The sequence below is a fragment of the Natator depressus genome, chromosome 9 (genome assembly GCF_965152275.1).
Source record: "Natator depressus isolate rNatDep1 chromosome 9, rNatDep2.hap1, whole genome shotgun sequence".
Taxonomy (NCBI): Eukaryota; Metazoa; Chordata; order Testudines; family Cheloniidae; genus Natator; species Natator depressus.
In genome coordinates, this window is record NC_134242.1 from 10,838,249 (window position 1) to 10,982,427 (window position 144,179).

Consider the following 144,179-nt stretch of genomic DNA (forward strand, 5'->3'; position numbering starts at 1 on the left):
GCTGGTAAAAGGCAGAAAAAGCTTGAAACTATTGTGCAATTGCTCCAGGAATTTGCTGACTATCCCACAAGACAAGTCACCAGTGTACCATGTCCAGCTGATCACTGGGGAGCGCAACACCTTTCATTCCAAGCTAAGATTCAGGAGGATTGAAAGCAGAAACAGCCTTTAAAACTGACTCTCCCAGCTACTCAGTGTATAAAGAGAGGAGATATGATACTGAATGGGAAAAGGTATCATTTTGTAATTAAAACCTACTTTGACATTTATCCTGAGAGATAGGATAAGAATGATCTTCTTTATATTGTGTTTTGCATCTCATTTTTATTCTTCTCTAAATATCATGGATTACAACTCTTCTGCCAATGAAGACTGAATTAAAAGAGGAGAGAGAGGGAAACACTTCCCTAGAGAGAATGGTGAACAGAGACATTGGTCATACTATCAGGGACAGTTTAGGGGCAGGTGACCACCCGGTGTGCTGGCCTTGAGCAGCACCAGGCTTATGGTGCTGTTTTTGTTGTTAGTGACAAAAGGGAAAATAGAATGTTTTAAGTAAAATGTTTCAAGTATTCCGTATGTAGTTTCATTTCTCACAACTTCCTAGAATGTTCTGGAGCTTTGTAGAATCTCATGGAACCTTCCAGACTTTCTGAGAACTACATTTTCCTTGAACCTCCTAGAATGTAGTCAGCCATGCCCTCGCAGGTATATAAGGGGCGGGGCATTGCCAGTCAAATCAATGAGAACTGTTTATGAACAATTTGAATGAGAATAAAATAAAGCTTCAGGACTGCTGCGGCCAAGTCTATGACAATGGTGAGGACATGGAGGAAAGAAACAGTGGTGTCCAGGCAAGGATCCTTGCGCTGAATCCAAGAGCTTTCTTCTGGACTTGTGGCTGCCATTCCCACAACCTGGTTGTGTCTGATGCAGTCATCTTCTTTAGATTCATTATCTCTCTTCAGAGCACTGCAAAGGATATACGTCCTGTTTTCAGTCTCAACTATCAGGTGGAAGATCCTCATGGATTATATTACAAATCTGACTGTGAAGCAGCTAAGTCACACTTGCTGGGAGAGCCTCATTGATAGCATAAGACCAGTGAGGTACCAAGTGACTGAAGTTTGCGGCACCCTGATGGAACTGGTCTGAGCAGGGGGTTGGACTAGATGACCTCCTGAGGTCCTTTCCAACCCTGATATTCTATGATTCTATGAACTTGCACAGTCGAGTAAGGCCAAGGCCAGAAACTGACACAATGTGCAAAGCCTGGCAAACCAGATCACTGACTTCAAATTTCTGGTCTCAATTGTGGTTTTGCATGATAGCTTGTTCCAAGTAAACATTTTAAGCAAGGCATTACAAACTCCGTCAATGAACATCGTGACCACTGCTACTTTGATGAGAAGCTGACTTGATTTCATTGTAGCCTATAGAGACAATGGGTTTGAAGATGCCATCAAACTGCCAAAGAAATAGTGGAAAACTTAGGAGATGAGCCTGTCTTCAGGGACACTCGTATTCACCAGAAGAAGACACAGTTTGGTTATGAGGGCAGAAATGAGGTGATGGGAAGCTCGCAAGAAAAATTCAAGAGGGAGTTTTTTTGCTCGCTCACTAACACTGCTCAAGTGCCCATCGAAAAAAGGTTTGGACAAATGAAGCACCACAAAAAGACCTGTGGGTGGGGTGGGGGGGTTGTATGACCTTAATAAGCTGCCGGCGGAAAACATTTTTGAACAATTGTATGAACCTTCACCGGAGGGTGACACATGGGGAATGTTTGGACATCAATGATAAAAACTTCTGTGTTGAATTGGACAACATCCGTCACATTTTGCAACATGAAAAGCGCTCTCCGCTCCAAGTTCTCCAATTCATTCATAATGCAAAGCTGAAAGATACTTTTCCTAAGGTGTGGATAGCTTTGAGGTTTCTGCTCACACTGCTGGTCACAGTCATGAGTGGTGAACACAGCTTTTCAAAGCTCAGGCTCACTAAAACATATCTTCGATCGACAATGGCCAACAAGAGACTGACATCGCTTGCTATTTTATCGCTTGAAAATCTCTCTGACGCTGTGCTTCAGTTCGCAAGGGCAAAGGCGAGAAAAACGATTTTTTTGACCTACAGGACTAGGGTTAACATTCTAAGGCTGTCACCTACTGTAACACTATTTACTACTGTCCAATGCTGGTGCACAGTTCAATTTCTTGATGTTAGTACATTTCAGTTATCCTTAAAATTAAAAAGTTTCTATAAACTTAGAGGAAATGAATTTTTTTTATTTGCTTATATATGGTATGAATAAATACAGATTTACATATCCTAGCATGAAAATATATCATCTTATATGACAGGGATAAATCATGCATGCAAATCATGCATCAAAGTTGTGAAATAGGCTACAAATACAATAAAAATAAGATATTCAAAAGTTTAGCAAATGGGATGGGGGGGGAATGCTGAAGATGCTCCTTGTTTGGGGCACCATCTGATCTAGGGCCAGCCCTGCATAGTATACAGAGGAAACCATGAACACATTATAAATTTACTGCCTTATAGCTGCAGCGTTTTTGCTGCATCCTATGCTTGGTTTGGGAGGTTCTTGGCCATGGAGTGGTCAGCTGTGTGGCCCTTCTAGCCCACAAATCTCACCAGATACAGGAAAAACCCATATTTGTTGAAAGCCAGTGTTTCTCTATGGAGATCCCAGAAACTCTGTAGTAATCTTCAGACTCTTCATTCCTCATGGCACCATGACTCTTTCAGCCTCCCTGTCCTGGGCTGGCCCATCCTGCACCTCCTTCAAGGGTGATTTAAAAGAAGGAGTTTTTGTAAATTAATTAATATTGGTTAGAGGCCTGATTTTCAGAGTCAGTGGGAGCTGCGGGTGCTTAGTACCTCTGAAACACTAGCCCTATTTGCAAGGTGCCAACAGTGAACTTGATACCTTGCAGAGGTAAGAATGAATGGCACATGCCCTGAAGTGTTTACAATCTAAATGGACAACAGACAGGCATAGAATGAGTATTTTGTGCAAATAAAGGAGTAGAAGTCAGATCAATGATCATACATCTCATTTGTTTGATTCGGGGTTTAATTTCATTTTATTTAGGGAGGATAGGCATAATCTAACATAAATGTAACACACTGGCTTAGAACATATGATCAGGGCTCCTTCTGTGGGATGCTACCATGGGACAATCTGATATTTGCTAACAATCAAATGCTCCTTTAGCGCAAGTGATATGGGTGTGCGCTTTAGGTGATGGAAGTCCCTACTGACAACCATAGTGTCTGTGTGCAGCCACTGTTTGTTACAGAAACATTAATTAACTAGAGAAAATCCCCATGGCTTTTACTGCAAAAAAATGTCTTGGTGGTTCTCCCTCAGCTCTGCCACACCCCGTCCCTCAGCATCCAGCCACACATCCAACTTCAGTTCACAGCGATATGGAGAAAGATAGTTGAGGGTAAGGGACTTGATAATACACTGCCTCCTTTTGTCAGATTTTAGCCTAAAGGAATCAATTTTGCACCCCTTTCATCACTATTCCCTGGAAATATGGGAGGCGATATGACCCTTATTTGGACTAAGGTTGTAGAGTATGATACAGGGTTATCATGATTATAGAAAGCTGTAGCCTCCCAGCTCAATCACATCCAAATGAGTAAAACCATTTGAATTGGGGTTGATGGTACTACAAGATTTGCCACGCTAGATCAGATTATTTGTCCATTCAGTCTGGCATCCTGCCTCTGACAGGAGACAACCCTTGATGATGCACAGGAAGGCAACCCCCACTTGCTTGGTTGTGCAATGCCATATATGGGGGTAAAATGCATTCATGACTTAAATACATGTATGATTGTCATTGTCTCCTAGAGTGGTCTCTCAACGGGTCTCAACTTCTCCTGACTGACCCTCCTTAGTTTGCTCTCAGTCAGGTCGGTTCCTGGACCTTCACCTCCAACTAAATCCGTCAAGCCTTCACTCTGTCCCTTCAGCACTTCACTCAGCCCTGTCAGCACTTCACTCACCTGGCTGTTTTCTTGGAGGTAGCATGGGGCAGGGCTGTCACCCCTTTTCAGCCCCAGGTCTTTCTGCCTCCCTTTCCTTCTCTTTACTCTCCCTTGGCCTTGTTTCCTCTATTGGTTGAAGCTCTGGGTGCCTGCCTCCATGATTGGCAGCTCTGGCAACTGCGTGGGGTTGTGATCAAGCTGCTTGCTTGTAAACAGAAGAGACTCTCCTCCCTCTTCAGTCTCTGCTCAGTATGGGGTTTGTAGAACCCATTACAGTGATCAGTATTCTATATGGGATGGACATACTATGTTATCGAATAACTGAGTACCAGCTACATCGTAAACACAACAGCAATTACTTTTACATATAAGGCACAATTTGTTTCCCAAAGTAAATAGCAAGTAATAATTCTTGTCTCCTAGTCTGCACATAAGGGGAGGAAGGCAAACTTGTGCTGGGAAGCAGGTGATTGGCAGTGGCTAAATAATACTCTCTGGAAATTTACCCTGGTATTAGGTGGAATGTTGCAGCTCAGAGGACAAAACCCACCCACCTCTCTGCAGCGTTGCCTTCAATTCCTTTAATGTTAACAGCAAGAGAGCCAAGAAGGGCAAACCAAATCTTCGTGGGCCACATGCAAGGGATGCACATTTGCTACGTTAGCCTGGCAGAGTTCAGAATCCAGCTTCGTAATAGCACAGGCTTTATTCTCCACACAAAATTACAGTATGCACTGTTCAACTGTGACATACAGAATGCTTCCTTACTGCCTTACTCTATATTTCCCCTTCATTAACTTTCAGTATATCCATTTGCAATAATTCAGTATTAAAGTTGTATATCTTGTAGGTGTAGGTTTGTTGTTCAAAGTGACTAAAGTATCTAGCTCTTCCCCCTCTGGTAGCTGGTTATTTTACCCCGGATTTGTGCATTTTATAAAAGAAGCCTTCTCCCTCTTAACCTATTCATTTTCTTTTGTAGGATGTTTTTGTGGTTAAGGAACTGCACCAGGACTCAGGAGACAGGGTGAATTCCCTGATCTGCCACAGACTTCCAGCGTGATCTTGGGCAAGTCACTTAAGTTCTCTTTCCCCAATCTATAATATGAGGGTAATAATACTCCCTTTTCCCTTACCCGTTGTCTGTCTTGTCTATTTACACAGTAAGCTCATTGGAGTAGGGACTGTCCAGGTATTTGTATGTACCCACAATGGGGCTAAGGATGTCTAGATATTACTGTAATACAAATAAATAGGAATTGTATGCTGTTTCTTTGGCTATTTTGAAATGCAGGATACTGTTAGGCCAAGCAGAAAGGCTGCTGTAGCTGCACTCATTTAGGTAAAGAGCAGAATGTATATAGCTAAATCCCAAAAGATCTTTGTAACACAGGTCCCAGAAGAACTCACCAGAGCTGCCTGGGTACAGAAATGAATTTCTGTCAGACACATCCCCAGTCTGGAGAAGGAGTCTCTCTTTCTGTTGGACAAACAGAAAAAGTAATGGTTACGTTTCTAATCACAAGCTGTAATACTGGAACTAAAAAAGAGCACGAGAAGCAGCAGAATCGAGCGGTTAAAGCATATGACTTAAAAGCAGGAAACCTGGTTCTACTCCTGCATCCGACAGCTGCTGTGTAGCCTATGGTGAGTCATTAGATTCACTTTTAGGGTAGCCTTATCAGGTATCATACCTACAAAAATATTGTACAGCTTAACCAATTAATGATTACGAAGTGCTTTGAGATTCTTTATTGGAAGATGCCACATTAGTGCTAATGAACCTCAAAAAACTCTACAAATCTGTCTAGACTATGAATAAAGGTGTTTGAATGGATGGAATTACTGAACATGAACACCAGTGCTACTCTGGATAAACATGATGTATCAGTCTTTATCTCAACCAGGGCCTATTTCTTCACTGACTGTACCTTGCATTGTCATTTATACCAGTGCAAAGTAGGTGTCAAATGCAACCCAATCAGAGATCACCATTGTATTACTCCAGTTTTATACCTGTTTATAGAGGAGTAACTAAATTAATGCTGTGGTGATTCAGGCCCACTTTGTACAGGTGTACACAACAACACATTGGGCAAAGCAGTGGAGAATCAAGTGCTCTGTCTCTTCCCCAAAATTGCTAAAAGTAATTCTGGGGTAAGATAGCCTCCTCTGCATAAATAACTAGCTATTTTTCTATGGTTTACAGTTCTTTAATACAGAAATCCCTCCCTGTTAAAAGTGATCTATCAGAAATATTGTTATGGCTAACCACTTCCATGATGCCGTCACCAGCAAGGGTTAGGTGCTTGAGTGGGTAAATTCTAAAACTTGGCTTTTTTAGTGCAAGGAGTAAGTTTCCCCTCACTGCTCCAGGAATGTGCTTTAACCTTGACCTTGAGGAATAATTTGGAGAGGTGCGAGAGCAGTTCAGTCTCCTACAGTCAGTCTTTGGCTTCCCTCCTAAAACTCCTGACAAGGCTGCTAATCATTATCAAGTGTGAGGATGGTTTTTAATAAGTTTAGTGCTTGAGAGTCTATGGTATTTGTTAACCTAAACCAGATCAGTCCTAACTCTTCTGCATTTGCCTGCTGCCACTCAACTTAACCAGGTCTATAGTTACCTTTCAGTTGACTAGTGTCAATGATAATAATGATGATACATTTTTATTTTTAGAGCACTCAAACATGGCCTCTAAGCTCTGTGCACGCACACACACATATAACTAATAACTGAACATTTCCAAAGGGCAACAAGTCCTTTTAGAATAGTAATGAATACAAAAATCATTTTGTGCACTGCATGGGAGAGGTGCATTTCAAGATTTTCCTATATAGCTTCTATGAAAATTGGCCCCTAAGCAAGGGTGTGAGTCATTGATGAATACAGCTCTAAGGCTTCAAACTGTGCAGCAAGAGCTGTAAAAGACATTAGAGGAACACAGGGGCGGGGGAGGAGAGAGCGGGGGGTTAGAAGGTTATTAAATAAAACCTAGCAATGGGTTGACGTGAACACTTTCTGAATGTTTTGAAAATGTACCACCTGATCACTGGGCATAGATCTGACTGCAGTCTTGGTGCCCTCAACTGGCTGATGCTAACAGATGCTATAAAGACAGCTCTCCACCTTCCTAGCCATAACTAAGGTCCTGTGTGAACTACGAGCCCCTCACTGCTGAAAGTAAATCAATATACTATACTGGGAAAGTGCTGCTACTATAGACACTCGTATACTGGCAAAGCTGGAGCCTACACCAGTATTAGGGGGTAGCCATGTTAGTCTGTATCCACAAAAACACAAGGAGTCCAGACTAACAGATTTATTTGAGCATAAGCTTTTGTGGGTAAAAAACAACTTCTGGCACCTTAAAAATTAACAGATTTATTTGGGCATAAGCGTTCGTGGGGAAAAAAACCCCACTTCTTCAGATGCATCTGAAGAAGTGGTTTTTTAACCCACGAAAGCTTATGCCCAAATAAATCTGTTAATCTTTAAGGTGCCACTGGACTCCTTGTTGTTTTTACACCAGTATTGTTATTCCATCATCCCTAAATGAAACAAGCTAGACTGGTAAAAGTGCAGTTATGCTGATTCAACTGTGTCTACATCAGGGCTTTTGGCCACATAGCCATGTTAGTAAAATATACATCACACTCCTAACCACCACAGATATGCCAGAAAAACTTTTAAGGGTAGACCAGCCCTCAGAGATTCTACTGGAGACCATCATAGTGTTGGGGACACTGGGGCATGGCCACTAGGTAACTCGAGGGGATGGAAGACCACGAGTGTCGATGAAGCCCCCTCGCACTAGGCCCAAGTGTCCTTGGCCCCCCCGCCTGGAGGCACACACAGCAGTTATGCTGAGAATCTGCAACAATATGCTGCAGATGCAGACTGCCTGAAACTAAGCAAGGCCAAACAGGGCAGATATGGAAGAACAATGCTGAATAAAGCAGCTTTATGTATGGTTTAAGAAATGATACAGAGAACAAGGGAACTAGCTGGGAATTGGATTGGCTGGCTATATGGATACTTAGGGCAGCTTGCTATTGGATAAATATGCTGGGAAAAAGGATGTATAAAAGCCTGTGTAACTTCCTGCTCTGTGTGCAGGATTTGAGATTTTATTCTCCCTGTACCTTTTTGCAGCTGCAAATAAACTTTTCTGCTTCTCCACCCCGTTGTGATTATTGGGTGTAGCACACTGGGTAGCGAACCAAAGTCAGCTGTTGTTTAGCCTCTCGGCACTGGGTGCCGGCAACAATAGAGTAGAGATGGATTGGATCACAAAGTTCAGATACACACGCAGACTTCCACAATGTTCAAGAGTGTTCGATTTTGGTCCAGATTCTCTTTATTATGAAGAAATAAAAGCTGGTACCAATCTGATTTCATTCATTGACTAGCAATTAATGGACATTCTATAATTGATACCACAACGATTCTGGATATTGGGTACATCACTTTATGGTGCAATCTGTTTCTACCTACCCAAGGTGGTAGTTACAGGGTGCAGTAAAGAAATAATGTTTTTAGTTAATACGAGCAGAAATTACCATGACTTCTTCCTGATTCCTTGTATTTACTTATATTCATCTCAAATCAGATAACAATGCAAGAACCTTTGCAGTGTCAGCCCTGCATCTCTACTCTCATATCTTCCAATTCTTCTTTTCCTCATTCCTGCTATCCCCATAATCTTTTTTTCCCCTTCTTGGCTTCTTTCATTTTGCTACCTACTCAGTTTACCAATCTGTAAAGCAGGTCTAAAAATATTTCCCTCCCTGAGTGCTGTGAAGCATTTTGAGGTCACCAGATGAAAGGAGCCATATGTAAACTATATAATCTTTTGGTTTATTTTTATTAACTTGCAATCCTGTAGCTTCGGTTTTAAAATGGCCTTAAAATGCCCTAGGCAACAGCCTTTTAAATAAGATATTGTTTTTCCTGCTGACCTATACAGACTGCAGACATTTTTCAAGAAATGTCTACACATTTGTTTTTTCTCTCTGTTTACAGGTAACAAATTTACCTCCATAGTCATTATCAGAAGCCAAACCATCATGAAAAGCTTTATTTTCATGCATATGTGCTGTTTAATGCACTGAGCATAATCAAAATTAGTAAGTCTAAAACTGGATTTTTATTAGATACAATAGAAACTTGGAATCTTTACAAAGCCGAATAACTGTGGTTTTGCAGTTATATATTTTGAAAAATGAACATAGTGGTCTGTGTAACCAAAGAGTCCATAATTTCAGTGGGAGAATAAGCTGGGGAAATTGTTTGTCAAGTTATAGTCTTATTTTGTTCAAAATTACTTCTCTTTCCTTCCATAAAGCTCTAATACAGCACCCATAGATTCTACCAGCAAGGAAGCATTTTCTGTTTGTTTTTTCACTAGAAATCACACTCTCCATTTTAAACAGGGGAGCTTGACAACTGAGTTCTTGTTAAAAAAAACAAACACTGAAATATATAGACATGCAGCACCATCTACTGGATTAATATATTGTGTATAAATGCATGACAGACATGTACAGAATATATTTCAACAAGGTAAAGGTAGAAAACAGTCATACACTCCAAAACTTATTATAGTGATGTATTTAGTCAGCATCAGGGCTCAGATAAATCCATAGATATGGAATTTCCAACGATATCATGAAATAATACTTAGCACTGATTTAGCTTTTTATATTTTCAAGGCACTATATAAATAGTACACACAAAAAACTATGTCAAAAGAACATTACTAAGGTTGCAATGTCAAGCAAATTAGGACGTTCAAGAATTAAAATTTCCTGTGCAACCTTAATTCAGCTTCCTTGTGTTATTGTACTTTAATTACATGACCAGATACTATTTTTTTCCCTGGGGGCCCTGTCTAATTCAATGCAGAGGACGAATGGTACTCAGTCCATGAGCAGCTACTTAATAGTTTGTTTTCTTTTCATTGTTCAGTGAATGCCTCCCCTATTTACTGCACACTATTCAAACGCTGCTCTGAAGACAGAATTATAAACTTCCTCATAATATCTGAGCGTTTCACAAAAATTAATTAATTTTCACAACACCTTTGTGAAATGAGGGGGTGGTATTATCCCTATTTTATAGACAGTGAATTGAGGGCCAGAGAGATAAAGGTTAAAAATGTCCATTAATTTTAGATGAACAATTTCAGATGCCTTAGCATTACAGAACAATTTAAGGTTTCAAAGTAGCAGCCAGGTTAGTCTGTTTCCACAAAAAGAAAAGGAGTACTTGTGGCACGTTAGAGACTAACAAATTTATTTGAGCATAAGCTTTTCGATGAAGTGAGCTGTAGCTCACAAAAGCTTACCCTCAAATAGAACAATTTAAGTGTTCAAAGCATAGCTCACGTTGACTTCAGTTGCAGCTATGAGCACTCAGCACTTCTGCAAATCAGTCCCCAATGTATTAAGTTGGGCACCCAAAAATGAGAAACATACATTTAGTGACTATCTGTGAAAAGTTAGGTTTATGTGATTTGCCTAGCATCACATAGGAACTCTGTGGCAGAGGCAGGGACAGAATGCAGTTTTCCAGGGGAGCATTCAATTGCCTTCATCTTGAGACTATCCTTTCTCTTCCTGCAGTCCCCTGCCTCCTTCACTTCACAGCTTTCAACTTCTGCAACAAATAGAGCAAACATCCTACAAACAACAGCCTCCTTCAATAAACATTCCTGACTGATTCCCAGAGCAGGTCTAACCTGTGCACTGAATGAGGCAGGCTCCCCTGGAAAAAATAGAATATGATCATGTACTTAAAGACCGTATCACAATTAAAGCTGTATGAAAACTGGCACATCCGTCCTTTAAAAAATGTCACATTTCTGGAAAAAAAAAAAAAGTTTCAAATTGGAACAAAAAGTCAGATATGTGAAATTTCCTGTGGAAGAATCAAAACAGAGTTTTGTTTTGTTTTTAAAATCTCCAGTCCCATCTCCCTGGGGTTCCAGACTCCCCAGTTCTACATCTGCCTGTCAGGTGGGCAAAATCTGCAGAGCCCCAACTCTGTGACAGCTTCCTCCTCCATGCTGCCTAGGCCCCGCAGGGGGATCACTGAGAACACAGGAGAGAGAGAGTCTCCCTGCTCCCAGTTTGGGCACATGCAGCCAGACCTGGCACAGCCCACAGCAGCCTAGACCTCCAATGAATTTTTGGGGATTTAGCTGCCAAAATCTAAGGAACATCTCCTAAACATGTGCAAACTGCAATTTTTCAGAGGCTTATAACTTGACCAAATTTGGCTAGATTTTCATGGAATGGCAAAAGGCAAATCCCTGACAGTTTTCAAGTCCCTGCTCCCACAGGTGCTGACTTTCCAAAGTGCAGTGGGGTGCTCGACCCCCGGCTCTGACCCAGACCCTGCCCCCACTCCACCCCTTCCCCCAAAGCCCCATCCCCTGCTTCTTCCCACCCAGTTCCGCCCCTCCCCCAAGTGCGCCGCATCTTCACTCCTCCCCCTACCTCCCAGCTTCCTGGCCGCTGCGAAACAGCTATTCGAGGCAGGCAGGAGGTGCGGGGGGGGGAGGCACTGATCTGTGGGGCCGGCCAGTGGGTGGGAAGCACTGGGGGGGAGAGGGGGACTGATAGAGGGACTGCCGGTGGGTGCTCAGCACCCACCATTTTTTCCCCGCAGGTACTCCAGCCCTGGAGCACCCAGGGAGTCAGCGCCTATGCCTGCTCCAAAGCATGAGGGTTCTAAAGCTTTTCAAAGAAATGGCCACTAAAATTTTTTTTAATGGGTATATCATATTTTACCCCCAGCCTTGTTCTTGGAAACAAATGAACCATTCGGGCTGAAATTTTCCAAAAAGTAATCAGTCTGAGGCAGACACACAGCATGGAAGGTTCAAGCCCAAACAGTTAAAGTTCGGCAAAGTTATAAGCAACTGAAAACAGGGTCTTATTATGAGAAGTGTCAAGAAACCTTGACAGTAAATGGCTACCAGCTCCCCCAATAATTATCTAACTAATTCTCATAACAACTCATGGGAAGGGTGTGTTATTATTTAATTAAAAGATCTCTATAGCAATCAGCTATCTCTTCCATGTTTTCTGCCATGTTGCCAATTCTCAATTTCATGAGTCAAGGGATTTTGGCTAAGGCTGGAGCCAGTCTGGGGTTGAGGCCAGAAGCTCCAGTCCCATAGTGAATTTCAGCTCTGTCTAAGAAAATCCCCTCTGTTTGGCTGCCCTACCCACTTGCTTGCCTCCTCAAAAAGAGCAGCCAATTAGGGCTGCTGAAGGAAACAGGTTGAGCTCTCCTTACCTCCTCTCAGGAGCGGACACTATTCTCACAGGAAGGGAGGCGGGAAGGAGGGAGCAGAAAGAGTCTAGCGGCATAACAGCTCCGCTTTCCCAGGATAATGCGATGGCTCCTCTGCTCCTCCACCTCCCTGCAACACCAGGCCTGCGAAGCTGGAGAAGATGACTCTGCTGCAGCCCCTGCCCTAGTGTGGGAGAGGGGTGAAGAACACCAGGAGCTGCAGGGGGAGGAGAAGTGAGGCTGGTGGGGTAGAACTGATGTAGGATCCTGGAACAAAATTAACTGCTAGGTAGTTGTAGTATGAATTGACACCAAATTAATTATTTAGAATGTTAGGGTTTAGCTGGAAGCTCCTCATCATCAGGCAGCCAATAAGGTACCATCAGTTTGGGGGAGGGGGCGGCAATGTCACTTTACTTGATAAATTTGGGAGATTTGGGAACACTAATGCCAGGCCTACACTCAGAGTGCTTTACTGATAAATGCCTGAGGGAACACACCTCTGACAGACATCACTGTATTGGCAAAAGCCCCGAGTGTCGATCTAGGAGTGCTTAGCCTATATAGTATACTAGTATACCTATGTCAGCAAAGGGTTCTAGTGTAGACATGGCCTAATTGTCCCATACACACTACAGGTGAGCAGGGAGAGTTCAAAAATTAAAGGACAGACTAAGAGACTCACCCGAGACACACAGCATTTCAGCACTTCCATTTCAGCTTCCCCACAAGGATCTTCAGCCTACTCCTGTCATAGAGGTGACTTGCCCTCGAAGGAAAGTTCTACACCTTCCAGGGCAAAAGAGTCCTTATAAGGACAACAAAAACACAAAACAAAGGAATCCTCAGCCTAGCCAGGCTCAGCATCCAGCCCTTCTTTATAGGCAAGCCTCACCTGTCTCCACCCTTACTAATAAGTACCTCGGCAGTTAGTCCATTCAACAATCCAGTTTAAGCCCACCCTCACAATAGGCTCTAGTTAGCCACAGCCCTCACAGAGCTCCTGGCTCTCAGCCAGGCTTCCTACCCCCAGATAGGAACAGTCAATCTGTTTTCTTCCCAGTTAGCCTTTACCTGCTAATTCTGTTGTCAAAACTAATGTATCATTTAATAGATCACTGCTGCTCAGCACTGAAATGCTGTGCATTCCTCCTTTATGTTTCATGTCCTATACATGTGTAGCACAGCAAGGCTAACTGAATAGAGCAGACTGATCCAAGGCCTACTGGCCCTTAATAGGGCAGGCTGCCTGTTACAGAGACCAAAAAACACAGTATCTTTAAAAAAAAAAAAAACCTCATGATTTTGGGACCAATCTCATGATTTGGGGGGGTCTGAGTCATGATTTTTGAACTTTTGGGGTTGGCGATAATGAAGTTGTGCTAAATGCATGGTTTTGCTCATGTCTACTGCTCTGGGTGGCATATTTTTGTTCTCTGTGTTTACTGCCACTTCAGGGACTTCATGAGTTCAATTATGACTTCCAGAGCCAGAATGGCATAAAGGGCAGGTGGTGCAGCTAGGTGTGGTGGAATTATTCATGTGGAGGCCAAAAGCATGCTCCCTGTAGCCTTGCTACACATTTGGAAAATGTAAACTTTCACGTCTGCTGGTTCACTGCTCCTGACAAAATGTGGAGCACAAGTAAGGAAAACAGGACCCTGATATGCCCCTTTACACTGAATAATGGCAGACTTGACATGTTTCTCTGCTTCTCCCACCATCTTTTCCATGCTTTTTTCCATGCCCAGATGCATGGCATACCATCCCAAGCTGGTCTGCAAAGCCTCTACCCTCTCCTTTTAAATTCCTCCTGAAGACCCACTTCTTTCATGATTCCTACAAGTTGGCCATTAGTCTTCTTATTCACTGTGTTCGTATATCTCATGAAAAGAACACTCTGTGCTTTATTATGCCGTGCACTAACCTCTCTGAGTAAGTATGTAATCTTACTGTTGCCCCATCCTCCCTCCCTCGCCTGCTCTAGGGTCACACTATTTCTCTCATTGCATCATTTTCCAAAAGTAATCTGTAAGATGCTTGGGGCCGGGCGCTTTTAATTTAATTCTGTTTTCTTCTTTCTGCCAAGGGAGGCACCTAACAAACTTTTGGGCACATTTATAATAATACAATATAAGCCTTTGCCATTTGAGAACAAGAAGAATTGCTGTTACCTGTTCCATCAGTGGGATTTATAGCATCTTTGCAGGCCAGTCAGTTGCGTGGAAGACTCTCATATATGTGTAGATTCACATATAGCTGTGATATTCCAGCTAGTAGAAGGCAGTGGTACAACCTCTGACAGTCTAATCTCCAAAACTGAAAACCACCTCTGAGCAGGATACCCAGCTCTTGCTGGTCCTGGTGGGCAAAGAGTTGTGGGGCTGAACCTGGATTGCTCATGTAGGGATTGAGCTGGGGACCTCTACAGCTTAGTGCAGGGATGGGCAAACTTTTTGGCCCGAGGGCCACATCTGGGTATGGAAATTGTATGGTGGGCCATGAACGCTCACGAAATTGGGGTTGGGGTACAGAAGGGGGTGAGCGCTCTGGCTGGGGGGTGCAGGCTCTGGGTGGCACTTACCTCAAGCAGCTCCTGGAAGCAGCAGCATGCTGCTTCCGGGAGCAGCCTTTGACCCGGCTCCCCAGCTGGAGTGTGGGAGCAGGGCCAGCCCCAGACCCTGCTTCCAGCAGAAGGTCGAGGGCCGGATTAAACTGGCTGGAGGGCCAGATGTGGCCCGTGGGCCATAGTTTGCCCACCCCTGGCTTAGTGCATGAGCCTCTACTGCCTGAGCTAACAGCCAGCTGGACCCTAGCTAAGGCTGCAGAGCAGACTCATTAATCTCTAAATGGTCCTGGTGCCGCGAGAGGAGACAGAACACAACACTCAAGAGGTGCGTGGGGGGCATGAACCCCTCAGATCCCCCAGCACCAAACCCGTCTCACTATGGGGCGGGGAGGCATGCCTCCCCCAACTTTCCAGCATGAAATCCCCACTGTGTGTGTGGGGGGAGAGGGACACAACTCCTCCCCTACCTTTCGGGGCGGGTCCACAGCAACCTTCCCGGCCCCACGCTGAGGTAACAAATCCCTAGCGCCTCAGCCCGGGGGACACGGAACTCTCTGCGACGGGGGGACAAGGCAGCGCCCGGGAGAAGAGGGTGGGGTGAATTGAGACACGTGTCGTGGGCATGGGGGCTGGGGTGATCGGGGGGGGGTTGGGCGCGTGCGAGGAGGGGCGGGGGGGGGAATGTGTGACCGGAAGTCGGGTTCCCTCCCGCGGCTGACTTCCTGTTTGGTCAGTAACCAAGGGCTTCCCGTTGCTAAGGGAGCTGGCGCCGGAGCCTGTGCCAGGGAGCCGGAGCCGAGGGGGCTGCAGGGACCCCAGCGCCCCAACATGAGCAGTGGCGACGCCGACAGCGGGTCCTCCGCCTCGGTCCTGGCCGAGCTGGACTGGGACGATGGGTTCGCCATCCCCGTGGCCAACGCGGAGAACAAGGCGCTGGAAGAGGAAGTGAGTGGGGAGGCTGCAGCCCGACAGGGGGACACCAACACCCCCCCCCCACGGCTCACCAGCAACGGGGCATGAACCCGACCCCCCGCCGGAGGACTGACGCCTCCCCGACTCGCCAGCGAGGGGGGGGACACGGATCCCCCTCCCCTCCAGCGGGAGGGAGACATGAATGGCCCCGGCCCCTGCCCCTAACGGCGGGCGGGGCGGAATACGAACCCTTCCCCCCCGCCCCCCCCAGGGAAGTGGGGGGACATGAAGCATCCCCTTGCCTGCTCACTGGGGTACGAACCCCTCCACGGGTCCTAGGCTAGGGCCCCCATTAGGACTAGATGGGAAACACCCCCCAAAACACCCCACCTGGGGTTCCCTAGGGAAGAATCTATCCCAGGCCAGGGGCCCTCCCCCACGGGGGCTCATGTAGCTAATGCTACTCTTCAGTCTATGCACGGACCCAATGGCCCAGCAGCATGGTGCTGTGCTACTGGGTCACCTGTTGACAGCTGAGTTATAAATCCCAAGGGCTACCCACACATAAAGCTCCCATGGCATTTTTCACAAGAGGAGTAGGGTTAAAGTGATTTCCTGGACAAACTCTTCATCCTTCCCTCTCCTTCTAGGCTGGTCCTGTTTTTGTCATCTTCAGCTGTTCTTTACTGAGGTCCTGATCCATGCAGGGACATTCTTATAACCTCAATGTCCTATTACAGGTTTCAGAGTAACAGCCGTGTTAGTCTGTATTCGTAAAAAGAAAAAAGAAAAGGAGTACTTGTGGCACCTTAGAGACTAACCAGTTTATTTGAGCATGAGCTTTCGTGAGCTACAGCTCACTTCATCCGATGAAGTGAGCTGTAGCTCACGAAAGCTCATGCTCAAATAAACTGGTTAGTCTCTAAGGTGCCACAAGTACTCCTTTTCTTTTTTCTTTTTAATGTCCTATTAGTCTTCCTGCACAGATCTCGTGATCTCTCAGGACATGGGCTTGATTCACCATTACCCTACACTTCATGCAGTTATTTACACCAGTGCACAGTGGAAGTAATGTGCTACAGAATTAGAAAAATAACAGTTTCACACCCACTTTGCACTGGTTAAAATGACTGTGCCAGGTGCAAGAGAAGGATGATGAGGCTCTTCTTTAATTTGTAAAATTAATATACACCTGTTATATACAATGACTGAACAACAGCATATGTAACTACATTCTGGCCCTTGGTAATTTCAGTTGGATACGGTATTCTTCGGTTCCTGCCGTAAACTGCGTAATATTGTTATGCACTTACTGTTAAACACTGGAAGATCCACTTGCAAGAACAGAGCTATACTTCATATAATCAGTTACTTAGGATGCATTTGGATAAAAGATGCTATATAAATAAATGATAAACATAATTCCATGTCACATTGGGTTATCTTTTAAGGCATAAGTAACATTACTTTTTTAACATTTTTATTATCTAGACCAACTATATTTATTTTTCTCTTCCTTCATTTTTAAAGAAATGAAGTCTATTGTCTATATTTGTGTGGTTTACATTATACAGTTTATATATTGTAAACCGGCAAGTATTGCTTGTTAAATAGTATATATTGCTTTCTGAAGATATATTCAATAAACTAGTAGATTTTGTTTGTTTACAGCTGCAAAAGTTGCAGAAAGAAAAAGCAAACCTAAAAAATCAGTTGACTGATTTTGAAGAGCGTATTGAGGCAATGACATCACATTTGAAAAACGTCAGACAGGAGTTCAACTTTACACAGGTAAATTGTTGTAACTAGTAGATCCTCCTTATCCAGTTTAGAATTCTGCCTGATATTTTTCTCTAATTTGTACTCATATCTACTTGTCTGAATACATTTTACTACTGATGAGAGACCTCAGAGCCTTCCAGTACTTGCCTAGGAAATAAATGAAGGCATGTCTCAAAAATATTATTAAATTAATTAAAAATGAATAAATAATTATTGTGCATGGAATGAAGGCACAGATTTTAGGATAGTTTGGCAATAGGTACTTACAGAAGTAATAGATAAGTCTGACCCAGGGGAAAAAAAAAACTGTTTCAATCTGGAAAAAGAAATTGTAAAAGGAGAATGTTTTTATTGATCAGAAGATGGTTAATTGCCAAATGCTAATGGGGACTTAATTCTTGAAAAGTGAAACAAGACTATAAGGGGAGAGAGAACTCTGCTTTACACTCTGAGAGACATATGATTAAGACATATGGGCCCAAATTTTCAGATAAATGCATGTCCTCATACATCTAATCTAGGGATCTCAGCTGTTGTGACTGCACATGTTAGCAAATGAGGCTGTCTCTGAGTATCTAGAACCCAAACCCTATAGGATTTTATAGATCAGTATTAACAGCTTGAATTGCACTCAGACCAAATTGGGATCCAGCATAGACCTTGGTATGAGATACCATTAATGATATAAAAAAGTTGTTTTTCTAAAAAGGTGCATAAATGAATGCTGTAACTTTCTATTGTTTATAGCATGGAACTGGGACTCAGGAGACCTGAGGCCTGCCTCTCACCTTACTTAAACCACTATAAATTAGGAACAACTCCACTCAGATCAATGGAGTTACTGGTTTCACACCAGTATGAGGGTATGTCTACTCTGCAATGTCTACCCACGGCTGGCCCTGTCAGCCGAGTTGGGCTCAGGCTGCAGAGCTGTAAAATTGCAGTGTAAATGTTCCAGCATGAGTTCTGGGACCCGCCCCACTCACAAAATCCCAAAGCTCTTAACTCCAGCCTGAGCCTAAGTGTCTGTACTGCAATTTTCCAGACGCACAGCCCAAGCTCTGCAAGCCCAGCTCAGCTGACATGGGCCAGACACAGATGTGTAATTCTAGTGTAAACATACCTTGACAGTTCAAAATCAGATTTCTGGACTTTGTTCCCTAATCTGGCACCAATTTGCTATGTGATCTGTAGAAAGACATTACCCTTCAGTGCCTCCATTTCCCCATCTGTGAAAATGAGTACTATTTAACCACTTTCTTTAAGCATTTGAAGAGCATCTGTTGAAAGTTACCAAATGCAGACTATATTTTACTGGGACCTCCTGATAGGCTTTTAGCAGCTTCATAACTTTATTTTGACTATATCAGTTCTTTAGAGGTTCATCTGATAAAAAAAAAATGACTTACCTCATGGAGTCTCCACAGAGATTTCACTTTGTCATCCACTGTGAAGGTTACTTCTCATTCAGGAGGCAAAAAATTATTTTCTATTCCCTACTGCTGGAGAATCCTCCGGAGTTGCAGAGAGCCTGATTTGTTCGGGTTAGTGTGCAGGTGTGAGGTTGTGTTGGTGGCCTGTGATATGCTAGACTAGATGAGTTTAGGCCTTCAGGCCTTAAACTCTATGATTAGTTATGTGGCTAAGAGTTAAGGCTCAAATTTTCAAATGATTAGTGGTTTAGGGTGCCTCTGTTTTTGGATACCCAACTTCACATACTTTAAAGGGGCCCAATTTACACAGGTGGGTGCTCAGAACTTTCTGAAAATGAACCCCTTTAAGGAGTCTCAGGCTGGACCCCCCCAAATCACTAAATCACAGCCTATGATTTCAAATGGATGTCTGAGAAGAAACTCGGATAATGAATCTACTGATACAACCCATGTGAAAGGGCACTGAGAGACTGATAGATGGCTTCCCTGCAGCTGAACAGCCTCTTAGTTTTAATGTGCTAGATGCAAGTTTTAATTAGCAATTGAGATGAAGAACACCATGTGCTCCTTCTTCTGTAAGAGAAGGACTTCCAGTAGGTAAAAGATTGGGTATTGTATAGGGGAAAATATATTAAAGCAATTTTGCCAGACAAAAAGAGGCACCCAGCTGGCATGTGGCAATATCTATGTCAGCTAATCCATCCCAGCTCAAAACAATAGAATACTCTTTGCTGCTTTGCCTCCTGATTCAGACAGAAAGCTACATAATGATGGAGAGACTAGTTTGAATATGATTATCTGTACTGTTGTTTGGCTCTGAACTATAGAACAGTGAAATAATGGATTCTGAATCTTGCATGAAATATTTTTGAATCACTTAGCTAGATAGGGAAGGTTAATCTGAGAACATTTGATACAGGTCATTGATTTTTTAATATTAATTCCATATCTAAAAGTCCAAACACCGGTATGTGGAGTTGCTCTGAATTTACACCAGTGCAAATCAGACTCTGAATTTCAAAAGCCTCCATACGCATTTTTATTTTAGTTCTGTAAAATCCCTAGATGTAAATTTCATAGTTTTATATCAGTGTTACCTTTATTAGAGTTCTGATTCTGGTGAAATAATAAAAATGATATTGCATGTTAAATGCCTGTTAACGATTCCATGCAAAATAATGAACTATATTATTCTATAGTCTCTTTACAGAGCCAGAGAGAATGAAATTGAAACCGAAGAGCACTTTAAAGCCCTTGCTGAGAGAGAGCTTGGACGTCTCAAAAAAGAGATTCAACGGCTGGAAAATCAGATGGTTTCCTTAAGGGAAAAGAAAAATAGTCAAGAAGTAAGATTCAAAAATATTGTAAAATGTAACCTGTTCTGTTTATCACTATTCTTCTTGCAATGAGTAGTGTTTTTTCCTTAGACAAATGAGGTCATAAGACAACAATTTTAACAATAGTACTTGTTGATGGAGCACGAATGCCTGTGACGTCCCACAAATATTTATGACCCAGTCCTTCATCCCTTGCTCAGGAACATGTTAAGAGTTTTGTGTTAGTAAGAACTGGAGAACAATCACTTACCAAGTCTTTTCTTTTTTTCAAACCATTAAGCTAACTTTTATTCCTTCAGGTTGGCTCTCTTCCTTTTTGTTGACTCTCTTTGGTGCTCAAAATGGCCAGATCCTCCTCCTGGCTGTACAAGGCCGGATTCTGCCATTCCCTCTCACATTGGGAAGTCCCCTCTCAGTCACTTGGCACCACTCTTGGAGTAGGAGTATCCGCATTTGGCTCTTTGGTTGGGGTGGGGGTGGGGGGCGTAAACTGCATTAAATGATGAGTTGGATCAATTTCTCACCAAGCGTGTATTAACTCCAGATAATAGAATAGGCATCTTGTGCCAAAGGTTCACTCACCTCAGGTTAAGACAAATTTTTTTCTTTTTTAGGTTTATGGAAACTTAATTGCCTTGGTTCTTTTTAATGCCAGGACCATATACTGGCATTATTCAAACTGAAGACATTTGCCATAGAAAAAGACTCATCCACTTAACAGTCTGGTCTTCAGACACCACTAAATTCCCAAGACTAGTCCGTATCCACTTACATTGTCTGTTTTGATTTTGTGCTTAGAAAGATAATACATAACTTAAAATTTAATTTCTCTCAAACTTTTCCAGAATAATATATTCAAAGCCACTCAGAAGCTGGAAGCCTTAAGATGCCAGATGAACTGGGATCAGCAAGCTCTGGAGGCCTGGTTAGAGGAATCAGCTCATAAAGACAATGATGCAGTCACAATCCAGAAGTATGCTCAAGAGGATGATGGGAAATTAAGAGTATGTAGATATACCATTTTAAAAAAAATTCATTATAATATGTATATTTTCAACAGGAACATAAGGCTAATTTTAGCATCTAAGGATTTCTCATGTCATCAAGTTAGGTAGACTGAGACAGAGAGAGAGGCAAGACATTTTGTTCAACAGCACTTTTAATCTGTGATGGTTTTCCATTTAGTACATCAATGAAATTTCATTTAAATTCTTTTTTAAAGGTTATGTAGGTGACTGTTTTTATAAAGGGCTAAAATGCACAATTTAATACTTATTAGAATTTGTTTGTTCTGCTAGATAAGGCTGAAGTTTACCCTGAAAGTACATAAATATTTAATTATGGCCAGTAGTCACCGTGGATAAAATTTTAAACAGAACTTCATGCTGAATTCAATAGGAAGTTCATCCTAGAAATCTAGGACATATGACCCTCTGAAAAAACAAGTGCAAGTAATTTAGATGTTCCTGTTTAAACTAGAACTGAACTGCTTAATATCAATGAGGATAAAATAAGGCTATTTGAATAAAATTGACTAGAGAAATGAAAGACTGATATTAAATATAAAGTAGACTCATCAAGCAACTAGTTCAAAATTCATAGATGGTTCTCAAGTAGCTTATCACTTAGGTAAAGAGTATTTTTGTTGATAAATGTAAGTGTTCTTTGCACACAGTTCAAATTAAAGCTAATTTTACTATCATGTGTATTGAATGAACAGACAATTCAGATACCATAGCTTACCCAAATAGTCCCATTGATGTTAAAGGGACTATTTCTATGAGTTGGGGCTGCTTGCATGAGCAAAGGTTTACAAGATCGGACACTTAGCTTTTTATGCATTTCAAACGCATGACATAGATGTCGTCTCATTAACTCCCAACTTAACTGTAGCAGAGCTTTGTATTTATTTATAATTAATTAACTATGTTAGTCCTTAAATCATTTCATTTCAGGTGCTGACCCAACAGATAGAAAAGATGACTATGGAAGCTAATCAGAAACACAAAATTCTTGACAATGAGCTTACAGAAACCATAAGTGCTCAGGTTTGTGTATGAAGCAAATGAAGATTATTTTCCGTATTTGAAGTACTTCTTAAAATTAGAAACCATTGCTAATTGGGCTTCACTTCTTTACAGATGGAGCTGGATAAGGCAGCTGAAGATTTTCGCAGAGTTCACCATGAAAGGCAAGAGCTGATCAGACAGTGGGAAAGTACAATAGAGCAGATGCAGAAAAGAGATCAAGAAATAGATCACTGTGCTTTGGTAAACCATGTATTCAGAGTTTGCTTTATATAAATAGTGGGCCTAACCTTGCACCAATAATGAAAATGGTGCTATTGTCTCAAATAGAAGAACATTAAAAACATAATGGGCCATATCCTATTCCTTTCTGCATTGGTCTTCTTTACATTTCACTCAGCTGTTTCAAATTTAAGATATATTACAGAAGATTACCTACACAGTTGCATTGCATTGCATCATTTTGATAAATATTCTTAGTCTTAAAGGGGTGTCTGTTAAGCTAAGTAAAGTCCCTCTCAACTTAAGCGATACTCTTCTGCACTACCATACAGGAGTCTCAGGTTTAATTTTCAGTTCCGGTCTGACGTTCCCTGTTCCATCAGGAGCTAGAGTGCCTTGCAACTTCTGATAATGTTCCCTCTGTCTTGTCTTATCAGCACTAAGAGCAGGTAGACTTCTACCCATTCCTCTTAGAAAAGGATAGTGGGCTGCAAAAGAGGGGGGAGGGGGAAATTACAGGTCTGGGACATGATTCAAAGGGAAAACAGGGGAATTAATTTTTAGATTTCTGACCGATATGATTTCTGCCGTCATGTGCATGTGTGGCCCCTATAAAGGTCAGTTGGAGTTAGTGCTTTCTAAGGTCAGAATTTAGCCCTAAGAACTTGCTACAAACATGAATCAACATTAGCACTTTTTAAAAAGCCTTTCAAAAAGTGTTATTTTGATTACATTTTACAAGTTAATGCTTGCTTCTATTATTTGTCACCTTTCTCATTGTCTTAGAGCCTCGAGGTTTATGTTTCTGTCCTAGAAAAAAAAGCTATAATGAAAGGGAGTTAAATAACGCACATTCTCTTTTGTTTTATATGTATTGAATTTGAAATGTGTGTAGAAATAAACATGGGTATCAAAGTGGAATTTTTATAAAGTTTCAGAAGCCTCATATGATAGCTTCAGATTTTGGAAAAGGTGTCATATGTCTGAAAGAAGATTCTGCACTAAATCTCAGCTTTGGCTAGTATGAAATTGCCCTGAAAAACAGGGGAACTTCAGCTTTGCATGTTGTTCACATTTGGATTAGGAAGCTCTGTGGGAAAAAGTGTTTTGAATTATTATTATTATACAACAGTAAACAATATAATAAAGAGAAAAAAAATCAGGAGGAATCATTTTAGAATGTGAGTTAATGTAGAAACTTAGCTGGAATAACTTGAGCTCTTTAGTACTGTAGGCCATATAATTGCTAGTGGCCAGATTCTGCTACCTTTTCTCACATACTCCGCAATTAGTCCTGTTGATTTATTTTTTGTGATTAAAATAAGCAGTTATGATTCTTAATATAGGGACCAGATCAGCTAAGAGATGGTGCCATTTTTTTGCCGTCACTTTTCAAAGAACACAAAATTGTTGTACACTATTGTTTAATCAATATCTAAGTTCTTGCTGAGCCATTTTACTTATTCTTTAAGAACAACAAAATCCACCATTTCCTAAAATCTGCAGTGCTAAAATCCTCACGCACACCTTGGTCATCATTTGTCATGGCTATGAATTATTACTATTATTGTAACCTCCTCTATGCCCTCTCCCCTGTTCTGGTCTATTAAAATGCTGTTTATGCCTATAGCCTCTTCCTTTCCTGTCACTCTGAGCGTGTCACTGTTCTATGTAAGTTTACAGTGATTTTTAATACTGAGAGAGAGAACTGGAATAGAAGTTGCCTATCCAAAATATTTTCAGTATTTTATGTTGCTATATATGAGTTCAATGAGTCACATATCAAAGGTAATTATTTCATGGTGCTGCAATACCTAGGTTACCACATACTATTGCATTAAAGTATATTTTGATTTGTTTCTTTTTATTATTAATCATTTTTAAGATAAAGCAATAGCCAAAAACAAAGAGTAACAGTCTTACGGCAATGCTTGTTGCATTATTCAAAACACTTGAAATGTTTTTTATTCTGCTAGTTATTAGCCCAGGCAAGACAGGAGATCCGAAAGAAAGAAGATGTGATTAAAGAGAAGATTCGTTTTTTGGCAAACGAGACTGGGAATAACGTGGAGTATGAAAAGAGAATTTCTGTTGCTGACCGGCAAGCTGCCAAACTCCGATTAGATTACCAAAACCAAGATGCTTATAGAGTTCAACTCCAGGATGAGGTAATAGCGACTAAATGGTTCAGGGAAAAGTAAAAAATAAAAAAAAAAACATAACTTTTAATTAATGAAACGAATGTGACAGCAAAAATGCAGAAATATATGGTGACCTCTCTCATTTTCTGATCCAATCCTTATGTTGTAACAAAATGTCTGCAATTGCCAATGCAGTGCTGGGTATTGGAGTTTGAATCCTGAGCTTGGTCTTTGGCTGGTAATGCTGCAGAGGAGGAAGCATGTAGCCATTGAGAAAGGAAGTGCCTTGTATTACTGTGTTGCCTTCCAATGGCTGGTTGAAATGTTTCCCTTAAATAGTATCCAGCCTCTGACAGTGACTACTAGATGCTTCAGAGTATAATGCCCCATCTTTACCACACATATACATCTAATTTTGTAGTACTGTAACATGGTGAAAAAAAAATTTCTTCACTTCTCCAGATGATCACCATTTTATGCTCTGAAGAATGAGGGCTGACAGCCCTTGTAATTTTGTCCTAATTAAAATAACTGTAGAGGCTTTTCATTTTCATAAAGCTACCCAATAAAGAGGCAATATGGGGTAGTGGGTTGCTACATCTGTAAAAACGGGAACAATACCTGCATCCCTCCTTCAAAGGTGTATTTTGAAGATTAAACAGCTAACGTTTGTAAAGACGTTGGAATGTATAAAATGCTAAGTATTGTTCTCTTGCTGAACTATTTACTTCAATTATATCTTGCTGAAAAAAGTTCCACAGGTTAATTTTGTGTGGCATAAAAATATTTCCCTTTATAGAATCATAAACTTTGAGGTCAGAAGGTACCATTATGATCTTAAAACTTATTGTTTAATTTTTATGAAGTGTCTGTGTGTCCTCGTACCTCAGAATCCTCCCTTAGTTTAACCAAAGTAATGTTGTGCAATCAGCAGAGTTTGGGCCAGCACTAATTGTTGGATTCACACCATCGCTAGTGCCCATATGGAGCCTCATTGAAGTCATTGGAACGCCACATAAGCACAAGGGTTTACTCACACAGATGCAGTTGCAGTATCTGGTCCCATTCTTTCTTCTTGATAATTAATTAATTAAAATATATACGGTCAGATTCTCACCTGGTGTAAATCAGTCTGATTTCATGGGTTTTGCCAATTTACACAAGTTGAGAATCTGGACCTTCTTTTTTTTTTTTTTCCCATTTAGAGAAAACACTTTAAAACTATCTAGAATAATCTTCGCTTTGTAGAAATACAGGTTTGTTAGCAACACTAGCAAATGTTTTGACATTTTTGATGGGGCACCGAAGGCGGATTGTTAATATTTATATACTTATAAAAGAAAGTATTATCCCGTTTCAGTGTTGGTAATGCTTAACAGTAAGTGAGCTTTCTGAAAATTAATTGTTTATAAATGTACTAAAATGTTCCACACTACAAAATAGAGTAAATGATCCTTTTTACTTTATTTATTAGCTGGATACTTTAAAAGCCACTGTGGACAGAACTGCTTCTGATTTAGAATCTCTGAGAACAGAAATGGCCAATCTGAAGAAAGAAATCCAGGAAAAACACGTCAGGTAAGAAAGATAAACTCTTAGAAAAAGTTTATAACATTCTGTAACAATCAGATCTTTGATCAAGTTATTCATACCAAGGAACCTTAAACAATGTTGGACACTTAAGTAGTCAACTAGCAGGATATTTTGTGACATAGCTAGACTGTCCTAGTTACTCTTTGGACTAAATAGCCTTGACATACCACACAACAGAACCACTAACCCAGGAACCTATCCTTGCAACAAAGCCCGTTGCCAACTGTGCCCACATATCTATTCAGAGAACACCATCACAGGGCCTAACAACATCAGCCACACTATCAGAGGCTCGTTCACCTGCACATCCACCAATGTGATATATGCCATCATGTGCCAGCAATGCCCCTCTGCCATGTACATTGGTCAAACTGGACAGTCTCTACGTAAAAGAATAAATGGACACAAATCAGATGTTAAGAATTATAACATTCATAAACCAGTCGGAGAACACTTCAATCTCTCTGGTCACGCAATCACAGACATGAGGGTCGCTATCTTAAAGCAAAAAAACTTCAAATCCAGACTCCAGCGAGAAACTGCTGAATTGGAATTCATTTGCAAATTGGATACTATTAATTTGGGCTTGAATAGAGACTGGGAGTGGCTAAGTCATTATGCAAGGTAGCCTATCTCCCCTTGTTTTTTTCCTACAAACCCCCCCCCCCCCCCAAGACGTTCTGGTTAAACTTGGATTATTGCTGTGCACATTGTAAGATGAGCTATTGCCAGCAGGAGAGTGAGTTTGTGTGTGTGGTTTTTGGAGGGGGTGTGTGGGGGGGGGGGTGAGAAAACCTGGATTAGTGCTGGAAATGCCCCACCTTGATTATCATGCGCATTATAAAGAGAGGTTTCAAAGAGGGATGGGCTATTACCAGCAGGAGAGTGAGTTTGTATGTGTGTCTGTGTGTGGGGGGGGGGAAGAGTGAGAAAACCTTGATTTGTGCTGGAAATGGCCTTCCTTGATGATCACTTGATGATCACTTTAGATAAGCTGTTAGCAGCAGGACAGTGGGGTGGGAGGAAGTTTTGTTTCATGGTCTCTGTGTGTATATAATGTCTTCTGCAGTTTCCACGATATGCTATGCATCCGATGAAGTGAGCTGTAGCTCACGAAAGCTCATGCTCAAATAAACTGGTTAGTCTCTAAGGTGCCACAAGTACTCCTTTTCTTTTTTCTTTTTTTGAAATACTCTGTGAGTCTCATCTCAGTTGAGGGGGGGAAAAAAAAATCTGTGTGGGCTCTGGTTGTCATCTTATTTTTTATTTAATTTATAAAATTGTGGTAATAGTGTCCATAACAGTTGTCTGAGACAGACCTAAGCACTCTACACACTTACATGCCTTTCGATGAATATAATGAATTGCTTTATTAGATTCACTTCTCAAGCAACTGTTCTGTTCTAAACATTTTTAGACATTCTTAAATGTCAAGCAACTGTTCTAAACATTTTAGTGTTTTGTGTGTACCCTTCATTTTAACTCATTGTGCCTTATAACTTTGTTCAGGCTAAGCCATGTTAAAGATCAGAATGTGAATCTTTCAAATAAACTGAAGTTTGTGACTGAGAAGACATTGAGTTTAGAAGAAAAAGCTTTCAGGATGGAAGAAATACTAAAAGAAGAGGAGAAAATTGTTAAAGTAAAACCTTTTTGACAATATCTGCCACTGAGGATTAATGTGGACTTTACAGGTTGTGTTTCGGACAAGCATTTATGTATGGATTAAAATTGAATTTATTTATTAATTAATATGGCCTCAGCCATTCCCCCTCAAACGTTAAAGTACGCAGTATTCAGTTGGGTCAGGACTTGGATAGGAGATCCCTAGGGAAAGCCTTGGTGTTGTGCAAAGTGGTATGTGGATTTGATAGGTGGCATTCTTCCCTCTGAATTGGTACTGAATCAAGGCATGGTATTGAGTGGGCACTGTGAAGTGGAACTGCCATCTTTCAGAGCAGATGAAACCCAGATCTTGATCACTTGTGGTTATTAAACATCCAGTAGAATTTCTAGACAAAGGTCATTTAATCCCAGATTTGTGGCTAAATTTTAAGGAGCTATCACTAGAAATGGGCAGAGAATATTAATTCCGTTTCATGGAGGATTTTAAGATTTTGAAATTTGATTTGGTTCAGAGTCAGAATGAAAACCAAAAAATTCACATTTCTACACAAAATGGAATTACCATTCTCTATCCACCTCTACTGGGAGCCATGGACTCAGGAAGCTCTGTGAGCTTGGGCTGCTTAGGAACTGTGAGTCTGGATGCTCTGGGAGTCTAGGATTTTCAGGTCCTTGGCTCCCCATCAGCCTGACAGATGAGCTTTCCTATACTTTATTTAAAAAATAAATTAAAAAAAACACCAAACTCCCTGTTTCCCAATTTGTTAATAATTCTTTATAAATATGTTTAGCCTCTGACATATCTGATATAAACCTTTGACATTTTGCTTGATGATAGGGTATTGAATGCTCTAAAGTTGTCAGATGACCTCATTACACAAGTGGCAGAACAGGTGTTCTCAAACAAGTGACAACAAAAACTACAGTCATGCACACCATCTCATATTTTGTTTCTGCCACTTAGTTTTCCCAAACCCTGTCTTATTTTTCAAGCAATAGCTGTGTGAAATGCTGCTCTCGTGATAGCATTTGGAACTTATTTCATGAACTTGGCTCTTGTGTTATAAAGTTACTATGTACATTAAATTGCACTTTGAATATTAATACACAGTTTAGAGAAAATGAGCCTTAGCTATATACATAGATTAAAAAAATAGGGTTTGCTATTAAAAAAGATTAAATACTGCAGAAAATCTGAAAACTAGCTGGAATTATATAACATTTCTGTAAATTGAAAACTGCATTTGCTTCCTCGTAAATCTGCTCCTAGGGTGGCTAAGCCATTAGCAGGGTTTCTTTACTTACATATGTGGCAGATAACCCAAGCTGACACTGAGCTTGGCAGCTCTACAGCCTTGGGGTAATATTTTAAATAAGATGAACTGTTCTTGAACAATGTCTGTAATTTATTAGTCAGAAGCATGCTTTCCATCAACATTAGGCATGCATGTCTATTTCCCGCATCTATTAATTTACTGTGAAAAGATATTTACTGAGAACAATACAGACAAAATCCCATTCGTCACTTGTGCTTGAGTTTCCTGATGTCTCCTGGACTCTGTAGCAAAGCAGTGTTGTAGGGACTGATTCTTATCTAATGCCCATATCTATTTTGGGGGGACCTCTTTTTAAAAGGAAGAAAAAAATTTTTAAATACATTTAAAAATACAAAAACTGCTTAAGACCTTAATGACTAAGGGCCAAATTCTGATCCTATTTGAGATGATAGTTTTGCCTTTTTTTTTCATTAGTTCAAAAAATTGGCCCTAACTGGACACGTAGGTGGTCACAGAAATTAAAAATAAATATGTATTAAAAACAAATCTTAAAAAAATCATTTCCTCAATTAGGGCCTGATCCAAAAGCCATTTCCCATTCACTTCAGTAGGCTTTGGATCAAGTCCATACTTGCCCCCAAGTTACTGAGTTCAGGGTTCGATAATTCTCCTTCAACACTTATTCCAAAAATAAAACTTTCTCTTTCAACCCTCCTGCCTTCAAGTCATCTCTCAATGTTATTAACGACGGTGAGAGAAACGCAAAACTTTGAATTCAGGTCTTGGCAAGTAGAAATCCTTTGGTGGTTTTTTTTTGTTTGTTTGTTTTTTATCAGTTAAGCATATTATTTTGTAAATGATTGAAAAATCTTAGCATTTTGGTTCATATATGTTTCTAATACATTTCAGGTCACATTAATGTTTTTTACCTCTCACAATCAGAGTTCAAGATTCTATCCCACTACAGTTGATGACATCTCTAACACCTAAAACAGAGCAAGGAATTGAATTTCCTACTTTGCTTCAGGTGTTAACGGTATCAACTGTAGCATAGAAACCTCATCTTGGGTCCTGGCAGGTATGAAAAGAATGAAGTGATTTTAAAATGTCTGAATATATTTTAAAACAAAACTATATTATATATACATATTCTGTTATACATTTTGATTGTTAAACAATCTTGAAAAAACATATTGTAAGTCATTTGTAAGAAATCAGTACAAAAAAGCAACCCTATTTTACAGGTGTATATTGGAAGGCAGTGAGGGCTAAGACTGGAAAGAGGCAAGAATTTATAATTTGCTGAAATGGAGAACAGACTAAAAGGGTCAAAAGTCTCTCAAAAGTGCACTCCAGTACTTTTGCAAGGACAAAATTTTAAGAACACATTTTATCCTCCAAAGTCAAAGACTTTTCAAACCAGCAAACAGTTTCTGAAACTTCTGATACTAAAATTTCATGCTTCCAATACCTCATATGTAGAATATTTTATATGTATCATTTTTTTTCTATGAATGATAAAGACAAATGTGTGTCCCTGCAAGGCATTACCCAAAACTGACTTTTTGTGTTTAATGAGTAATTTGTCATCAGGAAAAAGAAACACAAATGAACAAGTTGAAAGAACTCCATTTCAAGAAAACTCAGGAGTTACAGATACAGGGGGAGAAGGAGAAATCTATTATTGCAGAAATCGAGGGAACCCGAGCATCACTTAAAAACCTTAACAGTCGTTTACGTATACTTGATGCAGACACCTTAAAGCAACAGGAAATCATGTATAATCAGGTAAAAGTGTTAACAAGCCCTCAGTTTCATTTGTGATCGTTCTTTGGGGCTAACATATGAATAGCTTGTTTGGGTTTTTTCTGTCTTTAACTGCTTAGAAAATGCAGTTTCTGAAATGATCACTGCTTGTGATGAGTTCTACAGTTCCATCTCCCCAGGTGCATGAATGAAATTTTGTGTGTGTGTGTGTGTGTGTGTATTATTTTTTGTATCTTCCATTCTCCACTTTAATTTCCCAAATCAATTCTTCACTTTGATTCCTCTGAACTACTGATGCTTCAGGGTAAATTTTCGAAGCGATACAACAGAGGTACATGCCCAAATCCTGTTATTTGCTAATGGGATTTATGTGTATATCTCCTATGCACTACTTTGAAAATTTGCCCCTTTATATCAATTTCCACTGGTAGGGCAAGATTGCAACACTGCTGTAAACCTCCCTATAGCTGACTCCCTATCTGTGCAGTGTGTGCTTTGTTACACTTTTAGGAGATTACTTATGATCCATCATCACACACCAATCATTTAAGAGCATTTTGTTAATGCTTCACATTAAAATGAGAAGGCTATAGGCCGCATATTATTGTAAAATAACAATAGCTTAATTAGGCAACTGTCCTAAAGCCAAAATTTAGTTCCAAAGTTTATATGCAATGATTTAGCATTATAGAAAGAGCTACAATTATTTATCTCAGTCTCTCAATTTATTTTTTAAATATAATTTTAACAGGATTTTTATATTCAGCAAGTGGAACGACGATTGTCACGGTTAAAAGGGGATGTTAATACAGATGAAAGGCAAGTTCTGGAAGCAAAAGTTGCCGAACTTACAAAGACCTTAGAAGAAAAGAAAGATGCATATAATCTTTTACATGCCCAGCACAAGAAACTTCAGGTAACTTACTTAAAATATCATCTTTGCTGATATAAATTCTGGAAATCCTAACAAATTAGTTTAGGGAGATTTTTTCTTTATTCGTTAATCTGGTACTAGGATGTGTGAACTTCATGTAAGTTACACAGGTAACCTCACACCACACTCCTCTGATGTACCTTGTGGGAAATGTATAGCTACTGGACGACTGAAGATTCTTGGCATATACTGGGCTAGATGGACCTTTTGGTCTGACCCAGAATGGCCAGTCTTATGTTCTTATGGCATGAAGGAGGATTTTGGGTTGTGTTGAGCACAAACTTAACTTACTTTACATCTACTTGATCTTCAAGCAATCAGAGCTAAAAATGAAACTTTTCAGATTTGTCTTCACAATAAGGCATCAGTAAGAGACCATTATTCTACGATAATATTGTGCTCCATTGACACTAGCTCTTACGTATTACAGTATAATTGCATTGTTTTTGTCCAATTAGGATTTAAGTTTTTAACTGTTTAAAGGAAAAAATGTTCAAGTTCACAAGCCCAAAGTTGACCCAGTATTTGTACAAACAACTTTTTTCTGTTTTTAAAATGTTCCTCTAGGAGATCTTGTATATTACAAGTCACCCAATATGCATATGCAAGTTACTTTACTTGCAAGCACAGTTACAGTGAAATGTATAAATGCACCTAACTTGTTTCTACATCAGCCCATCATGAGTTTGACACACCAATATTTTTGTTTTGTGTGTATATACGTATAACTTCTCCTCTCACCCTCAGGTTATCCCCCAAATTTGCGCCTTTATTTTGTTTCTTTTTAAACAATTTTCAAACTATGAACACTTGCTCCTTTAAGTAAAAAAAGTCTAATTTTAAATGAAGCATTGGAGCATATCATGAGTAGTTTACCAACGAGACGCTTAAGAGAGAACTTGATCATGGTCTATAATTACCTACATAGGGAGAAGATATTTGATGCTAGAGCAGTGGTTCTCAAACTAGGGCCGCCACTTGTTCACGGAAAGCCCCTGGCGGGCTGGGCCGGTTTGTTTACCTGCCGCGTCTGCAGGTTCGGCCGATCGCGGCTCCCACTGGCCGCGGATCACTGCTCCAGGCCAATGGGGCTGCAGGAAGGGCGGCCAGCACATCCCCCGGCCTGTGCCACTTCCCGCAGCCCCCATAAACAAACCGGCCCGGCCCAGCAGGGGCTTTCCCTGAAGCAGTGGCGGCCCTAGTTTGAGAACCACTGTGCTAGAGGGCTCTTTAGTCTAATAGACAAAGACACAATAAGATCTAATGGCCTGAAGTTGAAGTCATCAAAGTTCAAACTGGAAATAAGATGCACATTCTGAACTAGCATAATTAAACATTGAAATAGACATCCAAGGGATGTGGTAAATTCTCCATCACTTGGGAGTCTTACCCAAAATTGGATGTCTTTATATGCTCTATAAAGTTCAACCATAAATTGCTGGGGTAGATGCAGTGAAATTCTATGGCCTGTGTTATGTAGGAGGAAAGACTAGATGATCATAATGGTTCCTTCTGGCCTTAAAATCTATGACTGCATGAATATGAAGGTTGTGTATTGGTGTCATAAAAGGGTTGCTTGCACCCCGCCTAAAATATTTCAGTAGCACCATGGACCAGAACCCATTGTGCTAGGCACTGTACAGACAGTACAAAAATATAACAGAGAGCCCCTGTCCTAAAGAGTTTATAATCTGTAATTTTTAATTAATTGCTAGTAATTGGTGTAATCTGTTTCCGGGGTCATAAACTAAAAGCTATTTATTTTCTAACAGAGCGATGTCCATTTTATCAAGAGAGCAATGGATAAGACAGGAGAAGAAATGACTGGTCTGATGATCAGAATAGATGAACTAAACCTTTTCAATGACAAATCAGATAAAGAGTTAAAAAAAGCCAAAGCTCTTAAGCAGGTATGATGATAATTTGTGGCTTTTTACTAATGGAAAGTATGAGGTTTTTTATTTTGTTCTTTTTTTTAAGAATAAACCATCTAAACACTATTAATTAATAGATTGAGGGTTCTTTTCTACTTTCTTTTGTGCAGGGTCATCTCCTCCCAGAGGGAAACCCTTTGGAGTTTCTTGGTCTTTCAGCCTCCCTGTAATACCCAGATCTTCAAATGAAGGACAGTTTCATGGCTATTGTCCCATTAGCTGGTAGTGTCTGGGGAGGGTGTAGAGCAGGGGCCACCACTTCCCGCAGCTCCCATTGGCTGGGAACGGCGAACCACAGCCACTGGGAGCTGCGAGTGGTAAACAAAGTGTCTTGTGGCCCGCCAGTGGCTTACCATGAACAAGCCGTGAACCAGGTTTGGGAACCCCTGGTGCAGAGGAACTGTAGCCTCTTACCACCTCAAGTTGTAGGGCTCCATTGGGAATTCAGTTATTACTGACTAAGTCCCTTGCATTTATGAAGCAATATCCATTTGGAGTGCTTTGTTGCCAGAGGCGTATTACTGATGTTTCTTTGAGAAATCATTAATTTGAAATTAATGCTACTTTCGGATTAAAGTTTTCTCAAAGAAACATCAGTAATACAATAGAATATGGCTAGACTATCCATGGAGCTGGCAAGGGATAATGTTGTGGAGAGCAGATGAACCCCAGTTGTTCCTTCTACCCAGTCTCCAAAGCCTTGTGGAGCCACAGCTCCAAGATGACCTTACAGAGGGGCTTACATGGACAGGGAAAAGAAGGATCTAATACTCTTTGGCTAGCATGCCCCAAATCCAAATGTTCACCCTCCAACTTTGAGACTGATGGGATGTTCTAGCTCACTAATTTAAATATCATATAACAACAAATAGGATGCACCAACTACATATAATAACTGGTTTCCCTTCCACTTTCATCCTTTCTGCAAAAATCTTTTGTTTTTCTTATGGTCTAAAGTCTGAAACTAAGACTTTTTTTGTGTTTGCTTTTTCTTCCTCCCAGCAAGGCTCATCAGGACAACCTTGGGAGTATGAGTTTGGTAACATAGGTTCTGTATAAATCACAGCTATCCTTTTCTTTTATTTTGACTTCTTAATTAGAACAGATTTTTGTAAAAGTCCTATTCTTCCTTTTGCTGTGAGACACAAGGAAGAGGTGCAAAAGCCCCTGAAGCACTTGAAAAGGTGCCGCAGGAGCTCTGCAACTAGTGCTTCCCTCACCTTTTCCCTGTCCCCAAGAGAACTCTGGGTGGTCGAGGCTCTGCTGAGACTACAACGTAAGACAATAACCTAAGGCTCAGTGCTGGTTTTTGTGGTATAGAAATACAGTTTAAAGAGTGCTTTACAGGAAACTGGAATTTCTAAAAATGTGTTGGTTTAAAAATAAATCAAGTTGAAAAGCATACCTACCTTTTAATTTTGTATTATTTCTCTCTCTTTTTTTTTTTTTGGCATTTGATAGGATTTGATGATTGAAGATAACCTCTTAAAATTGGAATTGAAACGTCTTCGAGATACGCTGTACAACAAAGCAGAGCAAGTTCTCTCACTGGAAAAACAAAAGCTACAGTTAAATACAGCTATGGAAGAAAGAACTGAAGAAATTAAGGTTCACAAGGCAATGATTGAATCACAGATAAGATTTGTGGAGCAGGAACGGCAAAGTGTAAGGTAGTTACCATGTATTTTCAAAACATTACCTTCAATGTTCTTAACAGTAAATGGAAAATAGAAACACAATACATTAAGATATTATTCAAAATATCTGGGTGAACTGTGTGGTCTGTTTACAATTTTCCTCTCTTAAACATTTCAAAAATCAGCTAGTAGATTCCCTGTCTTTGAGTACAGCATTAATAAATTAATTTCTCAGCCATCATTTTTTAAATCACTTTTATATAGTGTCTTTCATGTGGGATCTAAAAGTGTTTACAAGGGGAGGTAAATATTATCCTTATTTCCCAAACAAAAAGATTGAGGATTGTAAGTGACTTGCCCAAAGTCACACAGCTAGTCAGCAGAAGGGTTGGGAATAGAACCCAAGTCTCTTGATGCCAGTCTCCTGCTTTAACCACTAGGCAAATATCTCTTTACTCTCTGCTATCCCACATCCTATCCTGAACAAGAAATCATCATTTGTCCAATGTGGAAATATGTCATCTGGTATTGTAAGGAATCCGTAATTGCATACCTACTGCCATACAGAATCTCTTTAAGCTCAAGCAGTAGAGGTCTGGCTTTTGAAGGCAAAGTTCCTACGTCTGACCCTCCACTGCTGCATTTGTTCAGGATAGCTGGTGACTACATTGTCTGTATATTTAGAGCTAGTTACAACAGCTAGTTATAACAGCCAAGTTATTTTTTTATGAGAGGACCTACTCATCAGGAATAAAGTACTGGAGAAAACTGGTCTTCAGTGGTGACCCAGTAAGTGAACAGTTCTTACAAGCATTCGGAGAATCTCCATTAACAGTCCCTTGTAGTAGAGCTTTTAATCTCCTGTGGATCAGAAATGGTACACATATACCACTTAGTTGATTATATTGTGGCAAAGTGATATTAGAAAGTTACAAGAAAGCACAAACTTCTTTGTTGCCTTCCTAATAAGAGAATTAATTCAAAATATTTACTATAATCTTTAGTTCTGACCACCTAATATCTGTCTTGTAGTAAGTAGTTAAATCTAACTAGGAAGCTAGCAAACACTCAATAGCTGAGCTGGCAGGCTTTTATTCACCCCTCTGCTAACCACACCCCACGCAATAGGAAATTAGAGTGATTTAGTGTGACTAAAGCTTAACTCATCACCCAGAGTGCAGACTGTATGTTTTTTCTTTGACAAATACACAGCTAATTAGTACTTGCATGTAATTTGATTTGGGGTTGTTGCCTGCTGTTGCTTATTCTTATTTACCAGTAGCAATATTAAGAAATGATCAGCAGGAGGCATCTTGTGCAGCTGTAGGACTTAAATACCAAAGCTTTAAAGATTGGGGGAGGTGTATTACAGAGCTCCCTATGATGTGAGGGATCCGAAATTTGTCCACTTTAAGCAGTAGTGTGAGAGAAGTTGTGGGGGTGGGAAGAGGACCAGATGTCTGGGGTTGGGGAGGACTGGGAATAAATAAGCCTACCTAACAGCAGTAGCAGTAATGCTTTCATGGCTGGCTCCCTGTGCACGTTCAGACTACTGGGGTAGCAGCAAGTGCTGCTGTAATAGAAGAAATAGCCTATAAAAACGGTACAAGACAGAAACGTATATTTTCTTAAACATCTCAATCAATGTGTGTTCACTTTCTTCCATCAATCAGTGCTGAATTTCAAGACCGTCTAAGTAAAATTGAAAAACTAAGATGCAGATATGAAATTCTTACCATCGTCATGATGCCTCCTGAAGGAGAAGAGGAGAAAACTCAGACCTACTATGTCATTAAGGTAGTTGAGTTACTTTCTGTTGGAATGCTTTTAATCGACTAAAAACTCTTCCATCATAAGTGTTGATTTAAACTATAGCTTCCCCTATTCTACTCTGGTTTCAACTCCCGCACCTCCAAGACAACCACCTTGACCTCCCACCAGTTGCCTCTCTTGGAGAAAGGTCCTAGCTGCATTCTTTCCTGCTGTCTTGGGAACATGGCTCTTTACCCCTATTCCCAGAGTGCAGTACCCCTATTCTAACTAGTCTGCTCTTCTGAATGGCATGTGGCATATCGGGACCTCGGCCCAAAATGCCTTGCAGGACATCCTGCAGTTTACTCTTGTGCTCCTTCAGCTATACTCAATTTGGAATAGGATTTTTAAAAAAAATAATTGAAGTAGTATTCAGTACCACAGAGTACTGTGAAGTAGAAATCTGTACCACAGAGCTAGATTTCAGTAAAACTCTAGTTTAGGCCCCAATCCTGCAAGTTGCTCTATGTGGATGCAATCAGGTGCTCACACAGTGCACCGCTGACTTAATTTTTATTTGCTTCAAAAATTTGAAATGAACTAACTTGTCTGGTCAATCTGTTTTATAGGTCACAGAAAATGTTATAGCCACTCTATTGAAATCCATGTACAAAAGGAAAGGCTTAATCATAGAGTTCTCTTTTAGTCTTAAATTTGTATAATCCAAGAACAGCCTTATAGTTAGGGAGTGCTTTGGACAACTTATCTCACCATGTGGTTTTCAAACCTAGAAGAAGCAGAACTTTCTGGCTGCTTAGTAGCTAAGACTTCTACTGTGAGCACACATGTGAACCCCTGTGCCCACATAAAACTCCAGGGAAATCAGCTCTGCACAGATGCTCATGACAAGATCAGGCTCTAAGATTAATTTCTTGTAAGAGTATAGAAAAAGGTTTTCTTCTTAACTACTTAACATCAAGTATTCTTCTGTTATTGCCATGATATTATTAGTCTGTTTCAGTTAGACCCATGCAGCCCAGAGACAGCCATCACAATATGTCTGTTGGATTATTTCTTTCTCTCTCTCAGATCTGTTTTTATTTTTAGGCTGCCCAGGAAAAGGAGGACCTTCAACGTGAAGGTGATGATTTGGATGCAAAGATCCGCAAAGCTGAAAAAGAAGTCACAGCCCTGCAAAATACCATGCACGTACTTAATAACTGCAACAGCAATTACCGGAACTCTTTTAAAACAGTGACAGAGACAAGTATGTAAAATGAACATTGTCATTACTTGTGTGAGTTAGAGATGAAAGCATAAACCAGGGACACTGGAACAAAACAATGATACTAAAGGGCTGTACTTACTGAATAAATTAGCTACAGAACACACTGATAGTAGCAGAAGAGAGAATAATTTTGAATGTTGCTGTCAGTTCACCAGGGCAGAGTAGATACAGGAAAAAGAAGCTATTAAAGTTCAAGTTTTGCCTTATTTTTATGCAAATTCTTAAGCTTAAGTAAGGGTTGTGAAAACTCTCAAGTACAGCAGAACCACAGTAGGGAGGCATAAAGTGTTGTAGAGAGACTGCACAAAGTGTCTCCACTAAAAGCCCATTCATCAGTGATAGGATGAATGGCCAGTAGGTCTGCAAGTACTTGAATCCAGTGGCAGGACAGCAAGGCATAGTGGTTGTGAGGCACTGGTGAAGGCAGGTCCCTTATCGACGGTATTGTTTGTTTACTGTTTTCATTATAGGACAGTGCTGTTATCTGGTAAAAAGGTGAGCTGAGGATTGTGCCACTGTTCGTGTACTGCGTAGACAACTTTAAACAAGTTGAATCCCCACAGTACAGTTTGTGGAATCCTGTGGGATTTTATGTTTGCCTTTTGTTGAGAGCTCATTGCAAATTTACAGCTTTCACAAGTTGCTTTTACAATTAGTCTTCTCTGTTTAGTCTTGTTTATGCAACACTGTTATCAATGATATCAATAAGTGTGTGAAGACAGGGCTTCTTGTTTAACTTTTGCGCCTCTGCTGGCTTTATAACAATGGATCTTAAATCCTTATCCTTGATAAACCAGTCACTTTTTTCTTTGTTTTTAGGTGACTAGGTTGTGGCGTATTTATATTTAAAAAAAAAAAATTTTTTTTTTTTTTGAGGATGTTCCCTGTAATTTTATAATCAATTAAAAGCAGGTACTGTGGGCGCTTTAGGACACAGACTTCCTATAAAGATGTCCTTTTTGGTTGTTCTTTTAATATTTCATGTATACATCTTATAGTACATCAAATATAGTACAGTATTTATTTTTTAATTATATAGTTGAGTAACAAAATTGTAAGTTTCCTAAAATACCTGTGGTAATAATTCTATAGGAAAGTCCTAGAGGCTTCTCAGAAGCACTGTAGATAACATTGGAATGTTTAAGGCTCCCCCTTGCCCTGGTAGATGCTTTAATCAATTACCTAAATAATCAAACGGAGATTAAAGTGTTTCATAGGGTGCTTCAACCTTTTATCACCAACTGTACTTCCTTTTTTGATCTACAAATACATCTGTTCAGCAATTGATCATTGCAAGACCAGACACGTGAGTTGCTAAATATACTGCCCAGTTTAGTATAGCACAGTTGCAGATCCTCAAGGCCGCCTGGCAGAAGACTTCCGTTACCCTAGATATGGCCATAAATGATGTCTCAATGTATTGTACTTGAATACATTTTGGTGCACTTACTTTAAAATGCAGCAATAGTCTGTTTTTGGAATGAAAATCTAATGTCCTAAACATGTTAGTGTGCACACCTTGTACGATGTTTAAACTCTAGCTCAGAGCGTTTGATATTGTAGGTGAGGAGTACAAAGAAAAGCTGCAATTAGAAGAAGAGAAAAGAGCTGCTGATGAAAAATACAGATACAAGCGAAGACAGATCAAGGAGCTTCAAGACGACCTTCAGGTAACAAGCACATGAGATTGCCTAGGCTAAGGAAAACTATGTTTTCGCCTATACAAATGGCAATTTTTTCCCCCTCATGGATTAAGAAGCATTCTGGGAATATTTTTTCCTCTCTCTCCTTTGTGAATTTTCTGCACCCCCTTTCCTACTGCTCATGGACAATAGGTAAAATTTTCAAAAGTGTCAAACTCAGAGGAGCCCAAGTCCCATTTTCAAAATAACATAGGCACTTACAAACTTAGGTGTCATTGATTTTTTTTCAACACGACTTAAGCTCTCGAGTCACTTAGGCACATCTGAAAATTTTACCCAGGATTTGTCATTCTTACTACATATGAAATCTACATATACGTAAACTACAGATAGTGATTTATATAGTTATTCATCCATTGGCCGGCCACCCTGGAAGAAAGACAGGTAGTAATTGGTATGCTTTAATTAGGCTGCAACTTTATTCACTTAAAATATCTGGGAGTACCTGGCAGTAGATTGTATAGTGAAGATCAACCTTTCCTTAGTCATTTCCATGTAATTCCCAACCTAGTCCCAGCCATCCTGTTGCTGGGACCCCACAACCCTTCCCTTATGTGAGGTAAAAAGGAGCTGTAAAAGGAGGGGGCTGGCTCCCTGCTGTATGCGATGTAGGCACTCCAATTCCTCAGATGCTTTCTTTCAAATCCTCTTCCAATCCATTTTATCTGATAACCATATTCCTTCCATAATCAGTACCTGCACTGGACATCTCCCATGAGTTATTTGTACTAAGTTAAGATATTATAACCTATCTCCCCTGCCCTACCCCACCAGTTCCCAGACCTGCTGCGGGGAAGGCGAATGCCTTCTGCACAGGACATCTGCCACAAAGAGGTGCCAGCAATTTAGTTTGGTTGCTTCCCATTTCCCAGTGCATTCTCACATATTTACAGAGTCCTTCATTAATATTGGACAAAAATATGTCCTCACCGCCCCCCCACCTACCTTACATCTTCCCAAATTGTTTACCAGCATGAACAGTAATTGCACATGGTGCCTACTCCCAGGCCATCAGCTGGTCCCACAGCACACTCCACCTTCTATACTGGTGCAAGATTGCCTCAGAATCTAGGTACAGCTGTGAACCTCCAGATGACTGGAAAGCCTGCTTATGTTCCCAGTATACAACGCTGTAACCAGATACACAGCATTAGTCACTTGGCCCATTTGCTTGGTTCTAAAATTGGAAACACAGGAAAATTAGCTCTGATTTCCTACATGGGGTCTTATGTATATCTTGTATGCATTTGAGTGCCACTGCCTAATTGCCTGAATTGCTGTGACCTCCTAGCCCTAGTTAGGCCGCAGCTGTTGTGATTCCGATCCAGAATGAGTGGGAACACACTTCATGTTCCAGTAGCTCCCACTTTGTAAGTCCCATTCTGAAAACTGTAACAAATTGGTATATTGTGAGGGGCCTATCATCCCCATGAATGAGTCCTTATTGCCCCTGCTGGGCAAATCCCAATCTTACCACCCTCCTATAGCATTATGGACTCCCCTTTCCCCCAGTCTGTTTGAGATCCTCAGGGTCAAGAGGACAGATCACTCCTCCATGCCAAAGCTCTTCCCAAAGTATCCCTCACTGACCAGTCACTAGTTCACTGACCCTAAAAACTCCACACACAAAAAAATGACCAGGAATGCTGCCTTGAATAAGGCTGCCTCCTATTTGCTTCTGCATAGTTGGTTGAGAATGTGCCACAAATCCGTAAGTGTCTGAACAGTAATGGGGATCCTCAAAAGGACCTTTCTTAAGACTACCCAACTAAAAACTTTTGGACAAAGACCCTGCTGCAAGGATCCATGTAACCTCACAGCCTGCTGGCAAACATAAGACAAGAAAGGCAACTAGTGGACAAATATGACGCTGGCCCATGGGTTGCCACCAACACCATATACTGCAATATTTGGGCCTCTGGAATTGGCCATATCATAGACAGGGCCAGCATCCTATGAAATTGCTCAAAATTGTTAAATCTGTGCTCTTAAACCCTAAATGTTTGCAGCACTGCTGATATTTGTACCACCTCGCGAGTAGGGATGTAAAAGGTTAACCGGTAAGCATTAGGCTTACAGTTAACCAGACCTTAACTGTTTATCGCGGTGGCTGGCCAGTGATGCCAGGCCGGAGACATGTCGGGCCGGTGAGCCAGAAGGACCCCAGGCCGCGGCAGGCCAGGCAGAGCAGCCCCGGCGGGCCCTTGGGACCACAGGCCAGCAGCCTTGGCGGAACCCCAGCCCCAGCCGGGCCAGCAGGACTCCAGCCCTGGCCGTCGTGCCTGAACGAGCTTGGTTAACTGATATAATTTTAATTGTTTAACCAGTTAACCTTTTTAACTGATATTTATATCCCGACTCGAAAGCCTTTATATGCCAAGGTTCCAGACTAGCTGCCCTGCTGTACTGTCCCCCACTCCTAATCACAAGTGCTCCCACGCTGTGGGGCATGAAAGTACAACCAACACCCACTGACTACTATGCAGTATGGAGAAGCCCAAGTAACCTCCTCCTCCATCCCACCCATTCCTACAAGGGGTCAACCACTCACTATGGCATGGTGTAGGAAGCAGTCAACCCTGCCCTGTCCCTACAAGAAGCCATTTCTTTTTCCTCTTCTGGCTCAGGCTGTTGCTGCTTGTGGGGGGTTATCCCTCCCTCCATACCCATTCCCACATATGAATGGGAGGGAGAGACTTCAGCTAGGTCCCTTAGAGGGTCATTAACTCACCCTCCGACAAGGGGCAAACAGCCACATGGCTTTGGGTTGCTGCTGCTGCCCCTTCTGACTCCTCCTCACAGGGTCCCATTGGTCACGGAGGCTCCTGGAGACCAGTGCCACATGGTGGGGCCCAGCAGTCCTATGTAAGTAGGAGGCAGAGAAGTTTGCTGCAGTTACAGTAGCTGCTGCTGGGTGATTGATGAGAGCCTGGTGTCCCCTCCTTATTGCCCAAGGGTGTTTCCTCCTTTCTCCCCTGCCTCGGCACCCCCTCCACCACACTGCTGGGAGTATGCTATCCGTGCACTCTTTCCCATGTGGTTTGGGGCATCTTTGCTTCCAAGCCATGTCAACTGAAGGCCTCATCTGATGCTGCAGCCTACTTACTTTTGCTGCTGTGAGCCTCATCCATGTAAAAAAGCATCTTTGAGGCTAAATGGGCTATAAATACCCCACCCCCCACCTCTTCCAGTCAGCAGGAAGAGCAATACCTCCCATACCCACACGTGATCCAACTGCTTCCTGCTCGTCCCTGTAAGCTTTCTCCCCACTTATCCCTCTGCCCCATTATAGGGGAGCCCTTAAAAAAGAGACAGTAACCTCCTTTCTTCTAACCAGCTGGCCAAGGACTCCATCCCTTTGAGCTTGTGTTAAACATGTATGATCCATTAATCAACTGTACATAACAAGACAGACAACGGATGGTAGGGGTTGTCTGATCATAGTTCTAACATACTTTAAGGATGGAGGCTCTAGTTAGAGGTTCAGATTTTTAAAACTGACAGTGGATGGGATTTTGGCTCCTAAATCAGGTATCGCAACACAGAGGTCAAACCCTTAAACACCTTCAAAAGTTGGGGCCAAAAGCAACAAGAGTAAAAAACTAAATTGTGATCAAGAGCCTAATACAAAATGTTAAGTGCAATAAACTATTAAAAAGGTATTAATCACTGTATTTGCTGTTTAACATTCACATAATTTTTAAACTAATAACATTGTTCTTTGATGTTCAGATTTGATCTGTACTTATTCTTTCAGAGTATGGAAAACACTTTAGACATCATGATAAAAGAGGAGGCTGTCTACCGAGAAAAAACAAATGAGAAGCAAGCTCATATTTTGCAGCTGAACAAAGAAATAGATCAACAGAAGCCAAAGTTAGAAAGAGTCATGACACAGGTTGGTTTCATAAATAAGTGACAACTCTTATTTTATTGGTTTGAGTTATAGTTGGGGTATAGTAAAAATGCAGAATAAACTTAAATTTTAAGTCTGTTACTAACAATGTTTGGCCATTTAAATTGGTATTTAAATTGTTTTCATAATATAACTTTGTTAAATTGCATTTACCTGTTACTTTATGCCAAAAGTGTTCCAGACTGTCCAAAGAAGTTCGATCTTTAAAGAAAAGTAAAACTAAAACACAGGAGGAAGAAGACATTGACCTCCGTGAGCTGAAAGACTACAGCAGAACCATTGACAAATTGTTGGTTGATGTATTAGAAGCAAACCCTGATTTAACTCTACCCTTTCAAACATACTTTCAACAGGTAGCATCTCTAGTTGACTTGAACTGTTATTGAAAATGCTGACACAGTTAGATAGTAAAGAACAATTATTTCAGTGATTCAAAGGTATTGTGCCTCAATTTCATAAAATACAATATGGCCATTGTAAAACACAGGGGTCATGCTGTTAGCATTGAAAATAAGGGAATATACTGAAAGTAGCTTATCACACATGGTATCATAGAAAATCAGTAGTGTATGTGTCATATCTCCCACTTGCAAAGACCAATAGTAGATCTCTTTTCTCTTCTAGTCCTGTTTAGAACTTCCTACAGCTGCTTCCATAGGTAGTTATTACAGTTCTAGATCTTCTTCACAAAGCTCAGTGGCCTCTGTCAGGTGAGTGTTAAAGTTAATACTGTACATGATTATTCCTTGTACTCCCACGCCCTGATTTCTCATTTTGTCCCTTCTTGTTCATGTCTGTTGGCTAGTAAAAGCTTCACTATAGATTCTCCTCAAGTCTTCTGTTAGGTGGGTTTGCTAGAAGAATCTATGTCACTTTAGATGTGTGGACAAGTCCTGTTCCTCTGTCTAGCCTAATCCATTTCACTTCAAATCAGGACAATAATTTCAGACTTTCTTGGTAGCAGTGCTCTGAAATTACTTATTCATTTTTCCCATTCCTACTTTGCTCTTTCACTGGAGCACAGTTCACTTTTAGATGATTTTCAAATTGATTGAGGACCCAGCTCTTCTCCTTACAGCTGCAATTTTTGCACTTGCAGTCTTCTGGACTATTAGTCTTAAACTCAGTTCCCTTTCCCATTACATATAAAGATTTTTTTTTTATTTTAAAAAAGCTTGTTCTGGTGGCTGATTAACAAACCAAAGTACCTTCTCTTCTGTTACAAAGGACATGTACTCTACCTTCAGTGTTACAAATATTGTGGCTTGAGTGAAGTCTTCAGCTATGACCAGACACATTTCTTGTAGGTGTCTTCAGACAGTAGTACAAGAGCCAAGATGAGGATTTCTAGAGTATCAGGGGCAAACATTAAACATCTTGCCCACATAATTTGAAGCTAGTTCCTTCCTTGCTCAGTTTCTCCCTCCCCCCGATCACTGTTACTGGAGAGCAGAATCCAAACTTTTAAGATCATCAATGCATATGCTACTAACACACTAAGATGAGGTGCATTGGTCTTACAAAGTGCTCAGGTGATCACTTGTACTATCAACTACACTTTTTTCCCTTATTAATCAAGACGGTTTTGTCTACATTCTAACTTTACGATAACTTTGTTTTGCCTTTTAGATCAACTAGGAGCACCCTGGGTTCAACTTCTGGCCAAGCATCCTCACTTAAAATTATAGATCTGAGTTTATCGTTCCGTTCGCCGGCAGCAACAGGAAGTGCTGGTTCACGGCCTTCCAGTGCAGGCAGCAGCTCTAGTAGTCTTCATAGCAGAAAGAGCCTGAAATAATATTTCAAACTCCACTACAGCTGACTCACATCACACTAGTACTTCTGAATTGGTAAAATTGATTTAATGCATATTTCCTTATTTAGAACTATCTTGTTTATTAGAAGTTTACTAGACTGAATGAAGTCCATATTTTAATTTAGTGGCTGGGAAAATGTATGTTGTACACAATGCATTAAATGATCAATTTGGCAGAGACTGTTTAACAAATAAAACTTTAAATTAAATTGTCTAATGTGTTCATTCCTGCTGTTATGACTAAATGACTTTTGGGAAATCCTCAAAATGTCAGTGATTCAAATTCTTAGTTGGCACAAGGTCAGTATATATTTCTAAAAAGAAAAGGAGTACTTGTGGCACCTTAGAGACTAACAAATTTATTTGAGCATAAGCTTTCATGAGCTACAGCTCACTTCATCAGAACACAGAACAACACAGCTGCTACTCTGAAACCTATATATTTCTAGGGACACATAGCTAGTCTTCCTACTTTCCCCTCTAACACATCACTGATTACATTGAGTGTGAACACCCTCTGCAATGTTGATTTATGATCATCTCATGGTCAAAGAAAAGTCTTCAAGTAGGCATTATATCTTAATGTTAGATAATGACCAGCAGACTACATTTCTTCTTCTTGCAAAATTTGGAAGGAATGGGGGAAGAATGAGTTTGTAAATAAAGCCAACTTTCAAAGCTTCCATTTCCACTATTTCATTAAATATTATCTGTCACACAAATAACTGGGTTATATTTGAAACTGTTAACTCTGGAATAAGTTTACCATTTTTCTTCCCCCAAATGACACTCTAATCATGACAAACAAGGTGGGTGAGGTAATATCTTTTACTGGATCAGTTTCTGTTGGTGAGAGAGACAAGCTTTTGAGCTTACACAGGGTGACCAGAAGTAGAGTTCTGTGGAAGCTCAAAAGCTTGTGTCTCTCACCAACAGAAGTTGGTCCAATAAAAGATATTACCTCACCCACCTTGTCTAATGGCCTGGGAACAACATGGCTACAACACTGCATATTATAATCATAAGACTATTAGCATGTTGTAGCCCACAGCTAAGAATATCAATTCTTTATAGCCAAGTGCCTAACTTTAGCTTCTCATGTTTTCCCAAAATGATTGGCACGTTCTGTTCACTACCTTTTATCTATAGAACCATTTCCAAGGTTTCAGAGCTTTTTAAATTATGTCCAGCTACAGCAAGATTTATACCTGATGTTAACATTTTAAAGCAGTGTTGGAGGTGAGCTTTTAAAAACAGAATGGCCAGGAAAAAAGCCTGAAATTAAGCATGTGCCTTCAGCCTTTTAACAATGAATTCTTTTGTGCTCGTGTCCTTGAGCTTGATTAGCTTTACAGACTCCTAGCTACCACATTTTGTGCAGGTAGATGGGTGAGACTTTTCACTGACAAAGCTGGAGCAGGCAGGTGTGGTAGGACTTCCAAAGCTGAGATAGAGTAGCTATTTATTTTAAGAGCACCATTTCTCCCTCAGTCACTCCTTTTCCACTCTGCCATGCCTATTAAATGCTGTAGCATTGGAATTAGAGTTGCTATGGGAGGAAAGGTACCGAACTTCTTTGTTATAACTGAAGTGAGTATGCCTAATGACATTTCTATAGCAGAGTATAGCCCAAGATTACATATTGTTGATCAGGTTTGTCTAGCCCAGTGATTCTCAACTCTGGTCCACTGCTTGTTCAGGGAAAGTCCCTGGAACACTTGGCCAGTTTACCTGCTGCATCTGCAGGTTTGGCCGATCACAACTCCCACTGGCCATGGTTCATCGCTTCAGGCCAACGGGGGCTGTGGGAAGGGCAGCCAGTACATCCCTTGGCCCATGCCGCTTTCTGCAGCCCCCACTGGCCTGGAGCAGTGAACCACAGCCAGTGGAGGCTGTGATTGGCCAAACCTGTGGATGTGGCAGGTAAACAAACCAGCCCAGCTCTCCAGGGGCTTTCCCTGAACAAGCAGAGGACCAGAGTTGAGAACCACTGGCCTAGCCTGTGACATTCCATTTTGGAAAAACTATCCCACTTACAGAAAAGCAACCAAAAAAATTACTAGTACTTCCCAACTAAATATTGCTTCTGTGGACCTGCCTACTCATCTCAAGAATTTCCATGGACATGAGGTGAGAGCAGAATGGCAAGGGGCAATTCCCAGCTTGACTGGATTATGGGCAGAGGCTGCTGAGCTGAAAGATGATAAACCTTCCCTATTCACCCTCTTCTACATTTCTAATATCAGCAAAACAAGTGTGACAGGATAAATCATTTACACTTTCATGCACTGAACCAGACTATCTGCAGCATATTTTTTGAATGCAAAGATTTACAAATGAGTTTCAATATTCATGGTAAGAGTAACTTATGTTCCCATCAAGATAGCACCATAACTACCACATTCTTTATAAATTCCATTAAACATCCCAGTCAAGTTATAGTCAGTAAAGTATCCATAGAGGGCAAGCCCAGCCTTCAGGGTGGAGATTCTCATTTTTAATATAAACCAGTATTACTTATGTAACAAGACATCTCCGCTTTTTCCTATATAATCTTTGCTGCCCACTTCCATAACAAGTCATGTTTTTAAGTGCCATGTACACCTCTGGCTCCATATAAATAATGCTGGGGGAGGTAACAGTAATTAAGGTGTTAGTAGCAGAGTTCTGACTGATTTACTTTAAGAAAGCAATACTGTAGATATAAATTCATCATTTTTAGGTGTAAACCATTTTTTGAAGTTTTATTAAGTAAGTTTCCTATTGTTTGTTTGTGTAAGAGCTACATCTACACTACAAGAATCCCCATCTCCTAAAGAGTATTTTTTAAATATAAGGTTTTAAGACATTTCAGGGAACAGTTTTAATAGCCAGACAACATTTGTACGCTTGGTTTCCAAGAACAGTTTGAAACAGATTCTCAAGTTTTTATATTGCAGATCACATCTGAGTAGAAAGACTGTCCTGTGTGCCACCTCTTTTTCTATTCATAATCATCCACCCTCTTTCCCACACAGGACCACACTATACCCATATGGTAACTACAGCAAATATTTTAAATATATGTAGTTGACTTGTTCCTGGACACAAGGAGAACTAGAATCATGTGATCAAATGTTCTGCCAACTACAGATTGAGAATTTGTGATGTTAGTTGGATGTTATACCTCATCCACCACAAGGCAGTAGTAGCCCAACACCACCATTTTCCTGAAACTATTCTCAAAAAACACCTTTGAAGACAATTTTAGGATACAAGCACCAGAGTAAGGCATGCACCTCTGCCTCACTTTCCTCATCTGTAAATTGGATATAATCCCTTGCGTCCCAGGGCAACTTCATTCATTCATGGCTGTAAGGCACCATGAGACCTACGGATGGAATGTACTATCGTGTACACAAAACCAAAGAGACCAGAAATTCAACAAAGTCAGACAAAAAGTGGCATTAAACAAAACGAGCAAATTTTAATAAAATTTAATGATTAAATCATTAAACAAAAGTTATATACATTGCTGGCACATCGCATCATTCAGTCAAATAATCCCTTTCAACAGCTAAAAATTAGGTTTAATGATACTATTGTGTTACCATTTTTGTACCTTAGAAAAGATACCGGTGTGTTTAAAGTGCAAACTTGATGCCAGTAAGCTATATTTTAAGGGTAGCAAAAAATAAAGTTTTCATCCAATGACACAATTATAAACAACGTTAATTATATAGGAGTATCCTAATTTTTTTTTTTTTTAAATCTCAGATCCTATGCTCTTAAAAGTTGTCTGATATATAACATGATACTCTTGCATATGCCTGTCTTTCAAAAGGATCTCCTGTAACTTGACTAATACCAACCTTTAAACAAACACTTTGCAAGACACAAAAACAGACTCTGTTCTGACCATTTTTCATACAGATTTTAAGGGCACAAGCTCAATAGCAATTAAAGATTAAAGAAAATCCTTTAACTGTATCCAGCATAATCACATTATTTTCTTAGGTACTTCATTGGTTTTTCTGCTTACTTCCTTTTTGTCTCTCAAATTCAGCAATTTGATTGAATATGTTGAGTAAATTCTGGGGCAGGCTCTTTTTAACACCACTTTCTGATTGCCCTTTACCATTGAGTGTAGTTTCCTCATCTAGCTCCTTTGCTTTAGTAGTTTCCCCAGGACTACTTTCCCTATTTTTATAGTCTCTCCTTTCATTTGTACTCTGCGTTAACTCACATCTGCTACCATCATCATTTCCACTGTACTCATATAACCAAGTGCTGCTGTACTGTTTATTCTTTTCTACTGATTTGCCTGAGAAATCTGACCCTGCTGGAGAAGTGGAATACATGCTCTGACTTGAACCACACTTTCTAAACTGTTCTTTTCTCCCCTCTACTTCCTTTTCTAACTTTCTAGAATCATGTGTCTTGGTTTTATCATCTGACTTCCAGTGATATGAACCTGAGGAACCCCTCCTATTAGAGAAGGATCTGTCTGCTTTACCCTGTTTTTCATTTTTGCTGCTGGTTGACTGAGTCTTGGAGCTACAATAAGAATCCCTTGAATCTTCAGACCTACCTCCAAAAGTGTCTTCATCATCAGCAGAAGTCCTTGATAGAGAACACTGTCTGTCTCTCTCTCTCACCTCTGTCTTTTGATACACTAATCTGTCCTGCCGCTCCAGTAGTTTTTCCATTTCATATTTTTGGTTAAGGAAGGAAGCAGAGGTATCAGCTGGGGGCGAGTACCATTCATCTTTCCTACTCTGATCTCGCTGATGTGAAGAAACCCTAGATGAATGTTTTTTGGAGCTGCGAGAGGACACTGACCGATTTCTACTCCTTTTCTTGTGCCTTTTGTGATCAGAAGAGGAGGAGGAAGAGGATGAAACTGATACATCAGATGAGGAATCACTTGAGGAGGAGGAAGAGGAAGAAGTTGATCTTCTCCTTTTCTTCTTCAGCCTAAAAACGTAATTAACCTATGAGGCATCACCAGAATCATCTATAGACTCTGCAAGTTTCTGGCAAAGCTCTGTCCTTTTCAAGGTCCCTGGAACACAGCCTTTAACTCAGAACAGCTCCAAGACCAAAATATTTAATAAAAGCCTCATTGGGACATGGAGAGAATCTTTTAGCCACACAGTACTTTAAAAAAAAAATATTTATTTTCTTATGTACATTTCAGCCACTTGAAGTGCAGCGGATCAGCTGGGAAGGACACAGGATTGTAGAGTCCTGTGTGGATCATACTCTTGAAGTAGCTTATTTAGCAAGCTTCAGATATGCTATTGCAATAAAAAAAACTCTGAACTTTAAATATTACTTTAGGTTGTTTCAAACAACCAATGTGACTCAAAAGAGGGTGATCTTTAGATGAGTTTAGGTGAGATCCTGGACTGCGGTCAGATCTGAGTAATATTCACAAACCACTAGTGACAAGAAGGTATACTGGGCCCAATCTGGCAAGCCTTGCACGTGTAGAATTGCCATGATTTCAAGTAACATTCCTGCGTAGGGAGGACTTTAACAAACAGGCTCTTGTGGTATTACAAGAAGGGTTCTTCTGGTTGGATATCCCATCGTACTTCCTAAATACCCATTTAGGCAGATAAGTATTATTTCCATATATTCCCCCTGCAAAAATCCAGGTGTAGTAGTAAAGAACACCTCATAGGAAAGTTTGGGGGAAACAACTTGTTAGTTCTACCTAACTAAAATTTTCTTTTTTAACTAATGAAATCTGTATGAAAATGGATTCTTCAAGGGCTTATCTGTTCATTCACTCTTTTAGGCATAATCCTGCTTTAATAACCTCACTATTTGTTGCTGTGGAAGCAATTACAATGTCACAAACAGATGGGATTACAACTTTATATGGGGACTTCATATTATATTCTGAGCAGCGGGAGCTAGTGCACTACTGAAATCAGAGGTTATTTTATGCCCTTAACCCAGCTAACAGGGTGGGAAAGAAAACAGCATATAGAAGATTATCCATGAGGTATCAGTGGCTGTTTAGTGGCTTTATTTAAAAAAACAAACACATTGCTTTATTCACTATTGCCTGACCTCTGTTACCTGTTAAGAAAATGGGGTCTAAGTATGAATCACTAACGTAAAAAGGAAGCTTAGCAATAACAGGAACAGAAATATCACCCATTTCAGTGACTGGATGCTAACTGCTGTTTACTTACTTATGTTTTATATTAGTGATGCTAATGCTCTGGTTCTAATCAGCAGTAGATTCTTTAATTAAGATGTAGTATATTGAATATGATAGGGTTACCTTTTTTCTTCTTTTAAGAGCTTACGCAGTTTTTGTGCACTTGTTTCTATTTTCTTTTCCTTCTGTCTCTCTTCTTTTGCAGCTTGCTTCTCCCTCATTTCCAAAGATTTCTTTTTTGAACCCAGACATCAAAAAATCATATTAAAAGTAACAGTATGGTAACCCAATATTTCCCCAAATCCCACCCCCCACGACCACCACAAGAAGATATATATACACACACACCAACGAATACAATACCAAGATTCCCAGATGAAGACGTTACGTTAATCAAATAAAAGTTGATTGTGCAGAAGTTTGGCATTAATCGTTGTGATGATCAGTATGGTATTAAGGCCCATATTGCAGTAAATATCACATTAAAAAAAGACATGACCAGCCATTGCATTGGTACCCATGACCCAGGCCAAAAGAGGCAGGAAAAATACAGCAAAGTTAGTTACGTGAATAAAGATTGAAACAGGGAGATATGTATTGGGGAAGTTGGTATTACAGTTTGTATATAAAACGTGATGACAAATCCAATTTTAAAATGTTGTTGGAAGTGGCCATGTTCGGATACAAACCATTTTGTAATTGTACCACAGCCCAGTTTGATGCATGTTTACATAAGAAATCATATTCCAGTGGGTTGTTGTTGATGAGCAGCACCAGATGTCAGACACAGCAGCAACGGTCCAGTTCAGAAGAAAATGCATTGAAAAAAAACATATCATCAGTATTACAGGAAAAGAGTATTTCACGTTTGAACTGTAAATTGTATCATTCTAGTAGGGCAGCTAAAAACAGAGAGACATGTAAACCAAGGTTTACTTAGAGGTAACGGAGCCTTCAGTTACTAAACAATCAATCATTAAAGGCATGCTAGCTAAGCCCATTAGCTGGACAGGCTCCTGTACCCCACAGCTCTCTAAGGGCTTGTCTACATTGTGCAACAATATGCACTATGGCGGGGAGGCAATTTCTAAAAACGCTAACGTGCTAACTGGTCCACGTAGACCCTGCTGGTGTGCACTAAAAGCTCCCTGATGTGCTTTAACGTGGTACTGTTTGAAATGGTTTGAAACAGCTGAATTCATATCCAGGGTGAGCAGCAAGTCTCTGGATACCAATTCTCAAGGCTTGGCAATGGTCATATAAGAGATACTGCCTTAGGATATAAGGGAAACCCTTAATTTATCATGGGCAAACTTACACAAACTGCTGAACAACAGCAAGCCTTACGTTCCTCAGCTGCATCAATGACCATCACCATCAGTATAACTTGGAATGAGGGTAAAACCATTTCTTTGACTTGTTTCACTACTTTTATTTGTGACTTAGGTTGTAAGACGTCTTGTTACAGAAACAATACTTTTTCTCAGGATAATGCCAGATATGCTGGCAGTGCTCACATACTGCAAGTGGAGATTTCTGCAGTATAATTTAGCTTTAATAAAGGTTACCATAAATCTCCTCTTCCCCATCCTTCAACAAAACCTTTTCATATTATGGCTTCCCTGACCTGCTAAAGCAGTGTCAATCAAGCCCTGCATAAAGAAACCAGCCTGCACACTTCCACCCCAGTCTATTTACTTCCTTCAGCACAGAAGCATTGAGTACAGCAACCCAGTGCCCCAGTTCTCTAACTTTAATTCACTCTTTTTGATCCTATCTGGAAAACAAAGTAAGTAAAGGAGACCAATGAAAAAGCCACAGAAAGAGAAGGCCACAGACAAAGGAGCTTGACATGGAGACCCATAGGGGCTCACTAAGGAAACATGTTGTGGGCGGCGGCGAAAAGAAAAAAAAAGGGACCCTGGAACTTGCTTCCCCCATTATTTCCTCCAAAGCTTGCACCCTCGTTAATTGTTATTTTTTTCTCCGTTTTAAATAACTGGCTTGTTAATTTGCACCTCACAAGTTTGGCAAAATTCTGGATTATCAGCTGACCATAACAGTGACACGGTGTCCCCAGCTCTCTCCAGGCCTTTAAGATTCTTTTTGTGCCACATGAAGATACACAAAGTCTTCCTTCTGAGCTAGCCCTGATCAGTCTTACCCTGCTCCTCTTTGAATATTCCCAATTACAACCCTCTGGCATATGTCTAAAACTGACCTGTCTGTTTTGGGATTTCACCCTACACAAAGTCTTAATTCCGTATCAGCAGTCCCACTTGTGTGAACAGATTGTTCTCTCCTCCCCTTCATCAGGAACAGTTACTGAGTTCTGGTCTTTCCCTGCATCCGACTGCTGTGCTGTTGCTTCCCCTGCCCATCTGAAATGATCAAGCCATCCACAGGCGCCTTGCTTTTTGTAGATACAGCCATAATACTTACTGTGACAGATGTGTTGTAAAGAGGGGAAAGAGGAGAATAAGACACAGTAACCAGTAAATAATTTCCCCCTTCCTAATGTTTTTAATAGGAGTTTTGATTGTAGCAGATAAAGTTAAGAGAAAATAAAGAATCACCTGCATATGTTTACGGAGTTTCAGTAAGGCATCCTCCGCTTCTTTAAAAGTCTCATCCAAAATTAAAGCTTTCTTATAATAATTCTGAGCATTTAATAGGTTATCTTCCTCTTCCAACCTAACATTCATATGACAAATGTTTACAACATAAACAGAATTTGTTTTTGATCATAATGCTTACTGTCTTAATTCTCAGACAGATATGTATTAAAAAGCTCACTAAAATGCAGATGTTTACATCCCTGACATGTCATTACTTTCTGAACATCAGTAGTACTGTACTTTCAAACTTTGATTCCAGTTTTTGATGAATAAAATGTTCTGTTACTTCCGAATGAGTCTCCAGTTGTTTACTCAGATTGATAAACCTTTTTTTCCTGAATATTAATTCTGGAATTCTTACTGTTTTTCTGAGTAGAGTACTTATATGCAATTAATTCAGAAGTTTAATAAAACAAAACACAAGTCATGGTATAAAAAAAATTTGTAAAAATTTTAAATGTTGTAAAACTGCCTTGCTAAATATTCATCCCAAAATTTCATTGAACGTTATGCAGGTTTAATATTCCATCAGCTAAACTGTATTAAGAAAAAAACAGTGAGGAGGAGAGATTTAAACTGATGTGTGGTAGGGTGGGGCGACATGGGAGAATATAAAACAGATTATACACCCTGAACTGCTTCCACAGCAGACTTCTTATTGTTGGCACACAGGCAGGAAAGAGATAAACCACTCCCTTTTTTATATACCTAGCTAGCCCAATATAAAAAAAGAATGAAAAAACTGAATTGCTCATAACTGCATAAAGAATAGAATTCAACACTTACTGGCCTCCTCTTTCCACAAGCGTCTGACAGAGATATTTCCTTGCATTTCTATGGGTTGGACAGTTTTTTAACGCAACTTCAAAATCATCTATGGCTTTGTTTAAGCTTCCTTTTGTTGCATAACTATAAAAATGGAAAAGTGATACAGGAATTGTAAATAAACATCACAATTGATCTTTAAATAGATTATTGGAATCCATCTTTAACAACGAAGGGGAAAAATAAAGAAAAGACTTACAGTGCCCCACGAGCTACCAAGGCTTCAACATTTTGTGCATCTATTTCCAAGGCCTTGTTGTATTCATTCATAGCCTCCACATGGCGACCAACCTTAAAATAATCAACCCCTATCTTCACACTAGAACAAATAGTAAAAAAAAAAAAAAAGCAGCATTACACAGAGTCATCAAGCTAAACAAATATACTTAAAATCAGTTTGAGAAGCCGTGCAACTTGTAGTACATCATCCTGCCATATGAGTAACAGAATTGGAGCATTTTAGCAAGATACAGTTTCAAGAATTGCTCTTTAGATTAATGCCATATTTACATCACACCGAAGTGTAAATTCTTTTATCTGAAAGTTCAGAAAGCACACATACATGCTACACTGTATTCTCCATTTACAAATGGTAGGCTTACAGTACTTTAGTGTTTTTCTAAGACTTGTCATATTACCCCCTAATGGGGGGAGAGTTTTAAGCCATGTCTATGCTTACAAGCTTAAAGCAGCACAGCTGTACTGATACAGCTGTGCTGGTGTAAGATCGTGTAGCCGCGTAATATGGATGGGAGAGAGCTCTCCCATCGACATAATAAAACCAGCTCAACAAGCAGTGGTAGCTCTCCCCCTGACATGGTGCTGCGCACACAAGCACTTATGCAAGCAAAATTTATGTCATACAGGGGGGTGTTTTTTTCACACCACTGAGCGACAAAAGTTTTGCCGACGTAAGTGCTAGTGTAGACATGGCTTTATAATGTACAGGGACAGATTCAACACTATAGTAAGGGGGCACAATGACACTGAAGTCAATTTTGCCCCCATGTAAGATGCTTTAAGACTTATATTTCATATCTTACAAACTGGAGCTTCTCTCACACATTTGTCTAAAGATAAATTATCTTCCAATGAGTTAACAGTTGGGACTCCGAATTTCATATCAGATTTATCATGAGACTTCACTACAGCAATCAAGATTAATAATTTAATATAGCAATATATGGCCACAGATTATAGAAAATGGTTGTACTTAATCTCCAATGAATAAGACCTTATTGAATTGCGGGATGATTGTCAAATAATTGCAGCTGAGTTGCAGACAACACGTGAAAAATTGCAGAAAAGTAATAATGGACCTTTATTATTTGCAGTAATTTGGAAAAGCTTCGAGCGGGGGCCCTGGGGCAGCCGGCCAAGGCTCCCACTGTTGAAATTGCAGTGGAGGCCTAATATTGCGGGATTCACAATATGGCAAATTAAGTAGGGTTTAACTAATGAAATAAATGATGTACTATATTAAAATTGAAGAGTTTCCAAGACAGGCATTATCTCTACCACCACTAATTCCATCTCATTCCCCTTCCAGCTGTATCATTTTTGTGTCTGGGACTACTTCCCAACTAAATATTGCTTCTGTGGACCTGCCTACTCATCTCAAGAATTTCCATGGACAGGAGATGAGACCAGAATGGCAAGGGGCAATTCCCAGCTTGACTGGGTTATGGGCAGAGGCTGTGAGCTGAAAGATGATAAATCTTCCCCTATCCACCCTCTTCTCCATGCTGGACTGAGGGAGATTGGTAAACCAGTTTGTCTATTCCCTTTCCAACTCTGTGCTTTTCCTGGTAGAGCTGGGAAGGAACCTTGTTTCCCACCCTGAAAGAATTTTGAGATTTCAAAAAAAGTTTTCCCATCCTGAATAGCGACAAAAAGTCAAAGTCTTGATAGTTTCTGCACACTTTCAATCCATAAAAAAATTCAGTTTGGGTCTACCAAAATGTTTTGTTTAGATTTTGACCTTTTTACATTTAAAAGCATAAATTAACTACAATTTCAAAACAAAAAGTCATTTCAAAGCAAAAAATGAAGTTGCTTCAGCAACGTTGAAACAAGAGGTTTTGACAATTTTGAACATTTCTAATTAAAAAGAAAAAGACATATCAGGATATTCGTCAAAACCAACTCTTTCCTGTGAACACTTTCTGTGAAACAGCATTTTCCAGTGAAAAAGCCATCTTGTTGGAAAATTCCTGACGAGCTCCATCTCCTGGGTGCCTGCTGGGCTATGGAAGAGCAGAGTGCACTCTGCAGCTTCATGCCAGGCACAGCCGAAAAGAAACGGCAGCTGCCCAAAGCAGCCTCTTCAAATGCTCTCAGTCAGTGCATTCAGTGTTGATACACAGTGACTGACACCAGCTCAGGCCACAAGGGAATTGCTCACAAGTCCAGGTTTGGGCTCAGGTGTCAAGACAAGGGAACTCAAGGTCATCCGATTGCTATTTATAAAAGGCTGAGCCGGGTACTAAGGCTAGGGTCCTTTGGGAAAGCTGAGGAGACAAGACAGAGCAGTGCTCAGGTCTAATTTCAGGAGCCAGCACAAGTTATAAGTGACCTTAACCTTTGGGAACTAAACTAAAGATTTTTCCTTAAAATTTGATTTTTTTTTACTTTACAAACAGAGAGCATTCCCCCACTCCCATAACCTATCAACTGACCACAGCCACTCAGTAAGTTGCTCCCTGGTGATATTCAGGAAGTTATTCATTGTGAACACTGGTACAAAGAAATATGATGAACTATGATCATTGATTCTAAAGTAGATGCCACCTAAATTGCTTGACAAGAAAATTAAATATTCTGTACCATTTCAAGGCCCATGATGCAGATTGCTTTTTCCTCAATGCAAAGGCAAAGTCTTCTTCATTGAAGTTTTTGCTGTTTAAAAACAAAAAACAATCAAGGGAATAAAATTATTAACTGCCCAAGTTTCCTTCCGAGTCTACATTATCAAAAATTTATAGCAAGGTTTAAATAAAATTTCAGCATGGCTGAAACAATATATTACTCTCCCCTCAATCAGAATAGCATTTCCGATTTCCAAAGTCATAGCCTCCCTAAATGTATTTGTCTATTGCAGTCAAGTATACTGTCCCATGCCAGTTGCATTAATATACATTAAACTTTGAGCTACACATCAAATGAGAAATAATCTACATGTTAATTTTCTGTATTTGAGAAGGAAAATTTTCTGAATCTGTACTGCTCAGAAGATCAGGTCCATTAGTAAAGCAAGCTATTACTAAGAAGTGTTGGGGATAAATATTATTAGGATGTAAAGTAACCTGTGATGTTCCCACCAATATACAATGAACAGTTTACCCAGTTAAACAGTATCAAGCAGATTACTAGTGGATGAAGTGGCTTAGAATTCTGTCACTTTTTTAAAAAAGTGACAGAATTTTAAGAGTAATTTTGTTGTTCTGGAGTGTCTTTTATATTTAATTGCTGAGCTCACGCAAGAGAGGATCGACCCAAGGTTGAAGTAACAGTTGTCACAGAAATTTTTACATAGAAACTACAAATAAAGAGACATTTCAGGCAGTGGCATTTTCTCTGGAAAGCAATGGAGACGGTGCAATGTCACTGTACCTTTGCAGGCCTCTCATTAACGATGGTGGGCTGGATTCACTTAGTCCCAGTTTTCCTAATAAAAGTTCAACTACTGCTGGATTAGCAAATCCCAAGGAATGATGTAAGACTTTTTCATATGTCTCCGAAGTACTGGCTACTTCAACACTTCTCCTTAAAGAAAATATGAACATACACAAATATGACCACTCATTTCTTTAGTAATGTTGACATATGTAAAGAGTCAACATACATTGATACTTTTACCCACACTGGTTCACAAGCAAATTACATAGCTTCCCTTCCCTCAAGTGAAAATACAACACAACTCCTTGGCCTTTGCTGCTGTTCCTCCTCATCCACTAGCTGCAGAATTCTGTGGTCAGTTTTCTTGCCCTTCCTCCTCCTGTTTTATCCCACCCTTTGCCCTCCTGACTAATGAGAAGCAGTACTTGAAAACCTCATTTTGGCTCTCTTCTCTTGCAGTACCAGTAGCTCCTTCTGGGCCTTGAGGCAAGCCCTACAAGCACTCCTGTACTTCTTGCTGAAGACAGATTTTAAGAGTTTCATATCTCAGCCCTTTAAGTCATTAGTTTATTAATGGTCCTGTATTCTCCCACGTAATGATCATTTCCTGCAATATATATTTTAAGTCTCTCTCTCTCTCGGCTAAGATTACTTCATTCTTCATCTTTCTGTGAAAAATTCTGAAACGAACTACATCCATATATGAACAGTGATGCTTTTATTTAGGAAAAGAAGTCAATAGTATAAAATTGAAGAATATATGTTGATCAGCAGAGTACAAGAGAATGCAAGGTCTTACCTATAATGTAAAGGCAAGTCTTCAGAACTAATTACCCCCAGTTTAGTACTAGACAGACTGGGTGGAAGAGCAGAGCTGTGCAGTGATATCGTGAGCTTTTCATGGTAACGATCAATGTCCTTGATTGCAGCTATAAAAAAAAACAACAACAACAAAAAACCCCACTAAACAACATCTTAAAGTTGAGAACAAAGCCAACAAAACTGGAAAGAAACAGCTTCCAGAACAGTTTTAATATGCATTCACCTTGTATAAGGTCTCCAGTTTGATAATATGATAAAGGATCACCATGGCTGCTATGAGAAGGCACATCTCTCAATGGACAAAGAGCCTGCAATGGAAGAGACCAAAAATGTGACCAAGAACTCTGATCTTAATAAAGCAAATGATAATAAAATGTGTTGTATTAGAAGACAACTTCCCTCAGCCCAGAAGTATCAGCTTGCACAATGAAGATTTGTCCCATGAGCAAATATTAAATTATGTTTCAAAAAAATCTAGATTTTAATTACAATGGCAGCTATCCTGCTGAAGAGAACTCATTTGTGATACTGTGATATTGAAGACTAATGTGAGTAATCCAGTTTCCACCCAGCTTTAACCCTTAAACAAATGTTGAAAAATGAACTTCCGATCTGTAATCAAAAAAGTCCATTTTGTGAATATTAAACTAGATGGAAACTAGTCTTAGGTTATGGCTACACTACGGACCTCACAGGGCCGCGGCTGTATCGCTGCAGCTGCACCGTTGTAAGATCGCCTACGTAGCCGCTCTATGCCGATAGGAGAGCATCTCCTGCCGACATAGCGCTGTCCACATTGTCGCTTTTGTCAGTAAAACTTATGTCGGTCCAGGGGGTGTCTTTTTCACACCCCTGACCGACAAAAGTTTTGCCAATGAAAGTGCTAGTGTAGACAAAGCCTAAATCTGTCCAAAATTGAGCATTAAAGCAGAGTGATATTAGTATGATTCAATTCAGATCGAGGTCAATGCATCATAATATACACTAACTTTTCAACCTACAGCTAAAATATTTGAGTGGTAAAGAAAGAAAATATCTTGCTAAGAAAGCAAGGCAGCTTCCACCTTAATCAAAGCCAGAATGCATTAAGGCTTTGAACTATTAACCATCCCAGAACTCAGGTTTACCCCTCGTAATTCAGGTCCCTAGCACAAGATGGAGCCAACACATTAGAAAGCCAGGACTGCCCTGCATCAGTTTACTTGTTACTGATCATACTCAAGTCTTACAGTGATTTCTAACTGTGAGATCTCTCTGATGACACCACTGCCCAGACAGATTAACACCATGAAAAAGCCAAATTCACGAATAGAACTAATTCTTCCGATCACAACATCGCCACGCTCAATGTCTCGGAAAAACAGCTCCCTCCTGTCCTCACTTGGCACCTCCATGAACTGCTCCAGGGGTGGCATAACAGCATAACAATCTGCAATTAATGGGGAGAAAAAGTTATGAAATAACTGCTCTGCCTTCTGAAATCTAATTACAGTTCACTATAGTATCAGAAAATCAATGTGATTTTTAATAAAGCACTTTATACTCCTTTATTAGGCATTATGTATAGCCAACACTTCCCAACATACACAACATTGCAATAGGAACTCTTGTTCCTTCTTGACCCAAGGAAACTAAGAGCACTCTTTCCTTTCTCACCCCTGCCCTGGCCAACAAGGTCCTCCATGTCCATGTCCATGTCCGAGTCCCCGGCGATCTCATTCCCTCCTCCCCATATCTGTACTTTAATTTTCTGCTCAAAAAGGATTGGGTAACATTTGTTTTTCAGAGTCTGTCAATATCATTTCTTTAGTCAGCCAGAAACAGTAATTTTTGATCAACACAAGGTCAACACTTGCTTCATATATCCACCACAAACTCTGCGGCACCCAGCATCTGCCAGCCACCAGTTCACATCTATTGCATTTTGAGTTACTGGCAGAGGGAAGCAAGATCCTGGATGCAACCTGACTTCTCTCTTGTCTAACAGCTTCAGCTAGCTCTGTGATTGTCTACAGATCAAAGAACTGGTTTGCTATTGCATCTATTTGCAGCTATTAACAACTTTCAGCATAGTAATACCCCTATCTAAGCTCTGCCCATTCTCCCAATAGAGTTTAATACGTTGACACCTTAACTCAAAGACAGAAAGAAATGGTGGGGTGATTGGGGGCACACAGGGACTGGCACGGGTGGATGTACAAAATCCCTGAAATTGAAGGGGATGGAAAGGTGGCACACAGAGAGCTTGTAGGAGGAAAGCAGGGGAAACACAGGAAGCCAAGAAGGCCTGCTGTAAGCAATGATCTTGTTCTACAGAAGTTATGAAGTGTGCATTTTCACATCACAATTTTGCTCCCAGCAAAAAATCTCCTAGGAGCTTTCCTCTCTCTAACCAATTTATCTTCAGCCAGCTAGGGGGGCTCACTTTCAAAGGACCTATTGTTTCTGCAGAGCCTGTTTGCTGAGACAAACTTCACCCATTCTGTTCCAATGGAGAATTCATACCATCACAACTCTTCCAGCCTCAGTTTCCACAGCTACATTCTCAGTTATTTGGGACAGCCACATAAGATTCTACCCCCAGATACCTTTTCAGATGGTCCTTAAACCTGAAAACCCATTTGCACTTAAAAAGTTGGATTGAACACAGCATTTGGCCTACTCGAACAACAAAGTGTATAACCCTCTAGTTAATACAGTGGAGTGACAGCAACTTTAGTACTAGACTTCACATAACAATGAGTACTTTTTACTGACTGTTTAATTTGAATATTTTTCCAAAATGCTAAACACAGATATCCATTAAATAACCATGGGTGGCGTGGTGGCCCCACCTGTGCTTTGCTTCTTCCCCTCTCTGCTCTTCACACAAAATGTTGTATGAACGTATTTCTTGCAATAATTTATCAATTAACACTTAATGCTTGAATTTTAGTGTTAATAAGATTAAATATTATCCTCAATTCCTGAGCTAACACTTTGGGTTTGTTCACACAAGAAAATTTATCCAGAATAGGGTTGGGTATAAATTTAAAGCAGATTAAAGCAGTTATTTCTGAATAACTCATTGTGTATTCCAGAATAAGGGCACACTATTCCGAATTAGTTTAATCTGCTTCCAGAATAAGAGCATCCACACATGAAGTTAATCAGGAATAACTTCCTGTTTAATCAAGCCCTTAAGAAGCGTGCTGTGACCTTCTGAACAGCAGTCACGTTCCTCCCAAAAGACTGTTACATTTCAGCAAAGCAAGTTTGTGTCCACCTAGGTGTGTAATTAAAATTGGGGTCTTCCAGGAATACAGGTGCAGCAGACCCTCGTTAGAGCGCATGTTGCTATAGCGCGGATTCGCATATAGCACGGTCGTGGTGATGGATCCCAAATTTAAATAGGGATCCATGGTAACGTGGCCCCTGCTATAACACGGTCCCTGCATTAACGCGGTACCGCGCATGAATCCTGAACCCCGGGTTCTAGCGAGGGTCTAGTGTATTACATAAATCAGTCTTGTAAAATTATGCTCATCCATTCACTTAATACAAATAATTTTCTCACCAGCTCAGTAAAGAGTATGGAAGTGTGAGAAATAATTTTACAAGGCTGACATGATTTAGTCTGATCTATGACTAATGACATCAGCGCTTTCGATAATGGCATAGAATACACTTAAAAAGTTTGTGGATGATACCAAACTGGGAGGGGTTGCACGTGCTTTGGAGGATAAGATTAACATTCAAAATGATCTGCACAAACTGGAGAAGTGGTCTGAAGTAAATAGGATGAAATTCAATAAGGACAAATTCAAAGTACTCCACTTAGGAAGGAACAATCAGTTGCACACATACAAAATGGGAAATGACTGCCTAGGAAGGAAAACTGTGGAAAGGGATCTGGGGTTAAGAGTGGATCACAAGCTAAATAAAAAAAAAGCACAACCATAATTCTGGGATGTATTAGCAGGAGTGTTGTAACCAAGACACATGAAGTAATTCTTCCCCTCTACTCTGTGCTGATTATGCCTCAACTGGAGTATTGTGTCCAGTTCTGGCACCACATTTTAGGAAAGATGTGGACAAATTGGAAAATGCCAGAGAAGAGCAACAAAAATGATTAAAGGATTTTTAAGAACAGGTTAGACAAACACTTCTCAGGAATGATCTAGATAATACTAGTGCTGTCATGAGTGCAGAGGACTGGACTAGATGACCTCTCGAGGTCCCTTACACTAGTCACATTTGAGGTGGTCAGAACCCCAGTCCAAGACTGATTTAGGTCTCAGTTCTGCAAATATGCACCTGGGTAACTTTATGCATGCAAATAGTTCCACTAATTTATGGGACTACTCATATGCGTAAGTGTGTGAGGAATCCATGGCCTTTTTTTTTTGTACATCTGTTTTTTAAAAAGTGGAAGCTGTTTTGAGAACTGGAAGATCAAGGATGCCTTCTGCTCCCACGACTCCATTTTCACATCAGTACTACAGTGTTCAGAGTGTCACTCGAGGTGTTTACATTTTCATATTAGATAAACTGAAAACATACTTATTTAAGCCAAAAATGCAACATGTTACTTTTCCCCACCATATTCCACGGTATAGGCCTTAATCATGGTTGACTAAAATGAGAATTATTTTTAAAATCTGACAGATGTATTCACAGTGTGAAGATTATTTAAATGATTTATCTACTCCATGCATTTCTAAACTTCAAAAAACTTGAAATAAAATAACATTCTTTTTATAAATACCATTTATTTTTAAAATGTATTGCACACACAAGACCTTTACTGAATTCCTCACAGCTAATTTGTCTCTTAGAGAATCCCTTTTCACCTGTGATTACAGGATTTACCTTCATTCTCTTCATTTGATTCTGAATCTGTTGATGCACTTGGTTTCCATGAAAGAGCAAAAAGTAAATCAGCTTTCTTTGCAATGAAGTGTTGTATCTCAATGTTATCAATTCTTTTCTCTTTCCTAAGAAAAATAAAGAAAAATCTAGTACTGCCCGCTTTGTTCACATAGCATGCTACATCTGCTACATAAAAAAATAAATAAATAAATCACTGTCCAGGGCTTTGCATAAGCATTTAATTAAATGTGCCCCAATTTATACTATTGATGACATGTGTAGTACAAAATGCTTTGCCCAAGTTTTTCTATATCTAATGTAGAGCATGGTGGTAGAGACAACATTTGTGTACAGCACCAAGAACATGAATGGTGCTGAATAGCAAAGCTTCCAGAACGATGGCGTTTGGATTTTCTCTGTCAAACTAAGCCTAGCAGATTTCACAGTATGCTGCCAGGTGCCTTTGCATCAGCTTTCGAATTGAGTGTACAGATGCTACTAGGAAGTAGGACACAAAAAGCTCCTCCTGCCATTTCCCTTTCAGCCACAAGAAAGAAATCCATCCTCAATACCCTGAAGCCTTTCAACTCCAGCGATGAAAAACACTATACAGGAAGAGGGTATTAGTGCAATGCAGCCCTGTTCCTGGAGTCAAGTGAAAAATGTCAGCTTTCATTTAAAAAGAATGAGATTCTAGCCCTCACGGTTCCAGAAGAAAGCTTGGAAACAGGACGCAGGAACCAAAAGGCAAAGACCCAAACATTCACTTTTTAACCACCTCTGATTTTTAAGCCAATCATCGGTGGGTTTTTTTGTTGTTGTTTTTATGGGGGGGGAGAGAAAACGGGGGGGGGGCTGACTCATTTGTAAATGCCTGTGGCTATCACTACCACTACCAGGGAGCTGCTCAGGGGCGAGGGAGCTGGTGTCAGCGTCCAGGCTGGGGGAGACTCTGCCCGAGGCTTAGAAGGACGAAGTCCAGGGCAGCGGATCCCCGGTTGTGGGGGGAGGGGAGGGGAGTGCGGGTCCCTCTGACCCCGGGGGTCACCGACCGAGCAAACCATCAGGGGGGCCGTGGAGCCGCATTAAAGCCGATACAGGGGCGGGGGGGGGGGCTCCTCAGAGCCGGCTGGGGCGTATCAGCAGCTCCCTCCCCCCCCCGGCCCGGCTCCTTACCTGGCGGGCGGCTGATGCTGGGCTTCCCGGGGCGGCTCCAGGCTGGGCCCGGCCGGGGGCAGGAGGCCCCGGAAGTCGGGGTTATCGTGCTGCTCGGTGCGGAGCAGGGAGAGCAACATGGGGCCATGGAAACTCAGCGCCTGGCGGAGCAGGTCCCGCTCCATCCCCACCGCGGCGACTCCCCCCTCCCACCGCGCAGCCCCCGGAAGCTTCAGAGGCGCGACCTGGAAGTAGAACCCGCCCTCGTCTTCCCCCCTCCCCGGAAGGGGAAAGGGGCGGGGTTACAGGGGGAGCCGGCAAAAAAAACCGGCCCCGCTCTCGCGCATGCGTACGGCGGGAGGGCGGGAGCTGTGAGGGGGCGGCGCGAGAGAGGCAGAGTGACGGGACGGGACGGAACAAGAAAAGCTCCCTCCCTCCCTCCCTCCCTCTGCTCAGCCCGGCGCGCGCGGGCGCTGGCAAGGCGGGGTACGGGCTCCCTCAGCCCGCCCGTCTCCCAGAGCGGGGGCGGGGGGGCGCGGTTAAGGAAGCAAGTCTCGTACGGGCCGGCCCCGGTGGGGGTGGGGGGGTATCACCAGCCCCTCGTGACACGAGCTGCAACGTCGCACCAGCGCGCGGGGCGTCGTCTGCGGGAGCTCGGGCGTGAGTGGGGGTCACGCTCCCAGCTGTTCTCCGCCGGGCCCGGGCGCTGCGGGGCTGGCGTTGCCGGGAAAGCAAAGGGGGCAAGAGCTGAGCCCGTTGTGAGGCTTCAGCCCGCCTGCCTGCGCTGCCGCTCGCCGGCCGCGCTGGAAGCGGGAGTCTGGCCGGAGATTACATTTCCCGCTCCAGCAGCCCTGCTCGCTGGGCGCCCGTAGTCGCTGGGATTAGTGCAGTGGAAGCCCCATGACTTTATTCTGTGTTTTACCCCCTGATCAGCTAGATACATGACTTATTGTTGCTTGTGGTGAGATTCGTGGGACCCGATGAGGGGCCGTGTGCATATAAGTAGGGCCCTACACTCCATTTTGGTTAATTTCACGGTTTTAGGACTTTTAGAATAGTAAATTTCACGATTTTAGTGAGGGGCGGATTAACCATGAAACACACAGTGCACTGGCCGGGGGGGCCCCCCAGCAACCCTTTTTTGTGTCAGGACCCTCAGTTTGAGAAATGCTGGTCTCCCCCCAAGAAATCTATATGGTATAGGGTAAAAGTACCTTAAAAAACCAGCTTTCACGGTCCATGACACGGTTTTTGCAGCCATGAATTTGGTAGGGCCCTACACATGAAACAAAGTTGGCTACAGTCTCAGACCCAGAGCAGGCAGAAATTCACACTCACATGCTTATCTTTAATTACATGCATATGGGCAGTTTCAGGGCCTAAATATATGAGATAACAGGTTTGTCCAAGTTCCAACAGATGAGGAGCAGAAGGCAACAGTTAACTATTGGCATAATAAATAGCTGTTATAGCACATCAGTGGTCTAACAGATCTTATCTATAACGATAGATAAGCAAAATCTTTACAAATGGACACTTTTGTTTTACTTTGTGTGGAGGTTATGCTATCTTAGCTTTAAACTGACCTAATTTATAATACTTATGTCATTTACATACTAGTTCATACTCTAGTGAACACCATGAGAATTGCTTTCAAAATATTGTCTAATCTCCAAAAATGAAAATGTCTTGCCTATAATAAAAGCAAATATACATTAAGCAATTATTACTATTTTAATATATTAAGTGTTCTTAGGAGAGCAGACTTAAAAAGCTAAAATATCCTAAAATACAGTTAATATAGGTCATCTATCTGCAATGTGTAACTGTGAGATAAACAATTATTTGAGTTATTGAAGGCAACAAATTTCCCAGCACCTTTGAGGCATGCTTTATCACACAGTAACATGTGCCTTGTCATTAGCACATCATACTCCCACATTACTTTACAAAATGATCATGCTTTTATTTGTGTTATGTATTTCAAAACCACTGCCCTAACAGTCTGGGTTCTCTCTTGTTCATCACTTGCTGTTAACACTTTTTATCAAGACAATTTGGTATCCCTCCTCCCTACCTCCCTTGCTTTCTAGCCCATCATATCATCTTTCCTCCTAACAGAATGGCATTCAATTTCCTTGAAAAGGAAGTTGCTGAGGATAGTTCACTAGAGGATGCTATAAGACCACAGTGGCTAGTCTTCCCCTTTTAAAGAAGTGTGTACAAAAAACCCTTTGTTTTTGAAATTTATCCTCCCAGAATTACATGACTCACATGTAGAATCTGTTTTTTTTTAGTGAGGTGCTGCTTCTGCATCCACTTTTCCCATAAAACTAGCTAACTCAGACCCGAGGACATCAATGACTTGCTAAGGTTACAAACAGTGAATTGGTGACTTCACGGATTAGAACTAAAATGCCAATCCTACAAACTGCTCCAGGCAAGCAGATCTCTGCCCTTGGACAGTCTTATTGACTTTAATGGGCCCTGCATGGGCAGAATATCTTGCAGGATCAGGGCACTGCGTTTCCTTTCCTCTGCTCTAACTACATGAACAGGATAAAATAGTCCAAGGTAGAGCATGGCCCCTAATAATGAAAATTGGATTCTGACAAGGAGTGTGAGTACAATCTAGTGTTTCAAAGAGGAGGCTGAGAGTCAGAAGTCCTGGGATCCCTTCCTAATTCACTTGCTGAGTTACTTTAGTAAAATTACTTATCCTCTCCATCCCTTGGTTTACCCATTCATAAACTAGATCTAATTATACTTATGGCTGAGATTTAAGTCAGTGTAGAGAATATGAATGCCCAATTCTCATTAATTTTCCTTTGGAATTGGGCATCCAAACCTCAAAAGCATCTTGTCTACTCACAAAAGTTGCATATACCTCAGCAGCAATGACCTGCAAGAACCTTTCTGCCAACCAGGGATTGCTAGAGCATATTGTGTCCCACCCATGCTCCTCCCACCCAGGCCCCTCCCCCACCAAGTTGGGGGGCTAGAACAGGCCTAGCATAGGGCCAGCTAAACCAACCTTATGTCATTTGGGGCTTCTCCTGCACCAGAAAGATCTCCGGTACTGCAAAGGGGCTGTATCAGGACTCAATTGAGCTGTACATGTTTTTTAAAAAGGGAAAGCCATTGTTTGCTTGATAACTTACTGAGTACCGAGACTGTGTAGTACCTATACTTAATGCAAAATACCATTACTTTTTTTTCCAAATGCTGATAAGTAGAGCCCTACCAAATTCACAGCCATGAAAAACATGTCATGGATCATGAAATCTGGTCTCCCCTGTGAAATCTGGTCTTTTGTGTGCTTTTACCCTATACTATACAGATTTCATGGAGGAGACCAGTGTTTCTCAACTTGGTGGTCCTGACGCAAAAGGGAGTTGCAGGGAGGGGGTCACAAGGTTATTTTAGGGGGGTTGCAGTATTGCCACCTTTACTTCTGCACTGACTTCAGAGCTGGGCAGCCAGAGCAGCAGCAGCTATTGGCTGGGTGCCCAGCTATGAAGGCAGCGCCCCGCCAGCATCAGCACAGAAGTAAGGGTAACAATACATCCCATCCCATCCCATCCTTATTTCTGCACTGGTGCTGGTGGTGGCTCTGCCTTCAGAGCTGGGCTCCCAGCCAGCAGCTGCCACTCTCGGACTGCCCAGCTCTGAAGGCAGCGCCACCGCCAGCAGCAGTGCAGAAATATGGGTAGTAGTACCGCTACCCACCCTAAAATAACCTTGTGATCCCCGCCAACTCTTTTTTGAGTCAGGACCCCTACAATTACAACACCCTGAAATTTCACATTTAAATAGCTGAAATCATGAAATTTATGATTTTTAAAATCCTATGACCATGAAATTGACCAAAATGGACCATGAAATTTGGTAGGAAGCATATTTGCTATCAGGAGTTATAAAAAATGACTTATTGCACTGCAGAAGCACTCCACTTCCAGAAGTCAAAACATACCCTGATTTGTTCTCATACAGTCAGTTCCTATGCTAATAATGTTTATGAGTTGAAATGTGGTGAGGTAAATAGTTGTCAGAATATTACAAAATCTACAGCCTGAGCTTAGCTGGAACAATTTTTTGGATTTTTTCCCCTTCACATTGAAACTGAATACTTGCAAGGCCTTATAATTTAAGGGGTTCCCCCCCCCAGACACCTCATCATAAATTTAGAAAACTGAATACAAGGAATTAAGCTAGTAGGAAAAACTAAGGTGGGATTTTCAAAAACCATGTGAGTTAGGCACCCAACTTCTAACTCACTTTACCATTGATGCCCTTTAAAATTTATAAACAATGTTTTCATCCCTAAAGTTGTGATAAATGATCATCACTGACCATCTGAATAAATATATTATGCAAATAAAACAGTTTTACTAAGGAAAAGTATCTAGTCAGTTTAAGAAAAGAAAATCCAGTGTTTACATTTGAAAAGTTTAAACAAGTAAAATACAGGTAGCGCTCTCTCTCTCTCACTTTCTCTCTCTCTATAGAAACACAGAGTTGCCCAATCCTGAAATCCCTATTAATTTGTCTCTGGAGTGATATAAAAAATTACCATCACGAACACCATAACGTCACACTCAACCTGAACACAAACAAAGAATAGAAAAAAACCAAGAATGCTGATACTCAGAAGGTCAGTCCCAAGTACCTTTCCAGAAGTGGCGTCACTAATAGGGTAAGGATAGACTTAAAGGTAAAGATGACGCTGGGGGGTCAGATGGTTTCAAAAGGTCAGACCAAAGAGATCCCCTTCAGGCAATGGCATCACTGCTGGGATAGGGGTCAGGGAGGGCTTGGGAAGGGAAAATTTGCATTTTAATGTGTGTCTCCCTTTGTTTTAGTATTATGAGAAAGGGTAAACAGAAGACAAATCAGTAAAGCTTAGAATTATTTTAGAATTATTTATCTCACTGTTGCCTCATTGCTTTGAGTCAGGAGCTTCCAATAACCAGGAACATAGGACTTAGTCTTCTGTTTTCCCATGGTGACACACTTAAACCCTGACATGTAATTAGGAATAATGAATTCAGAAAAGAAACGTGGACTTGAAAAACAGGGGAAATTTCCAGACAGTAAGATTTGTTAGGCCCCAATCCACATCAGCAGACTCCATGCACCTTCACAAATCCAGATATAGGATTGAAGCTTTTGTCTATTGAACTGTTTTCCCAAGGAAATGTTGTGAATATTTTTGCACTTTACTGGATGATGACAGTTTTATTTGGAGGGGAAGTATTGGAGGACGTATGAGTTTGTGGGTTTAGCAAATAAAACAAGACAGCAAAAAGTTGTTTGAAGTACAAACTCTTTGCTTATGTAAGTAATTTTCCAATCCAATACACAGCTACACATAGAAAAAAATAAAAAAGTACAGTGAGTGGCTAAAAATAAATGATCTTATGTTTCAGTTCAGAGGAGACATGATGATTAGTATATTAATTATGTTATGGCCTCCAGATTGTCATATCAGCAGAAATACATCTGTAAAGCAAACCTACCTACAGAATAATTATGGTCTTTTCAAGTTTTATAAAAGGAAAAATTTTTGTGAATAGAAATGAAGGCCACTTCTGAGAAAAATGTTAACAAATATGTTTAGATCATATTATCAGATATGGTACATTAGAAAGGAGGCTGTTACCGCTGAACATCACAGCTGAGCTGAGAGTAAGTGATGGTTTCTCTTTGGAGTGCCTCCTTGGACAGAGACATCTGCTGATCTTTTATGTCAGGGAGAGAAAGAGGGCTGAGACATTGGAAGCATAGGGAAAAAATTGAAGCCCTCCTTAAGAGACAAGGAAATGGCCAAATTCAAACCTAGTTTTCTCCAGGTTGTACCTAGTTCCATCAGGTTTGAATTCTGACGTTACCTTAATCAAACATCACCAAATGATCCAGCCTTGGGAGATCCGTTTACTGTTTACCCAAGAAGGTTATAATTTCATTCTTATACTAATTTTTTCATGTCTCTGGATATACTAGTAAACTAATCTGTTTAAGATGGCAATCCTGCAAACAGTTACACATATATGCTTAAATTTAAGCACATGACTAGTCCCATTTTACTTCTGTGGGAATATGCCATTTTGAATGGCATCTGCTATAAAATTCCTTTACCAGCAACACTGATTGTAAAACATTTGAAAAAGTTCTGAATCATTCAGTGACCTATCTAAAATGCTTAAGGGAAATTTCTAAACGACTTCAGATTTGTTGCAGTTCTCTCATCTCTGGTGAAACAACCTGTTTCTTTTCATGTCTGAATCAGTAATTCTAACCCACCACTTGTGCAATGTGCACAATAAATAGTTACTAAAGAGCAAATAGCACAAAGTAACCATTGAACACTCAATGATGCAGAAGTGTACCCATTGCCCCAAAGTAATTAGCAACCTCTTCACTTGTTTTGTTAAGTTGTGTTGCTACTTAAAATTATCTTAAAGTAACACTTAGGAGCACAATTTAAAAAACAAGACTTGTTTCAATAATATTCTCTAGATAAAGATTAAGGTTAATTAGCCAAAGAATACTTGGCAACTGTTAACTACTGATTAGTGGTCCCCATGGTATTTGCCCCTAGAAAGCATTTTTTTAAATGGGCCATGTTGTGTGTATTTTTTAAGATTTTAATGGACCACATTCAGCCGTGGCATAAATGGGTGAAATTCCCATTGAAGTCAATGGGCTGAACTGACTTACATGGCGCCAAATTACTTTATAAAAAGAAAAGGAGTACTTGTGGCACCTTAGAGACTAACCAATTTATTTGAGCATAAGCTTTCGTGAGCTACAGCTCACTTGAGCTGTAGCTCACGAAAGCTTATGCTCAAATAAATTGGTTAGTCTCTAAGGTGCCACAAATACTCCTTTTCTTTTTGCGAATACAGACTAACACAGCTGTTACTCTGAAACCTGTCAAATTACTTTATAGTAACTATTAGAGCTAGCTGGAAAATACAGTGACACAAAACTATTTTTGTAAATAAAAGTGGCAAGCTCATGTCACTGTTACTTGTGGGTATAAGAGCAGCCGCTGGAGTTAGTGAACCCCTGGCATGTAATTGGGGAATTACCTTTGGTAACACATTCCCATGTTCTGTGACTGGGGCTAGTAAATAAAAATTAGTCTTTCTTCCCAGCACTTCTGTTTGTCACGCTGTTACCACAAAGGAATCATATTAATAGTAATTTGTGAACTCAGACAGCAGCTACATATTTGTGAAAAGGTCTTTGAATCCCAAAAGTTGCATGAATAATAATTCATCTCAAATGTAAACCACAAATGCATTATTAATTCACTGATATTTATTATTTGTTACTTAAACTATCTTGTGAACGCTTCTGAATAAGAAATCAATTCCAGGAAAGCAGGGTTGGTTCACAAGTAAACTAGAAGGCAGGAAAAGAGCTAAATTGGCAATGAATATATTCAGAATGTGTAATATGTCTTTCTGTTAACTTAAAGGAGCTTCAGGGATAAAAGTGGGCCAGTACGGCGCACCGGTAAAAAGTGGCCACCGGTACCGGCCCGTAGCAGCCCACGTTAAAGCGCTGCTGCGGCATCACTTTAAGCAGGGTCCTTTGCTGCAGAAGTGCTTTAACCTTGCTGCCCCTTTTGCGCCTCCCAACGGTGGCCCTGCTGGGTCCCTACTGGCAGGGCTGCTGACAGGGGGCGGAGGTTTAAGAGCTGCTGCAGCAAAGGACCCTGCTTAAAGTGCTACAATGGCAGCGCTTTAACATCGTTGCCCCTTTTGTCCCCATCAGGCTGCCAACGGGGGGGGGGGGGCAAAAGGAGCAGCTACCCCGGGGCCAGCGATTTTAAAGAGCCTGGGGCTTCGGCCGCCACTGCTGCTACTACAGCAGTGGTGGCTGGAGCCCTGGGCCCTTTAAATCGCTGCTGGAGCCCCGGGCAGTGCGGGCCAGGCAGCGAGCACGGGCTGGCTGGGGGATGCTGATCCCCAGCCTCGCCCCTTCCACCCAAGGCCCCGCGCCTTCCAGGGCCCGGAGCTGGCCCCCATACCGGTAAGTGTTGAGTGTTACTTTCACCCATGAGTAGATTTGGATATTGCTCAGAGATTTTCATTGTGTATAATTTGACTTTTTTTTAACTCCCGGTAACCCTTGAGAGTCAGTGTCTTGCCTTCTATTCTTGGCTCTGCCTCTGGCTTAATGAGTAAATCAGTGAAGATTCAGATTAATATCTGTAAAGTGTTTGGATGGCTCTGTTAAAATGTAAGTGTACTCATCCCCCCACCCCTGATCTTTCTGTGGGATTGTGTGCACATGCCAACCACTGAAATCAATCAGAATCAGCCATTTATGTGAGCATGAGATTTGGGCCAGATCTTTAACAACCATTATTTTTGTGCTCCCAATCAAATAGAGGTGCAAAATTGCAGGTGAAAATTATAGTCTGTTCATCTACTATCCATCTGTCTATTACTCTATTGTATTTCCTATGTGACCATTACCATTTTCTAAAGGTCCAGATTTTCAAAGATATTTAGGCACCTAAATGTGCAGACAAGTGCCTAGTGAGATTTTCAGAATCACCAAAACATGTTAGGCCCCTAACTACCTTTGAAAATCTGGCCCTAAGCAATGACTGTAGTTTCTGGCATCAGCAGATTCCTCTTGCTGCCTGACATCTGCCATACCATGCGTATTCTACTTCAGAAATCGCAAGGCATACAGCTGGCAAACTTGACAGTCATTCTGTCTTTAGCAGCTGTGCTAGAACTCATGCTGTTACAAAGAGCTGGGAGCAGAAGTGGTTTTTTAGATGATATAAAAAAAAGTGACCCCCAAAGAAAAATTGTAGGATAAAATAAGAATTATTATAGGGATGTACCATTGGTCTTTGGTGATGGAGGAACAATGCAGACATACTTAATAGAGTAAGTACAATGGAAATTTCGCTGGAAAAAGGAAAGCCTGCATAGGAACCAATTGTGGCTTTCTTAACTGAAAAAAGTGTACAATATAAACAGTTTAAGTTTTCTTTGGGAAGCAGCATGACACATCTTAGTGATTAAATGCCAGCTCCCTGGCAAAATCCAAGAACAACATGAATGCATTTTTCAGTGGAGAAAGCCACAATTAGCACATCTTGTGCAGTGGCTTTCCTAGCAGAAAAGAGACAGCAGCAGGATGGTAGGAATTAAACTCTATTGGCAGGTGTATTTTTGTGTGTGTGTTGAATACACCACTTCTTTTTCTTTCTCTCTGCTGCTCAGAAAAAAGAAATCCAATATTTTAAATTTTGTTTGTTTTTATACTATGATCATAACTCACAAAAAGATTAGAGCATTGGTACGTGCTGTACCAGTATAAAGTTGCATCATGACTGAGATACCCTGCATATTTATCTGTCTCAAAGTTGGCACTCAAATGAAACTAACAAAAATTACAGGAGGCAAAGTCTGGGCAGCAAAAAGGAAAAATAAAACAAGCTCCTAAGGCTACAAATTAGATCTTCTCAGTCTACCCAATCAAACCCCTCTTCCATTCCAGCAGAGAGGCCTAGCACAGTGTTTCTCAACCTTTTTGATACCAGGGGCCAGCCTCCTGCCTTCCTAAACTGTGTCAGGGTGATCTCAGGGTCCTCTGCCGGTCCACAGACCAGTCATTGAGAAACACTGCACTGAGCATGGGAGAAGGATCCAGGGACTCCTAATTTCTATCAGTGCACTAACACTGACTCACTGCATGGAGAAACAATTTCTAAAGCTTGATGGAGAATGGGTATGTGTGTGTTTCAGTGAAAGATTATGACAACTTATTACAAAACTTTAGGCATGGATTTCATTCTTGGTCTCCATTAGCTTTATGATGTAAACTACTGGTTGATTTACATTAAGAATTATTAAGTTCATTGGATCAAATTCTGCCCTAGATGTGCATGAAGAACTCCTGTCAAAATCAGTGGGAACCTCATATATGCATTTGAGGGCGGAATCTGGCCCATTAGTAATAGAATTACTTCACCAGACCTATAGCTCTCTAAAGATCTACACAAGAAGTAGGTCAGGAAGAGTAGGTGTGCGAGAGTTATTCTTAGCACAGTTGTCTGTTGACATGAAATTCTCTGTCTCTACGCCAGACAGACCAGATGAGATCAGGCAGAGTTTCAGAAGCACAAACACCTGCATCTTTCTAGTTTAATACTAAATACCCTTTTTTTGAGATGACAAATGAGGTGTCCTGTAGCTCTGAGCCCAAGACTGTGCGGTTTTGCACCTGCTAACAATGTCTAGTTATTGCTACTTAAATGGAGCTCAGATTCTTTTCTTTTGTCTCAGCGGTACATTTCCTCAAGGTCAGCATAGCTCAAGGCCATGGAACAGAACAGAATTCCCCCATGTGCATCTCCATTGATTTCAATGTACCCCTTTGTGATTTGGTTCCTTGGTAGAGAACAAGCTATGCTAGCGATTTTAGTTCAAACTACTATTTGTTTGTGTGAAGTCTTAGACAAAGGGATTCTGTGCTATGCCTCTAAGAGGAGCACAAAACTCTAGGCCCAAGGTGGGGGCAGGGGGCCTATGGTGGCTTGAAGGCTTTTAAGGAAACCAAGGAGCTATGGGATAAGAGGGAAGGTCCTTTCATGGATCAGTAATCGGTTGAAAGATAGGAAACAAAGAGTGGGAATAAATAGGCTATTTTCACAATGGAGAGAACTGAACAGCGGGGTCCCCCAAGGATCTGTTACTGGGACCTGTGCTGCTCAACATATTCATTAATGATCTGGAAAAGATGGTGAACAGTGAAGTTGCCAATTTGCAGACAATACAAAATTATTCAAAGGAGTTAAATCCAAAGTGGACTGTAAGGTGTTACAGAGGCATCTCACAAAACTGATGAATGGGAAACAAATAGCAGATGAAGTTCAACATTGATAAGTGCAAAGTTATGCAACACTGGAAAAGATAATCCCAACTATACATGTACAATGTTAGATTCTAAATTAGCCATTACCACTTGAGAAAGAGATCTGGGAGCCACCGGGGATAATTCTCTGAAAACTTCCACTCAGTGTGCAGCGGTGGTCAAAAAAGCTAATAGTATGTTAGGAACTATTCGAAAAGGGATAGAAGATAAGACAGAAAATATCATTATGCCACCATATAAACCCATTGAGCACCCACACCTTCAATATTGTGTCTAGTTCTGGTCACCCCATCTCAAAAGGGATATAATGGAACTGGAAAAGGTTCAGAGAAGGGCAACAAAGATGATCGGGGGATAGAATGGCTTCCATACAAAGAGAAACTAAAAGTATTGTGGGTGTTCAGCTCAGAAAAGAGACAACTAAGGGGGAAAAAACAGAGGTCTATAAAACCATGAATGGTGTGGGAAAAGTGACGAATGGTATGGAAAAAGTGACTAGATAAGGGTTATTTATTCTCACACAATACAAAAACCAGAGGTCACCCAATGAAATTAATAGGCAGCAGGTTTAACACAAACCAGAGGAAGTACTTTTTCACACAATGCACACCTAACTTGTAGAACTCAGTGCCATGGGATGCTATGATGGCCAAAAATATAACTGAATTTGAAAAAGAACTATATTCATGGAGGATAGGTCCATCAATGCCTATTAGGCAAGATGGTCAGGGACGCAACTCCATGCTTAGGGCAACCCTAAACCTCTGACTACCAGAAGCTGGATGGATTGCTCCATAATTATCCTGTTCTGTACACTCACCCTGAAGTTCTGTTATGGGCCAGTGTTGGAGACAGGATACTGGGCAAGATGGACCATGGTCGTATGGCAACTCTTGTGTTCTAAGAATGGCTTTGGCTCCTCTTAAGTGTAGTCAAGCTGAGCAAGTCTTTGATGAGGCCTCCAGTATTGCTACATCAGGGAGGAATTTTTTCACAAGAGAAAGTTGTTATATGACTTTGAGCAGAATTATGTTACTTGACCTATTCTGTATGATAATGCTGGATCCCCAGGGGGAGCAGGATACATCACACCCCAGAAAAGAGCATGGGAACCTAAGATTTTTATGGAAGAAAGATTTTTTTAAACAATTTTATTCCATTAAAGTTATGTCTGAATTACTCCAATTTCACAGTATTCTTCCTTTAGCTGCAAGGGCAAGATACTAGCCAGTTGCTGATAAAAATGTTGTGCTATTAATGGCTGCATGTTCAGAATTTCAGGTCAGTCTGCTATACGCAACATGCCCATAAGAAAGCCCACCCTCAAAAGGGTGAAAGATAAACAGGAAGTTGGTGTCAATGACTCTCCTGGTTCCCAGCTCTACAGGTTCAGCTGATGGATCAACTAAATCTAAGTGAGAAAGGAGAGTTTATACCACTACTTTTACTGCTGCTGTTCCTCTATGCAGTGTCACTAGGGCACTATTCATCTAAAGAACAATCTTGTTAATGCTGACTCCCAATCTGTGAAAAGCAGGCAAAGCATTCCAGATCACCTCTCCCTTCCTCCTGAGCAAACTCTTAACAGAGGTGTTCATCTCTGTTGGTCTAATTATAGCCAAAGATCTGCAACCCATTTGTGGTGAATCTTATCTGACTCAGAACTGGAACATGACCAGATTAGTGGCTGATAGCAACACGTTCTCCTGGGCCGTTTTCATATGCATTCTTCTTCAGCAGATTACACCTCTAGTTTCAGAGTAACAGCCGTGTTAGTCTGTATTCGCAAAAAGAAAAGGAGTACTTGTGGCACCTTAGAGACTAACCAATTTATTTGAGCATGAGCTTTCGTTAGTAATGTTTCCTGGGGTGTTTTCATTTTGAACAAGGTTTTAACATCATAGAAACAGGCTTCCCACAAAAGCAAGGGATACTCGTGTGGTCTAGTAGTTGAGACACTAGACTGGAAGTCAGAGAATTTGGGGTAAAATCGTGGTCTCAATGAAGTCAAGGAAGTTTTGCTATTGACTTCAACAGGGCGTGGATTTCACCCCTGGGTCCTAGCCCCAGGTTGGCCATGGACCTGCTGTATGACCTCCCTGTGCTTCTGTTTCCTGTCCCACACTTTGTCTATCTTGTCTATTTAGACTATTAGATCTTCATGGCAGGGACTGTCTTTTACTTGGTATATGTACAGTGACCGGTACAATGGGGCTCTGTTCTCAGCTGGGACCTCTATGCATTACTGCAATACAAATAATACTAATAGGTGTACAAGCTGAGGCCAGGAGGACTTGACAAGGTTATGAGTTCTAAAGTACTCTTGAAATTTTCAAGAAGTCTTAATATCCTCTGTGTCCCAAGACCGTTATCAAAGGGAAACAAAATAGTTGCTAAAAATGCATGTCTATACCGAGTACTTTCTTTCTACTTCATTCAAGTCTGTTCCTATCACTCATCTAAAATGCTTGATCTGTTGTTCATATCATTGCATTTTACATGACAAATACTTATAATACCAGTAACAATTAGGGGTGCATGTGGAGTTCTTGTATTGGTATTTCTTTGCATGTACATTTTTCACATTTTTTAATGTTTTGGGGAGCCGATTATGTGCCAAAAAATGCAAAAGGTGGCCTTCTCTCACCATTTCAGTTTCTCCATGGTAAACATCAGGAAAAGATCAGATCTAGTGTGATTTCAATTCCACTGAAGGGCTTGTAGAGCAAAAGAACCCCAGTGACAAACACACTCAATTACTGACATATTCAGGTTTATTCACACTCCATGCTATTCAGGTTTATTCAGGTTCTTGTAGAACCCAAATGCCCACCCCAAAAACAGTGACAGAGTCACACTACTTTGTTATTATTTATATTATAGTAGCATCTTTAACTAAGATCGGGGCCCTACTGCGCTGGTCAATGTACATACACCGAATAAGAAGCAGTTGGCCCTGAAGTCCTTAAGTTGTAATCCTTTTTTTCCATTATCATATGTTGTCCTTAGGTTCTTTTTAAAATCTTACGTATTCAGAGTGTTGGCCTTTCTCTTGTTAATTCCATCTCAACTTCCTATAGTTTTTCAATAACAGCTGTCTGAAGTGATCAAAGTTGATCAAAATAAAGGATGGAATATATATTATTTTTAATACATTTCTGTAGTTCTGATCAAAGTACACGGAGGATCAAATGATCCAATCATAGGATATAGTGGAAAGCAACTATAGTCAAGTGACAAACAGAAAATAATCTCTTCAAGTCTACTGGGTACATAATTATGTGTTTAGCCTCTTTGTGCCCCTCATCTTCATCTTACTTACAAACTTTTCAGTTACATATGTGCAACCTCACCGCTTTCAAATGTACCTGAGAGCAGAATCTGGCCCCTCAGATTGTTATGACCAGTATTGTTTTGGATGTTCCTTCACCATTACATTCTGAGGGCCATATTCTGTCATTGACTGTGCACTTCAGTGACTATAACAGCCTGCTACTTGCTTGCAGCTAAAGCTCCTTTAGCAAGTAGTAGAGGCTTAAAGTTTTGGTGCTGGTGGTCCTGGCTTCTATCTTTGCTAATGACAGTGGTCCTTTTGTGCATGTCCCCATGACTCCGAAGACAGAATATAGTGCACAGTTACATCTCATCTTGCTCAGGAATGAGTCCAGAATTGCCACTATTGTTAAAAATCATATATGAAAATGAGCCTGAAATGAAAAAGGACAGACAGCCTATTTAGTGGGTCCTCATGCTCACTAAGCACAATTAACCCCAGCTGCAGCCTACCGAAAATCAACTGTTTGCACGGGCTTACTGTGAAGTCCACCAGGTAAATGGGAAAAAAAATTTCCTTTAAGAAAGGATTATTTTCCAGTGCAGAAGGTTTGGAATAAGACTGTGAAACAGTTATCTCCTTAGGAGTCTTTATAAATCTTTGGAGCACTCAGGGTTTGTCTATCGTTGCATCAGTATGACTTGAATCAGCTTTTAAACCAACATAGTTAAATTAGTGCAAAAAGAGTGTGTGCATACTCTTATTTCAGTATAAGAGTGGCTTAATTTCAATTTAGCTTAGACTTGTGCCCAATCATTTTAACCGAACTCAATATAAGCCACTCTAGGTGAAATGAGTGTCCACACAAACTTTTGCTCCACTTTAATCATATAGGTCTAAATTCACATTTTCTAATTTTTTTTTATATGAGGAAAAGGATAATTACAATGAAATAAAACACAGAGTTAAGGCAAGTAATCTAGGAACAGAGTTACAAAGTTGAGGGAGTTGGGCACCTCATTCCGTTAGGCCTCTTTGAAAATCCCAGACCTGATCTATTTCTCATCTGACAGGGAAAACATAAAAACTGGAAAGTCCATGACACTTTTGTAAGAATTGAAGTCAGAGGATCACATTATTAGTTAGAAAAAGACTTAGGTCATCTAGTCTGAAATGTTAGCTTCTCTGTCATGGCCAAATTATATTTCTGCTTGCCTAAATCCCCTTATGTTGTTTTAGTTGGATAAGCTGTATTTCTTTACTTCCTGTCCTAAATTCTTGTGTATAGTGCTGTTTGTGCCAAATGGCTGCATTTCCAAATGGCTGCATTTCAGAGGTGAATGAGGTGATTCCTGCTTATTTATAAAGAGTCAGATTCTGCTGTCACTTACCCTTGTGTAAATTGCGAGTCACTTCATAGAAGTCACATTGGTGGTTAAACAGATGGGAAGAGAGATCAGATTCAACCTCAAGGTTGGTAAGGTGCTTTGGGATAAGAGTAGTTATGTTAATATGAGATTGTTTTATCATTAAAAGGAATGTTTCTTAATTTGCTTTTTAAGGCCCTGATTCTGCACCATTCAAGTCAACGATAGCTTTATAATCAACTTCAACAAGCCTAGAATCAAGCCTTAGGAAGGGTGCATCTCAAAACTGTTTAACTAACTATGCAGTTAGCACTAGATTGTTGGCAGATGGGGAGAGCTGGCATTAATGCTAGTGAGATGTAAGAAGAAAACACTCCACTTACTGAAGAGCTCTAAAGAGACTTGTATCTTAGGGTATGTCTACATAACAAAGAAAAACCTGTGGCCGGCCGGTGACAGCCGACTTGGGCTGCAGGACTGTTTCACTGCTGTATAGACTTCCAGGTTCGGCCTGGAGCCCAGGCTCTAGGGCCCTGCGAGGTGGGAGGGTCCCAGAGCCCAGGCTGAAGCCTGCACAGCAATTAAACAGCCCTGTAGCCCAAGTCCTGTGAACCCAAGTTGGCTGGAATGGGCCAGCTGCGGGTTTTTCTTTGCTTTGTAGACATACCCTTAAAGCTTAGAGGCCAGATTCTGCTTTTAGGTTCACCAATGCAAATCATGAGTAATTCCACTTAAATCACTGGTCTTACCGGATGTAAAAGCCAAGTAAACAAGAGAAGTAGGCTCCAGGTGTTCTTTAAAAAGTCAATTTGTTAAGGTAACTGAGATTCAGTGTTCTCATGTTAGCACTTTGGGACTGTTGAATTTAATCAGGCTGCAGCTGGTCCTGGCTGCCTATCTTTTGTTTCTACCACACACTTTCTTTCTGCAGTTAGGGACAGAGTTTGAGCTCCAGTGTGCTACTATAAATCAGGACCAGCCCCACTGAAGCCAATGGCCTAGTACAGAAATATTTAAAAAGAGAAATGGCAAAAAAATTGGGCCAATGGAAAAAAAAAAAGAATTTTGCCTTAGTATTGAGGCTAATGACAGGGCCTGGATAGGAAAAATGAAGTGTTTTGTTTAGAGTACTAATGGGAGTACACAATACAGTACTAATTGTGGTTAAAACAAAAATCTTTTTTGAATAAACAAAGATGTGCATGCTGCATGGTAGAAGAAACAACTGGTCACCTTTTCTGGGTATGTAATGGCTTTGATAAAGAAAGGGGAAAGCTCTTTGAAGAATTTAAATGGTTTAAGGTAACAAAAGTTACATTATGTTATTTAGTAAAAATATTGGGGAAAGGGGGTAGTATTAGAAAGGCATTGTTACATTACCCAATGGCCATAAGGCAGAACAAGAGAATATAAATCACTAGGTATTTAGGAATTTTAATTGGTGGCAGCTATCGACTATTCAAGTCTGCTTTGCTCTCAGGGGGAAAATAAAGAAAAGAAAAGGAAGCCAATGGAATTGTTCCTGATTTACATTACGGTAACCGTTAGCAGAATCAGGCCTTTACAAAGGAGTAGGTGGGGCTCTGGAATTACCAGACAGTTACCTTTCAAATACCTGGAACTACATTTTACTGTACGAGGGCGCGAGGAGGGCCGCCCGCTCCGCAGCAGGTAACCCGGTGCAGGGGGGGCAGCGCACAGGGGAAATGCTCCCCGGCCCAGCTCACCTCTGCCTCCCTGGGCCTGAGCGCGAAGTCACCACCTGCTTCTCAGCCCTCCCCGGCTTCCTGCGCGAACAGCAGATTCGCAGGAAGCTGGGGGAGGGGGCGGAGAAGCAGAGCGGGGCGGCACGTTCAGGGGAGGAGGCGGAGCGGAGGTGAGGTGAGCTGGGGCCGGGCGCAGGGCAGGGAGCTTCCAGTGGGGGCTCTGCACCCACCAAATTTTCCCCATGGGTGCTCCAGCCCTGGAGCACCCACAGAGTCGGCGCCTAAGGCGCCACTTGTGATGTAATCAGTGTGGGGAGCGGCCACTCCCCCTGTTCCTCCCCTAGCTACGCTCCCCTGCCCCTACGAGCCAGAGGGACCTGCTGGATGCTTCCTGGGAGCTGCCCCAGGTAAGCACTGCCGGGACTCCCCACCTCGCCCCCCGGCAGGTCCCTCTGGCTCTTAGGGGCGGGGTGGGCACCCGCTACGGTGGCCCACAAGACCCTCCTGCCCAGTTCTTGCGGCAGTCAGGGGACAGGGGAGGAGGGTGGATGGGGCAGGGGTCCAGGGGGGGCGTCAAGGAATGCGGGAGGTTGGATGGGGCAGGAGTCCCTGGGGGCGGGGGTGGGCCACGACCCCCTCGTGGGGTGAGGAGGGAACTGGTTGTTAAGATTTTGGCAGCTCATCACTGACAGCAACATGATTAAAGAATAGAAGCCCAGCTCACGGATCCTGGCAAGAGACAGATAGAGAGGGGATGAAAGGGCGGGGAAAAACTCAGTGAGGTTCCTCTCAGTACGTTTTTTGTTCTGTAGGGTGGGAGGAGAAGAGTTCATACCAGGTGAGTCTCTTGGGGAGTATATGGAGGAGACACCCCACGTCTGAGGATAGCAATGAAGGAAAGAGTATAAGTGTTAAAAATACTGGAAGCTTTGATGGACAGGAATGGGCCAGATTCTCTGCCCCACTCAGTTCACACTTGGTACAAGTGAAAGAAGCTGTGTCAGTTCTGCTCCCATGGGGGATTCCAACCCACCAAGGGTATCCCCAGTAGGGATTAAAGCCAGATTCTCTACCTTTTATACCACAGGAGTTTTGCAAAGGGGACAGAGCAGGCCAATGACACTGACCCAAGTATGTTCTTGAGCAAGGCTCTAAATATCTTCCAGCTGTTCTTTTGTCCTGATCCTTTTGCTAGGGTACCTGATGAAAGAGATACTTACTCCTCAATATCCATTTTCCCTCTGTGAAAAAGTAAGAGCTACATAATACAAGCCTGCTGTTTTTCTTTATGGAGGATGTTCTTGATAGAAAACTATTCTGGATATAAAGTATCCCAGATCACATGATAATAACTTCTAGCTTTTTGTCAGCAGATCTTAAAGCGCTTAATGTATTTAGCCCCACAATACCCCATGTGAGATAGGCATTATGATCCCTGTTATTACAGATGGGGACACTGAGGCACAAGGAAGCTAACTGAGTTGCCCAAGGTCAAACAGGAAGCCTAGAGTGGAGTAGGAAATTGAACCCAGATCTCTCAAGTCCTAGGCTAGTGCTCTATTCACTGGATCATCCTCCCTTTCTACATCAAGCACCTGTCTTATTTTTATAATAAATTAGACCAAAGCCATCAAACTTCTTTAACTAAATAGAGATTTTCAGTTGAAATGTTTTTTAAAACTTATTTGGGTTAAATTTTAAATCAGGAACAAAAATGTGACTGTAACAGTTGTCAAAATTAAAGCTCTCATTTTCTCTGTATTCACCCCCAATACTTCCTTTTTTAAAAAATGTCTCTTCCTTGTGAGGTTTCATTTGTGACAACAAAGTGGTGGAATAACTCGATTCCATACATAATTTATTGACATTTTTGAACTGTTCATTCCTGGAGACATTTTTATGCATAATTGAGCTAACTTTTATTTGGCTTATTCTGCATTAGGAAAGCTCACATCAGATCCTTTGGCCCTATTCATAAATGCTTTAGGGGCTCAGCAAGGAGCCAATCCAGGGTTCTCATACATTTTAAAATGTGCCTAATTCTTTAAAAAAAAAAAAAAAGAAAGAAATGGAATAATCAGTTTTTTTTCTCTAAATCTAAAAGCAGATTTTTGACATTGAGTATTTTCTCACAGTTCTTTAATTTGCAAAGTTCCTCTGATAGCCTTCCTGGCTGCCTGTTACCTGATTTAGGAGTTTGTGTGCATGTGGGTATCTATTTGATCAAGGATGACACTGGAAAAATAGCAAATCATTTAGGAAGAAAAAAAGCTCTGGGTGGTTTTTGATGATCTGAAAGGCATCCAGATCACTGTGGTGTAATTTGCAAAGTTACTTGTTTTCCGGGAGATTTTATAGTTTATTATTTGTATTATGGTACTGCCTTTGATCCTAAGTATGGATACATCTAGACTGCAATCAAGGCTGGGGTGTATGATTGCAGCACCTGTAGACATCCCTCTGCGAGCTTTAATCTTTCTAGCTCATGTACCAATACCAGCAAAGCGACAGTAACTTCAGCATGAACTAGCTGCCCATGTAATTACCCAGGGTCCCAGCATACAGCCCTCACTGAAGCCCACGTGTCATTGGTATCGTTATGCGAGCTAGCTCAATTAAAGCAGGCACGGGTACATCTACAGGTGCTGCAATCACACATGCCTACTACAGTGTGGACAGACCTTAAGATCGAAGCCACTTTGCGGTAGGTACTGAACCAACAAACACCCTTACCCTGAAGAGCTTATTTTGTAAAATCCCTTTATGTAGGAAACTACTGATATAAGCCATGTATTGTATTTGTGGGGCAAAAACCTGGCTCCATTGAAATCAGTGACAAAGCTCCCACTGATTTCAATGTAGGTAAGATTTGTCCCATCTCAACGTCTTGGGATTCCCTCCAGAATTCCACAAGTCTTTCCCGTGTGGCTTTCTGAAGGATAAAGGACAGACTCCATCATCTAAAAGAGTGGTGGTGTATCTGTGTTCCCCATAGACTGAGGTGGCATAGGTACCTTTTATTCATCATGCCCTGCACCTTGTGTAGCCATTTATACCTGTGCAAAATAAGACACAGAAATGCTGCTGTAATGAGATGTCCTGTGTGCATTTTACACTAATTTAGTACTCACTTTGTACTGGTGGAGGTGACTACACACTCTGCAGAGCAAGAGTGAAGTGGGCCCACTGTACCTCCCAGGGTGGTGGTACAGCTCTGTATTGCCCAAAATGGATCTTCAAGGCAAAAACAGCAAAGAGTCCTGTGACACCTTATAGACTAACAGACGTATTGGAGCACAAGCTTTCGTGGGTGAATACCCACTTCATTGGATGCATGGATACATCTCTTGGGCCTGATTCTGCATTTGCCTGTGCTATGTACAGTCATTTACAGTGGTGCAAAGTGAGTGCAAATCCCACTTGATCTTAGTAGTAGCATTTTATATTTACTGCGCTTTGTAACTGACAGCACATGGCAACTAAGAATTGGGCACTCTGGGTTTAAATAAAAGCAGAGGCTTTGCTGAGCAAATCCAAGTAGGTGCTTTGTGATTCTATAATGCACAACACTATACATTTTGGTGGCAGCTTCCTGGCTAGCCTTGCAGAGGCTGCTGGTCCAGAACAGGTAGATCCTGCATTGCCTCATTCTGTGCAGAATGATGGAAGACAAAGAAAGAAGGGGGGGAAAAGCTGATCTAAGGAAGATCCAAATGCTATGGGCGGATTCACCTTCCCGCTCTCACTTGTCACCAGCCCCCACTGTAGCCTTGTAAAATAATCAGAACTGCACACCATCTTTCCTATTTAAATTTTAAAGACCAGATAAAGTGGGAGGTCACATTTCAGTCAGCTTCAATCAGAAAGTACTTCAGAACCTGAGAGGAGCTCAGCCATCAAGTGTTATCACTTTAATTACTATTTGTCTACGGTTTTCATCCTCCCGGTTCTTCTGATCCTAAATTTTTGGTCAGGCAGATAGTCTAACACAGGCTTTCAGTGAGTAAGCAGAAGGAGAGAGAACCCCACAAAAGATTCCCCCACAAAATGTATGTGTCAGCAAAATATTTCCAAAAAAGTATGCTAATCACACAGTGTGATCTTGAACCTTATACCTTCACAGAGCGACTGCAAGAAAAACAAACATTAATATGAGGATGGCGGCTGGGACCTTCATTATAGTTACAACTGCATCAGCATTTCTAGGGGACGTCTCATTTTTCCCCTTCTCTTTATCACTTGACCTTAAACACTGCCTATGTTCTGAGACTTTGCATGTGAGGGCTGAGCCCAGGGGATGTTTTTCTTTGCACAAAGTGTGGAAGACAAAAATCAACTTCTGAATATAAAAACTGTAGGTATCAATACATTTTAAAGTGCAGTCTTGCTCTTATAAGTGATTGTGCAAAAATGTCACCTTCTTGCTCAGAGCTGCTCTCTGTCATGGCTATCACTTTAATGCTGGAAAATAAGTTTTTACTGTTTTTCATCCTCTTAGCCCTTCAGGAGCCAACACAGTTAACAGAGCTCAATTCTATTCCTACTCATGCATCAACAGAAGTATTTACTAAGTTTCAGTTGCTTATACCTATGCAGCCTCCATAAGGCACTGGAGCTGTACAGGTGTCATTGGTGACTGGGGTTCCTAGGTCTTACCATAATAAATAATTGAGGGTGTGATGGGTTGGATCAGTTGGCAGCCCCAAGGGGGTTTCTGTGATGTGCCAAGACTACTTCTGCCCCTGCTTTCCCTGCCCTCTCAGCTTGGGACTTCACTGCCCTGCCTGGTTTGTTCCAGACCCGCTCGCCTGCTGCAAACCTAGACCCAGGTCTGAACCATGTCCCCTAGCAGCTGTAGACTTAATTGAAAGCAGCTTAAGAAGTGTTCCTGTCTTTTAAACTCAGATGCTCAACTCCCAATGGGGTCCAAACCCCAAATAAATCCATTTTATCCTGTATAAAGCTTATACAGGGTAAACTCATAAATTGTTCGCCATCTATAACACTAATAGAGAGAAAGAAAAGGAGGACTTGTGGCACCTTAGAGACTAACCAATTTATTTGAGCATAAGCTTTCGTGAGCTACAGCTCACTTCATCGGATGCATACTGTGGAAAGTGTAGAAGATCTTTTTATATACACACAAAGCATGAAAAAATACCTCCTCCCACCCCACTCTCCTGCTGGTAATAGCTTATCTAAAGTGATCACTCTCCTTACAATGTGTATGATAATCAAGTTGGGCCATTTCCAGCACAAATCCAGGTTTCCTCACCCCTCCCCACCCCCACCCCCCACACACAAACCCACTCTCCTGCTGGTAATAGCTTATCTAAAGTGACCCCTCTCCTTACAATGTGTATGATAATCAAGGTGGGCCATTTCCAGCACAAATCCAGGGTTTAACAAGAACGTCTGGGGGGGGGGTAGGAAAAAACAAGGGGAAATAGGTTACCTTGCATAATGACTTAGCCACTCCCAGTCTCTATTCAAGCCTAAGTTAATTGTATCCAATTTGCAAATGAATTCCAATTCAACAGTCTCTCGCTGGAGTCTGGATTTGAAGTTTTTTTGTTGTAATATCGCAATATTCATGTCTGTAATCGCGTGACCAGAGAGATTGAAGTGTTCTCCGACTGGTTTATGAATGTTATAATTCTTGACATCTCATTTGTGTCCATTTATTCTTTTACGTAGAGACTGTCCAGTTTGACCAATGTACATGGCAGAGGGGCATTGCTGGCACAGGATGGCATATATCACATTGGTGGATGTGCAGGTGAACGAGCCTCTGATAGTGTGGCTGATGTTATTAGGCCCTGTGATGGTGTCCCCTGAATAGATATGTGGGCACAGTTGGCAACGGGCTTTGTTGCAAGGATAGGTTCCTGGGTTAGTGGTTCTGTTGTGTGGTATGTGGTTGCTGGTGAGTATTTGCTTCAGGTTGGGGGGCTGTCTGTAGGCAAGGACTGGCCTGTCTCCCAAGATTTGTGAGAGTGTTGGGTCATCCTTCAGGATAGGTTGTAGATCCTTAATAATGCTTTGGAGGGGTTTTAGTTGGGGGCTGAAGGTGACGGCTAGTGGTGTTCTGTTATTTTCTTTGTTAGGCCTGTCCTGTAGTAGGTGACTTCTGGGAACTCTCCTGGCTCTATCAGTCTGTTTCTTCACTTCCGCAGGTGGGTATTGTAGTTGTAAGAATGCTTGATAGAGATCTTGTAGGTGTTTGTCTCTGTCTGAGGGGTTGGAGCAAATGCGATTGTATCGCAGAGCTTGGCTGTAGACGATGGATCGTGTGGTGTGGTCAGGGTGAAAGCTGGAGGCATGTAGGTAGGAATAGCGGTCAGTAGGTTTCCGGTATAGGGTGGTGTTTATGTGACCATCGTTTATTAGCACTGTAGTGTCCAGGAAGTGGATCTCTTGTGTGGACTGGACCAGGCTGAGGTTGATGGTGGGATGGAAATTGTTGAAATCATGGTGGAATTCCTCAAGGGCTTCTTTTCCATGGGTCCAGATGATGAAGATGTCATCAATATAGCGCAAGTAGAGTAGGGGCATTAGGAGACGAGAGCTGAGGAAGCGTTGTTCTAAGTCAGCCATAAAAATGTTGGCATACTGTGGGGCCATGCGGGTACCCATAGCAGTGCTGCTGATCTGAAGGTATACATTGTCCCCAAATGTAAAATAGTTATGGGTAAGAACAAAGTCACAAAGTTCAGCCACCAGGTTAGCCGTGACATTATCGGGGACAGTGTTCTTGACGGCTTGTAGTCCATCTTTGTGTGGAATGTTGGTGTAGAGGGCTTCTACATCCATAGTGGCCAGGATGGTGTTATCAGGAAGATCACCGATGGATTGTAGTTTCCTCAGGAAGTCAGTGGTGTCTCGAAGGTAGCTGGGAGTGCTGGTAGCGTAGGGCCTGAGGAGGGAGTCTACATAGCCAGACAATCCTGCTGTCAGGGTGCCAATGCCTGAGATGATGGGGCGCCCAGGATTTCCAGGTTTATGGATCTTGGGTAGTAGATAGAATATCCCAGGTCGGGGTTCCAGGGGTGTGTCTGTGCGGATTTGATCTTGTGCTTTTTCAGGGAGTTTCTTGAGCAAATGCTGTAGTTTCTTTTGGTAACTCTCAGTGGGATCAGAGGGTAATGGCTTGTAGAAAGTGGTGTTGGAGAGCTGCCGAGCAGCCTCTTGTTCATATTCCGACCTATTCATGATGACAACAGCACTTCCTTTGTCGGCCTTTTTGATTATGATGTCAGAGTTGTTTCTGAGGCTGTGGATGGCATTGTGTTCCGCACGGCTGAGGTTATGGGGCAAGTGATGCTGCTTTTCCACAATTTCAGCCCGTGCACGTCGGCGGAAGCACTCTATGTAGAAGTCCAGTCTGCTGTTTCGACCTTCAGGAGGAGTCCACCCACAATCCTTCTTTCTGTAGTCTTGGTAGGGAGGTCTCTGTGGATTAGTATGTTGTTCAGAGGTATGTTGGAAATATTCCTTGAGTCGGAGACGTCGAAAATAGGATTCTAGGTCACCACAGAACTGTATCATGTTCGTGGGGGTGGAGGGGCAGAAGGAGAGGCCCCGAGATAGGACAGCTGCTTCTGCTGGGCTGAGAGTATAGTTGGATAGGTTAACAGTATTGCTGGGTGGGTTGAGGGAACCATTGCTGTGGCCCCTTGTGGCATGTAGCAGTTTAGAAAGTTTAGTGTCCTTTTTCTTTTGTAGAGAAGCAAAGTGTGTGTTGTAAATGGCTTGTCTAGTTTTAGTAAAGTCCAGCCACGAGGAAGTTTGTGTGGAAGGTTGTTTTTTTATGAGAGTATCCATTTTTGAGAGCTCATTCTTAATCTTTCCCTGTTTGCTGTAGAGGATGTTGATCAGGTGATTCTGCAGTTTCTTTCAGAGCGTGTGGCACAAGCTGTCAGCATAGTCTGTGTGGTATGTAGATTGTAATGGATTTTTTACCTTCAGTCCTTTTGGTACGATGTCCATCTGTTTGCATTTGGAAAGGAAGATGATGTCTGTCTGTATCTGTACAAGTTTTTTCATGCAGTTGATAGATTTCCACTCCATACGGCTAAATGCAGTGCCTTGCATAATGACAGGTTTCAGAGTAACAGCCGTGTTAGTGTGTATTCGCAAAAAGAAAAGGAGTACTTGTGGCACCTTAGAGACTAACCAATTTATTTGAGCATAAGCTTTCGTGAGCTACAGCTCACTTCATCAGATGCATACTGTGGAAAGTATAGAAAATCTTTTTATACACACAAAGCATGAAAAAATGTGTGTTTACCACTACAAAAGGTTTTTTCTCCCCGCACCCCACTCTCCTGCTGGTAATAGCTTATCTAAAGTGAGATATGCACAGCTGTTTCCCCCCCACCCCAGGTATTAATACATACTCTGGGTTAATTAATAAGTAAAAAGTGATTTTATTAAGTACAGAAAGTAGGATTTAAGTGGTTCCAAGTAGTAACAGACAGAACAAAGTGAATTACCAAGCAAAATAAAATAAAACACGTAAGTCTAATAAAGTAACAGTAATAAAACTGAATACAGATAAAATCTCACCCTCATAGATGTTTCAATAAGTTTCTTTCACAGACTGGACACCTTCCTAGTCTGGGCACAATCCTTTCCCCTGGTACAGCCCTTTTTCCAGCTCAGGTGGTAGCTAGGGGATTTCTCATGATGGCCACCCACCTTTGTTCTGTTCCACCCACTTATATATCTTTTGCATAAGATGGGAATCCTTTGTTCCTCTGGGTTCCCACCCCTCCTTCTCAATGGAAAAGCTCCAAGTTAAAGATGTATTCCAGTTCAGGTGACATGATCATATGTCACTGTAAGACTTCATTACCCACTTGCCAGCCAACAGGTATACAGGAAGACTTACACTGGTCAAACTGGACAGTCTCTATGTAAAAGAATAAATGGACATAAATCAGACATCAAGAATTATAACATTGAAAAACCAGTTGGAGAACACTTCAATCTCTCTTGTCACTCAATTACAGACTAAAAGTGGCAATACTTCAACAAAAAAACTTCAAAAACAGACTCCAACGAGAGACTGCTGAATTAGAATTAATTTGCAAACTGGATACAATTAACTTAGGCTTGAATAGAGACTGGGAGTGGATGGGTCATTACACAAAGTAAAACTATTTCCCCAAGTTTATCCCCCCCCCAACCCGCATTGTTCCTCAGACGTTCTTGTCAACTGCTGGAAATGGCCCACCTTGATTATCACTACAAAAGGTATTCCCCCCCCCCCCCCCGCTCTCCTGCTGGTAATAGCTCACCTTAAGTGATCACTCTGGTTACAGTGTGTATGGTAACACCCATTGTTTCATGTTCTCTATGTATATAAATCTCCCCACTGTATTTTCCACTGAATGCATCCGATGAAGTGAGCTGTAGCTCACGAAAGCTTATGCTCAAATAAATTTGTTAGTTTCTAAGGTGCCACAAGTACTCCTTTTCTTTTTGCGAATACAGACTAACACAGCTGCTACTCTGAAACAAGTAAAACAGAGCCATCTACAGGTAATTGTCCTGGTTAATGGGAGCCATTAAGATTCCAAACCACCATTAATGGCCCACACTTAGCATAACTACAGTCGGACCTCAATTATATTTCATATTTCTAGTTTCAGATACAAGAGTGATACATTTACACAAATAGGATGACCACACTCAGTAGATTATAAGCTTTGTAATGATACCTTACAAGAGACCTTTATCATGAAGGATATTCCAATTACATTATATTCACACTCATTAGCATATTTTTATAAAATCATATAGAGTGCAATGTCAAAGAGGGCATAACTTTATTACAGTGGGGTTACACAGGGCATAATTTGACCTACAGCATCTTTATTACTGGTGATGATGCATGGCAAGGAAATAACCCAGTTTAACACTCTGAAACCGCGGTGAGTTTGAAGGCCTGACAGAAAAAAACAACTTGTAAATGGAGCACGTTTGATATAGAAATCAGAGAGACAAAATAAATCTGAAACCCCATGATGCTATTTGTACTATGTGCTTGCAAAACAAAACTGCACCTTAAAGATTTTATTTTGGCAGTGGAATAATTTTTTAAAAATGGTTCTTTTGAACTTTAGGAAGCAGTTAGTCCTTCAGTCTGATCTCACTGCTTTTTCATTTTGCAGATAAAAAAATTTTAAACACTCAGAAAGATGCATGCCACAGTGATAGTAACTATATTACATCTAGAATTTTTAGACGAGTTCACAATGCTCAAAAAAGAGCATTTTTAAAAATCTGTCCGTAAATGTCACAATGGGAGTTGCTGGGTGTTGAGCATTTGAAATTTGGGCGCTGAACTCTTTCGGTCAAATTTACAAAGGTATTTAAACACCTAAGGCTGCAAATAGGCATCTAGTGGGATTTACAGAAATGCCTAAACAGGTTAGGCACCTAGTCCTATTGACTTTCAATGGGAGCGAGGCACCACTCCGCACCTTTAGGCACCTAAATACCTTTGTAAATCTGGCCCTTTGGCCCTAGTTGTTCTCCCTATGATCTGAATCCAGATCCGCATTCTGCAAATGGCTCCTATCTTTGATGAGCCAAAGTAAACCTGCCTCTGAGCAGCCCTGAACTCAGTCCTTAAATGTACATGTCCAAGAGCACAAGTCTGACCCTTAGATTGCCCCTGTTGTGTTTACAGATGCAAAATTCCCATTCAGGTCAATGGGTGTTTTAACCGCTTAAGAACTATAGTGTCACGTCTACAGACTAACTCAAAAACTCCTGCGTGTCACAGCTCAGTTATCTAGCAAGATAAATAATAAATCTAACATGTTCAAGATGCTCTGGGAGTTTTCAGAAAATCATTGTTCAAAAGGTGGCTTTAGCATCACCTGGCTAGATATGCAGGCGATATCATTTATCTATAATGGACCAAATCCCATAATGGACCGTGGGGGAGGAGAAAGTGGTACAATGCCACATTTCTGTTTTGCTGATCCTGGGGTCAATTGGGTATCTGATTTGGTCTCTGGCATAACTTAGACTGAAGGTTACTCTATTTACACCAGCAAGAATAGTCCTATAGGGATCACTTGAGGACAGCCAGAATGCAAGGCAATCTGCCCCTGCCCCTGCCCTGTATCCCATGAGGCAGGAGTGGGGGCCATAAATCTGGCTCCATTTGCTTTATACCTACACCGGTTAGTAGAGCTTTGGCGACATTTTTTAGCTGATTTTTTATTTATTTGGCCAAAAATGTACATTCAGGTCTGCTGAAACATTTTGTTAGTTTGTGTTGAATTTGCCAAATTGTTTTTGGTTGAAAAATAATTTTTAAAAAATCAAAACATATGGTTTTGACATTTTCATAATGAAACATTTTGGGGTTTTTTAATTTGAAATGGCCCTTGTTTCAAAATTTGGCTCAATTTCATTCAAAATAAAACTTTTGAAACCCTCAAATGAAACAAAATGTTTCATTCAACCCAAAACATTTTTTTTGTTTGTTTGGCCAATGAATTGAAAAAAAATCATTATTCACAAGCTCTGCTAGGATGTCCTTTTCAGGTGCTTTGCATTGTCTGAACAGCACAAAGCTGTCAATTGGGGACCCAGAAATCTGGCCTAATGTTTTTATAAAACTTCAGAAAGTAAAACTGTCTGATTTTCAATGGAGAATTTCATTGTTTCACCTTTCTCAGCCCTGGGTCCCAGGATACTGCTCTTTACTTAGTGCTCATTACAGGAAAGTTGCTTTTTACTTCCACTCCTTAAGCACGCACTCTTTTTGTGGAGCAGGTTGACTTAGCTTCAGTTTCCCACCAACTGGACAACTCAAAAACCCCCAAAGCAACCAAAACAAAAAGCCCATACACTTCACAGGTGTGTTTAAAAATTACTCATTACCAAACTGAGCTAAGTAATTGTACAGCTTTTTGACTGATTCCTTTTCCAGGAAAAAAAATCACATCTTGTTTACTACCACTAAAAGAAAGACATATAGGAATAAGTTTCTTCTGAGGCATTGCATATGGGCTACAATAACCCTTCATGCAGCATGTATCACTGAAATGCAGCGAAGTATTGTGAGATGGTCACTCCACCGCAGCTCTGATCTCAGGCGCACTGATGTAAAACTAGGCAATAATGACAATGGCATGTGATTAATTTCCTCATTGTACAGAGAGTTTGTTTTTCCTTTCGAGTTTAATCATGACTCTGCATTTCTGAAACCAAACTGGTAGGAGTAAACAGAGGGAACAAAGTCTCTAAACAGTAGATGCAAACTTTACTCTGAAATGAAATATGTACTTTGTGCGTTGATATTGGTGGCATATGGACATGATAAATTCAGATCCGGTTGCCATTTAGCACAGCCCGGAATCCTGACCTTCAAATCACACTGCAGGACCATACCTGATTACATTAGTGCCTGAACTCAGGCCCACCTGTTAGGGAGGAGTTGTTCCCACGCACATGACAATGTGACAAACTTACCAGACCATGTGTGATAGTTAAAGATGCAGTTAGGTTTTACATAACCTCTATTCTGTTACAAATGCCCTCCTCTGTCTTATAATGCTATGATGTTGCATACATCTCTATGCTTGATCATGTCTGTTATGGTAAAACATAATAAAGAAAATGTGAGATTAGCAATCCAATACTGCACAGAAACATATCACATTAATCATAGCAAAGGACATACTGATCATTTGTGTGCACATGGGGTGTGCCGGGTGTGCCCAGGCACACCCTAGTCCCCTGCGCTCCGGCTGGGAAGGCTGGGGGGTGGAGTTTGCTGGGGCGGAGTTTGGGCGGGGGCGGGTTCTGGGCACCACCAAAATTTCTACAAACCTGCCACCCCTGGTGACAGGGTCCCCCCCGCCCACCTGTGCAGGGTGTATTTGTTGCCTGTACAAACTTGCACAAAGTTGTTGTAATTGTGTCACACAGCGAACCCCATGCTGCTACCGTGACCCCCTTTGGCCCCCCCACCTACCCGGGCCCACCCAGCCAATCGCCGCCTCCCCAGCGCTACACGTGATCTTTGTTGACTTACGTCAGTCATAGCGCTCTTCCACCGCTGCGCTCCAGCTTGGTTGGCGCTCTTTGCGCCTGCCCCGTAAGTGCCATCACGTCATTGGTCAAGGGGATGTCCAGGGGGTGTGTCATAACCATACAGCTAAGGGTAGCCTACCTGTAAGGGGTTAAGAAGCTCAAATAACCTGGCTGGCACCTGACCAAAGGGACCAATGGGGAAAGAAGATACTTTCAAATTGGGGAAGGGGAGGGGGGAAGGCTTTGTGGTGTGTTCTCTGGGGAAAGCAGAGAAGCATCAGGTCAAAAAAACTCCCTCTCCTATAAACCATCCTGTACAAGTCTCTGATATTACAAAAAGACTAAATAAATAAGGCAAGGCGCATTAGATTACCTTTTGTTTTCAACTTGTGAATTTTCCCTGTGCTAGAGGGAGGTTTATCCTAGTTTTTTGTAACTTTAAAATTTTGCCTAGAGGGAAGTCCTCTGTGTTTTGAATCTGATTACCCTGTAAAGTATTTACCATCCTGATTTCACAGAGGTGATTCTTTTACCTTTTCTTTAAATCAAATCCTTCTTTTAAGAACCTGACTGATTTTTCCATTGTTCCAAGACCCAGGGATTTGGGTCTTTAATCATTTTGTAACCAATTGGTTAGGATATTATTCTCAAGCCTCCCCAGGAAAGGGGGTGTAAGGACTTGGGGGGATTGCTGGGGGAAGAGGAACTCCAAGTGGTCCTTTTCCCTGGTTCTTTGTTAAAATCACTTGGTGGTGGCAGCATTACTTAACCCCAAGATACAAGGGAGAATTTGTGCCTGGGGAGTTTTTTACCTAAGCTGGTAGAATAAACTTATGGGGTCTTTCATGCAGGTCCCCATGTCCGTACCCTAGAGTTCAGAGTGGGGAGGGAACCTTGACAGGGTGGGATTTGGTGGGGACTTTGTTCTGAGCAGTGGTGTGGTAAGGGGCCCGGGCCGGGCCAGAGAGTCTCGGGGGCAGTCAGGGGACGGGGAATGGGGGCATTGGATAGGGCATGGGAGTCCCAGGGGGCCTGTCAGGGGGCGGGGGGTGTGGCTAGGGGGCGGGGCAGGCGGGACGGGGGGTTGGATAGTTGGTGGAGTCCTGGGGGGTGATTAGGGGGCGGGGGAGGTCTCTGGAGGGGGCGGTCAGGGGACAAGGAGCAGGGTGGGTTGGATGGGTCAGGGGTTCTGGGGGGGGGCCTGTGGGGGCAGGGTGTGGAGTGGGGGCGGGGCAGGCAGGGAGCAGGGGGAGTTGGATGGGTCAGGAGTTCTGGGGGTCCTGTCAGGGAGCAGGGAGTGGTTGGATAGGTGTGGGAGTCCTGAGGGTCTGTCTGAAGGCAGGGGTGTGGATAAGGGTCAGAGCAGTCAGGGGACCAGTAGGGGGTAGGGTCCTAGGGAGGCAGTTACAGTGGGGGGGTCTCAGGGGACAAGGAGCAGGGAGGCTTAGATAGGGGGTAGGGTCCTGGGGGGCAGCTAGGGGCAGGGTCCCGGGAGGGGGCAGTCGGGGACAAGGAGCAGGGGGGGTTGTGCGTTCTGAGGGGGGCAGTCGGGGGCGGGAAGTGGGAGGGAGTGGATGGGGCGGGGCTAAGGGGGGGCTCCCTGGGGTGCACACCCAAATGAAATGTGCTGCGCACGCCTATGATACTGATGGTCTGGCATCTTTTCCCCATTTCCTATTCAAAAGAGTGACAAAGTGAAACAGATGACATTTGGGACATTTCAATCCAGCAAGTGGGGGCGAGAAAGGTTAAGCTAACTGCTTATTCTCTATGCACAAAAATACTGTTGTGTTGCCTATCTGTGTCCGTACTTCAGGGATTTAGAACATCTTTTTAAGATGATCCTTTGCTGTTTGTCTCTTTCTGATATTCTAAAACAGTGGGGGCAAATTTTACCTACTGATTTTTGTCTGGGGGAAAATTAATATATTTTGAAGTAACAAGTGTATTTTGTGCCTGAGCTGACAAATTCTTATGATGATTTTGCAAGACTGTTATGAGGTATTCTGATTAAGGGCTTGATACAGCTCCCGCTAAATCAATATAAAGACTCCCACTGACTTTAGTGGGAGTTGCCTAGGCCCTAATTGCCTGGGCAATTCCTAAAACCATTCCTCAGCGGACTGTGATACACTTTATAATATCAGGAAAGCACAGACAAGGGAGCCCTTATGTATTTCTAGAGCCATATTTTGGCACTCTTCAGTTAATACCCCACTAGCCCCAGTCTACAAACATAAATGCTGCATTTTACAAATGAGGAAACTGGGTCACAGAGAGGGGAAGCGATTTGCCAGAAATCATGCTATGGCTAATGTCAGAGCTGGAGGAGAATCTGTATTGCCCCTTTCTCAGCAATCTGCTTATCTACTAAGCTACATTCTCTTTCATACAGCCTGGCTGGTGTTAACCACTACAGGGGAAATTTAGGTAAGTAAAACAGCAAGATAAGGTAACATTAAGCCCTCGCTCCACCCCCATCAAACCTTGTGTGCTCCCACTGAAAAATGAGCAAACACGGGAAGCATGACCACCTCAAATTTCTCCATTTTTGGCATTTGCCCTCTCTAATGTGGCAAGGGTAAAGACAAAAGGAATCCGTGCAGACTTTGTGTGATCTCTGTAGGCAATCAGTTCATTTTATCATCCCTATATCACTGTATTATGTGATGTTATGGTCAATTCATATATAATGAATGTGTGCTAAACAGTTTCAAGTCATAGGATTATAGAAGTATAGGACTGATAAGTATTTAGGAGTGATGAGTGTGTATTCAGTATATAAGTAAAGAATGGCTGGAACGCAAGGCCTACAGGCTGAGACCTGTAAGATGCTAGTTTAGCCATATTAGGCCATAGGCTTACGAATGCTTGACATGAGTGGGTGACCTAGGATTAACCCTATGCAGTAATTTTGTGACCTTGCTGGCATAAGATGTGCCAGTAGGTGAAGTTATAGAAAAATGGATTGCAATAGTCTGCAGTGTATTGTCCAAGACCGCAAGACACCTGATTGTAACATCTTTGAATGTCTGTCTTGCCTGCAGGGTACATGTTCTGCATAGATGATAATGAGAATAAGATAAACTAAGAACAACCTATGAAAAATGGGGCACCCCAATATTCATGGGGTGTGGACATTCAGAGAAGGAAAAGAGGGAAAACCATATGCATAAGGTGTTAGCTGTAGTCAGAATTACAATATAAAAGAGGGTTCCCTGGTTGGGTAAAAGTGAGAAGACCCAAGGGATGATCCAACAGGAAACCCCAGCAGGAACCATCCCTCTAGCAATGATAGTCTATTGAGAGGTCCATTGGACCCTAGAATACCTTTGAGGATGTGAGTATGACTAGTTATAATTATTGCATAGGTTTTTGTAGGATTTCTATATGCATGGGTAATTGTAACTTTGCTCATTGCTTTATTAAAACGTATAATATGGACAAGACTTTGTACTTGTGATTGTGTCTATGGTCACTATCCTTGGACTTTGTATGTTCCTAGCATCTCCAAATTTGAGAAAAGCACCAGAGGCAATTTTCACTCTGTGGTGCTTGAAACTGTAGCAACGGGAACCAAACCCATGGTGGTGTAATACAACATCACTAAATTCACTTTAAATAAAATAAAAGGCTACAGCTCTTTGCCTTTCCGACTGCATGCAGCATAAAGCAGCTAAGGGACAAGCACAGAATTTCTCTTTGGCACTGTCAGATATTAGGCAGAAATTTAGTACAGACTATCTTATGTCCATTCTGGGATGACTAAACTGGAAGCCCATGGAGCCATTCCAGATTGTGTGTGAAGAGGATCCACAGGTACTCTTAGAACAATTCCACTGCAATTATACTCTGCTGAGAGACACTTTGTATTAAGCATAAGGAAAAGTTAAGCTGGGCAGATCTGTTAGTAGCCTGTCCCTGGGTTTAAGAACCAGAATAAAAGTTTTGTAATTTAAAACACAACCTACCAAATCTACAAACCCTACCCAAAACAAAACACAGCACTACGCTGCAAATGCAATTTCCCACCTGGAGAAGATGAGAGATGTTGCACTGCTTAAGGAGCTACCAGAAGGCACTCAGATATTACAGTGAGGATGGCAAAATAAGAACCTAGAGAGAACAAAATAGAATAGAAAGAAATTCACCTTAAATTACTGAAATATTTCAGTTTACAAAGCAGATCCCTACCTGGATTAGACAGGCGCCGAACACACCCAAGTTGTAAGCAAATGTGAAATTTTGAGCCCAATGCAGAGGGGTGTCAAAAAGAATGTAAATTATACCGTGAGGGGCATACAAGATGGTGGAAGTTGCACCAGCTTAAACACCCTTGGACTCACTCACCTCTGAATTTGTTTCTAAATCTCAATGAAACTATAACTACTAGTGGGCATTCAGTGAACTGTGTCAAGAGATAGAAAGGGGAAGCCAAAAGGTAAGCGGAAAAACATTAGAAATCATTCTAAAATCTTGTTATAGGGCCAGGTCCCACACCCACTGAAGTATATTGCAAAAGTCCCATTTAATGAAAAATGCTTTATGTCGCTCAAGGTGGTTTCAGAGAGGAATAAGCATGCAAATACTGAAGCATCAGGAACCTCTAGAAACGGCAAAAATAAAAAGCATCATCATTAAACAGAACTCACTGATTAAAAACTAAAAGCACGCATAAGAACATACAAGGTCAGACAAATACTGAGGTTCCCACATTCTACAAAAGCCTGGTTAAAAAAGGAGCAAGACACCATCTGCCAAGCCATCTGTTCATCCTAGTCCTGTTTCTTGTTTATGATCACTGGGATAGGAGTTTCCAAAGGAAAAAATGCTTAACATCATCAAAATCCCCAAATAAATATTTAATATCCTCTAATACCACTCTTGGCTTCACCACAGTGGTGGCGCTAGGTCAGAATTTTAGCTGGGGCCCCTGGTTTGACTTAGCTGCTTGTGCACTGTGAACTAAGGGCATTTTTCATAGAACCCCTCGAGTACTTTGCTGGGCTGAGCAAAGGGGTTCTGTTGCTGCTGCTTTAGAGCTCCCTACTGGCATGAGCGAACGACGCCTCTGCAGAGAGCCAGCACAAGGACTACACACTACTTAAGCCCCACTTAAGTATTGCAACTTTGGCTATCTGCACAGGCAGTGCATTTCACCCAGAATGAGACCCTGGAACAGCAACTCCACATCGATTTTCTTTATCCTTGCCTTGTTGCCTATACCTAGGTGTTTATAGATAGGAACAATCTCTATGGAGGCAGGGTAAGAATGGGAATAAACCTTTCTGTATCTGTTCTTCTTTGAGGTATGTTGCACATGTCCATTGCACGGTAGGTGTGCAAGTGCCCTGTGCACAATTGTCAGAGAACATTTTCCCTCAGCAGTACCCACTGGGGCAGACCGAGCACCCTCTGCCATCATGTGCCACTGCATGCAGGTATAAGAGGGTAGAGCTGCCCCCAACTCCCTAAATTCCTTCTTACCAGATAGACTTTGATAGAGAGGGGAAGGAGGATGGGTCATGGATCTCCTGCTGAAGGACAGTTTCATGAGAGTGGTTCCTGAAGAGGGACAGGGACGAGGAAGATATCCCACATTCACTATGCTTAAGACCCACTGATCTGATGTTATGCGGAACCCAGCATTTAGGAAGTGAGAGAAGCAACTGGTAAACAAAGGTGTAGAAACAGGTAGAACTGGTAAACTGTCCTTGAACAACTCATCAAAATGCGTGTTTGGATGAAGTGGCTGGAAAAGATGAACCTGCTGATGCAGAAGAGGAGGGTGGTCCTGTAAACTCTGCCTTTGTTTCTTGGTTGGTCCTGGGAGAGTGGAACAAAGCCCTGATGTCTGTAGGACTGCTGCGGCTGAAACTGCTCTCTTTTTGTCCCTGGTGTATAGATTCCAACTGACTTTAGTGTCTCCCTGGGATATTTTAGGCTATGAGGCCTGTCGTCTCTCTTGTCTGGAAATAGGTAAGGACCGGTAAATGGGAGGTCTTGGCTGGTCTGTTGAACCTCTGCAGGGAGACCAGAGAAGTGCAGCCACAGAACAGCTTCTCATAATTATGGCAGATGCAATGGTTCAAGCTGCTGTGTCTGCTATATCCAAGCTATCCTGGACAGCTGTTATGGCCATCAGCTTGCCTTCCTCCACCACTGAATTCCTGTTTGCAATCATCTGGTAACCTGCCCTTAAACTTCATCATGTTCTTCCAGAGAGTGAAGTTATAATGACTTAAGTGTGCTTCCTGGTTTGCAACTCTGAGCTGCAGACTTCCCGTAGAATAAAGTTTACAGCCAAACAAGTCTAGCCTCTTTTATTCTCTTAGGTCTCAATGCCTGATGTCCCTTCCTCTCCTTCTCATTAGCTGCTGCCACTACGAAGGAGCCCAGGAGGATGAGAATACAGATGATCAAACCATTTAGAAGGGACGTATCACCTCCTCTCCACCTGTTTTGCTGTGGGAGGGAGGGAAAAGGGGGTCTGCCACAGTGCCGTAACGAGAATGGCTACATTAATCAGCAGAATCACTCTGGAAGGCACCGCCGAGGCCAGAAAGCCCACCGACTTGTAAGATTTTTTGCAGACTCAGCTTACTATACAACCAGCAGGGTTTAAACCCCAGAGAGAGAGGCAGGGCTCTAGTACCAGTCCTGGTACTGAAATCTGAATTTGGTCAAAGAAGACCTTGAAACTTAATACTAACTCTTATCTATAATACACTTTATGTGACTAACTTCCACAGAAAAAACAAGGTATATGGCAAGGAGTGAGAGAAGAACTGGCTATAACAAGACTGAAGCACTCCAACAACCATCACCGGTGGCACGAAGGAACTGAGGGGGGACGGGGACAACTTCACTCTCTTATACCTGCATGCAGTGGTGCGCAATGGCAGAGGGGCACAAAAGCCAACCCAGGGGGTTCACATTGTACTGTAGGTCCGTGCACAGGTGTAAGGGAGCGAGTTCTCTGACACCTGTGCACGGACCTACAGTAGAATGTGCACAGATCTACGGTAGACATGTGCAATCACGCAAATAGGGTATTATCCCTGTAAATAGTTTGAGTCTCTAGTGGTGCTCACACTATTCTATGTTTTAGAAGCCTCCAGAAATCACTCAAAGCATGAACACATACGTAGCTAAGTCTTGCATCTTTGTGTGTATTTAGTAAACAGGGTTATTCAGGACCCAGCTGTGCCCATATGGTTTCTTCATATTATTACCGTTGAGTAAAGGACAGACGCAACAGGTAGCTTCTCCAGTGCCTTGTCCTTATGATGGGAGCTATTTTTCTATGATAGGTGCATAGCATAGTCACCAGGACAAAATGGTATTCACCCAAGAGTTCTGAAGGAACTCAAATGTGAAATTGTAGAACTGCTATCTGTAGTTTGTAACCCAGTGGTCACCAACCAGTCGACCGCGATTGACTGGTCGACCCTAGAGACTCTCCCAGTCAATCGAGATCTCTGGTGGTGTAGTGGGGCTGCCGCTAAGGCAGGCTCCCTGCCTGGCCCAACCCCACGCTGCTTCCGGAAGCAGCCAGCAAGCCCCCATGAGCCGGGGGGTGGGGTGGGCAGGGGTCTCTGCCTGCAAGCACTGCCCCTGCAGCTCCCGTTGGCCGGGAACAGTCAACTGTGGCCAGTGAGAGCTGCGGGGGTGGTGCCTGCAGAGACGGCCAACACGCGGACTTGGGAGGCACGTCCCCCCACACCCCTGAGGCCGCAGGGGCGTGTTGGTTCCTTCTGGGAGTGGCATGGGGCCGGGGCAGGCAGGGAGCCTGCTTTAGCCCCGCTGTACCGCCAACCAGGAGCTGCCCGAGGTAAGTGCTGCCCGGCGGGAGGCCGCACCCCAAACCCCAGCCCTGAGCCCCCTCCCAGAGCCAGCACCCCATACCCTTTCCTGCACCCCAAGCCCCTGCCCAGCCCTGCCCTCCCTCAGAGCCAGCACCCTGAACCCCCTCCTGCACCCCAAACCCCTGCCCCAGCCCTGACCCTCCTCCCAGAGCCAGCACCCCATGCCCCATCCTGCACCCAACACTCTACCCTAGCCCAGAGCCCCCTTCTGCACCCAGACTCCATCCCAGAGCCCGTACCCCTCACCCCCTCTTGCACCCCAACCCCCTGCCCCAGGCTCAGCCCAGAATCCCCTCCCACACTGAGAACCCCTCGGCCCCAGCCCAGAGCCTGTACCCCATCCTGAACCCCAACCCCCTCTCCCAGCCCAGTGAAAATGAGTGAAGGTGGGGCAGAGTGAGCAATGCAGAGAGGCGGGATGGAGTGAACAGGGTGGGATTTCGGGGAAAGGGCAGGGCAGATCCTGTGTTGCCCTTAAATTCAAAAAGTGATCTTGGGTGTAAAAAGGTTGGAGACCACTGTTGTAACCTATCTTTTAAATCAGAAAATATCATATTGCCTCGATATAAATCCATGGTATGCCCACATCTTGAATACTACGTGCAGATGTGGTCGTCCCATCTCAAAAAAGATATATTGGAATTGGAAAAGGTACATAAAAGGGCAACAAAAATGATTAAGGGTATGGAATGGCTTCCATATAAGGAGAGATTAAGACTGGGACTTTTCATCTTAGAAAAGAGGCGACTAAGGGGGGATATGACTGAGGTCTATAAAATCATGAGTGGTATAGAGAAAGTAAATAAGAAAGTGTTATTTACTCCTCATAACACAAGAACTAGGGGTCACCAAATGAAATTAACAGGCAGCAGGTTTAAAACAAACAAGGAAGTATTTTTTCACACAATGCACAGTCAACCTGTGGAACTCCTTGCCAGAGGATGTTGTCAAGACCAAGACTATAACAGGGTTCAAAAAAGAACTAGATATGTTCATGGAGGATAGGTCCATCAATGGCTATTAGCCAGGATGGGCAGGGATGGTGCCCCAGCTTCCATTTGCCAGAAGCTGGGAATGGGCGACAGTGGATGGATCACTTGATGATTACCTGTTCTCTTCATTCACTGTGGGGCACCTGGCTTTGGCCAATACTGGAAGACAGGATACTGAGCTAGATGGACCTTTGGTCTGACCCAGTATGGCCATTCTTATGTTCATAACTCCCAGTCTGCCATCCCCAGAATCCTCAGAAGCAGCAATTGCTACTGGGATCAGAGTTTAGTGGGGGTGAGTATGAGCAGTTATAAGAAATCTCATCTCAAGAACTAAGCATAGGAAAGAATTAACTGACAGCAGATTAGTCTCATCCCTATATTTTAATATTGCAAGATAGCTCACTTGTCAAAATACTCCCACCCCCACCCACACTAGCAAACAGGCAAACAGGCAAAACAGTGGGGTAGAAGAGCTGGGCAAATTGTTTGTGCAAAGCCTTTTTTTCCCTAAAACGCAGATTCAGGTCGATCAAAGCAATTCATGAATTTGGGTTGATTTTGGTGGCTTGTTTCAGTCAAAAAGAATTTTGTTTTCTCCAGAAATGTTGAAATGGTTCAACTTTTTGTTCTGGAAAGAGATTTTGGAATGTCCCTAAATTTTATTTAAGAACATTTAAAGTGTTTAAAAAACCCAGAAAGCGAAACAAAAGATTTTGTTTCAGATAGAAGAAAATGTTTCATTCAACCCCAAAACAATTTTTTTCAACTTTTGCAGTTCAGCCAGCAAACAGAAAAATGAGGTATTCGCACAGCTCTAGTGGGTAGCTCACTCCTGATTCAGCTGCAGAACATTCTGTGCAGGCGAGGAAGCATTGCAGGGTGGAGGGAATCCATTAGAGAGAAGAGTCTAGAGCATAATTAAGAAAAAAAATTCCTCTCGCTGTCCAAATTATACTTTCTTCACTCACAGTTTTCATTTAGCTTAACTAAATTCATCCTGACTTCAAACACTTGCTGAGATTAGAAAACCTCATTCTTTTTTTTTTTTTAAAAAAAATTCTCTTCTCTTTGGCTAAAATGTTCGGACTCTCCCTCTTTGAATTATAGCATTGAAATGGACTCTCCAGACAAGGACTAACTGCAACAGCCAATCAGCCCAGTAACCATTTTTTCCCCAATCAAAGTTAGCTCATTCTTATAAACAGGGTTGAAAAGAAAAACTCACTAGAAAGGAATTGTAAATTCTTACACTTGGCTTTTGTATGGCCATGATTCTGACTGTGATCAGTGTAGCTCAGGGAGAAGGAAAGGGGCTGTACACCGCCTTGTGGACCCTAAATTCTGGATCCTGCTGATACTGGTATGGTTCCCAGGAGTAATTTAGAGCATTCTAAATGCTGCTGTAATTCATGACAGGCTGGCCACAGCCCCTAAGGATTATTCTTGTAGCAGGAAATAACCGAAGCAGAGAGGTGCTTCAGCAGTGCCCCCACTCCCAAACCAGGCCCCCTATATCACATGCTGGGAAGAGCTGGCAATGTGATACCGCTCTGGCTTTATGCCATCCAGATATTCCCATTACTAAAGGGAATTCACAGGAATTCCTACACCAACTTTTTAGTAAATTTCGGCTGCCAGAGTGGCACAAAGAAGCCAGGAAAAAGGGTTCATAGTCTAGACCAATGGGGCAGATTCTCCACTGATTTTCACTTCAGGTCCCCATCTCCACCTGTGCAAAGCAGATGTAACATGTTCAGAAGCATTGCACAATCACGTTGTACAGGAGTAAATGAAGACGTAAGGTGCAAAGCACGGGAGCATCAGACCCAATAGTTCTTCAATTCAGTATGAGAATAAGCCCTCCTTCCGTACAAGAGGGATCACCTGCATGTTTAGCTTAGATATTACTTATAAATATAATTGTTTATAAATATCAATCCCAATGAGTGAATAACCAGGATAGCACCAATGCTGAACAACTCTCAGAATGGATGTTTACTAGAAGGAACATTGAGAGCTACAGTGAGTGAAACATTCCACTTAGCTAGGGAGCTCAGCCCAGTGTGCTCATTTGAAACAGGGGAGTAGAGTACTAATTATCTCCCATAGCCCAAACATGCTGCTCATTTTCATAGCAAGATGATTTAGTGCTTCCATTAGAATTTAGACAAAAACCTGCTCAAGCTTGAAAACAAGGTTAGGAAAACTGGCATGAAGCTATGAGCCAAGGCAGCAAACGTAAAGCTGTTTTGTGTCTGGGATCCTGCAGAGCTAATGATAAGCAATAACAGGCAGGTTTAGCACAAGATCTCACTGCCTCATTGGTACTGTTCTGGAGCATGGCTTTATTTTTATTTTTTGCGGGAAGGTCTTAAGGACAATGCAGCTAGGCTTGAGAAAGATACATCTAGACCTAACCTCTTTTGAAGATGCAGTTTTGCAGCACCAAAATATGCTAGCTCAATATTCAGTCCTGTACCAGTGACAAGTGTCAGGTCTGCTCTGCTGTGACTCCTCAGGATCAAGGCATGAGCTTTACTGGAAAGGGTAAATTCACAGCTTTCCAATGGGACACACAGCATGGGCCTTAATATTGCAACATCAGTCCTGAGGCCCACCAATGCGGGGGACAAAGGGGGCAGTTGCCCAGGGGCCCGGGCAATTTAAAAGAGCCTTGCGGCCAGGAGCCCAGGGCCCTTTCAAATCGCCCAGGCAGGTCGCAGGGCTCCTAGGCGCACGGGGAGTAGTTCTGGCAGCGGCGAAGGCAGTCAGGAAGGCATGTGGAAGCCCTGACCATGCTGGAAGCAGCTCACTGTCAGCAGCAGCTCGCTGGGCACCAGCCAGCATAGGCGCAGCACCGCCCAAATGTCAGGTGGACCTTTCTAGAGGGCCCTGGCCGGGCAGAGCTGTCCCTAGGGTATGATGAATCACGACGACCGCTGCAGGCACCGTGCTTTGGGGGGCCCCAGTGGGCCAGTGCGATTGCTCCGTGCGGTCGGTCTCAGAAGTGATGGGTCGGTCCTGGAAGTGACGGAGTCCTCACTTCCGCCCTGGGCCCCGCACCCCGCTAGGTACGGCCCTGGCCCTGGGGCCCGGAATTGCTGTCGGCAGGCCTGTCAGTCCTGTATTATTTGTATTGCAGTAGTACTTAGAGGCTCCATTGAGACTGGGTCCCCCCTCTGCCAGGTGTTGTGCAAATACATAGTAGAGCTCATAATCTGAAGCTGTGTCCACACTAGCACTTTTGTCAGTAAAACTTTTGTTAGTCGGGGGTGTGAAAAAACACCCCTCTGACCAACATAACGTTCACCAACAAAAGTGCCTGTGTGGACAGTGCTACATTGTCAGGAGATGCTCTCCTGCCAACATAATGAACAGCATTCATTGAGGGTGGTTTAATTATGCTAGCAGGAGAGCTCTCTCCTGCCGGCACAGAGTGGCTACACGGGAGACCTTAGAGCGGCACAGCTGTAACAGTACAGCTATGTTGCTGTAAGGTCTCTAGTGTAGACAGAGCCTAAGTGACTTGCCCACAGTCACACGGGAAGTTTGTGGCAAAGTTGGGACTAGAATTCAGCTCTTCTTAACCCTAGTCCTGTGCCTTAACCACAAGACCTTGCTTCTTCTCTGTGCAGTAGGAGAGGTATGAAAAATAGTCCCAACACAAACACAACTCCAGGCCACGGTGCGCCAGTCGGCAGCGCTCCCAGCCCCGGTGCGCCGGGCGGCAGTGGTCCCGGCCCCGGGCGGCGCAGCCAGCCCCCGTGCTATGGGTGGCGCAGCCCCAGCACCAGCTGCCCTGACTCCCTGCAGGAGGCAGGCCAGCCAGCCCAGGCCAGCCAAGGCAGAGCACTCTGGGAACGCAGGAGGGGGCCTGGCCTGGGGGAGGAGCATGGGCGGGGCCACACTAGGCTGTTTGGGAAGGCACAGCCTACCCTTGCCTATGATACCCGCCGCCCATGCAGGCACATATAACAATATACCCCCTGGATCATGCACACTTACAGTCTTAGGCTGGCATAAGATAAACCAATCCCCCAATGTTGACATACTTACAACCTTATGGAGACTGGTAACAGCAAAGAAAGAAGAAAAAGTAAGTAGAGAGCACCACACAAGGGTTTGTTCATACGCAGGCTTCTGCCATTTGGTAATTCCTGATATCCCATCAAAGGATGGATTTGACAGCCTTTTATACCCCTTTTTGCATTCCACCCACATCCAGGACCATATCTGATCAAGTCTCAGCTCCTAATTCATATTTGGTATTCCAGGAGCCCATTTGAGGTTTCTGGATGTCCATATGTGGTATTCCAGTTGACTGTAATTACATTTCCAACAGATAGACCAATCATTTGCGTGAGTCCCTTTCCTTTTTGATACATCAGTGCAATTAGCTCTTATTGAAAAAAGCCCCCAAGATGTTGCCATCTGTTCATTTGTGGTTTGCCTATTTATCACAAGATGCATATTGCTAACTTCTAGGCCTTATTCTAACCCTTAACACTTAATGCTTAAGATAGGGTGACCAGATGTCCTGTTTTTAAAGGGACGGTCCCGTATTTAAGCCCTCCTGCAGGTGTTCTGACTTTTTCTTAAAAACGGGCAAATTGTCCTGTATTTTCTGTCTCCCACCTCATCAGTACTGGTGGGTACTGCTGCTGGCTGGATCCCTGCTTGCCAGCTGCCTACCTACCTACGGTGAGTGGGGGAGTTCAGTGGCCGATGCTGGTAGTGGGTATGCAAGGCTGGTGGCGGAGCAAAGATGCAGCGTGCGGGAACGGGCTGTTCACCCTGCTGGTCCATCAGTGCAACCCCTGCTCCGTGCCAGTTTTCGGTCAGTAGGGCCTTATCCCCCGGCCTGTTTCCAGCAGGCGCTGGGTGCGCACTTCGAGCTGTGGTGGCTGGTGAGTGTGGGCAGGCACCAGGCAGCGGCCGGTTACATGTCACCTCTGCAGTCCACCCATCAGCTCTTTACATGCTCCCCCTCTCGCTGTCCTGTCTCTGCTTTGCCCCTTCACCCCCCCCACAACAGCCCCGCTGCTCCTCCATATCCCCTCGCCCCTGGTGGGGCACATCTAGCTCCCAGCGCTGTGCAGAGAACCCGCCCCTGGTTGGAGCGCTCAGTTCACCAACCTGAGGTGCTGGCCAGGAGGAGCTGAGCCCTGCGTGTATCAAAGCCCCGCACAGTGCTGCCACAGGTAAACCTCTCCGCACAGATAGGGGTTTTACAGATATCTCTGGCGTTTTATTAAATATGTCCTTTATTAGTTGCTACTTATACTCTTCAAGTCTTAAAACACAAGTACACTTTCACAATTACACAATAAAACTAGGTTCACACTATCGCAGCTGGGCTCTCACTTCACTTCAGTTTTTTCTTATATCTCACTGACTGACTGGCAAAGCCCCACCCCTTATATACCTGCTTGGGCATAGCTGACTACAGTCCGGGAGGTTCAAGGAAAATGTAGTTCTCAGAAGCCTGGAAGGTTCCATGAAATTCTACAAAGGTCCAGAACATTCTATGAAGTTAATGAAAAATGAATCCACATACAGAATACCTCAAACATGTTACTTCAAACATTCTATTTTTTCCTTTTATCACTTACAACAAAAACAGTATCCTGAACCTGGCGCCCCCCAAGGCTGGCACCCCCGGCAGTTGCCTGGGTTGCCTGTCCCTAAATCTGGCCGTGCATTTACCCATCTCACAGGGATATGGTGAAGCTTAATTGATCAGTGCTCATAGGGTGCCTTGCGAGATGAAACAAGCTAGATAGATTACATACGCATACACGCATGCAAGTGAATTAAATACTGAGGGCTCTGTGCTGCTTTATGTTGAATTTTTTCATCATTTAAACATTAAGCATGTTACTCCTTACTTTAAATTATGCAAACTCAATATTCTCTGTAGTATTCCTTGCATTAAATAAGAGACAGGACTATTATAATGAATGTAAAAGGGAATTTTTTATTCAGGCCACACAGATGGACTCTCCAGTTTATGTTTGGCTCTCCAGCTCCCAGACTAACTAAACACACAGTCTGTGCTGCCTGGTGTCCCGCTGAGAGGACTCAACAAGGGTCTCACTAAGCCCTGGTCTGGCCTAAGCAGTTTGGGAAGGCACTCTACATTCTTTAGGCCAGATGACTGCATGCATCTCAGTTTGTGTGTTACTTTCACAGGAATGAGGGTGGTGTGCTGAAGAGAGGAAACAGAGCCACAAAGTGGAGAGAATATGGTGAGCAACTCTAATGTCATCTATTCTAAAACCTGATCATTTGGCAAAATATTCTGCAGAGCATGGTCTGTGCACCTCTGCTCTACAGTAGCATTACATCTCATTCTTGCACATCTTTCCAAAGAAGCACTAATAGTCCCATAGGCCACTTACCTTTTCACCAATTCATCATTACTAGTTTGACATGTCACTTAACAGTTTCACATTCAAACCTCTACAAAAGTATATTTAAGTGCGGTTTTACTCTAAAAGCTAATTATGTAAAAATGTCACCTTCTCACTCAACAGATCTGTTTCTGTTGGGTATTCAGAGTCACTTATTTCAGTGACAAAAATTATTCTTTTATTACAGAGCCAACACAGTTAAGAGAGTGAACTGTATTCTATTCCACCTTGCCCATTATCGACAGAGTTGTATGCTAACTTTCAACCAGCTATACCTCATTGAAATTATGGAAGCTTCACAGGTGTCACTGAGGGCATAGTCTGGTCCACACATCCTTTACCACTGATGATGGTGCATGAGATGGCGAGAACACAGATTCACTCCCAGGTTACATCTACACAGGATTTTAGGAAAGTCTCCCTCCTTTGTACTAGAACTGGGCCAGCAACACCAGTTCCACCTATGGTTGGCCCTTGAGTGTAGAGTGTGCCACAGTTTTCACCACCACATCATCTAGACCTCCTCTGAGCTCTAGTTGCACTGGTACCAGAATAGTGATATCCTTAAAATCGTCATTCTAGGCAAGGGTGCAGAGCCTGAGATGAATATACAGAGCTGGGATGAAGTTGGCACCATTTACAATCTTTGCAGAAGAGGCTCAGAGGCAAATGTATAGGAAGATGCAAATACTTTCTCGTCCACTTACAGAGTAGTTTCATTTGCGCCAACTGAATGCATTGTAATGTATTTAGATGAAGCTCAAATTATATTCCCTTTGCAAAGAAATAGCAGATTTAAGCTTGTATCTATAAAGCTGCATGGACCCACTAGGAATATTATAAATCATTCTTTATCTTTTAACCAATCCCATTTCAGAACAGGCTTCCCTATGGGGATCCTTTATATTGATAAGTTGGGTCCCTTGTGAAAATTAAAGCAAACATTTCCAACTAAATCATTAGGAAATAATTTCAATGTAATTTTCCTATTTACTCAGCTGCCAGCATCATTGACCATCTTAGTCTTAAAGATTTTAAATCTTGATGGAATTAAGGGCTGTAGAACATACAGCCCTTCCCCGTGAGTCAAAGCAATCAAGCCAATAATCGTCATTTTCCCCATCATTAACAAAAAAAACAAAACAAAACAAAAAAATCACACTGCTTCCTAGTCAGTAAAACAATTTAACAAAATTCAAAACATCCAAAGATAGTTAACTGCAAAAGACTTTCCCATATAACTGATATTGCAAACCTGCTGAAGTCCTGAACTACGGACTCAGTAAAACCTTTTTTAGTTCCTTATATAACAGAGGCAGCTTCTTATGATTATCAAAGATAACTGTGCAGGGGGCTTGGACTGGATGATCCAGTAAATCCTTTCCATCCCTGTGCTATGATCCTAGTTAGCAACTGCCTCATAACAGAAACATAAATGCAGCTGACACCTGCAGTTTCAAAGAAACAAACTCACAACCACTCAATGTAAAGAAAAGAAAAATCACCTATTATTTAAGTGTAAGTCCCCAGTTTCTTAATTTGATTTTTCAGGACTACATTTCAAGAACCAGAGAGACACGTCAGTGCAATGTACTTTTCAAAGTGTGGTTTGATTTTCAGCTCTATGGCTATGTGAATGCCCACAAGAACCCCAATGAATGAATGACTACCTTCTGTTGCGATCATTCTGGCTCTAACCTTACTCGGTATATCCATCCCTACCCTTCAGTACTGGGAGAGAAACCAGAGCTTGCTCTCCTCAAGTGGAAACAGAGTCGGAATATGGCTTGTTGATCTCGAGGTATGATTCTTGCTTTGGGTGCAATCTATCTCATGTTCATATCCCTACGATGTGGAAACAACACCTCAGAAATATCTTCAGAGATCTCATTTTATGAGATTGCAAAGAAAAACCATCTTGCAAAGAGGATTCACAGTCTAAGCGTGAAGGTTTCCGCAAGTATAACATTCAACAAAAGCTGCTTTACTCAGGCTTTGGGTTACTCACTCCTCTGGGCTCAAACTCCTCTGCCTCTGTGGGTGGATGAAGGGGGGAACCTATGTATACATGTCTGAGATTCCACAGTATGCTACCCTCTTCCCACAATCTCATGGAAACACCTTTATGAAAACTCTATGGGGTCAACCAGTCTCTGACAGACTCTGCTCTATTAATCAAGGTAAACATTGAGTTGCATCCGATGAAGTAAGCTGTAGCTCACGAAAGCTTATGCTCAAATAAATTGGTTAGTTTCTAAGGTGCCACAAGTACTCCTTTTCTTTTATTGATACTGCACTCAGTCATAGGCAACTACAGTGACCCTTTCCCTCTGGGTACTGAGTTATTACTGTTTTTTATTACATGCCTTACGGTAGTGCTTAGAGCCCCAGCTGAGATCAGGGTCCCATGGTGCTAAGCGCTCTATAAATGTATAGTAAGAGACAGTTCCTGCCCTGAAGAGCTTGCAATCTATATAGACAAGACAAAAGGTGGAAGGGAAAACAGAGAAACAGAGATGGGAGGTGACTTACCCAAAATCAGACTAGTCATAGAATCATAGAAGATTAGGACTGGAAGAGACCTCAGGAGTCAGTGGCAGAGCTACAAATAGAAGCAAGGGCCCCTGAATTCCAACCCTACCTTGGATAATAAATTTGCTGCTCTCACAGTTTGACATGACTAGCATTCTCTGTTTAATACATGTCTAGGAATGCTTCATAGTGTCTGGTGCTAACTAGCACTAGTCTCCTTTAACAGCTTGGTCACTAAATCTGCAAAAAAAATTATTTACACAGAAAGAGAAGGAGGAGAAGGGAAGGAAGGGAGGAGACTGTTTTGCATAGTTCCAGTAAATTAGAATGAACATATATGAAATATTCCCATAGACATGTAATAAACCACAGAATTTGCCTTCAGCTCTTTTGTGCTGAATAACTGCAATGAAGAAAATGCTTTGTCTTTTAAATAATTCATTTTCAGAGAGGCCAATCTCCTCCATCTTTTCTCCCTCCCCAGTGATTCTTTCGATTAACAGCTTTTAAATGTTCTTTTCCCACTGAGATTTTTTTTCTCTTTTCTTGCACTATTTGTGTGATGTTAGTAGATACTGCAAGGGAAACCTGTAACCATGGGCACCAAATCTCCCGTCCTATAGCCTCTTCATACCACTTTGGCAGGAGAAAGGGGCCATAAAGAATGTGCTACCGGCCCCAGGTGTCACAGCACAGGGAGTCTCCTCTCTTGATGTAGGGAGCGTGGCAAGATGGAGAGAAAATATGTTGGCAAAAAGAGGGGGAAAGGCAAAGCACACAGAGCTCTGGCTATTCTTTGCTTCTCACAGCACACAGAGAGCTATGGGAAGCAGAGTATAAATTAGAGCACTCTAAGATCTAATTTACACCAAGGGGCAGGCAGGACCCCAAAAGGCCTGTAAGGATCCTTTGCCCCTCTTAGCACAGGCATGGAGGAGGAGGAACTCATAACTAGGGCCACAGGACCTTACTCTTCTCTCACAACAGTTTCACAGCTGTGTCACTCTGCTGACTTGAGTGGATTTACTCCTGATTTAAGAGGAGAATCAGGCCCAAGAACCAAGATTTGACAGTTTTCTTTGAAATGTTCTCTATTTGGCCCCAATGCTTCATTTCCTGTGCTCACCAAACTGCCACTGGACTTGATGGGCATTGTGGGAGTGCATGAAATGAATTGTTTGGGATCCCCACTGGTAATATTTGATACTAAACTAAAATACGGTTACTGATTTGAGATTACAAACCCGGAAGGTGCTGTTTACATTTGTAACCAAAATTCAATGGTTGCGTGTAAAAAAAAATTATTTGAAACAAAAATGCATTAAAATAACTCTGCAATTCACTTTGGGCTAAATGCTGACACTGTTTTCAATGTTGGCTTTGACTCAGTTTAAACTCTGGGAAGGGTGAGCTAAAGATGAGTAAAGGTCTCAGGGTTTTGTTCACTTACTAAAGGAAAAACTGAGAGTGTGTTTGCCTATTAAGTTACAAAGTAATTCAAGAATGACAAACAACTAAAAATTGGTCAGCTTTTAAATAAACTTTTTGTATATATTTATACACATATATATATATAGGCTAAATAAAGCTAAATAAAACCAACTGGTTATTAAACCATATTTCTGGAGGATTAAGTCCAGCTGAATGTAACTGGCAATTAAAAGGAAAAAATTAGTCAAACATTTGCAAAGCCCATGTAATTAGAATTGATTGAAAAAGTTTCACCAAAATAGTTTCCCACTGGAAAATGCCATTTTGACAAAATCAATTTTTTTTTGCAAAATCATTTTCATTTGGATGAAATTTCATTTAAAAAATTTTGAAAAAAGGTTTTGATTTTTGGAACAAAGTTTGATTTTTTATTTCAAAATGTACTTAATTCTTCTATATAGAAGTTTTTTAAAAATTAAAAAAGAGTCAAAGTTGAAATAAAATGTTTTAAATGTATCCAAAAAATTTCAATGACCTGCAACAATTTTTTAAGTTTCATTTTGCAAAATATTTCAGCTTTTTGTTCTGAGATGGGACATTTTTCCCACCAAAATTTGGATTTTTTTGTGGAACAGAAAATTCATTGTCTGACCGGCTCTATGTATAATTCTTTATAAAGTCCTGAAGTCCTTACTGACAGCAAAATGTTATCCCATAGAGCCACACACAGAGGTGGCCTGGATCAGGCCCCAGTTGTGTCAGGGAAGCCATCACTTGCACTACACCATCCCTGAATGTACATATGGGTAGTGGATGAGCCTGGGGTAGGAGGGTATAAGGTGCGCACGCATTGAGTCCACTGCTAATCTTCAGGGATATTAATGTGACCTAATTGGAGCCTTTTTAAAAGGCGTGCAGTAGTGGGTGCCTCAGGTAGTCTTGTCACTATAGTTTGTAAATGAATCACACTGACAGGGCAAAACTCACAGGGAGTACCAGAGCCTGTGAAGAGATACAGCATCTTCATGCAGATGACCCTGCACTTCCTGTGGACCCAGATCATCACTACACAAAACTGGGATGGACTGGGATACACTCAGTGAGAGGGTCCTTTTATGGGAAGTCAATGGAGGTTCGGCCCACATAAAGACTGAGCAAAGACTCAATAGAGATTTCAGGATTTGGGCTTATGTGTTTTCATTTTCAAAGCAAATGCTTCTGTGCTCTTCTTGCTATGAAAGATGAATGCCAGTATCTTTGAACTCTTTACAGATCCTACAGCAGCAAACCAGTGTGTGCCCCCCATTAGTAAAAGCTAAAAAAAACTAGTAAGGAAATAGTGTTAGTTTCAAGCTATTGACTGATTATTCTAAACTGCAAGTAAATTAGTTTAACAGCATGAAAAACTAAGTAGTGAGAATGCAGTGTTTTTCTTAATAAACCAACAAATCAAAATATTGTACATATCTTTTTATCTTTTAAATGTAAGCCTATTTAGGTACCCTGATATAAAATGTCAGAAGGATTTGATTGGCATGTCAATTAAAGGTATCTACGGAAGTCAATGTTACCTTATGCTGGGGTGCAGGTATTATGATTATACATTCTCTCCAAACTGTTCTCTTGGAATCTTCACTGGGAAGCACTGAAGTTATCTGATTGGTTAGAAGAAAAGGAGTACCTGTGGCACCTTAGAGACTAACCAATTTATTTGAGCATGAGCTTTCGTGAGCTACAGCTCACTTCATCCGATGCCTTCCTCAGACAAAACTCACACTGAAGTCATCTCCGCAGTACTGCAGCTAAAATAAATGTCTTTAGTACTCAGCTTAGATAGAACCAGTAATAATGCAAGTGGTTAAATAAGTTGTTTTGGGCTTTTTGTCTCCTTTCTTGCACAGTGGAATGAGCTTAGCCGATTTTTGATAGAGTACTCACTGAACAATCCTATTAGAGGAACATAAATTGAATGGGCAGCCAGTCGTAAAAATAATTGTCCAACCTTTATCCTCCCCAGCTTATTTGTGAGAATTTGAAGTCAAAAGTCCTATTAATGCTAACCATGAACTGATTCACTTAAAATTGAATTAACTTAATTTATGAAGTCATGTTTGAAGGCAAAATGTTGCTTAATTCAAACTTAGTATTTTGACCTCTGATTGTAGGGCAAGTGTGTTAAAAGACAATTAAAACATTGGACTCCACTTTGGAGATCCTTTATGACTGCATGACTACAACAGAGACTGCACCCCCTTTATAGCACCAGCACTGATACATGAGCATATTGTTTGCTATAGAGCAATTTGGACTAGTAAGGTCTGGTCACAGGAGTAAGACATAGGAATTCCTGAGTTCTAATTGCACAACTGACTCTTTCTGAGGCTTTGGGTAAGCTCTTTAACCTCTTTGTGCTAGCTCTGTAACCTCTTTGTGCCTTGGCTTCTCCATGTATATAATGGGGATAAGTATATCTACTGTCCAACAATAGTCAGATTCAGTGTGGCTTAAACCACAGAAGTTTGTATCAGCATTTTACTGGCATAGAGAGGAAGCTGTCATTAAAAATAGCTAAATATACACACACACCTATATAAATACCACAGAGAGCATTTCTAGGTTGTCACTAACACTTAATGTTGGAAAATACTGCATGATTACCTGGATTTACAGCATAGTAGAAACTTGTTCTTTCTTTGGGTCCTGTTAAAAGAAACAATGTAAAAGGCTAATGAGAGAAAGTCCATCCCAGAGAGTGATGTGAGCTTAGCTCCAAGGACAGAGGTATAGTCAGTTAATGGTTTTATATCCCCTAAAAGCTGCCATCTTATAAGAGGTGACAAAGGAGGGATGTGATCCCGAAGCCTTTGCTCGGGCAAAATGTCTACTGAACTCAACTGGGATTTAAATTGCAGAATGGCTGAGAACACACAGCTCCCACTGATTTCACCTGGAGCAATGGATGCTCAGCACCTCTGAAATCAGGACTCTCAGAGTTTTGCCAGAGTAATGACTGAAGGATCTGGCTGTATATTCACATGTAGTTGTCACCAGACTGTCCTTCACTTTGGTCAAAAGGGAACTCTCATTCCCCAAACAAATGGAATTCCCTCCCTTTTTTTCACTAGTCAACCTCTGTGATTGCCATGAATTTGCATTGTAGTAGTGCCTGAGACCAGATCAAAGCCCCATTGTGTGAGGTGCTGTACCAACACAGTAAGACATTGGTACTGATACTCTGTTGCCCTGTATGGTGTGTAGCCATTTATACCAATACAAAGTGGGTATAAAACTGCCATTCTGACTTGGAGCACTGTACACCCACCTGCACGGTTGTAAACAGTATTGCCAACGCTCATGATTTTATTTCAGCTCCAGTGATTTGAGGGTGGGTTTTTTACCTGTCTCATGAAAACATGATGAAAGGCCCCAACTCGTGAATTTTCCCTTATTCAAAATGGCCATTCTCTCCTATTACTGTCAATGGGGCTGAAGCCAGCAAGATGGCTACCATTTCCCTACAGTCTCTCTGCATGGGGAAGTGAGGCTGTCCTTAATAAAGTTGGCGGCCACCTCCCATTGTTTTCAATGAGACTGAATTCATGTGCACAGGCAAAATGGCCACCAGTCCCTTGTTCGGGGGGTTTAGGGCAGTGATGGGCAACCTGCAGCCCGTCAGGGTAATCCACTGGTGGGCCGCGAGACAATTTGTTTACACTGACCATCCACAGGCACGGCTGCCCGCAGCTCCCAATGGCTGCGGTTCGCCATTTCTGGCCAATGTAAACAAACTGTCTCACGGCCCGCCAGCGGATTACCCTGAGGGGCCGCAGGTTGCCCACCACTGGCTTAGGGTGACCAGATAGCAAGTTTGAAAAAACAGGCCCCTTTTTTCTGGTGGGGGTTAGTTGCATATATAAGACAAGCCCCTAAGATCAGGACAGTCCCAATAATAACGGGACATCTGGTCGCCCTAAGGGAGCTAGACAGGACACAGGGAATTGTGAGGAGCAGTGAAAACAGATTTAGGTATTGCAGGGGAATGGGGTGCAGGGAGATGTTGGGTGCAGGAGGGAGATGACAGGATTGGATGGCAGCTCCCCCAGCCTGGGGGCAGTGGAGTCCCCTCATGTGAACTGACTAGGGGTCATAGAATTTTGGTGCCTGCAGGAGGAGCCATTGTGATGCTATAAGAAGCTCCTCTGATCCTGTGATTTTCAGGCTAGGCACACAGGCAGAGCTGTGTGTGAGAGCTGAAGAGACAGACCTGCCCTGCCACTGAGCCCTGCCTGCAGGTATGGCCCTGGGTCAGTGGGAGGGGGAAGCACTGAAGCATCCCAAATAGAGAAGTCCAAGTAAAGCAAGAGGCAGCGAAGTGTTGCTGCTGGGTGAAGACAGTAATAGGGATGCTGCCCTCCATTTCCTAGCTCAGGGGTGAGGAGAGGGTAAGTGGAATCTCCATCTGAGCAGCCAAGGAGAGGCAAGCATTGTTGTGTTCATTAAAGGTTGACTTTTGAATCTGAAATTATCCCACATACGCTGCCAGAGGAATAGAGGGGGTTTAAATAGTCAAAAGACAGGCTGGAACACATGGTTTGATTATTTTTTTAAAAAATCGTGATATTTTGGGCTCATCTTGAGATTTTGGAGGATCTGACTCATGATTTTTTTTTCCCCTTGAGGTTGGCAATACAGCATAAATGACCACACAAGGTGCAGAGCAACAGAGAATGTGGCCTGCAGTATCTCTCTCAAAGAGTTTATAATCTACAAAAACGCCTAAAAAGGTATCACTTTTATTACACAACTTGTGGGGTTACATATTACTTCTGAAATAGATTGCAAGCTCCTCTGGGCCAGGACTGTCTTTTTGTTCTGTTTGTACAACACCTAGCACAATGGGCTCCTGGTCTATGATTGGGGTCCCTACATGCTACCACAATACAATAATTAATTCATCATAATAATATACTGTTTCACTAACTTTTCCTTAAGTTGTTGTGAACAACACCTTTAGTTATCCTTCACTATGTAAATGGCATAGGCTATTCAAGAGAGAAATAGAGAAATACAGAAAGGACAAAGATTAATAATACGGACCCATAATTCTAATACAGAAATAAGTAAGGCCCCGGATTCCACAATATTAGGCTTCCACTGCAGTTTTGACAGCAGAAGCCCTGCCTTGTGACGGGCTGAGAGGGGGAGCCGTGTCAGCCCCAGGTGGCTGCTCTCAGCCCCAGGTTCTCGCTGTCAGCCCCAGGTGGATGAAAGCGGAAAATCATGGAAAAATAATAATAGATTTTATTACCACAAATAATAAGATCCATTCTTACTTTTCTGAAATTTTGCATGGCTTGTCTGCAACTCAGCCAAAATTTTTTGACCATCATCCCACAATTCAAATCGGGCCTTAGAAATAAGTTATATCTAGAGAATTAATTCTTACAATTATTAACAGAAAATCCAGTAAATACTATAATACCTCTTAAATTTAGCTACTAAGTGAATGCAAAAAACCAGCATTTCCTGTTTGCTAGTCCCACGTAAGACACAGAGTCAGGAAAGCATCCCTATTTAGGAAAACACATCCTTAATCTAAAGCCCATGATCAATTCTTACTGAAGTCAATGGGAGTTAAGCACATACTTAAGTGCTTTGCTGAACAAGGATGGTCTTGAGCACAGGTTTAAATGCTTTGCTGAATTGAGGCCTAGCTCCACGGTGTTCTAAATCTACTTGTATTTGTCTCAGTAAGTTATTCAGAATCAGGTACAGAGTAAGTTATAATGAATAAATCCCACATGACACCAGCAAAGTTTTGCTCTCAATTCTGGTTGAAAAGCAAATACGTATAACAGGCCGGTCTCCTAATCCTTCAATAAAAGCTTTTCTTCTTTAAACTGATCTCCACATCTAATTGGAGTGAACCCCTTCCCAGTTGGCGACACACGTTTTTGGCTGCTTGGCAGATCTAATTAGCTTTAAGTCAGTTTATCTGCGAATCAGGCATTTTTTTGCTCCTGCTATCTCCCAGCATTTAATGAAGTAGCGCTTATTAATTGGTGGAGGCCATTAGTAAATTTGCGCTTTAATGTGTACGTTTGAATTGATGGTCCCCTGACTCTGAAAACCCATTGTCTGTGAATCTGTGGAAAAAGAGATGCAGGGCCTTGAATGAAATTAAAAAGGCAGAGACAGTGAGGAAGAGAGAGAATTCAGACAAATCATGGAGTAGAGGTTCCATCCCTGAGCTGGCACTAAGGCCACTGAAAGATCTGAGCATAGGCAGCTTCCATTTCCCACATCGAGGGGCTGCTGACACTGTCAGCCCTGCAGCACAAGCCTCTGGCACTCCTGCCTCCCACAATTCATCTTCAGTGTCACTGGCAGTGAGGAATCAACAGACCACTGTCAGCCCTGGCCATGCTTCCTGCATCAGGTGCTTCTGTAGGGGTGCACTTAGCCAGCTGTTAAAGGTCCATGTAAAGAACTCCGCAGAGGAAGCTATTTGCAGTACAAAAGAGGTTTTATTGGTTGAACCAAAGCCATGAACTATGCAACATATTCTAGATGTCACCTCCTGGCACCTTGACTATTAGCTATTTACATATCTGCAGACATAGCACACTCATATAATACCTAAAGAGGTTGCACTACCTGTGATGGAAAGATCCTCTGTGCAGAAGATATTAATGGGGAGTGGCCTTACACCTATCCTATGGATTTTCTGTGCTAGCACAGCCAGTGCAACTATTAATCAGGCCCTGAGACCCTCACTTCGCACTGTTAGAAGCGATCACTTTAAAAAACAAACAGGGATCCCTTAAAAGCCAGTGTTAGGGCCAGGAGCCCTTGTCAAAATTTGGAAAAGACGTGAAGTAAAGGATTGACAAGGTTGCTGTCTTACATAAAGATATTCTTCTTCTGTCAAGGCACCTACATGCCCATGCATGCATCAGACATTCCAGCTGTCCATGCTTAGGAGGGACAACCCCAGGACACATTTGCCCAAGCATCCTCCTACATACCTTCATTTTTACTGCTATCGCTCTGTCCCTGAAGTTCTACTCATTCCCTAGCTTCCCTCAAAGGAAGAAAAACAAGTACAACATTGGCTTGGCCATCACAACTCTCAGCTTGAGCTGGTCAAACAATTTATGTGTAATGGCTATTACGAAAGCAGCCCTTTTGGGGGGTTGTAACCAACCCTGATTTTCTTGGAATATATTCTTTATTCATAATCATTATCTGGATACTCTAGAGGCACAAAAGTGCCCAAGTCACTTAGGAGCCTAAATCCCATTTTCAAAAATTAACAACAAATATTTTGCAAGGTTTAACATTTTGCTAAACTTTGTGCTTCAAGGCTTAAGCCAATCTCTGGTAGAGACCAGGATGAAATTTGTGTGGGGAGTAGCTTATCTGCCTACCGCAGCATTCTTTTGCCTTCCTCTGAAGCATTTCGTACTGGCCACTATTGGAGACAGGATGCTGGATTAAATGGACATTGGGTCTGATCCAGACTGGCACTTCCTATGTTCCCATGAGTCTAAATCCAATTTTCAAAAACACTGAAGACACATAAGAGCCTAAGTCTTCAGTGGGACCTAGACTCCTAAGTCACTTAGGTGCTTTGGGAAATTTTACCTTTGATGAATAACTTTCAAACTATAAACGATTCTCAAACTGTTTGCTTCAACTATTCATTCTCTGTATTGTGTGGTTGGTCACCTAAGTTGCATGATGTGATTAGATGAAACATTTTAAAATAGTGAATAAGGCATTCCAGCCTGTATTTTCAGACAAATAACTATTTATGAAGCAGTCAGGATTTTGCAGAAAGGTCCAGTGAATACCCCTTGGTTGGCCAGATATGAATAAATAACAAATAACCGAACCCCACTGATAATAACTAACAAAACTCAGTGCTTTTATTCTGAAAAAATATTATCCAAATCATTCAACTCTATTCTCAGCTCACTGTATTGAGCAGGGGTCTTTCTGGTTCCATTTATAGTGCAGAGAAAATATTATAATCTAAAAAAGGACATAGGGAAATTGAAGAAAAGAAGCAAGAGAGAGAACTGATGTTTAGAGGCCATTTCTACAATAATTTATCATGTTGCTTTTAGTCATACTCTGTTTCCTGTGGATAATAAGATTGGTAAGTGCATCTGCAGTGACTGAATGACACCCCCTATGTAGCACCACCGATTTGACATACTAAAAGATAACATTAGTTCAAGGAGCAGAGGAGGCTTCCTTCTGAGCTGTTAGCAACAGCATCTGTCTCATCCTCTTTACAGCCTTTGGGGGTTTTATCTCCTAAAACATGTTTTGCTTTCTGAATGTCAGCCAGTGTACATAGGCATGGAGGCTTTCTTCACTCTCTTCCACAAAACTGGTCAGACAGCTGCTGGGTTAGGGATGCAAGGAGCCTGAATAGTAGGAATGGGAATCACTTAGGACTCACATCCAGAGGAATATGTCACCTCACCGCAGCTGTGGCCATGTGACCAATGGCCTGACCCCAGCACTCCCTGAGGTCAGTGGCTAGAAGTCCCATTAACTTGAATGGAAGCAGGTTTGAGCCTTGAGTCAAGCCACTATGTGGTAAAAGTAAGGGTGACCGGATAGAAAGTGTGAAAAATCGGGACGGGGCATGAGGGGTAATAGGCACCAAAATAAGAAAAAGCCCCTAAAATTGGGACTGTCCCTATGAAATCGGGACATCTGGTCACCCTAGCTAAAAGCAAGATGGCCTTTCACACCTGTGCCACTGACCATCACAGTTCCTCAGAAGGAAGGTCAGTGGGAATTTTGTCATTCACTTCACTGGGAAGAAGATCATGCCCAATGCTAGAGACCACTACTTGATACAGGATAAAAGTTTTCACTTGATAGATCAGATGCTATTTATTTTATTCTACATCAGCTTTTCAACAGCATATATCTGTCATTTTTATTAAGATCTGCTTGAAAACTTGTAACACAGTTCATTCCCTAAAATGTCTTTAGGACTCTCCCCTCCAGCATCCTGATCAACTCTTTGAAACAATTCCAATGAATCCATCCCAGGTTTTACACTAATTCCAGGGCATGCTGGTACAAGACTTGGGGAATTTAGTGTGGGTACCCAGGTAGTGTAAATATGATTGATAAAACTCAGATATATACAGGTTTCAGAGTAGCAGCCGTGTTAGTCTGTATCCTCAAAAAGAAAAGGAATACTTGTGGCATCTTAGAGACTAACAAATTTATTTGAGCATTAGCTTTCGTGAGCTACAGCTCACTTCATCGGATGCATGCAGTGGAAAATACAGTGGGGAGATTTTATATACACAGAGAACATGAAACAATGGGTGTTACCATACACACTGTAATGAGAGTGATCAGGTAAGGTGTGTATGGTAACACCCATTTTTTCATATTCTCTGTATATATAAAATCTCCCCACTGTATTTTCCACTGCATGCATCCGATAAAGTGAGCTGTAGTTTACAAAAGCTTATGATCAAATAAATTTGTTAGTCTCTAAGGTGCCACAAGTACTCCTTTTCTTTTTGCAGATATATACAGGTGCTGGAACTAGGGGTGCTGCAACATCACCTGGCTTTAAGTGGTTTCCATCATACACAGGGTTTACAGTTTGGTTCAATGGCTCTCAGCACCCCCACTATACAAATTGTTCCAGCCCCCCTGCAGCTATATCCATCACTGTTGAGTCAAGGTGCCTTTGACTTAAGGAGCTCCTGGTGCCCTAAACATAACAGCTCCTTGTATTCATTTTCTCCCTAAAAGTATGGCTTAAGTCAGTTAGCCTATTTAAAATTTTGTATTATTATTATGTTTACACATGACACCAGTATCCTGGGATCCGCAGTTGGTGACTAGTGGTTTCCAGGTGGTGGTTTAACCAATAGCTCTCAAAATGGCTTGAGACCAACCTACCTGAGAGAATGCCTTTCCCCCTGTGCCATACTTAGTGTTGCCAACTCTTGCAATTTGATTGCAAATCTCAACAAGTTTCTTAAATGCCTTGGCATATGATTAGGTGAGAATTTTAGATTTAATTTTTTTAAAAAAAGGCAAGTTTCCAGTCTTCATGGTTGGAGAGAAAAATCTGAGAACGTGAACCAACTGTACCCTAAAGGTTCAGAAAAGAGAAGGCAACGCCTGACATTGGCAATATGTGTTCTGCCACAGCTGAGATCAGTGGAGGCACTAGAACTGGGTCCTTCTTACTTTAGAAGAGGCTAGTGGTGTAGCATTTTCCATGAAGGCCCCTCAGCTTTGGAGCTTATTCCCTCATCTCCCCTGAAATAGCCCTAGTTCACTGACCTTTAGGCCAAGCTGCAAAGCCTATTTACTCTGGCTTTGAAATAGAGATGGGTTTAATGAGAGGTAATGTTTGGAAGGAGGGGAATTTGGTCAGAAAAGAGTTTTGATTTGTTGAGGGCTGCTAGTGGGCTGCTGCTGTTTAAGTTTGATTGTTTTTTCGTTATATCCAAGGTACATCAAGTAATGGATGAGTGCCCTTTATAAATACTTCATTAGAAAATAATAAGGTAGTCAAATAAAATCATAGGTGTAGTGGTTTCCAATATGCATTCAAAAACTTTCCTAACTAAAGTGTAAAAACCTCATTAATTCCTGAAACCATAATTTTTTCCAATACTTAGTCCTCAGTAGAGCCTAATGGCTTTCCCTATACAGCAAAATACTTTAATTTAAAAAGCCGTGATATTTAATGTTGAAAAGCCTTGGCTATATATTCACTGTAATTACTTTGGAGAACAGCTTTGTCTGTGCTGTGAATGAGATAGCCGGCATGTTAGAATAAAACTGTAATGTTCCATTAACGCCCTATTGTGCTGGATGAGGACTCAGGGTGAAGATATTGCAGCATGTGCCTGCCTGAGTTAAATGATCAAAAATATTTCTGGAGGTTTTGTGACAGGCTAAGAATCTCTAGCTTTCCCGTCACATGATTCTGGGTGGTTTCTGTGACTATGTAGAGTAGCTTTTGCATGGGAATATCAGACAATTCACAACAGCAAAGGCTGTTTTTTTGTATTAGTGGTTGCCTGGCATTCTTTTTACATGGGGCAAAATGCATGATCAAGCTCATAATAATGTTCAAATGTGACCCCAATGCAACACAGCAGCAAGAGCGGAAGTTGTGACCATTTTTCACAATTCCTCATTCAAATATTTTAGATCAGCACTATACGCATACAAGTTATATTACATATTAGGGCCATATTAAGGCAGCTTTGTGCTGCTCTGGTTGCATAAAGCTGTCCTACAGCCAGGTTAGCCAGCTGCAGCACAGGGAGATCCTCAAAGGCTGTAGACCCATATCAGCTCCAGAACCACCCCAACTCCCAGCAGTTGGTCAGTGGGTGTGGCCAGTGGAAAAGGGGAATGACCGGGGCTTCCCTTCACCTTGGCAATATCCAGTTGCTGTACCAGCCCCGTCAGAGAATATTAGCAAGTAAAAGTGTTTGCAAGAATATTCATGGAAAGTGAACGTAAAGAGGGTTGAGCATTTTCAAAGAAAATCCGAATAACAATTCAAATTATTATCAAAAGGAAGTAGTTTTACAATGTTTGTCTAGTTCAAGATAAATTCTCCATCTATGGTAAAGAAGATAGGTCTGCTTCTTGTAGTCAAAACATTTTTTTAATAATGGGTGTATATTATTTCCCATGCACACCCCTAAAAATATATCTGTATAATTTGTAAGTTACTGTATATTGTACACTGATGTTTGGAGAGCCTATTAATTGATATGGTCTGATCAACAAGAAACCAACATCTATAGCACAGACTACAAAAAAGAAAGGAGATACAAGAAAGCAGACAAACCCAAGATATTATCGTACAGATAACATCAGTGTTTGAACTCATGGGAGGGATAGCTGGATTTCCCTGACCCTCTCCCCCAGCCCAGACACAGATTTGTCATTTTAATCTTTGCTTCAAAAATAATTCAAGAGCACAAACATGTTTTGGCTGAGATCAGACCACATGGCATGTGCAGTATTTCCCTAGGGCAGGAAACTGCAAGGGACTTACCTCACAGGGGTGTTGGGAGGGTGAATGATTGATAAATATTTTGAAGAAGAAAAGGTGTTTCTTATAATTTATTTACCAGCACCAGCAGCAACTCCGTTCAAACACTGAGTCACTCCAGGGCACATACTTACCAGGGTTTAGAGGCATTTAGTCTTTGGCCTAAAGGCACACTATGCAACTGCAGTGTGTGGTTACCACATGAGAAGCCTACCTCTCTTGTGTGTTATTTATTCCTGGTATATCCTCACTGTGTCAGCCTGTGGGCCCTTGATGCAGGTCTTCAGAATTTCTTCGTGCTGGTTTGTAACATACATGATAAGCATGGAGGGAATAAGGGTCTGGCCCTGAAGTCCTTTCTCACGCAAACCATTTATTGAAGTAAATGGGCCAGATCTTGAGGTCTTCACTGAGCCTTTTCTCAGGCAAATGCTCTGAATTGGCCCATCCATCTGCTGAAGGACTTCAGGGTCAGCACCTAGGCCTGAATCATTCTCTTGGAAGGAGGATCTGGAAGAAGAAAGTTCCACGAGGAACCTCTCACAAAAGCCACTGTACATTTTCCATTTCTCTCCCAGCACATACCCCAGGTTTCTGTCCATGGCCCTCTCCTCTTTTTCTGTGTAGGCAGGATTTACCACCTCATGGTGAAAATGGGAGCAAACCTGTGATAAGGCAGCCACTGCCTGGGTCCCCCCTGGTGGCAGGCTGCAGCACAAGTGTTCTTACCACAGTTCCCCTCCCTGACAAGCCATAAAAAGAGCAGTCTCTTTCACTGTCCAGTTCTGGGCATAATTTATTCATGGACACATACCATAGTCTGTAGAACCCTTATGGCAAAACTGTTCTCCCAATTCCCACAGTAAAATATAGCAAGGTACCATGATTTTCCATTCCCTTCACTCAGTTGCCAGTTCCTTTCTGCCCTTGTTCCAGGGCCCCACTCTCCAACCATCCCCCTATCAGGGACCAGTTTCATAACTCTTCTGCCCAAACACAGTCCAACAACGCAGCCCTTTTCAGCCTCTTGGCACTAGCTCCCCAACTCAGGAGGCTGAGCAAGCTGGCCCCGCTACTGGTCTCCTAGCTCTCAGCCTGTTTCAGCCTCCCAGCTCTAGCTCCCTGGCTCAGGGTCAGCAGGCTACCCCCTCTGCTGGTCATCTAGCCCTCAGCTCCCAGCACTGGCTCTCCTGCTCAGGAAGGTCAGCAAACTAGCTCCTCTGCTGCTCTCCTAACTAATTCCTCTCTGTTTCCAGGTACACCCTGCAGAGTTTTCCAGTCTTTACAGCATCCCAGTCTCTCCCAGGTATCTCTCACGTCTTGAGCCTCCAATTCACCCAATCTTACTGTCTTTTCTTTATATGGCCCATGTGCCACTGCCTTCTCTTAAGCCAGCTGGGGAATCAGCTAACCAGCCACAGATGCAGTGGGCTTTCTCCCTCTTAAAGAGACACGTCAGCTTGGACAAGGCCCCATCATCTCCAAAGACCCTGTTTTGTACTGGCTTTGATCACCAGTGTCCCTGCTTCCCTAGCCACAAAGCTACATTAGAGTCATACTACCAGGGGTTCTGTGGAAAGGATAATATGTCCTTGGTTGTATTCTCTTTTCAGGACAAGTTCTGCCAGGCTAACGGGTACAATGTGCCATGTCTGGCCCTGCTCACAGACTGCCCACTCCTATCCCAGCCCACAAAGTCCTGAGCACCCCCCTAGGAATAACAAGTGACCGATAAACACCCTCAACTCCAAACTCCATCTTCTGCAACAACTGTTGGGATGTTCTACACTTCAAAAACACTCAGCCAAGTAAATCTCTGGATGTGGGGAAATGGCTCTGAGGAGTTCAGAGGAGATGTGAGCACTGTGGTGAAGGTGGCTGTGCCCCTGTTCTTCATGGGATTGGGGAGACCTCACATGGCACGTCCCCTCCACCCATGGATCTTTTAGATACCACAGTAACCGACACTACAGATAAACCTAAAATGGCTAGGTAGGTTAGACAGAATCTTGCCTATTGACTTCAATGTGGGTTTTGCTTGAGTAAAGACTGAGTGAAAACTGAATAAGGACCTGGGTAATGATTTGGACCAATCAGCCTTCAACTAGCTGCTGAGTCAGCTGTGTGGCTCTCTGATTAACAGGCAAACATTTTCAAGAATCTTGAAACTAATAATAAAAGCACTTAGTGTATTTCCATACAGTTGCCATTATTCATCGTCAGTGCTCCCTACGTAAGCAAAGATTTTACATGTAATGCATTGATCAGTTATTTATTCAAGTAGGTTTCAATGCAATTATTTCATATCTGAACTAATTTCTCATGGAGTTTTTGAACAAGGCTCCATTAAAAAAAAAGGACATCCAATTACAAGATAACAAACATCTGAGAAGCAAAAAATAATCTACATTAGGAGCCTGAATGGAGCCAAAGTGACTCTTTAAGCAGATGAAATCCAGGACCTTAATTATGATCAATTTCAGCCAGCAGGTGGGCATGCTGTTTGTGGGGGGATGAAGGCTGTAAAAAAGAGACCAGAGAGAGTATCAAAGCACAGAGATCCCAAAGGGCAGGGCTAAGATAAGGTGGGAAGAGTCAGAATGGCTAGGAAGCATTAGAGAGGGCAGGGCAGAATAGTGGAAAAGGCTAATTGGTACCAAAGCTAAGTCAAGTCTCCTTGATTTCTCTACTGCTTCCAAAACAACAGATCACCTCCTTCTCACCTCACTCTCCCTTTGCAACTCTCCCTCAATATCCCTGTTCCTTCAGCATCACATTTGGTTCCTTCTCTATCATTCTCCCTGGGTACTGCCCAGCTTTCCATCCCACTCCTCTTCTCCCTCTGTCATCTCTGAGTGAACTAATCTCCCTCCCTCAAATCCCTTCTTAAAGTACTTCTTCTCCAGGGCCTTTCCACTGACTCATCACCAACAAACAGCCCCACTTGAAGTCTGAAGCTGTGTCCTTCTTTTATCACTATAGGTAGCACAGCAGGCACTGTAAATAATAAACACTTCAACCCAGAGCTGAGACCAGCTCATCCTCTCCAACCTTCAGAGCTAGTTTATGAGGCTTATGAAAGCCTCATATGGACAAGGGAGGCCACCCTGACTCAAGGGCAGGGGAGGGGATTCCTGATTTTGTGAACTGGTCCTACACTTGATTTGTGAATGTGTGACCTGTAGTTGCCTCTGTGAATATATTGAACAGTGCTCCATGGGCTCTCATAGGAGTAGAGAGCTAGAATCTACAAGACAGGATTCAGTAGGCATAGCAGGATCTTATTTTTTCATAGTAAAATCTGTGCATAGGGGCACAAGTGTAGCCCTCAAAAAAAGAAGAGAAAGGCAGACAGCAAAACCATTGCTTTGAAGTAAATGAAACTTGGCATATGACAATAACTGGAGGTCTGGGAGTGGCTTATCATTTATTAATGGCTTTCGTATGATAATTTTTAGCTGCCGCTAAAATACATCCACTAATGAACAAGTGTATTGCCCCTGGCCATGCTGCTGTACGCTAGGACAGTTAATTGATTAACATGAAATTTCTTCACGGGCAGCAGCATCTTTCAGAGATAGGACACTCCTTGATACCAGCAGATGAATAGTCAGAACCACCAAACCTTTGCATTAAAGTGATATCAGTGGTTTATTTTGTGCAGTAGTTTGCCATGAATGTTGATTTGCTATTGAAAGCAACCTCTTCACTACTGCTCTGGCCACATACAGTATTTGCATTCCTTTAAACTGGTGATTTAGGCCATGCTTTGATATATTAAAAGCTCCAAGCACTAAATTTATAGACCCCGCTACCTATATGGTTTCTGCAAGTGTGTGTAAAAAACCTGCTTTTGTGCACACATGCTATGGCTACATGCACCTTCAGGATGGGTGCACACAAATACCTACTTTATAGGAGCCATGGGGCACTTTTTATTTGCAAGTGAAGTTGAGACAGCTACAGTTAATTATTTGGAGCTTGCAAATGTCCACATTCTGGTTTAATATATAAGAGGTTCTTTTTAACGAAGCACATGCAAAGGTAGCTCCTGCATGGCACAGATTCACCTGCAGACCCACTGTTTTCTCAGATACGTGGTATTGGGGATATCACATAGAACATCTGGTTCCAGAAACACAGGACTATTATTTGAGCCAAAGCAAATCTGCCTTAGCTGGCAGCAGTGTTAAGATCTCTTAGCCTCTTTGTTGGCCCAGCACAAGGTGAGGGGAAATGCACTCGCACACCCACCCACGTTATTCACTGAACACTTCTCTAAGTATACGTGACAATGCAAATCACTACACTCTGCTAGCCTAGCCTTTTGGTTACAAGGGGAGTATCGCTGTGTGCTCCTTCTGAGTTACAGCCACACAGCTTTCATTTGGAAATGATTCAAAGGAATGAGTAGCAATGATTTTGAGTCAAATTCCAGCTCCAGCCCCCTCTGACATTCATTGGCAAAACGCTCAGGTGCCCTCAGCGGTTTTATAAGTGCAGTATAAAGGCTTTCATTGCTCCTGTCACTAACTATTGAGACATGATGGGATTTTTTTCCCAAATGACAATTAAGTGGCCAAACTCTGTCCACCGGTCCAGGGCTCTATTAACCACCAAACCCACAAGGCTTGGGCCTTGAGCACAGCCATTGGGCGATGGTAGCTGGTTTATTTTTGTATTATCAGCCGAAAAATGTTTAGTACAATTCAGAAATAAAGGTGTTATTAAATAAAAAAAGAGGCGAACCCAAAGGCGGAGCGAAAATATATGGCAATTGTCAAGTTAGCAGAAGAGTCAGAGTATGCAGACCCAAGAATAGATGCATCATCCTGCCACTGTATATTATCAGAGTGGCTGGTCATTAAGGGCTATTGGCACTAAACTTCATCACCAATACTTTCCATTGTATGTTAGGGTTGATATATTGCCAGGGTGTAGTATTTCCTGCTGCCACTGCGGTTCTCCAGTATGCCTAGCTTCTACAGGGCACTCCTGAAGTTGCAGCACATAGACAGCACCCAGCAGAAGGAGAAGGCACAGAGTAGGGAACACAGGCTTCTGTGGTGCTCTCTCACATCAGTCCCACAGTGGCAAAGTAGACAGCACGTGCTCACTGCTGCCTCTGCTCCTGCTTGCTACCTACAGTGACACCACTTATTTTGGGTGCCAGCTGCCACCTCAAATACAGAGGAACTGGAGGACTTGAGGATGTACAGCCTAACAGATCCCCCATGCCACTTTTGGAAGCCCAGCGAAGTGAGTATGTTCCTTCGTGGTTATAGCTCCCCTCTCCAGGTGTTTGGTGGGTATGAATGTATTAATCTAGCCCTGATTTTGCTTGAGAAACCAAAATGACAAAAAAAATGGTACTTCCACTGGAAATTTAGAATGTCAGAAGCTGCAAGATCCTCACACTTTGAGCTGGAAGCAGATCACAGGTCAGCTTGTGAAAAACACACATGGGTCCATGAAAAGCAAAACAAGCACTTAAAAACCCTACACCTGATTGACAGTTCATTCTAGCCAGTCCAACTGAAACACAGCATACAGGTCAATCAGTAAATGTGGAAGAGGTGTGTCTCTGGGGGAGATCAAAGAGGGAAAAAAAGAAGGGTCTGGAAGATTAGTGGGGTTGGAAACAGAGAAGAAAAGGATGTTGAATATGGCACAGGAGTGCTTTATAAATGAGATGTCTGTATATAGGTAAATAGTTAATGGATATGTAGCATTGTTCCTGGATTTCGTAGAATCAATTAATCTTTTTGTGTCCTGCAAATGGCTGCCTTGGTGAAGCTCTGTACATGGAGTGTTTGGGAATGTGTGTGGAGGAGTGGGTCTTCAAGAGAAATCTTGGTAACCTGGCCCCTTGAAATCACTGAGGGATTTCTCCTTAACTTTATTGGACCCTGGAACAGGCTCTGACAGTCCAATCTGCTTCTATTGCATTACTGTCAAATTTCCCCTGCAGTACAACGGTTCTGATTAGGCCATAATGGAGGAAGGCAGGTGAAAATGCAGTTAAAAAAATCTGGCCTCAGAGTGAGAGAGTGCTGAACAGAGTTCCAGAGAGAGATGCTCCAAGCTTGGAAACACAGGCAGAATCTAAGAAGCTGCACATGGAAGATGATTAATTTTTTGAGGGCAACAATGGCTCTTTCTTCTTAAGGACACCCAGGGTCCATAGGAAGAAAGAGCCAGTGTCAATAACATAGGATTAATCAAGCCAATAAGCTTGATACATTATAACTTGTTTATGCCATGAGATGTAAATGTATTAATTATGGACCCAGTGCTGGCACCCTTGGCAACAGTGGAAGCAGGAGCAGCCCCTGGGTTAGAAGAAAATAGTGGTTTTAACCCTCTCCAGCATATTAAAGGAATGATGTACCCATGTTACCCACAGTACAGATTCCTGGAAGAGAGCAGTGATGTTCATGAATTAAATAGCTTAACTGAGCTGTAGTTTCAAAATATCTTTCTAAGTGTGTCTTGCATTGTGTGAGCTGTCAGAGTCGCTATATAAAAAAATAAAGATAAAGATATTGCAGATACATAATGGATGAACTGCATTGCACAGAAGGAGTATTCCTCCTCTTTCCAATATCCTGGCCAAATGCACAAAAACAAACCTTTAGGACCCTGGGTCATGACAACTTTGGTTGCCTGGGAAGAATATTAAATGATGAAATCACATTTTCACTTCCAAACAAAAATGCAGGAAGGATATTTACTTTGCATATATAAACATTTTTTATTGTTCTCTTTTAAAATATCTTTCCTTCAAACCACTTCAAAAGATGTTTCCATAGAAACCCAAGAAGAAAAGCAAAAGGGAACATAATTTTTGCTCAGTTTAGATTCATCTGACCCACCGCTCTGCTTAAACCAATAGTGTGTCTTCTGTGGCCATTTTTATCAGTCAAAACATCTGAATGATACAGTCAGTTAAAATAGTTTTGCCTTTTAGGATTTAGAGAGACAAGGTGGGCATGGTAATATCTTTTATTGCACCAACTCTAAGAGATATTACCTCACCCACCTCGTCTCTCTAATATCCTGGGACTGACACGGCTACAGCTACAACAGCTGGGACTGACATGGCTAGAAGAACATCGCATGCTACATTTTAGGATTTACAATAACTACCAAGAAGTATGTTAGGAAGTTGATGTATCAGTTACTGTAATAATGGCAGCCAAGACCATGAAAGAATTTGTTGCAATTGTTTAAAAGAATCTATCAAGAAAGAAAGAAAAAAAGACTAGGTGGTAAGCTGCTTTAGAACCATCACAGCCGTTTGTTCTTCCATGGAGTTCTTTAGGCTGATAAAATAAAATAAAAGCTTTAAGCAGGTTCCCAGTTATAATCAACCTGCATTACCTCAGCTGTTTTTGTGTTGGTGATTGATGATAATACAGCACATATAGGCTGATCCTGAACATAAGAACATCCTGGATCAGACCAATGGCCCCTCTAACTCAGTATTCTGACAGTGGCTGGTGCCAGATGCTTCAGACAAAATTAACAGAACAGGGCAATTTATCTAGTGAGCCATCCCCCGGTGTACAGTTTATTATCTTAGTCTCAGGAATAAGTCTTCTCTTCCCTGTTTTGGTTAAAAACCGCTTTTGGGAACGGGGGGAGCAGTCAGAACCCTGAACTGAAACGGTAGGGGTGACAAACTTATTACATAACTTTTCTTGCATTTCTATCCATAGACACAGGACTGCATGTAAAAATCCACTAATAATGTAATGGATTATGATGCTGTATGCCATGGCCATTTAAACTTGCAGTCCAAGTGACAATCTAACCCTAAGAGATTTGCCTAAGGTCACACATCCTGTCAGTAGTCGAGCAAGTAATAAAGCCCAGTTTTCCTTACTTAAGGTTGTTTTATCCACTGCCCCATCATTATACTAGCACTGTTTTTTTTAAGTCCTAAAAATAATGATTAGCCAGAGAGCATTATATTACCTTTGCTAATGAACCTCAAGTAAGCTGTCATAAAAATAAAGGGAAGAGTAACTATCTTTCTGTATACAGTGCTATAAAATCCCTCCTGGCCAGAGGCAAAACCCTCTCTCCTGTAAAGGGTTAAGAAGCTAGGATAACCTCGCTGGCACCTGACCAAAATGACCAATGAGGAGACAAGATACTTTCAAATCGGGGGGGAGGGGGGAACAAAGGGTCTGTCTGTCTGTGTGATGCTTTTGCCGGGAACAGATCAGGAATGCAGTCTCAGAACTTCTGTTAGTTAGTAAGTAATCTAGCTAGAAATGCGTTAGATTTCCTTTTGTTTAATGGCTGGTAAAATAAACTGTGCTGAATGGGATGTATATTCCTGTTTTTGTGTCTTTTTGTAACTTAAGGTGTTGCCTAGAGGGATTCTCTAAGTTTTGAATCTGATTACCCTGTAAGGTATTTACCATCCTGATTTTACAGAGGTGATTTTTTACCTTTTCTTTAATTAAAATTCTTCTTTTAAGAACCTGATTGATTTTTCATTGTTCTTAAGATCCAAGGGCTTGGGTCTGTATTCACTTGTACAAATTGCTGAGGATTATTCTCAAGCCTTCCCCAGGAAAGGGGGTGTAGGACTTGGGGGGATATTTTGGGGGAAGACGTCTCCAAGTGGGCTCTTTCCCTGTTCTTTGTTTAAGACGCTTGGTGGTGGCAGCATACGGTTCAAGGACAAGGCAAAGTTTGTACCTTGGGGAAGTTTTTAACCTGGTTTTAAGCTGGTAAAAATAAGCTTAGGGGGTCTTTCATGCAGGTCTCCACATCTGTACCCTAGACTTCGGAGTGGGGAAGGAATCTTGACATAAGTGAAACACATTCCTCTGAAGAAAAGATACAAAAAGTAAGTCTGACTTCTGAATCTGTTCCCAACAGTAGTTTAATGATGGTGCCAGCTTGGTCTACACTTCAGTTCAGACTGTTTAAAGGAAGATATATTGGCCTATCTTTGCTCGCTCTTCAATAGCAAAATGTAAAAATAGAACAACTCACTCCAGAGGGCTGCAAGGACTCCTTTTATTAAGGTGAAAAATCCATCATTTACAGTACTACAGAAAGAATGGATTTTGAAGCTCTTTAGTCGCTAAGAGTACCATAACCCCAACCCGACTATGCAAAGTTACCTTAAGCACATGGCAATTTGTTTGTGTTTATTTGGAACAGCTTTACTTTTCCATATATTTCCCGTATTAGAGGAAAGCTAAGGAGCATCTATGGAGAATTCATAGCCTGTAATAAAATTCATATTGGTAATATATAAACATTTGGAATGGCAGATGAATGATGGAGGTTACTTTTTCAGAGTGTATTTCTCCCCAGCACTTTGAGGATGAGTTGAGCTATACCTTTGATTTATATCAAACGTCTTTTTGACAAGCGTACAAGCAGCTGAAAAAAAATTCTTTAGGTGCTAGTGTTAACATTAAGGATAGGAAGCTCTAAATCTCAGGTACTAACCTGCATTGCCTGGCTTTCATCATTAAAGTTTAATATCTGCTTATTGTAGTTCTGGAGGGTTCCCAGCTAGATAGCGCTTTGCCTTCTGGCCACATGCTGAAGGAGATGGAAAAACCTTTTGCTATGGCCTACACCTGATTTGAAGGGTCCTGTATATTTCTAAAGGAGATATAACTAAAGCACTAAACTTTTTCCTTTGGCTGGATACATATATATAAAAAATCCTCCTGTCAGTATCCTAAGCCATTTCATAACCAAAGAGCTTTCTGGCCAAGGCATCATGATCTCATTGCAATGCCAATCAAGAACATCCTCCTGGGGTGTTAAGGTCTACATGATTCCTTCAGCTTATGCCAATCACTCTAAAGAATGTGGTCACCATACATCCTGAAATTGGATTTGCTGGATTTTAGCGGCATGACTCCCCTTAACATCAGAGCACCATTTTGAAGACCTACCCTTTGTGTATCACCAGAACCCTATGCATAGGTGTATACTAGGGCTGTCAAGTGATTAAAAAAATGAATCAAGATTAATCGCACTGTTAAACAATAATAATACCATTTATTTAAATATTTTGGATGTTTTCTACATTTTGAAATATATTGATTTCAGTTATAACATAGAATACACAGTGTACAGTGCTCACTTTATATTTATTTTTGATTACAAGTATTTGCACTGTAAAAATGATAAACAAAAGAAATAGTATTTTTCAATTCACCTAATACAAGTGTTGTAGTGCAATCTCTTTATCATGAAAGTTGAACTTACAAATGTAGAATTATGTACAAAAATCCTGTATTCAAAAATAAAACAGTGTAAAACTTCAGAGCCTGCAAGTCCACTCAGTCCTACTTCTTGTTCAGCCAATCGCTCAGACAAACAAGTTTGTTTACATATGCAGGAGATAATGCTGCTTGCTTCTTGTTTACAGTGTCACCTGAAAGTGAAAACCGGTGTTCTCATGGCACTGTTGTAGCCAGTGTCGCAAGATATTTACGTGCCAGATGTGCTAAAGATTCATACGTCCCTTCATACTTCAACCACCATTCCAGGGGACATGCGTCCATCCTGATGACGGGTTTTGCTCGATAACAATCCAAAGCAGTGTGAACCAACACATGTTCATTTTCAGTATCGGAGTCAGATGTCACCAGCAGAAGGTTCATTTTCTTTTTTGGTGGTTCAGGTTCTGTAGTTTCTGCATCGGAGTGTTGCTCTTTTAAGACTTCTGAAAGCATGATCCACACCTCGTCCCTCTCAGATTTTGGGAGGCACTTCAGATTCTTAAATCTAAGGTCAAGTGCTGTAGCTATCTTTAGAAATCTCACAATTGTACCTTCTTTGAATTTTGTCAAATCTGCAGTGAAAGTGTTCTTAAAATGAACAACATGTGCTGGGTCATCATCCGAGAGTGCTATAATATCAAATGTATGCCAGAATGTGGGTAAAACAGAGCAGGGAACATACAATTCTCTCCCAAGGAGTTCAGTCACAAATTTAATTAATGCATTATTTTTTTAACGAGCATCATCAGCATGGAAGCATGTCTTCTGGAATGGTGGCCAAAGCATGAAGGGGCATGCGAATGTTTAGGATATCTGTCACGTATCTTGCAATGCTGGCTACAAAAAAGTGTCATGCAAATGCCTGTTCTCACTTTTTGGTGATGTTGTAAATAAGAAGAGGGCAGCATTATCTCCTGTAAATGAAAACAAACTTGTTTGTCTTAGTGATTGGCTAAACAAGAAGTAGGACTGAGTGGACTTGTAGGCTCTGAAGTTTTACATGGTTTTGTTTTTGAGTGAAGTTATGTAACAAAAAAAACCCCTACATTTGTAAGTTGCACTTTCAGGACAAAGAGATTGCACTACAGTACTTGTATGAGGTGAATTGAAAAATACTATTTCTTTTGTTTATCATTTTTACAGTGCAAATATTTGTAATACAAATATATACTTTGATTTCAATTACAACACAGAATACAATATATATGAAAATGTAGAAAAACATCCAAAATATTTAGTAAATTTCAATTGGTATTCTATTGTTTAATAGTGCGATTAAAACGGAGACTAATTTTTTGGAGTTAATCACGCTTAATTGACAGCCCTAATGTATACTACATAAAAGTTAAGAAGAAAGGAATAAGGAGCCCATATCTGTTAGAAGTATTAAGCCAAATCTTAGCAAATCTCAAATTGACTCCATCAGGTCAAAGGACACCATTCAAAGAGAGTGTGTGTGTGTAGGTAGGGGAGATCATAGGTGCTGGAACTAGGAGTGCTGCCACACTCCTTGACTTGAAGTGGTTTCCATCATATACAGGGTTTACAGTTTGGTTCAATGGCTCTCAGCACCCCCACTATACAAATTGTTTCAGCACCCCCCTGGGGCAGAAGCATAGAGTCCTGTAGAAAGAACCCCCTGCCATCTCACACTAACCATTGGATCCTATCCCCAACTCTCTCTAGTCCCTTGGTACAGTAGCTGGGCAGGGGTTGCTGCAGCCCATCTCCTTTTAGCAGAAATACTGATGACAAGATTTCCTCAGAGCATAATCATCAGGTGGAATTCTGTATCCCAGGAGATAGTAGCAGACTTCACATCAGTGGGATCTTTTAAAATTACCGCAATGGCCTTTCTATAATTAGATAACACTTCGATGTGTTCAGAATGCTTTATAAACATTAACCAATTCATCCTCAAAACAGGCCTGGGAAGTAGGTAAGATTTTGATTCTCATTTTGCATATGGGGAAACAGACAGATTGAGGTTGTACAGCGAGTTAGAAACTAGAACCTAGGAGTCCTAGCTCTCACCCCCATGTTTCCTCTCTAGCCTTACATGCTCTTTACCCACCCTATACCTCTTCCCCCCCGCCCCTTCCCCCACAAATATACACTCAGGAAGGAGAGGCTTTTACCTTCTGGAGCACCAAGCAAAGAGCAGCTGTTATGATCAGGTGGGCCTATCCCATATTATCAGTTGCCCTCCCAATTTCAGAGCACTGGTTTGTTTGCAATTCCCCTCCTAGCCTTTGGCTGTTTAGACTAGTGGTGGGCAACCTGCGGCCTGCAGGTGGCCCGTCAGGGTAATCTGCTGGTGGGCCGCGAGACAGTTTGTTTACATTGACTGTCCTTAGGCATGGCCACTTGCAGCTCCCAGTGGCCGTGGTTCACCTTCCCGGCCAATGGGAGCTGCGGGAAGAGGCACGGGCTGCAGGGACGTGCTGGCCCTGCGGTTACCCACCACTGGTTTAGACTAACCTCTTCAGGGCAGGGACTGTCTCTCACTGTGCTTACACAGTGCCTAGTACCAAGGGGCCTTGATCTCAGTTGGGGCCTCACAATACAATGCATAAATAATGCAGCACATGTGCAGCTGAGTTTTGAGTGATTTCATCAGGGAAGTGGGAGGAAGCATTTCACTGAATAAATCAAAGATCTGAAATACCAAATGAGGATCCAAAATGAAAGAACAAAAGTTCTGGCCAGAGAATGTTGGATTAGCTTTCAGAGGGACATATTTGTCATTAAAAAGTAAAGTGATCCTTACAGCCAAGATTAGAGCACAGAGGGAGCATAAATTCATCTTTATTTCTGCAGGACAACAGGAACTGCATGTATTAAGGAGTTCCTGCATCTTTCAACACCAGAGGGTAAAGGAACCTGGCATTTTGTTTTAAAATAAAGGTATCTGAATATGTATATGTTAGAGGAAATATTTCCAAGAGTTATCTTCTCATTATGGTTCTCAACCTCAATCTCTTTCAATGCCTCTCACTCTACAGACAGCACTGCAAAATACAATTGGGGCTTGTCTAAGCAGAAAGTTAAGCCAAATTAACTAAAGGTGCAAATGTAAAGTGCATTAGTTAAAGCACATTAAACCCCTGCACTTGTACTGATGCACTTTTAAATTCACACCTTTCATTAATTTGCCTGAATTTCCTACTTTGATGTGTCAGTTTCAGATTGTGGCAACCTCTGGGCCAGCTTCAGTTGAAAGTCCATGTGCTCTCCTGGACCCTCTGCTGCCTCAAATGTAGGCCAAGCCTTAGAGGCACAATCTAGCCAATAATATTTAGCCACAGATTTTTCTGAGTTGTACATTCTTTTCTTCTCTCAAATGATTCATTTACATGTTTCCCACTGTACTTTGGATTCTGACACAGGCTTCCCATAAGGTATTGTGGCTTTCTTTCACCTTACACAACCATCTGGGGAACAATGGCAGTATTGCCAATCTCAGTAACTCAAAAATCATGAGTCAGGCATCAAAAAATCATGAGCTTGTTTAAAAAATTCTCATGATTTATAAGTCAACTAATATATTTCAGGTTATTTTGTCTTCTGGTTTCTGATTCTTTAGGTTGCACTGTGGTCATGTTTTCAAGTTTTTACCTGCAACCACAAGACTTAGGAACTTACTTTTTAAAAACAAATGAAAGCTGATATTTTCACATAATCACTTGACTCCATGAGTAAGGGCTTTATTAAAGACACCAAATATCATGATAGAAATCGAAAGTTGGCAACTCTGTTATACCAGAGATGGATAAAAACTGGAATCGCCAGTTTGACTCCCTTTGGATATGGTTTTGGTTCCATGTCAGATCCAAGCCCAGAAACAGCCAGTTTCCTGCTTGTGGTTCACATGCAGATCGTGCAGATCAGTTCACAGGATATCAGTGAGTTGAATTCATCACCCAATACTAACCCTTCTATTTTTCTGCTAAACTCTGATAATTTAGTAACCTCTTTCTACCACTAATCCTTGTCTTCTTTGTCCATTTTGACCTAGGGACTATACAGCCAATCTAGGTGCCAGATAGCACAATAGGGGCCTGATCCTTGATTGGTCCTAAGGGCACTACCACAATGCAATTAAAATGATTCAACCTTGAACCCAAAGCCCGTGTTAAACCTAATCCAGGTCCGAACAACATATCCTTAGCCCTTCTCTAATTTATAAAAACATTGAACATAGGCAGGTAACATTCAGGGTAACTGGGTGCCCCCTTCCTTTAATGCCCTGAAACACTGCTGAAGCGGGTGCTCTGCAGCCAGTATTTGCAAGTTACCAATCAACAAGCCTGATAATTCCTTAAAGGGTTGTGTGATAAAGTCACCGCTGTTCCTTATTCCTACCTGCTGCTCAGAGCTGTGCAAGTTTCATAGGAAGAAAGAATTGAGAAATCGATTAATCTGAAGAGGGAACATTTCTCATTTGTAACCTGCCTGATAGATGTCAGACCACTACAGACATTTATGGATTGCACGGTTAAGTTAAAGTACCAGTACATGTAGCAGAGAAATCTGTATACAGGAACAAGATTTGCAGCGAGGGCTGTACGAGCCCTGTGGGGTTGGATCATGACAGGGGTTGTGAATGGAATCCTGAAGTTTGGTTGACAGGGGCTGAAAGCAAACGTTTAGGATCCTGAAGATTAGTTTAGGATTAACTCAGACCTCCAGAAGAACCCCTCACCTAGTCTCTCCCTTAAACAAGGCCACTCAACAGGCCCCAAATACTCTGGGAAATCCTCTATGTTAACAAAAGGGCCTCCTATAATACGTGGGGAGAAAAAAGGTTTGTATGAACCAGGTGCAAGAGTAGGCTGAAGTTTGTGATTGCATCAAACTCCAAGCCCAGTCCTCAGTGTGAAGGGTTTACATTCAAGGAGAATATTTTGCCCAGCTCTGCTTACAAACAATATTTTGCCCAGCTCTGCTTGTTTCCTCACTTGTATTGTAGGTGGAACTGAATTCATTCCGTAAATACAAGCTACATAAAAGTAATTACTGGCCTACATATTGAGACACTTGATTTAGGACCCATCTACATCTATTTTTCCCCCCCAGGCATAAACACACTATAAAACAAGGAGCATTAGTGTTATATAAGGTTTCAGAGTAGCAGCTGTGTTAGTCTGTATTCGCAAAAAGAAAAGGAGTACTAGTGGCACCTTAGAGACTAACCAATTTATTTGAGCATAAGCTTTTGTGAGCTGAGCTCACGAAAGCTTATGCTCAAATAAATTGGTTAGTCTCTAAGGTGCCACTAGTACTCCTTTTCTTTTAGTGTTATATAGGAGTTCCTTGGAGAAATGGAAGTCATTTGAGGAGTCAGAATGAGTGCTCTGTCCAGGGCTGTGTCACATTGGGGCCTCAATTCTTTCCCTTCACAACATGCACATTCCTTTTCCTACAGTCTTTCTTCTGTGAGTTAGAGACTCTTGATAGGCTTGATAGACATGTTAGGCTAAATCACTTCCTGGCTGGGATGGGGTTCAGGATGAGTTCTAACACCTATAAGATGCCTATAAAACCCTCTAAGCTAAAAACCCCATCACTCGCTTCCATGTGGCGGAGGTGGTTTTACTGAAAATGCAGGTGTGAAAGGCGGGTATCTGGTGCATTTAAGAATAACCAGATTGCTTACAGCAGGCAGGCAGAGGCTGCCCTTCCAGGCAGAAGGCGTGCCTATCTCAAACCTCCATCCATGGGTTAAATGAAGCCTGGTGTTCAGCAGTGGTGACACCAGTACTTCCTGTTGGTGGTCCACCAGATCTACAGCAATAAGGTGGCAAAAGAGTGGGCATGTACTTAGTGTAACTAGGGTAAGGCACTCTCACTGTTATGTCAGGGATGCCAATTGAAACTATAGTTCTTATTGAAGCAACACTGGCAACATTGAAGGGCAGAAGGATACCTGCAGCAGTTCTGAGGAAATATTGAGTTTCTGAGGATTTAATAACTATGGTGAATCCACTATACCTAAAACAGTGAATTTAATAACTATGGTGAATGCAGATCACCTAAAACAGTGATTGGAACAAGTCCTTTGAAGTAAAAGTTGGACTGCACAATGGATGTCAACCCTAAGTCTGCTGCTGTTTATCATATTGATGGACTATGTCAGCAGGAACAACCTGATGGGAAAACATAAAAAGCTGCTGTATGCAGATGACATAGTAATAAGGATACCCTCAAGAGACAACCTAGAGGAA

General features: G+C 41.8%; 2 protein-coding genes and 1 long non-coding RNA gene across 4 annotated transcripts; 1 reads left to right on the forward strand and 2 right to left on the reverse strand.

Annotated features, from left to right (window-relative positions):
- Positions 1–2,678: 2,678 nt before the first annotated feature.
- Positions 2,679–15,488, reverse strand: LOC141993365 (uncharacterized). The gene is made up of 4 exons (XR_012640826.1): positions 15,368–15,488; positions 5,440–5,509; positions 4,048–4,316; positions 2,679–2,809 (listed from the first exon to the last, which is right to left on the reverse strand). It is a non-coding gene; the product is annotated as an uncharacterized LOC141993365 (long non-coding RNA).
- A 128-nt stretch (positions 15,489–15,616) lies between these two features.
- On the forward strand, positions 15,617–46,170 carry CCDC39 (coiled-coil domain 39 molecular ruler complex subunit). Of its 2 annotated transcripts, XM_074963512.1 has the most exons (20): positions 15,617–15,845; positions 17,484–17,603; positions 20,227–20,373; positions 21,210–21,368; positions 22,320–22,412; positions 22,506–22,634; positions 24,590–24,781; positions 26,229–26,332; positions 27,857–27,989; positions 30,844–31,038; positions 31,769–31,933; positions 33,724–33,861; positions 35,347–35,555; positions 37,196–37,319; positions 38,382–38,541; positions 40,126–40,232; positions 44,023–44,163; positions 44,355–44,534; positions 44,806–44,891; positions 45,811–46,170. In XM_074963512.1, the coding sequence occupies exons 1-20, from the start codon at positions 15,729–15,731 to the stop codon at positions 45,977–45,979; spliced, it is 2,868 nt and encodes a 955-aa protein (XP_074819613.1). In that variant the 5' UTR covers positions 15,617–15,728; the 3' UTR covers positions 45,980–46,170. The 2 variants fall into 2 exon arrangements, with proteins under 2 accessions (XP_074819613.1, XP_074819614.1); XM_074963513.1 differs by lacking the exon at positions 44,355–44,534.
- Positions 46,171–49,509: 3,339 nt separating this feature from the next.
- Positions 49,510–66,265, reverse strand: TTC14 (tetratricopeptide repeat domain 14). Its single transcript, XM_074963514.1, has 12 exons — positions 66,065–66,265; positions 64,889–65,013; positions 61,267–61,466; positions 60,261–60,345; positions 60,015–60,144; positions 59,210–59,362; positions 58,424–58,495; positions 55,797–55,916; positions 55,559–55,681; positions 54,731–54,848; positions 52,278–52,387; positions 49,510–50,953 (listed from the first exon to the last, which is right to left on the reverse strand). Exons 1-12 carry the CDS (start codon positions 66,226–66,228, stop codon positions 49,999–50,001), a joined length of 2,355 nt encoding a protein of 784 aa, XP_074819615.1. The 5' UTR covers positions 66,229–66,265; the 3' UTR covers positions 49,510–49,998.
- Between the last annotated feature and the right edge of the window lie 77,914 nt (positions 66,266–144,179).

Coding starts and splice junctions, on each gene's coding strand:
- TTC14 (XM_074963514.1), bottom strand. CDS start 66,228: ATGGAGCGGGACCTGCTCCGCCAGGCGCTGAGTTTCCATGGCCCCATG. Junction 61,467..64,888: donor ATCAAATGAAGAGAATGAAG/GTAAATCCTGTA, acceptor CATTAATTGCAG/ATTGTTATGCTGTTATGCCA. Junction 55,682..55,796: donor TTGGTAGCTCGTGGGGCACT/GTAAGTCTTTTC, acceptor CCATTTTTATAG/TTATGCAACAAAAGGAAGCT.
- CCDC39 (XM_074963512.1), top strand. CDS start 15,729: ATGAGCAGTGGCGACGCCGACAGCGGGTCCTCCGCCTCGGTCCTGGCC. Junction 26,333..27,856: donor ATCCAGGAAAAACACGTCAG/GTAAGAAAGATA, acceptor AACTTTGTTCAG/GCTAAGCCATGTTAAAGATC. Junction 44,164..44,354: donor TAGAAAGAGTCATGACACAG/GTTGGTTTCATA, acceptor TTATGCCAAAAG/TGTTCCAGACTGTCCAAAGA.